The 111,426-nt window shown below is 44.9% G+C and overlaps 2 protein-coding genes across 3 annotated transcripts; one reads left to right on the top strand and one right to left on the bottom strand.

Annotated features, from left to right (window-relative positions):
- The first annotated feature begins 25,702 nt into the window (after positions 1-25,702).
- Positions 25,703-36,499, top strand: SMNDC1 (survival motor neuron domain containing 1). The gene is made up of 6 exons (XM_065843683.2): positions 25,703-25,864; positions 26,524-26,643; positions 30,535-30,677; positions 32,580-32,741; positions 33,869-34,022; positions 34,731-36,499. The coding sequence occupies exons 2-6, from the start codon at positions 26,524-26,526 to the stop codon at positions 34,866-34,868; spliced, it is 717 nt and encodes a 238-aa protein (XP_065699755.1). The 5' UTR covers positions 25,703-25,864; the 3' UTR covers positions 34,869-36,499.
- A 6,368-nt stretch (positions 36,500-42,867) lies between these two features.
- MXI1 (MAX interactor 1, dimerization protein) lies at positions 42,868-99,070 on the bottom strand. Of its 2 annotated transcripts, none has more exons than XM_065843708.2 (6): positions 98,772-99,070; positions 88,231-88,363; positions 71,803-71,832; positions 47,423-47,537; positions 46,057-46,228; positions 42,868-44,763 (listed from the first exon to the last, which is right to left on the bottom strand). In XM_065843708.2, exons 1-6 carry the CDS (start codon positions 98,953-98,955, stop codon positions 44,600-44,602), a joined length of 798 nt encoding a protein of 265 aa, XP_065699780.1. In that variant the 5' UTR covers positions 98,956-99,070; the 3' UTR covers positions 42,868-44,599. The 2 variants fall into 2 exon arrangements, with proteins under 2 accessions (XP_065699780.1, XP_065699781.1); XM_065843709.2 differs by lacking the exon at positions 98,772-99,070 and adding an exon at positions 89,048-89,447.
- Positions 99,071-111,426: the final 12,356 nt, after the last annotated feature.

The raw sequence follows: 111,426 nt of genomic DNA, 5'->3' as shown, positions 1-111,426 counted from the left end.
AGGGACATTGTGTTCATCAGGGGTTGCAGATGGTAGTTAAAACCAATCAGCAAAACGCTGCGTACATTCCTTAAGCAGCTCAGTTCAAATAGCAAGCACAGAACATTTCAGGAATTGCATGTTCCTTGAGTAATTTCCAAAGCACTGGTCTCAGCTACAACCAGGGGACCAAAAGCTGCTAATGAATGACCAGAATGATGCTTCACACTCAGTGGAGGTGGAGTAGGTGGTGTAGGTCAGAAATGATGTCCAGAAGACTGAACAACAAAGGAGGGTGTTTTAATTATTATTAACAGCAGCCACTTTTTGTAAGAGCTCCTAACTTTCTTGAAATTATACCCAAAACCTTTAGACTGTTCAGAGAAGTCTGTCTTTGAAACACTTCATTGTGAAGCTCCCAGCCATACATCTGCCATCACCGTCCTGCATCCAATTGGACAACTTGGATGTCATTACAATCAACTCCTATTAGATAGGAGCTTAAAGTGGCAAATTTAGATCTTCATTCTGCTGTGAACTGGCAAATACTCAGATGCAAGATCTGGCCCTCTCCCCTATTTCCAAATCTACCTTGAGAGAGTTAAGCAGCAGCAGTCTTCAGTTCAAGCATGTGCTACTGTAACATACCATGAAATTATCATCCAGTAGTGACGTAATCTGTGACCTGAAAACTATCCCCTTTCCCCAGGAGGGGGAAGCAATACTGTCCAATCAAAGGCTGTCACTCACAAAACCAAGTGCAATTAGCTAGAGGCATGTTGCTACTGATAATAACTATAATGAATCCCAAGCAGAGACACCTTCCCTGGCAGGCTGCTGTTTGGGCTTGAAAAACAGTTTCATAATAAATAAAACAAAACCAGAAGCCATCACATTAGCTGCTGATTTTTCACCTCCTACTCAAGCACTCCATAGAGATCCACTCTGGGCTCTGTCAAAAGCAAGCAATTACTCTCAATCAGAGATATCTGGCATGGAGGGAGTGACTTAGTGCATTCCTTGGGGTGGGTGGGTATTTTTATACTAATTCAGATAATGGAGTTAGCTTGCTGAGTGGGAGAGGACTACTCATTCCCAAGACTATCTCCCAGCCCCCCTTCAACTCCATTCCTTGATTTTTAACATACTCCCACTGCTTTATGACTGGTGCATTACACATAACCAGCTCCTGAGGTGACTGCTCCTGGGTAATAGAGAATTGCTCACATTCCAGCATTGAGCGAGTTGATTTTCTTTTTTTCTTCTACTGCATATAACAACATGTGTATTACACTGCACTGCAGCAAACCCACATTGTTTCCCCAGCCTCCCCCTAAATCACAGAATTTAGAAAGGTAACAGAGAACACCAGGAACAAAGAAATTAGATGGTGTCCTGGTGCAGAAACATCTGGTCACAGCTCGTGCTCAGCTTTTCACAGCTGGTCTCAAAAGGTACCAGACTGGTAACCAGTTACCTCAGCCAAAACCAGGACAGGAAAAGAACTGGTGTCTGACTTCAAGCTGACGTCTCTGACACCTCTGGCCAAGGCCTCCAAGACGATATCCTGGCCTGATAGATGGTCTGGGCATGTACTAACTTGTCTCCCTTTTGCTAAGCCAGCATTTGTATTTCTGGTCCCTTTCACTTGTCAGAAGATAAAGTGAGTAAAGAGAAAGACTATGATGGCGAGCTGAGATCATTCCAGGTGCATTCCAGACACACTGTTGGTACAGGCAACTTGTTCCAAAATACAGCCAAGACCTAGAGCCCCCCTTCCCACTTCCAGCTATCTCAAACCCGTCAGCCTCTGCTTGGGTGCATGTGTAAAGTGGTGTTGTATCTACAGGCTTGCAAGAATTTGATGGTGTTTGTAAAAATCTTTGTTGTTCTGAAGTATCAAAGAGTAGTGTTGTAAAAAGTAACTTATTTGCTGTTTTCTTTTTTTATAATCTCATTAGTGCAATCTGGGAAAAGAAATACAAGGGAAATATTTTAACGTTATTCCCTGATACTCCCCTATTCAGCATGGTAGGTCAATTATGCCATGTTATCAGCTATGCCATGTTATCACTAGCCTCATTGCATAGAGGTGCTTTGCTGGAAGATAATTCACTAGACCTTTTTTAGTTGAACTCAAAGGTTTCTCTTCCTTCCACTTTTGCCTACACATTCTCCAGAACAGAATAAAAGTAGTATTTAGATTGTTGAACGACAGTGCTAGTGAAATCTCTTTCCAGCCTTATCTGTGCTAGACAGCTGGCAACTGTGGATGTCTGTGGCATCCGGGTAGAGACATTCTCAGGGGCTGCTCCTGGCACTGCTCTACAGCACCACAGCCTGCAATGTAACAGGGATTTCTTCTCAGTACTACTTTTTTTTTTTTTTTTTTAATCTCTCACAAAAAAGCATGTTCTTTGCCACCATAACATTGTCTGCAGTACAGCAACTGCAGAAGAGCAAATAAATTACAGTGGCACAACAAAATCTCAGAGTTCACTACGGGGAAAGCTTGTCAGCGAATTTCCCCTGTTGGATACATAATCACTGGTAGCAGACAGCTGGAAGTCAAACAGCAGCTGTAAAACCCGTTGAGATATGCTAGGGGCACCTTACAAATGGGTATTGTTCAACACCCGTTACAATTTCTACCACTTTATTTCCTCCCCATTATGAATTACACTGGTTTCCCTGATATAGCACACACACTGAGTAGATAAGGTCAAAGAAAGCAAATCTTAGCTCAGTATAATTTCACTATGAAGGTAACTAGTCACATCCTTGCTCTTATCATTTAAAATAATGCAGAAGAAAGGACCTACCCACCACTGAAAGATTATTTAGGTTAAGATAGATGAGACTTAAAGACAGTACTAATCTTTGAACAATTTGGTGTTCAAACTTAATCCAGAATAAAGGCAGAACTGCTGTGATTTACCTTCCTCAAAGATTCACCTTCCAAGCAAAAGAAATGAAACTGAAAGAGGTATCATTTCTCTAAAATATTAAATTATTAAATATTTTTTAAAAAGTCATGGAATATTGTGCAGATAAATCCTCAGATTTTAAGTAAAAACAATTCTTTACTATGAAAAAAAAGAATGTTTATTTGAGGTAGCATGTCAGAACAAATATGCAAGAGGAGAGGAAGAGGAGGGAAATATAATGGAGAAAAAGAAAAGCTTTTAAGTTTGGCTATACATAAGAAAACAAAGAATTACTCACTTCTCTCAACCTAAACGTTGCTGAGTTTTCCTCTTATATAAATTTAGGCTTCCAATCCAGTTTCAGACCTACATTAGCATCACAACACTGAGTCACCCAGCTGACTGACGCAGACATACTGAATTCTCCAGCTGAAGAAGTTAAGCCTTTCCCCATTAAAAACAGAAGCTTTTTTTTTTTTTTTTTAATCTTAACACATTCCTCCTCTGAGGAATATCAACACTTTTAAAATGGTATAGTCTAAGAGTTGTAACGCAGAAATTAAGTTCTCTTCTTAGACACTAACCAATGTGTAACCTGGAAACAAATGTTACTTTCTGTGACTGTTTGCTTCATTTAAACTTTAAAACCCTTTTCACTCTTTAGTGCAACTTCCCACAGATCAAGTAGAAACCCACTCCATCATCTGTGGCCACAGGAAAAGCTGCTGCCAAGGTACTATGATGCCCGACCACTGTACATCAGTTTTAGTGTGAAAGATTAAGAAATAATCCCAATTGCACAAGTATTCCTGGAATTCTTGAAGGCTGAAAGCTTGTTAGCTGTGAACTGCTAATGAATATTGAAGGTTCCAACAAAAACAGCGTTTTGTAACTCACTTCAAAAAGTTCTGACCGCAGTGGCTGCCATAATATCTCCTGTTATCTTGTCTTTCAAATGAAGAGAATTTAAATGAAAAAATGCAACCCAACTGTGTATCTCACCACTGATTAACCAGCAGTTTGTCTCTTAAGCCACTATTAATAAGCAACGAGTAGCTCTTCGTCATTCTACCAGATGAGAGCACTTTTCCATTAAAAAGTCACTTGCCCATAAATCAGAGCTTATCAAAAGCGACATTTGACGTGCTTGCAGGGAAGTAGGAGAGGAACTCGGTGAGCGAGCAGCAGGCAGAACAAGCGCACAGAAGCGCGCTATACGCTGGACCAAATGTGCGTATCACAGAGATTCACCACAGCTAATGACATCTTTTCTTGCCAGGCATTAAGATTCCATTAACTGGTGAATCATTGTACCATCTGCAAAAAGCAGGTCCTTCCTCCCTCCTCCCCTCACTCAGGACAAGTAAAGGGAAAGCTAGAAAACAACTTTCAGCTCTTTTAATTTGTTCTTATGAGCAGTTTCATTGTCTCCCTTGGTGATACCATTGCTGGTATCTCCAGTTCCCTCTCAATGGGATTTTACTACAGTGTAACGGAACATGCAGAGACCAAGGGGTTTCTAAGCTGCATGTACACTAACATTCAAAATGACAAGCAAAACTGACACCTTTGAAGACAGTTGCACAGACAAATAGGTGGGTTTGTGTTCATTGCCATTAAGCAAATCGGCATCCATTTTAGAGCCAGGACTGAAGAAATAAAATATATTACAACAGAGCATTAATTTGGGAGACTAACAAATAAAACTCAACCTAGCTACCTGCTAAGCCCCCAGTCATCTTGCAATTTCCAGAGGCCCACAGGAATCTTCTGGCAGGTCAGACACAAAGGAGGGCAGCTTGCTTTGCAGGTGAGTGTCTGCCACACAAATTTTGTAATACCCGGTGGCTTGGTGCTCTGATGCCATGCAAAAACCTAGACAAAGAAGCAACTCATGTCACTTGTCTATCTTGAGCTACCAGAGGAACTGCTTCTCTTTGTCCTTTCAAAGAGGCCAATTAGTCACTCATGAGGGTGGGCAGACCCGGGACCGTTACACTAGTGAGTTATGGGTTCAAAAGTTATTGTGAATGTGGTTCTCCAAGAATTTCCTTAGTACCAGTCCACATCCCACACCGTTCCAACCAGAGCTGGCATGGCTGTTTGGACACCCACACTGGCAACCAGACTGGGTAACCAATCCAGATGAGAAAAAAAAGGTGGTTTTTTCCTGTGCTAGCATCATGGGCAGCAAGCATGAAAGCTGGTTAACATGACTTCAGCAACATTGCTGTAGAAAGTAAAACCACAGCCACATCATCTATTTTAACAAGGAAGTTGTTTGGTTTTAATTTTTTTAAGCTATTTTCAAAACAGTTAAAGCTGCAATTCAAACTCTGCATTGTCAGTATCTCCTCCCTCACCAACAGTTTGTTGGGTTTTTTTTAACACTCATGTGGCTTCCAGATTGAAATGCGAGTGTCATTAATGGTCCTGAAATCAGATTAGAGAAAAAACCCAACTGACCAACAAACCAATTCAGACAGTCTCACTGATCTCACAGACATTTAGAGAGACTTTTTCACGGCTGAGTTCAGACTTCAAAACAGGCCACAACATGCCCTTGCCCCTCTCAATCTCTAGCACCTAGGGCTGCTCCCTCCCACCCCTGGTCAAGAACAAGGGGGGGAAGGAGCCAGTCCAAACACCCTCCCACCCTTGTCTGTTATTCACATGTTAGCTCCTATTTCTATCAAGAAAAAGGAAATATGGGGGTTGGACTAGATGACCTTCAAAGGCTCCTTCTAACTCAAACTATTCTATGATTCTAAGAAAAGAGCGTCACAGTGCTTAACACCTAGTTTTTCTAGTCATTTCCCTTACGTCTCACACTTAAATAAACAAGAATTGAAACATGAGAAGGAGGATGCACCAGCTGCAGTTGCACCAGTTTCAGGGGCTTCATGCTGAACTGAACACCATGTTCCTAAAATTTGTGTTGCCTGGTGCACCTGAAGCATCATTTGTATCTCAAGAATGACTTTTGCAGACCTTGTATTTTTGGAACTTTGTTTTTTTAGACAACAACTAACTTAGCAAATTGTAGATATTGTTTAGCTAACATGCAAGCTCCCTCTTGCTTTGTTATGGCATGAAGCATCTAACCTCTTCTTCACTTTACAAAGAATGCACTGTTTTGGTTTTAAAGAGAGCATCAAATGCTGTGCCAAGAAACCTGATTAAGACATTATTTTAACTTGTAAGTTACAAACATTCAATTCACAGCTTTAAAAAGATGACAAAAGACCTCCTTTAAAATAACATTTTAAAATCAAAGAGGTAAATCAATTCTGTCCTGCCAGAAGAGGAAAAAATTACTAATTCATTAAAACTAGTTTGATATACATTCACTTGACATAGAAATGCAGATTGTCACAGCTGTCTTAGGCAGCTATTACAAATGAGTTATTCAGAAGTAGTAGCCATTCCTTGCTAAGAGTTATTCAAGTTATTCTGATGGCAATGCACTGACAGTCTCCTGACAGTTCGCCAAGGTCTCCAGCAGCTGGAAGTGGCAACTTTGCACCTTCTGACACAAGCTCCTGAGAAGGGGCTGTACCGCACCACTGGGAAAAACAACACACTAAAACTTCACCAAATTCCCCAGGAACCTGGGTTTTCTTTTTATATATTTCCGCCCCCCGCCCCCCCCCCCCCCCCCATTTCTTTATTCTAAGAAGCCACAAATAATCCATGAACAACTTATTCAGTGTTTTTGGCTCCCTTTTTGATCACCACTTGTGTGTTTCATGGTGAAAAGTTTTGTTCCCTTTTATTTCTAGCTGTCCATACCCACATTCCAAGTGTACCCCTCTAGTAACAGCTGGTCGGGCAACTCAGATGGTGTTGTTTGTGCTCTCCAAGGAGATGAGCACCTCAGCGCTGCACTCCATGGTTGTCATTGTTGAAGAAGCCTCTATGTCATCAGTGTTCCATGGACATCACCTCTTCATGGGATTTCTCCTTTGCCTCCCTCCTCTGTCCTCAGTTACCTTCAGCTCGTATGCTCGCTCCTTTAGTTTCCAAACACTGTCCTCACTGTGGCCATAATAACAGATGTAGGAATTTGGGAGGGAGCAGACATATCAGTGCTTTCCCCAAGTCACTATTTCATTAACTGCATGGCAGCTAAGCTAATGCCTCAGGATTAGACTCATAGGATATTAGAATTATATAGGGGGGAAAAGGATATGAGTAGCAAGAGGAAGTGTTTAAACAGCATGTTTAAGGCAAGTCTTTCTGTCGTCTTGCATCAGATAGGTAATACTGTAAAAACCACTGCAGGGAGCAACCAAACAACTTTCTGCACAAGTGTATGTGGCAGCTTTCCCTATGGGAAAAGTTTTTATTTTTCTCTTAGTGATTTATCCACAACTCAAACCTTCATGTCCTCCCCACCCTTCAGAGGCTGCCAGTGCACATGGAGTTTTGTGACGTGATTGTCACTGATGCATCTCACGAGGCCTTATTTTTCCACCCTGACCAACTCTCTCTCCCTGAACCTTCCCACAGGGCGAGAATTTGAAAGAAACAAAAGAGGAATCAGTCACTTAACTTCACGTTTGCAGTGAGTGGCTGCAGCCTGAGTTGAATCAGAGCCTTTTGAAATTGAGTCATTTTGTCTAGTTTGCTCAAATGTGATAAGCTAGATGGGATAGAAATTCTATATATTATTACATAGAATTATTTCAAAACATGAAGTTAAGATAAAAGCAGAGTCCAGGGAGGGCTAATCTGTGCCTGGCAGCCCACACTTTAATCACATGCCGATTGCTTTGTTAGTCATCTCTTCATCAGTGCTCTCAGCCCACTCCTGCTCCTCCTGCAGTAAACTTTAATTAACCAAAGAAACACTGAAGTTACTCACTGAGAACAGAGAAGCAGAAAAATGGAGGAGCTGAATGCCTCTCACAATAGGTGAGAATGAATCAGTTTGGAGGTAAAGTCAACTCCTTAAACCAAAGCAGCAGGAATATGTGTCTGTATGTGAACATTTTGAAACAATCTAAAAGGAAGATTTTTTGTGCCGTTGCTCTTTCATGTTTCTTTCCCTGGCATACGTTTTGGGATAGCAGCTAGTCTTTTACAGTAAATTGAACCAAGAAAGAAGGAAATAGAACAACACATGAGTCACCTGCGTGGAGAGTTCACCAAAATCACTACTCTTCATCTGCTGTGCATGATCCTTACTCTGACAGGACAATTGTCAGCTAAAATCCAAAACCAAGCAAGTCATATAATAGCAATGTTGGTACTTTAGGCTGAGCCTTCAGTTCTTTCTAATTTTAGTGAGCTAGCACCACCCCTACATGTCATGCTGATTACCACAACAAGTAACAGCATCTGTCATGCTACCAGCAAGTAACATCTGAGGTGTTATGGTTTTGTTATGCTCTTAGGGATAATAATTAACTATTGGTGGAAAGGAAACCACTACAGTAAAGGGTGATCCCACTGTACAACTAGTTGAACAAGTTGTCATAACTTCCCAAAGAGAATCTGTGGCAGAGCTCAGGTTTTATCCTCTTGGATCACCACCCTTGCACCCGCACTTGCACTCTTCCCCACCACATCAAGCAGGGCTGCATGAGATCTGGGAGATGACTGAAGGAATATAAGGCCGTGGCTCTTCAGCTGGGCACATTTCCACACCAGTTCTCAGATGCAGCAAACCTACTAGTTTACTTTAGCTATTAGGTGAGTATCAGAGAAACAAAACAATCTGGCAGGTCCCAGATTCTCACAGGTTTTACAGTAGTAGCCGGTGCTCTGAGTCACACAGAAGAGCTGTGCCTCGGATGAAAGCTGCCTATTAGCCTTGCATGCTCTTAAGAGATTCTGCATAGCATCCCACACCCAGCATGCAGCTGGTGCATTTGCAAAATTCCCAGTATTGGAGTAGAAAGAGGACGATGAAAACAATGACTGAGGCAAAATTCAGCTCCAAATGGATGTGCTGCTACCACCCAGCCATAACAGGCTGCTGACAGAACTTGTTTTAGATAGATTTGTCACTTCCTTGGTCTCATTGTCCCTTCATTCTTCTCCTAACCTCTGTATTACTCCATTAATTCCTCCCACAGCTTCTCTTTCTTCCCACTTCTCACCACAATCTACATTTTGGCCATCCATAGCACTCTACCACCACGCCACTCCCTTTCTCCCACTCATGATGTGATGCCTCAGTTTGTGCCAGCATCTCTGCTCCAGCCACAATGGGCCAAGATCATCTACACTGCTTTTGACAGTGACTACTGGCAGATACCTGAGAGAGACAATAAGAATCAGCCTCTTTTTCCTCCACTTGTAGAGCACCCCCACTGCTTCTGCTCCTCACCTTGCTGCCAGTCAGCACCTGCTCTTGTGCCTGAGCATGTGAGGATACAAAAGATCATAATAACCAGGTCTGAGAGGAACAAGAGCAAAGCTTTACAAGAGCTCACCATCTGGACAGTGCTCAGTATAGAGCTGTCACTCAGTGCCACATTCACATGCCAAATCGGATCTGTCATTAGAGAGATTCCTGTATGCATGAGCTATATTCATAGCTGAAGCAGAGCAAATCTCAGAGAATGAATCTCCATTTTTACACCCTTTCTTTCATCTCAGGCCATGCTGTAGAAGCAGTGTCTCTGATCAGGCACTTTGAGATGCTATTGCTGCATCCTAAATGTCAGAACAAGCACCAAAGCTGACAAGACCTCGCTCCTCCTAAACACCGTGTGGAAAGCAGGAGATTCTTTCTTACCATTAAGGCTCCCATTCCCCTTAAAGAATTTCTATTTTGCTTCAGGAAACTGTTATCTACTTCCCCTAATAAAAAAAAACCCACAGTGGTAAGTGCACTTAACCAACCTCTGTATTTCAGAGTCCAGCAGAAGAGAGAACAACTGTTGTGTTGGCACAGGATGGACATGCAGGCAGCCACGCACAAACCTGCTGACCTGGCACAGCATTCAGCTGTTGTGCAGAACTATTTCCCATGCAACTCATTGTTAGCGTTTAATTGCGAACACTGTAGAAAAGGCTAAGGGATTTGGGGGGAGGTTATGGGAAGCAGAGCATGATCTGGAATGCTGCTCCACAGTCTACAGAGCGGTCGGGGAAAGACAGCAGAGGCTGCCTGGATAAATGAGGAAGATTGAGAGATACTAGCACCACGCAACAGCCTGTCTCCAAGCACAAATAAGACTGGATTGACACAGAAATCAAGTTTCATAGCTGCCCTCATGCCCACTATAAAAGGTATATGAATCACATATAAAAAGAGTAATAAATGTAATAAATCACACAAGTATTGCATGATTCTGGGGGAGCAAAGGGAAAATTCAGCATGGTGTTTGCAGGAGAAGATTGAAGTCCCTGCCTACAAAGGGGTGGCTTTGGAGCTAAAGGAGCTCACGTTTTCAGGAGCACTCACTTTAATTTCTAACATATAGATGTGCAAGTCATGTGATTCAATACAAGCATATAAATCAAACATGAATCAAATTGAAAACTGAAATTCAGGAAATTCACATACCAATGTAAAACAAGCAGAGTGTAAAGAACTAGTAATTTGTTGTCAACAATGTCAAGCTTGGACCCTCTTTTTGAGGTAAGGTTTTCCACTCATATATAGTTATGTCTTACAGTTTGATTTATACCACCAGGTCTCATCTCCTCTAGATTGCACACAGGAGTTTTGATAGCTGAATAATCACTTGCACACTGAAGGAACGGATTTCATCACACCTTCTGTCACAGTGCGTTACAGCTCTTCCACCCAAAATCAATGCTAAATGCTGTATCTAGTATGCCTGTAACTGCAGAAATGTGGGAGCAACTGTACTCCTTATCTTTTTCCTTTCATACACTTGTATGTTTTGATAAGAGTTGTAACAATAATACAACCACCAGAGATGTAGATCAGAGACAGAAGTTTCAAACACCCCAGCTCCTCCCTGTGCAAGAAGTTCTTCCAAGCACTAAGTTCTTCTGCTGGTTCCCCTTTGTACTTGGTTGAAGCCCTGCTCATTTCTGAAACTTCAATCTTCTGTTTCGCTAGCATGAGACTTCTTAATAAGGACTGATGTTTTTTTTCTAAATTTAAGATAGCTTAAATTGCTATATGATCCATTGATGGCAGAAATCTGCATCTTGGTATCTGTACCTGCCAGCTATATGTTACAACTAACACTATGTCCAGTTAAAAAAAAAAAAAAGTCTTAACTAAGCGTCACAGTCGCTTTACTGCAATAAACATCATGCTTCACTGGGCCATCTTGCCAGTCACAGTCCCCTTCCTTTCAGCTCAGTGGGACCCTTGAGTCCCTTGTGATATTGAATTCCTAACAGGAGCTGTAACTGGTCATGTCACCCATCTGGAACCCTGCTTAGGGTATTAAAACCTCAAAATATATGCTTCTCAATAGCACTCTCTTGATTACCTAATTGATTTTTAGAAATTAACAATAATAATGCTAAAACACCCAGCAGCCTAATTATCAGCTGCTTTTCATTTATACTCCCATTAAATTCACAGCTGCTTTGCAAAGTGACAGGCTGTTGTATGAAGACTGCCTTGTATGCTCTCACTCAAGCCCCTCCCATTTATTCCATAGAGAATGACGACACAAATAACTCAGATGCCTGCTTGGTATTTGGCAGATGCCACTCGCATATGACACGCCATTCAAAAAGCAAACAGCAAGAATGACATGACGTTCTAAAGGAAAAAGCAGGGCATTTGTTTTTCCTCTCATGCTAACAAAACAGTTAATTTTCAAGCATCTGCTAATCTCTCTGCTATCCAAAAGAATTTTACTTTGAGTCAAATCTGCCAGTTTACCTGTCTGGTAACAAACCAGAGCTGAAAAGTGGATAGTTGTGAATACAGGAACAACTGTGGAAGGATGGGGGGAGAAGACAAGACAAGCAAGGCATCTGCATGACTGGCACACTCTGGACAGTACCCTGAGGTGTACAAGTACCCTTTCCAAAAACCCCCCCAGCTGAGCTCCTTGGCAGGAACACCTCAAATCCAAGAAAGACTCTGCAATTACATTTGGTTGGCTTTGAAACATGCTAAATTGACTGAATACATGTCAACTTTGTGCAGTGAGATGTTTCAGCAGCTTTAAAAGGTATTTGCAGGTGCATTTCTAATTTGCCAGGGCATTCTCAATCCCAGCACTTGACTGACAACACAAATCTATACCAAGAACAAATCTGCAACATCTCAGTTAAGAACTAGAGTACTTCTGCTAGACAGAACTAGGCTGATTTCAGGCTGGACATCCCAAGGAAGCACAGGAAGCTGCATTATACCCATACATTATGTAGGAACAGCCTTGGAGTAACTCAGTCTGCCAGTGCTTTGGCCCCTGAACTTTCGTTGCCCATAAGGTGGCCCATTAAAACCGATGCAGTTTTTATACATACGTTCCTGTCCACTGAGGAGCAGGCTGAGATTTGCCTACCTGTATCAGGTTTAGCAAAAGGCTTCCACTGTAAAATCTTACCTACTAACACGTTCCAACTGGAATAATCCAGACGACCCAAGGATAAAAACTCTAAATAACAAACAGACATCCCGAGGTGTTTAGTTTTCTAGGATCAACTAACCACACATAATTTAATTCAGTGTCTCCAACAAAAGTGAAAAGTACAGCTGAGACATCTTCAAGTAATTACATTTTCACAGCAACCAATTTCATCACCATGTAAAAGTTATTTCTAGCCATTCACGCTACTCATAACTAAAGTATCAGGAAAAATACACAACAGATTAAATACTGGTTTTAAAGCAGCCATCAAAGGCCAAACACAACCTTCAGACTCAGCTGATGCTTGCCTAGTCCTGATTTAAAACAGAAAAAAAATGGGATATTCAGGCCATATTTGGTTTACAAGTTCTCTTAAACAGACTCCTCAAAGCCAGTGACGCAGGCTAAAACACTGGACATGTTCAATTTCTGAAGACATTGATTCTATTTAAAGAGGAAAAGTTTGTCCTGAAAAAAACTGGAAGCGAAGAAAAGTGCTGGGCTCACACAGGATACGAAGTAATATACAAAAGCAGTTTGGCAGTATTAGTTGATGTGATAGATGACAATCCCGCATTTTAGTGGTTAAGAATTGTAAAAAACCCTTCCTCATTTACCTCAGAGCCCCCGCACTGACAGCAATCCTCCCTGTGCATTCCTATAGAGCAGAGGTTGCTACATTTCACAGACAAAAAGCTTGGGACAGGTGCAGCTTATAAACCACCAAACAACCCCAAAGTACAAGTTGCAGCCTTAAATACTAATCTGTAGTAAATGCCAAAATCTGAGCTGAAAGGAGGGAGAAAAAGAATTTGCGCTTGTTATTTTAGGGGCTGACTCAGCCAAAAAGCCAAGGAAAACACCTTGAAACCATGATATTTATCAAAATCTTCTGACCCATTTTTGTCTTCTTATTTTCAAAGAGTAATTGAAAACCTAAAATAATAAAATATGGAAAAGCATAACAAACCTAATAGCAACAGAAATTTGCAATAGGCTCTGCATACCTTGGTTCATGTTTTAGAATAAATCAGATGCCAAGCTTGGATTCAACCTAGAGTTTTGTGGGGTTTTTTATTGTGGGGCAACCAAACCATGAATAATGTACTTATTTAAAGTTCTGTTACCAAGTCAATCAGAAAAACATGTCTTACAGTCTCTTCTAACAATCCTCAGCAAGCATACACAGCTTACAATGATACAAACCTGATGAATTACATCTAGTTTCATCATCATGCAGCTCATAAACCACAAAGCAGACCAGAAGCATGTTTTCGCAAAATAATTTGGAGTTAATCAGGTTTCAGAGTTTCAGTTTAAGATTTTAAACTTGGAAACAGAGTAAGAAACAGGAGGCAAATATGAATTTAAGGCAAAAGGCATGTTTACTATAAACAACGTTCCCTCTCACATGGCCATAAACATTTGGGTGGCTTATTTTTGAAGGGGTAAGGAACAGATAACAAAATTAGATTCAGTCATTCTGTTTCTTATAGAAAACAAGATGTTTTTGTTTATTGGTTTATAACTGAGTGCTCTGGGACCTCTCCTGATAAATGCTTCACCAGCTGAGTCACAGCGTGCGCAGGATTAGTCACGGCTGTAGAAGTGTCCTAAGGTTTCATTTACATCTGCACATTTACCTGATGTATATTCATTTCTTCTGTACGATGAAACTCTCTGAAGCTGCGTGCTTCAGAAGCTCCTGGCTCCGTCATCTCCTCCACGTCACCACACGCGCCACCTGCCCCGTTCCAACACGAGGGTCAGACTGCGACAGCACGCAAGAAGGAAGGCGATGTCTGCTGGCCGTGGTAGGGAAGAGGAGCGGAGGGCTCACAGCTTGTACATCAACATATGTTATGTGGGCCACAACAGAGCAGAGCATGCGTCATGCTGACTTGATGCTATTTTAAGCAGTAACGGGGAAAATAAATTACTTAGATGAGCGACCAAGCACCCTCCTTTCATTATATGTTCCAGAAGAGGAGTCTGAGTGTCCGGCAGTAACTCTGTGCATGTTAGCTTCTACCTGGTGGTATTCCCACTCTGCGAATGGGGAGCAAGGATAAGAAGTAAGTAACTTCGCACAGGGCTAAACCGCAAATCCTTGGCAGAATAAACCCCCTAACAATACCTCAGGCCTCTAGATTTTTAGCCACCTTCTCCATGTAATCCCTAAAAATCCTCTGGCTGGAATGACCTAGCAAAGCCCAGCTCTTCCGTGAAGGGTGTCAATAGATGCCTACATTGGATCACCAAACAAACACCGGGTACCTTATCTCAGTGACCCTTCCTCACAAACTGGTGCAAAGTCTGAACACGGGTGCATGCAGGAGTTTGCTGCATGTTCTCTGTTTTGGGAGGCTTGCATGAAGCAAAAGGAAGATCAGACCTGACCATGTGAGCAACAGTATGCAACCAGAAATGCCGGATTCCTAAATGGCTTAAATGTGTAGCCAGCCTTTGAAACCTTAAAGCACTTGGCTTTACTGCACTTTACATCCAGCTTTTAGGTATCCCTTAAACACGGCACTATTTAGACACAGAGAGCCCTCCACTAGCGCCCACATCCTTACGCTACCTGTGTGAATGATGCTCCTTTCTCAATAGGCAGGTCACTTGCTGCCCAAGGGACATCTCAGAGACTTGTCCCCGACCAATGGAACTACCGACACACCTGAAGTTACCTCCAATGGAAGTCTATTTTAATGAGAAAACATTTGAAAAGAGAAAATTGTAAAGTAAAAAGTATTTAAATTGCATCTGAAGAACATGTCATTACAGGAACAGCCCCTAAATAAATTTATAATCTCTGTCACATAAATCTTTACACAAAAGGAAATCGTGATGAAGCAGACAGTGAACTCCAAATGATGGCATTTATCTGCTCTATGCTGGCTTACATTGTTTACAGCCTCCAAGACAAATACAGAGGTCAATTTGCCTAATTAAAATAAACATCCCCACAAGACTATTCTGTTTCTTGTGAGGTGAATATACACTTTATTCAGCTTTGCATGTCCATGAGGTATGTGCTATACATTAAGTCAGTTCTGCATTTCTTCCTGCAGCAGAACCCAAATTGTTAACTCTCATCTGTGGCTTAAACCACCCTAATTTCCTTCCTTCTATTATTCTATATTCTCCTTCCTCTCTTCCTGTTTCTGTGCTAAGGATACTGACATCTACTTATGACAAAATTTTTCTCCTTGCTTTCAACAATTTCTCCAATCAACGAATTGCTGTAGAAGGTTCTTAGCTGGTCTTAAGAGACACATGGAGATCTTTAATACTGTGTAAATGCAAATATACTATCTGAAAGCTTGACTAGCTCCAAAAGAGAAGTGAATCAATATCTACTGAACACTCTGTACTAAAATCACTTATAATGTTAATACAACTGATGACAGGACCAGTCCACAGAGAATTATCTAGTGATTTAAAGTTTCACAACCAATAGCATTTCCCTGCTCAGATCTATACAGATGCTCCAAAGAAATCTAGAAAGATTATTTCCCAAGAGGTTTCACTAAACAAAAAAAAAAAAAAAAGAGGATTAACACAGCTGATCTAATATTTCAATCACTCTGCAACACAGTTCCTGACAACAGCTCCCTCAAGGTTAGCCTTAAAATTATATCACAGCCCAATTTGTCCTTGTTTTACATTAGTCTGAAACCATATCTATATTTTATTGAACTCTGATTCTGTTACTGGTTTTACATATTACCCAGATTAAATTTTTAAGATGGTTTCATGGTTTGAAAAGCATCATCATGTACCGGGTAGGGAGTTTTTAGTGCAGCTGGAAATGGAATTAGGAAAGATCTGCTGACTTAATTGAAGATGCCGCTAAAAGCTTTTGTCAACTGCAAATATCCTGACTTTCTGATTTCAGCAGTGATGCTGGAAGGAGAGTGTGGAGCAAACCACCCTCCGCGCACACAGCAACCCTGCTGTAGAGAAGTCTGTGATACAGAATGGACTTGCCCAGGTACATCAGAGAAATGTTATCTCTGGAAGAAAAACATAATTCAGCATCACAAAAACCACTGCTGCAATGTATATTTGAATCCCCAATGTAACTAAAATAAGGGTAAATGTATTATGAAAACTCATCTAGAGATATGCAAATGGTTATTTCCTATGCTCACTATTCTGATTTACCAGGCAGTTACTGTCTTCATTCTATTACAGTAAAAAGGAGGTGGAGAGCCCAAATAAATACCCTAAATCTAGACATAGTGAGCTTCATGAGTGTTAGTGAAATAAGCCTGCTTGGAAATATCTCAAATGAAAACACAAAAAGAAGGCAGAAGATAAACTTCGAGCTTCCCTACCGTGTTCTGTCCCTGTGGCTTAAGATATCAGTGCCCTGACTCACTCTGGGGATTGAGTTGCTCTCTGGGCGACACGACCTCCTCATACCAGCTTTGTTCTTCATTCTAGTACAAACTGGTCATCCATGAACACTGAATGAAGAAACTTCCTTATTAGTCATATCTATAAAACTAATACCAGAAAATGATGTTTAAACAAGGCCACTGCCACTCCAGGTACATGCCCTTCCCACATCTCATACCTAAATCATTTCATCAGGTGTGGGAGTGAGGATAGAAAAATGAAAAAAAAAAAAAAGTTAGACACCTGCTTTGTGGCTCTAGATAAAAATCTATGGATCAGCACTTCTTGGACATTTTGGATCCATATTTAGCTTTTCATGTTTATTTGCTTGACTGGCAAATCCCAAGGAGATTCTGAGATTGATGCTTAAAAAACAAACAAACAAACCAAATCAAACCCCATCAAGCCTTCAAACTCAGAAGGCTCAGCTCTCAGCTACACTTCAGCTAATCAGCTGCCCATCCTCACTTATGCTATAAAACACTGTGCCTTCCCATATTCAACCACAAACAGCACATCAAATCCTCCTGCTGAACAGAGGAGGAACAGGTGCTTGCCCACACATGCTCTTGCCTGCACCTCTCCTGGAAAAGTTCAGTACATTACTGACCTGGCATGAAGCTAAAAAGTCAGAGAAAAGCATACTGCATCTCAGTAATTAGTGTGGTTATAGGCTTGGTTGTCTAATTCAAAAGATACTGCAATTGTATCAAATAATACCTCTTACAATGGTCACTGACTAAACATATTCTTGTTCCCACTGACATTGGTTGCTCTTTGTTTTAAGCTCCCTCCACTGGTAACAGTAAGGAGTCAGCTGCCATTGAGCAGCATATTTTACCCTCTTACCAAATGATGTGAACAGGCTTGACCAAGATGAGGACAAGCATCCCCATAATTTTAGGAGACATAACCAGAATCTGTCAGCTACCCCTGAGTCAACAAAGTATCAAGCCGAGTTGTGAATCCTTGTGCAGGTCTAAAGCTTTGGAAAGACTTTGGATCTATAACTACACTGAAGAACTAAAGCCTTCTCACAAAGGGAGAAGAATGGAGAATGAAAAGTCTCACGGCACATTATATCAACTATACCTTTTTCTTTTGTAACTAAATGAAGTAGATAGCACTGCACCTGAGACCAGTAAGGTGAAATTGCTAAAAACCTTGAAAGAAAAACAAAACCAAACAAAAATCCCAACCAAACAAAAACCTCCCATAGATTATTTTAGCCAATACATGACAAGTAAAAATTATCCCACAGCCCAAAAATGGTGTTGATACAACTGTGTGAACAAGAATCACAAATCTCCTATATGTTTGTATACTCTTGGTAACCTGTCATCGTGGTTTCCCTGTCACATTAAGATGGATACTGTAATGTTTTTAAATGGAATTTGGCATTTAAATACATATCAACCAGTAGCTCTGCATTTTTTCCTTCGAGTGGCATATAAATAGAAACATTTGTCAATAGAGTTCTAAGTGCCCATCTGATATACTCTTATTTGTAGCCTCTGCAAAGCACTGTTTGCTTGCCAGGGATCAAAACTGACTCCATTTGGGGACAGCTGCAATGACATGCAAGACAATTACTGTAAGAGACATTTCAGTTTCATTTTCAGAGGAAACATCTGTAGAAGGACTTTCAGTTTCTCTAAGCATTGGATCAGCTGTAGGACGCGAGACAACACTCTGATTACCAGGAACAGGATGCTAAACCACATGAAATCTGTCTCACTGCTCAAGTAGTGACTAACATGATGTAGAAGGGAACATTTAACAAGTTCATTCACGCAACAGGATGGGTGGCTGCCATACCTCACCACTATGTGCATACTCCAGAAATTCTCTCACTTCAGGAAAATTTGTCTGAAAGTCTGTCAGTAAAATGAAGGATGGAAAAGTTTGGAACAGCGACGCGCATATTTTGGATTTTATGCAAATTGTACATATTGTATATATCGATAAAGAAAGCACACTGATGTATGATGATTCTGCAGCTACTACAGCATAGTTAATGTTTTTAAAGGTTCATGTACAGTGTAGCTAGCAAAAATAATGTTATCATAGTTCAGCATTAAAAACGTTGACTTCTAGAATCACAGGGTGGAAGTAAAACATGGCAGGACAATGTCCTTGATACTGCTCTGATGCCAGACATTCACAATCTGGCTCTGTGTCAGCAGAACTCTGTTTTAAAGAGAGAATCCTTGATTTTCTTACTGGTTTTTCATGTGATATTCATCAGTAGTGTGCTGCAGCATTTCTTAAGTATTCATTTCTACAACATAAGGCAGCTTTACTATGCCTTGTTCTGCAGGAGGGCAGAGAAACAGAAATACTAAGGTCCAAAGGCGTCCAAGTGACTAATCAAGGTATGATCTTGTTAACTTCAGGAGAAGCAGCAAATAATCAGAAGCCTCTTTATAAATAAGTTTCACTGTCTCAAATTGCTTCTTTCTACTCTTGACCACTCTTAAAGAACTACTCAGATGGCCTGAGTAACATCAGGAGTGGCAGCAGTTCCAAGCCAAGATGCTATGATTTTTCAAAACCTAGGAACGTATGACAGCTCCTAAAAGCAACCTAACCTTGCCTCAGTGGCAGCAAAATCACCTCCAGCTGAATCAGAGCTTCTTTGGTCAGTTTTCAATGGCAAGTCCCAAGGGCCAATTAGCTCTGAGTTTACACTCTGAGCTTTCTTTTTTCCCTATTCGCAGGTCTACCTCACTCATACTATGTAGATACCCCTACACAGATCTTTATAGGGATATTCAGTAGCCCTCTTGTAAAGCTCTCTTCCTCTTCTTTCAGCTCACTTTCCTTTAAAATTCAGCAAGCAGAGACACAGGACCTACAAACAACAGCCTACCTTTAACTAAACATCCTTGAGTGCTGTAAATCCTGTGCTCTGAACAGAGTGTTTAGGTCAGGAGTATGCAGCTCCCATGCGGGTGGACCAGGACCACCACAGAGCAACTGCCAGCACTGCACTGCAGCTCTGGGACACGGCTGAGGGGATCACCAGTGCAGAGCAGCCCCCCATCTCTTTGGGGGTGACCACAAACCCCAACTCGTGCATGGCTCCCATACTGGGGAAACTGTGCCACTGTATTTGACACTGGTGAGGCCCCATCTTGAATCCTGTGTTCAGTTTTGAGCGCCTCATCATAAGAAGGACATTGAAATACTAGAGAGAGTGCTGAGGAGGCAACGAAGCTGGTGAGGGGCTGGAACACAAGTGTGATGAGGAGCGGCTGAGGGAACTGGGACTGTTTGGCCTGGAGAAAAGGAGGCTGAGGGGAGACCTTATCGCTCTCTGCAACTACCTGAAAGGAGGTTGTAGTATGAAGAGTGTTGGTCTCTTCTCCCAAGTAGCAAGTGATAGGACAAGAGGAAACAGCCTCAAGTTGCACCAGGGGAGGTTTAGATTGGAATTAGGAAAAAATTCTTAATGGAAAGGGTTGTCAGGCATTGGAACAGGCTGCCCAGGGAAGTGGTGGAGTCACTGTCCCTGGAGGTGTTTAAAAGGTGTTTAGATGAGGTTCTTAGGACACGGTTTAGTGCTAAAGTTATGTTATGGTTGGACTCGATGATCCTGAGGGTCTCTTCCAGCTGAAATGATTCTATGAAAATGCACACAGTCATCACTGCTGTCAGCTGCAGCGAGTACCCCTTTCCCTCTCTTCTCCTGTACTCACTACACGTTTCCCTCTCCTTACATAGACAACACGCTTCCTTCTGTCTGCCTCACTACACCAGGATTTGGACCTCCTCTCCCTCATAGCAACCTCAAAACCCATCATAGCACTCTGCCTTGTCCCTTCCCAGCTCCCTCCCTATACACAAAGTACCCCCACACTGTTCCCAAATTAACCTCAAGTTCCTGCTTCCCAAAGCTCTCACACTGCTGGCTTGCTGCTCCAGGCCCCCCTCCTGATGCTCCCAGGCTCCTCTGTCCCCTGCAGCCACCCTTGCTCCCTTCTTTCCAAACTCCCCTCATCTTCCCAACTTCCTTGCCATTCAAACCCCTTTAGGACCTAAAGATTCTCAGCAACAGAGTTCCCGGCACCCTCAGAAGAAGAACCAGCATCTCCAGCTGCTGAATTTCTCAGGCCTCTAGCACTGACATGCTCCCTGGTACAGATGGCAGAATGCTTCAGAGAAAGAGCTGCACCTTGACTTGGCATATTGCTCCCAACTGAAGACTCGTGTTGAGCTGAAAATACCATCTGACAAACTGCATGTTGTGTAAGTCTGAGTAAGACCCATCAAATGGACCTGCTGCTTGTGCCAGAAAAGTGATCACAGTGGCAGGTTGTCATTTCCCACGTAAGCTGGTGTTTGTCAGCTCTCACAGCCATCAGTTGCAGGGGAATGGAAATCAAAGAGCCTCAGACTCTTCTGAACCAGATGACATCCTAATGGATGCAAGCTTTTGGTCCATTTCTTCCTACTTCTGACATTTTCTCCTTCTCTCCATGCTGCCCGACCCTGGCTCTTATTCCTCATCCCGTTCTGATTCACTTTTCCTCCTCAGTTTTAGTCACCATGCCTTTTTCACTGATGGGGCATAATTACTGCAATCATTCAGAGCACACAACATGTTTGAGTTCTGCTTCTTTGCTCAGCACCACAATCCGTGTTGGCTCCCAGGGTTGTAGAGAGTTAAATTATGTTTGGAAATGCGTACTTGCTTACCTAACTGACTTCACTTCCACACAAACTTCTATGTAAACAGGTATTTCAAAACCTTGCAATTAGGCCAAATTTCAGGACAATAGAACAGCAAAAAGTGAAGCCTTAAAACAGGCAGAAATTCCCTAAGCTTCAATCCTGTGCTTTAGAACTAAGAGGCACTTGAATCTCTCAACAGAATAGCTGTATATTTTAATCGTGTGCCTGGCCAATCAGCATTTCTTTCTATAACTTGATTTTCTAAGTGTCAAACTGCTTAAGCTTTCCAAAGTTCAGCCAGAGCAGGAAAAAAAATCCAGCTTATAGAAACAACTTCTGCAGGAGCAACAACAAAAAATGCCTTATAATGGGAAATATCACATAACTGCATCTATGGACAAAGTTGACAGCTCTGCCCATGATGATGATGGTTAAAAAAGCACCAATTTTGCTCAGATGCACAGATCAGCTGAAAGAAAAAAAAAAAAAAGCTTCAGGAAAATAACTATCAACATTTAGTTATTAATATGATATTTATCTGATGATTTGATCCAAATTAATACACTAATGACTTTCATCCTGACATACTGCCCCACTAACAGGACAATGCCTGCCAGAAAAACCTAAAAAAATCCAGCGTCTCCATTTTGACCTAGATTTATGTTGGAATTTCTGTCATGAGGACTGTTTTGTTTGCAGAAGATAATGTTTTTTCTAGTGACTAGAACCCTGTGCTGAGCACAGCAACCTATCTGCACTAAGTTGAAAACCAGGGATATTAAACCATTTGGACATAATTGTCTTTACAGCATTAGTTGCTGCTGAGGACTTCGATCTCGGACCCTTGGCTGCATCAGGATTTAACATTGAGGAATGCAGGATATTGCTGCTTTAAGTGTACTTATTCACCATAACTCATACACATTATAGTGTCTGTATAGTCCCAGCTGTCTTCAAAAATAACTTCAGATCTATGCTCCCATTATCCCTAGCTATAAAAATAACGCAGCGGACTACAAAAAAAGAGACATAAACGTGTACCTACGACGGAGTAAGTTTCCTGCGTGGCTACTTAAACAGGGCTGGCGACAGGGACGTGTTGTGCAGCACCACTACCACCTCATGGACAAGACGAGCAGGGCTGCAGGATGCGCCAGCGTCTCTTCAGGCTGTAAAATAGTTTGTCTTGGAAACAGGCAGGCCCTCCAGGAGCCCCAAGGAATACAGAGGTTACTGGAAACCTCCCCTCCCAACAAGCTGTGCCCTTCACCATCGTGTCACTGCTGCTGCTGTACTGGGCGCTGCCCAGGGCACCAGCACCATGAGAAGGTCTCCAGTTACACCCGGTTTCCCCAGTTGTTCCCCAAGTGCAGCCGTGTCCATCACATACCTTCCCACTAGGAGTCGGAGTGGAAAGCCTCAGTGGCAACAGAGCTTGGCTTAAATAAGAGCCGATAAACTTGCCTTTTCTTTCTGTTACTAAATCAGGGAAACAACTTCTAAGGTATTTGTGATGGAGCATTGTCTTAAATTTACATGTGTTCATTCAGCAATGAACTACACTAAAATTCTATGTATTGTAGATGAGAAAATGTGATAAATTCCAGTAACATGGCATCAGTTACTTCGTAATAATCGCTGTGGTGTAACTTTATAGCCTGTAAGAAATACGGCTTAATTCTATGAATACACCGTAATACTGCACTACAAGGCATAAACATCTCATAAAAACTAAGGGTTATGAGGAGATACAGTTCTGGCAGATATTCTGCTGCCCACAAATACAAAGAAAGTACTGGGTGCAGCTAGAAACATTCAAATATGGCCCAAACATAACTGAACTTGCCTCGATCTCCTAACAAATACAGAAAGAACAAAATCTTGACAACAAATGGTTATATATTCTTTTAAATAGTGCTAATGTGCTATTATGCAGATATCCCTCCAAGCATCAATCATCTCATGAACTGGAAAACATTGTTTGAAAATTTTAACCTGTAAGATAGGAGGAAGTCCTGCTTATACTGTGTTATTTCTCAATATAGTATAAACCAGCTTCCTTAGTCAAACAAAAAATCTCTATTTTTGGGTGATGGCAGTTTTAATGATCCAATTCATGAGAACTTCCAACTTGAGTTAAAGATCAGTGGTTTGAAGATCCATCTTGTCTTCCTACATGTAGCAGCATGTGCTTGAATGACAACATGCGTAGAAATAGCGGCTAATGGGCTGAAGAAACCAAGAGAAAACAAAACTAACCAACCAAAAAACAAAACAAAACAAAACAAAAAGAGAACAAACCAAACTCTTAAAGTTAATTGCACCTTTAGCTTCCAGTCAACTGGGCATAGTAGACATTGCAATGTTTTTATGTTTCGAGTACTTCATACTACCTTTCTTTCAAGTAAGTTACATGTTGCAATCAAGTCACCTCCTCTTCTTCCTTTATAAGCTTAATAGATTGGGCACTTCACTGTTTCACTGCTAGAAGGGCATTTTCTCCAGCCACCGAATCATGTTGGTGGCTCTGGTTAGAAGTCTGCAGATGCCACAAAACTCCAGACTCCAGAACCAGATACACTCTTGCAGTATTAACTCTCATCAAAACTTTTACAGAAATACTTCCTGTGCTCATTCCTGCTGATGAAACCACAGAAATGTTCTCCTTTTTGCTGTTGTTGCCTCTGGGGACATTTCAGGTGTCCTCAGTTCGTCTCTGTCACTTCAGTCCTGCAGATATGGCCTATATCTCTTGTTCTGAGAGGTGAAGTTTAAAGCGATTGTACTAACGTGCATTTTAACTCCTAGATATACTCAGAGTCATTAGGGTTGCCCTGTATCAATAAATTTCTATGTCTTTTCAACAGTCATTGATCTGTCCATGAAGTCTTACCGGAAGATGTTTTCTATATCTATTTCTAGGTCATTAATAAAAAAACTAGAAAGATGCTACTGTTGTTTTCTTAGTTGTTACACCTGGTCTCATCAGTCAGTCTGCGAATGGCGTCCAATAATTTCTGCATTTTAATTACCAAATCATACACCAAGATACAGAAAATGAGTTTTATCTTCAGTCAGGATATCCTCTGAGGGTATAAACCAAGTGTCACAGAACACAGTAGATATGCTTCTCCCTTAATATATAAACAAACCCAAGGAGTCCAAGCGAGGTCACTTTCCTGTGAAGCCACACAAGCTGTGACTGCAAGGGACAGGATGTTCGCAGGAGACACTGATCCTCCTGGTAATACCAAGAAACTTCTTGGGCGCCTGCTTAATTCACCCGGCCCACAGGCTCAAGGCCAAATTAATGACTGGATTTCCAGCAGGAAATAATTTTTCCTTCCTGTGACAGGCTTGAAGAAGCCACTAAGCTTTTCCTGCCCCTTTCCTCTCCTATTGTAGGCTCAAATACCAAAAGTTACTCTAAGTTGTTTGGTAGGAAGCTTTGCATGGTTTTAATTATCACTGAAGCAGCCAGAAAGTCCCGTGTTTGGGAGTGCAAAAATAAATACATCATGGGTGAATGTCACAAGGATGGAACCAAGCTCTTCTCAGTGACAACCAATGATAGGAAAAGGGGCAATGAGTGCAAACTGGAACACAGGAGGTTCCACTTAAATAAGAGAAGAAACTTCTCAGTGAGGGTGACAGAATACAGAATGTCAGGGATTGGAAGGGACCTCAAAAGCTCATCCAGTGTGATCCCCCCACCAGAGCAGGAACACCCAGATGAGGTTACACAGGAAGGTGTCCAGGTGGGTTTGAATGTCTGCAGAGCAGGAGACTTCACAACCCCCCTGGGCAGCCTGGGCCAGGCTCTGGCACCCTCACTGAGAAGAAGTTTATTCTCATATTTAAGTGGAACCTCCAGTTGTTACCCATTCCCCTTTGTCCTACCGTTGGTTATCACCAAAAAGAGCTTGGCTCCATCCTCGTGACACTCACCCTTTACACATTGATAAACATTAACGAGCTCACCCCTCAGCCTCCTCCAAACCAAACACACCCACCACGCGCCACTGCCCCCCCTTCCCCATGTGCGCCTGCGCGCTCCCGCGGCCTCGCGAGCCTTTACGGGAAACTCCGCCCGCCCCGCCGAGCCCCGCACGTGACCCGAAGGCCGCGTGATCTGGCTGAGGCGCTCGGCCAACCAACGCCGCGCACCGGAAGCACGTGACCGGACGGGGTGGGGGGGCTCTCGCGAGCGCCGGCGCGCGCTAGGCCTTTGCCCCGCCCCCGCTCCCGGTCTGCGGCGAAGGAGACGGAAACGCCGCGACCCGACGGGATCCAGAGCGGCGCCGTTCGCCTGCCCCCGGCCGGCACGGGCCCCGCACGCCCGCCGAGGTGAGAGCCGGCGGCTGCTCGCCGCCCTCCTGATTCGCGGTCCGCCGCCCGGCGGCCTCGTCCGGCTACGCTTTGGCGTAGCCTGGATCTAGGCCTCGGCTTAGGCCTGAGCCTGGGCCTGTCCGCCGGGCTCGGGCCGCCTGCCGAGCCGTTCCGCCGCACCCCGAGCCGCCCGGCTCGGGCCGACAAGGGACGGATGGCCCAGGGATGGGCTCGCCGGCCCTGATGCCGGGCGGTTGGGTCCCAGGAGGATTTCACTGCTGCGAACGTGAAGGAGACCGTGGCTGGGGGCAACCGGAGGGGAAAAGCTGCAGTGCGCAGTAGTTCTGTAAAGACGTGGGTGATTCTGAGGGTGCCTAAAGGCTGCGCTGCCTGTTTACCGTAAGCGATACTTTTTCCTAGTGCACACAGGCGCATGTCTTAAGTTTTCTGTTTTATAAATTGCTTGGGAGTAGTTGTACAGTATAAAACCAAGGTAAGTGGCTATTTGTAGTCAAATAGTGAGTTACTGAAAGTTAGCGAGTTGTGTTTTTAATACTTTAGTAATAGCATTTTGTGTTATTTATGGATCAGTTCCACTTTACTTGCTCCACAGGAGTTAATTAAAAAGCAGCGAGGCTGTTGGTTTGATCTTTTGTGTGTGTGAATGTTTCTTGCAGATGTCAGAAGACCTTGCGAAGCAGTTAGCTAGCTACAAAGCTCAACTTCAGCAAGTTGAGGCTGCCTTATCTGGGAATGCAGAAAATGAAGATTTACTAAAATTGAAGAAAGACTTACAGGTGAGAACTTGAGGGTATGAGCAGCTGAAACTTTAGGGTGTTTTGCAAGTGTTTCAGCTTTCCTGAATGTTTGCATTGCAGCAAAAATATACGCTTTGTGGTTTATTACTTTCTTTTTGTGTATTTTAATACAGTTATGGTAGGGATGGTTTGCAAAAACACAAAATGTGGCCTATTTTAAACTTATCATGCAGATTAGTGAAAAAGATATACCAATTTATATAGCAAACTCATCTGCTAAAAACTTAGCCACAGTCATGAAAGATATGCCAGTGCTGTCTTGACTATCTCTTTTCTTATTTTTTTAAAGCATTTCTCAGAAAACAATTAATTTTTTTGTTGGTTTTACTATGCTGAAGCCTGATGATTTGGCATAACGTTATACATTTCTGCTTATTTTTGAGTTGTCAAATCATTTGATCCAGAATCTGTTTGTTCGTTACTTGGATTTGCAATGATTTGCTTTAGAGCGTAGTTCAATATTCCTTGTACATCTAAGCCTTGACAGCGTTAAGGTTTTTCTATAAAAAAGAATCGTATTCTTCATTTACCGTCTATGTTTTCTTTAAACATTTGAGAGCATACCGCATTCTTAAGAGCTGAAAGTCATTTCTGGTCCATAAGGTATTGTTTGGTGACAGGAAGACCACCAGCCTAATTTTAAGCTGATAAGTGGTCTCAGATTTTTGAGCATCTAAAGACACATTGGCATATAAATATGAAACCAGCAGTACTGTTAAAATTTATCATGAGAGTGCAAGATGCTGCTTCATTTCTGTTGTGGATTGCTTTAGCTTCTGGATCTAAAAATATATCAAACTATCCAGAGTCAGTAACCACTGTTTGTATGGAAATAACAGGAATAAAAATGATGCTTCAACCAAAGTGCGAGTAGTGCCTCAAATCAGTGATCTTTAGAATTCCTTTTAAATTACAAAGGCTTTGTGCCCACAAGGCACTTTATAGATCATCTTAATGTCCTTTGTTGTACACTGTTAAAAGCATGTGTATATTTTTATATTTTTAAAATGCACAGCAAAACCCATATGGGATGATATTTCCGATACCAACACGACCTCGGCTTTGATATGCAGAGATCATTGATGTGAAAGGACAACTTGCAAACTTTTTAATAAAAGCTTTCTGCACAGAATGGGGAAGATCTTTACACTTTCGTCCCCAAAAGGTTTGCTATCCATATGTTCCACCTTGAAAATGACATAATGTTTTGCAGACTTAATATATGCCAACCTAATGATTGTAAAAATGGGTTTGATGCTTCAGTGTCCCAACTGAATAGCTTTTTGTCTGTTCAAAAAGATTGTTACTATGTAATTGAAACATTTTTTCTATCAGAAACAGTGATGCACTAGTGCATTTGGTATACTTAGTTTAGTCCTGAGTAACAAGGTTAAAATAAATATTAGAAGTCTTTCTAAATATGTAGCTTTTCCCTTTTTGTTTCACTGAAGTGCTTTTAGGACAGTGTCCATGTACCCAAGGACCCAGCTTACCTTTGTATCAAGTAGAACTGATGGCAGCTGTCATCTTCTGTAATTGGAGATGGTATCTGTGGGTGTTGTGTTCTGGAGTGTAGAGCTTTGTCTGGCTTTGTAAAGACCAGTTGGTCAGGAAAAGCCTTGGCAAGCTCTAACTAGTATTCTCTGCGGGTCACACCTTTGGGTCACGGGATGTGGCAGCAGGCCATGCTGTTCAGCCCATGTGGCTGTACTGAGCTCCTGTAGCAGTCTAACACATGCTCACAAATTTTATTTGAATGAGTTATTCCGTTAAAGACTTTAGAACTATCCCATGGGTTGCAATAAAATTACTGTTTCTATTCTGCATGATTGGCACTATGATATGTAGATATCAAATACAGATTTTTACCAAAAGTTTGCTATTTGTAGCCTGGTATGTATGTGGCTTTTATCAAATTCAAAGAATCCTTCTTAGAAACTATTCACATTTGAGTTCTACAATAAGCCATCTATGGACATGGCAAGAACAAGTCAACAGTTTCATATTACTGGCAGTCGACATAGCTGAAACACATTTTCAGGTTGCTTGCGCCTGATGCATTGTGTTTGAAATGCTGAGATAAGATACCTTTTCCAAACTTTGATGCCTCTGGGATTTGCAGAATACAGCTGTCTATGTGTTGAGGAATAGTTTGGGGTTTTCCATCTGGGAGGGGAAAATTAGGCTAATGCTAGATGTTCTGCAGAACTCTTTCAAATTAGGTAACTTGATCAAAATCTGTTCTGGTTCAGCTGTACTATTACAGAAAATGGAGATTAAAGTAGTAGAAGTGATTGTAAGGATGTTTCAGTGCTTACAGTTGCTACTGATTGTGCTTACTGTTGCACTTATTAACTAGTAGCTCCTCTAAAACAAAGAACAGAACTTTTGTTAGGAAGGTGATAGAAATTCAGACATTAGCAGCTGCAACAGAGGGCATAATGTTCGGCCATACATGCCAGTTGTATAGCTTATCAGATAGAAATGCAGATCAGCTTGTTTTATTAACATCTTATTTGGTAGTTGCTGAGGATCCTTTAGGTTATTGAGGAATGAAGAAGAGCTGCTTTACTGCTTTGTCCCAAGCTAGTCTTTGTGTGCCCATAGCTGAACTAGGATGTGAAACCGTGAGGAAGGTTCAGGCTTTGCTGAGCATCAACTGAAGATTGTTTATCTGTAGCTTTACCTTAATTTTAATAGTTGCTGTTAGTTAGGAGAGTGACAATAGTTCATGGTGAGATACTCAAATAACTGGAGAGTTTTTCAAGGACTGCAGAGTTGCTTTCCCTTATACAGAAAGTTTAAACGGTGTTTTAGGTGCTGACTCCTCTTTAACAGTAGTGAAAAACAGTGGTCTTGATTGCACAAAATAAAAATGTAGCACTGGCAGGAAGTTGGGGAGGAGCTTTTGCATGTTCCTGTCTGTGAGTGAATAGTATTTAAAGGAACTGGAAAAAAATTGTGATTTTGTTATTTGTCTTGTTGTATTAGCAAGGGGGTGCCTGACCTGAAATCTTAAGATCAGTGAATTCAGAGGAAAAGAAACACTCATACCAAAATGACTTAAAGAAATAAATTTCTTTACTATGCACCTCAGTGCCTTCTGTAAATGAGAGGGCTTGACAGAGTGGCAGTCTTGGAAGGAACTCTTCCACACTGGCTCTGGATGCTTCATGTATTTTTGAGTAAACTGAAAAATGTTTAATCACTTAGAAATGCTGCAATTTCACTGGTAGTTGTTGTGTGGTTTAGACATTACTATATATAATGTAGCCAGTCCCAAATGGGAAGGGATGGGAATAAACTGCCCAGCTAGAGGGAGAATAGAAGCGTTACGTCCTTTCATGTTTTGTCTTCAGAGCGCTGTCCTGCTGAATACTTGCTCTGACACGTGTTGTGTGATGATATTTTTTTAATTATTTTTTTTTATTTTTGGTTAATAAGCAGCATCCCATGCAGCCACGTGTACAGTCACTGTTGGGTTTTTTTGTTTGTTTGTTTGTTTTTGTTTGTTTGTTTGGTTGGTTGGTTGTTTTTTTTTTATTGGAGGCTGGCTTTGTCTTTGTGGCTATGGATAAATTAATCTAGAAAGAAATTCTGTGAAAATAATAGGCTACTTCTTGAAATTTTGAGGAGGGCATGGGTAACTTTACTGCAATACAGTGAAGACCATACATATTTCTATCTGCTTTGGCAATGAATGAGTTTAGTTAAATGATCAAAAAACCAAAACAAAGTTAGTCCACTTTACATCAGCTATGAATTTAATACTGTAACTTCAAAAAAACCAAACCAGTAAGCTTGGGGTAAAAATATGTATGGTAATAGAGTCTGAAAAATTATTCTTTGTGGGTTTTTCCTCTTTTATAGGAAGTCATAGAATTAACCAAAGATCTCCTTTCAACACAACCTTCGGAAACTCTTGCAAGTTCTGACAGTTCTGCTTCTGCTCTGCCCAGTCACTCCTGGAAGGTTGGGGACAGGTGTATGGCAATATGGAGTGAAGATGGACAGTAAGTGTAGAAAACTTCTCTAACAGTTACATGAAATAGTTCAATGGTAAGAGACTTTCATTCAGTTTGAACTGCCTCTAGGGTGACTAAAAGCAACAAGAAATTAGGAAATAAATATGATATTAGGTATTCTGGTAGAGGCTTTATTAAAGGTCAGTATTTTAGATAAAAAGCAGAGAGATATGGAGTCACTTTCTAGAAATGCCCTGTTTGTCACTAGCCTTATAAAAGTAGGGTAGCTTTGGTAAATTACCTTTTGCTAATGTAATACACAGCAGACTTTCATGAATTGACCTGTCAGAGCAGTCTTTCCTAAAGGTTTCAGGATGTATAATTCATAATTTGTCATTGCATTCATATATATGTAATTGATTGCTATCAAGAAAAAATCCTTGCTGTATTTCAGTTTGTGCCTCTAACTGGCAACTAATTTTTAATTGTAAATGCTGTTTTTTGGCTATGAAGTTACTAGCTGTATAAGGTAAATACAGAATTAATCAACCTTTTGGTTTTAGTCTCCATTACATTAGCCTGTGAAGTTCTGGGAACCCAAGTAGATCATTCTGACTTCATAATCTTTGAAATAAACATTCTAAAATTACTGTCCATACTGCAAAAATGTCTAACTGTTGCAACTTTTAAAAAATTACTATTTATGCAGGACTAATATCCCAATCATTACCACTTAGAGAGAAGCTCTATTCAACAAATGTGGTTTTATTAACAATGTAATAACCACACAGAGATTTTGGTGTAGCTATTGATGTCTTAGGTAGAAAATAAACCTAAATGTGAACAGTTTCTCTGTCACAGCTTATTAATAAGTAAAATACTTTTGTGTAAGAACTTAAAAATTGAATCTTACTGTCTTAGGTCACCACTGGTTCATTCTTCTTGCTCTGATCACTGAGTTAGAGAACCAGAGCTTGGGGAAGAGTGTGCCAGAGTGTCCACTGAAGTGGATCTTATTGGACTTAAATGTATTGCCTCTTTTTTTTTTAATCCTTTACTTCCTTTGCAACGTTTCTAAAGTGACCAGTGTTTCCCAGAGATGAATACTTTTTACCTTATACAGTTTGGGTTTCCATGTATTTTCATCGAGCTGAACTCAAGATTTTGTCGGCCCACTAAAATAGCAAATGAAATTAATTTAGTGAATGTGAACTGGATTATTGTCTATGAAACAACTCATTTTATTCCTCTGTTTGCTTTAGATGTATCCTTCTGCTCTGAATTTAGACTAATTTATTTTAAATATTTTTGGAAATGTCACTTGTCTTTTTTTCCCCTTTCCCATTATGAGGTCAGTTTGACCAAACTGTTTCTTACACATAAAGATGAAATGGACAGATTTCTGCTAAAATTTCAAAATTGCTATTTTAAATCAATAAGAAAACTTAATTTTGAAGAGGGAATATTTTGAAAGCTTCAGTTTTTTTGTTTGTTTTCCATATGGAGAAAAAAAGAACTAAAGCTTTGCTCTTGTGAGCCAACATCTTTCAAAACTACTCAGTGAACTCCCTGAAAGCTGTGTGCTGTGAATGCAGTGTTGTTTTATGGGGTTTTTTTGGTTTGTTGTTTTGTTTGTTTTTTCCAATCCCATGACCTGCCAGAACTAGAACCAAATCAGGATATCTAATTAGATTGGCCCCAGCATTCATCATTAGTCCTGTGAGGCCTTTGCTTCTTGATGCTAAAGGTCAAATACAGCAGCTTCCAGTCTTTGTACTTGTTCCCCTTTGACATTAAGAAAATAATCTCTTGGTTTGATTTGTGTATTGACCCTGAAAATGAAGGCTGATATTTGCAAATTTGATGCTATTAGCTGGCTGACAGTGTAGGTGTTGAAGGGCTGAGTATTAAAGCTTTACTCACATGCTTACAGCCATGATATCTTTACAGGTGTTATGAAGCTGAGATTGAAGAAATAGATGAGGAGAATGGAACAGCTGCGATCACATTTGCTGGGTATGGCAATGCTGAAGTTACACCTCTGTTCAACCTCAAGCCTGTGGAGGAGGGAAGAAAAGCAAAAGAGGACAGTGGCAACAAACCCATGTCCAAGTAAGCAACACACAGGCATAAGTCTGAAAGATGCTTTGTGGTTTTTCTGGGTTTTTTTGTGGTTTTTTTTTGTTTGTTTTCTTCCTCCCACAGCTATAAAAATTTGTTAATGAAATAGAATGTATCTTTTTTTTAATTTTATAACTCTTTGATATCTTCATGTTTGCTTGAAAAAGGATCTTAAATCAATCTAGCATATAATGTTTGGTAGATTATTGTGGCCGATATCATGTGTGTTATGTATCCTGGCAAGATAACATGATAGACTTTGTTTTACTCAGATTATGCTATCTCAAGGTATAAAGTATGTAAGCAGTAGATGAAAAAAAATGCGTACTCTTTCCTTGAGAGCAGAGAACCTGCAAGTTTCAGCCCAGATGGAGTGCAGGCTGTTCTCAGAGCTGTGGTTTGGCTAACAACAGGTATACTCACCAGCCCGAAGGGCCTCTGCCCCTTCCCTGTGTTGGGACAGCTGTGTTGACCCCATTGCAGGGCAGGTGTGCTGTACACAGTATCCCGCTGTGTCTAACACAGGAAGATACTTTTAAGGACTGAAACCATTTTTTTTGGAGGGGGAAAAAGGCGATATGATTTTAGTTCATTGTAGGCAATGCTCCCGAAGGGATTTTTCTGAGGGGCACTGCATAGATTGACTCCTTGAACTTCCTTATCTTTACTAAAGTCACTCATCTTTGTTTTTTTCCTCGCATTCCTGTCCAATACTTGGTAGCATGAGAGTCCTGCAGACCTCCAGAAAAGTTTGGGCTTTTCACTTAAATGGGCTATTAAAATTTTTCAAACCCTAGATGTTTCTAAACTGTAAAAGTGCTGATAGGTACCTTTTCAGTTTCAGAAGCGAATTGCTTGCAGTCCCATGGGTTGCCGTGTTTGGCATGGTCCCAATCAGGTGGTGGTTGCTGTTATTACGCCCACATATTTAAAAGCAACATAATGCTTATGCATGGAAAGACTTTTATTTTTTTATTCTTAGAAGTGGAGGATATTTACAAGCTTTGTTTTGTCATTTACTTATGGAAAACTATTGTGCTTGTCTGTCTTAGAGGGGTTTTAGTTTCTTAGAAGAAAAGGCACAAACATAAAATGTCTTTTTTTTTTCTTCTCTCCAGAAAAGAGATGATAGCCCAGCAACGAGAGTATAAAAAGAAGAAAGCTTTGAAAAAAGCTCAGAGAATTAAAGAACTTGAACAGGAAAGAGAGGACCAGAAAGTCAAGTGGCAACAGTTTAACAACAGAGCCTATTCTAAAAACAAAAAAGGCCAGGTTGGTTTGCCTTTTGTCAGCATGGGAGTAACAAGGAGGTGTAGAATTCTGCGCAGTAGTTTGGGCACGAGGAGAAAGAAAGTGGTTTTAAGGGGAGTTCATTGGGATTCTGAAGTGTGCGATGTGGTATTTTATAGAGGTGAAAGGCCTGGTTTTGTGCTCATCTTTAGAGGCTGAGCGTGTGCTCAGCTCACTGTTAGTTGCCAGGTGGTGTTCGTTGGACCTTAGAACCTGAGGGCCTGTCTAATCCTCCAAGCCTGACTTCTTGCTGTGTTTATGACTTGTCAGACGCAGCGCTAAGCAATTGCCCTGGAATAGCAATAATAGTGCAAAAAAAGGTAGCAAGGACACTTTAAAGCCTTATTTCATTTTTATCATGGCTTGACCAAGAGCTGTTGGACAGTGTGGTAAACTTCAGGCTTCCTTATGAACAATTATTAGATATCATCTTATGAAGAAGGTGAATCTTATTATTGGCCTGACCCAAAGTTCTGAGTACCACAGTCACATCCAGTACTTGGGTGCCTGGAAGTTCCCAACTCTGTTGTCTCACTTGCTGGTAACATGAGCTGGCCCTTAGAAAATGCACCTGTCAGTAGAATAAGAAGGTGAGAGTATTGAAACACTTCAAATGGTAACAATTGCTTGGTTTTTTTTAAGAGCCAGTTAGTAATTATTCAGAAATGGTGTTTTCCGTTTCATTTGCAGGTCAAGAGGAGTATTTTTGCTTCCCCCGAGAGCGTAACTGGCAAAGTTGGAGTTGGAACATGCGGAATTGCAGACAAACCTATGACACAGTATCAAGATACCTCTAAATATAATGTCAGGCATTTGATGCCTCAGTAACAGAGGAAAAAGGTAGAGCTTCATCTCTGCAGGGCTTTACACTTATCTTTTTATCATTATATTTTTCTAAAAGTAAATTATTTGTTGGCACATAGCGAGTAGTCCATTTTGTCACCATCACTTTGGCTTCAGCTGATATGAGCCTTAAATCTCCAGCTATTGATTTGACCCCCCCTCAATCATTAAACTTTTTGTAGTTGCATTCAAATACATTCTGCAGGTAAAGGCTTTCATGAACTGCTGTTACCTGTCCCTCTGAAAGCAGTGGTTATCTGCACCTTTGATGTCTGGAATTTTCCATTCATACTAGTAGTGGAAGTTGGGTTTTTTTTCCTTAAGAAAAGTGGTGGTAGTATAAAAATGGCACCGTAACAGCCCCTCTCGTTTCTATAGTCCCAGTGCGAAGCTCAGCATTCCAGAGCTGCTGCAGCTTGGAGAGTGCACTAGACTCCATCACAGCTTATCTGTCACGTGGAGTTGCTGAGAAGTTCTAAATTTCTCCCTTACAAATCCACTAAAGATCGATCTGTACAGCAGTTAATGGCGGCAGAGCATGGCCAGCAGGATCTTTACTACTAATGAGGATTCATTTGCTAGAAACAATAAATCTGGCTTTAATTGAAGTCTGAATTCCCTGTGTTAGAAGTTAAGCAGAGGAGATGCTGTTTTGTGTTGGTTTGCCTTTTTTTTTTTTTTTAATACTCATTGAAATTTAATAGGAGGTTATTCAAATGTAACCAGAAAACCATAGGACACGCTATTTTGACTTGTTTCAAAGTAGAGAACTGTATTTAAAAATACCCACCCCTCCCTGAGGATCAGAGAGTTGGAGAACAGAAATGGTTTGGACAGAAGCCATCATCTCCCCTCTTGCAGATGTTGCAGGTTTGATGGTACAGAGCGGGAGTGCACAGGAACAGCTTGTGTCTAGGCCACCCCCACCCCCTCACGCACAACTGCAGCACAGCAGGTACAAAGGCTGAGATCTTGCTTAGTTGTGTGTCAGTCCAGGTTTGCCTGAAGTTTCTGTCCTTAAAAAAGTGACTGGCCCTAGTGTTATTGTCACTTCAGCCGTATTACAGTGCTGCTGAGCCCCTTCAAGTTTATTCAGGAAAGAATGTGTAAAAGCTCTTGCTTTCTTGTATTTTATATGTGATCTGTTTTCCTCTGTTACTTGTCTCTCACGGTAGTGGTGCCATCTCTGACCCTGTAACGTGTTTAAAGAAGTTAATGGGTAGCCCTGTATACAATGTAGATATTATTTTTGTAAAATCTAGGGCTGAGTTAATGGACAAGAGTACATCAGCTATTTCCCCTATTAAAGGGTGTTTCTTGTCCGTTAACCCTGACCATTATTTCCCTGTATATTATGTTAATGTAGCTCATTCTGTAATTTGTTAACTAGATCAGGTCACGTCAGCAATTGTTGATGCACTGATTGGTGGAAATGTCCATCAGTTATCTGAGTCACAACTCAAGCTAAACTCTACAACTGGTAGTTTAGAATCCATACATAGAAAAAGGTTCTCCCTATAATGGGAGAAGATGATTTTTATGAATACAAAGTGTGTTAATTTCAGTTTTGTATGTTTTAACTTTTATTAAATAAAGTGTTTAAAATCTGCTGGATACATTTGACCAAGTTATGAAAAAGTATTCATGGTGGGGGGACAGTAAATGATCAGGAAGGTGGTAAATATAGAATCTGCTGGATGGAATGTAGTACATGAAAGTGAATCGAGTCACTGCAAGATGAAGTGGATTTTGCATAATTCCTCATCTTCACTGGTAGCAGGGACATTAAATTTCCTTTTGCATAGAAAAGCTCTTAAGACTCCATGGCTCTTTGAGAGGGAATTTGTACTACAGCTTGCACCCTACAGCAGTAGCTCTGAGCAGTGACATTAATGACAGTCCTGCAGCACTGCCAGAGTGGGGAAGGTCACCTGGTGTCTTTCATGGATGGCTGTGACATAGAGATCCTGTCTCCCTTTCACTATACGAAAGGAACATCTTCCAAGTTTTCAGGAAGCCATGTGAGCTTTTCTTAACTCCACCTGTCTTTTCAAAAAGAAAATGCAGACTTCTCCCACAGCTGGCATGCACTGCATGTGCTCAGCTTTTGATGTAATAAATACAGTAAATGGTCCATCACAGAGCTATTTGTTCACTAGTCCTGAAGAGGACTAAAGGTGCAGTGAGTCAGTGGAACACAATGGGCACATCAGCCTCCCTTCTGATAGCAGACAGTCCAGCCTGAGATAAAACTCGTGGGTCTCATGGACTTTGTCACTTTTGCTGAGCCCTTCCAAAAAAACTTAAAAAAACTGGTACATTTCTGTTTACTTACTGTTACCTCTTATAACCGGGGTTGCCTAATGAAGTTAGCTGAGCTAACTCTGCTGTTGGGCACTGCAAAGAAAGAAATACTGAAAGTTTTGATACATATGTTTCTTAAATGCCTCACCTGGCATAGATAGTAACCCAGTAACTACAGAACATTTTGAAGACAACTTGAACTTACGTTCTGTTGACTTCTGGGCCTCTCGGCAAGCAGAATAAGTACAGCTAGTGACCTGCTAACGAATGACCTGATGAATCAGCTTCACTGACATGTCCGAACTCCGGCCTTGAGCTGAAGGCTCTGCTATACAGACCACTCACATATTACTTTTTGCAAAGCTATTACCTTTCTGCGCTGAACTCACCTCACAACGGTTCTCTGCTCTGTACAGAACTGCAAAGCTTTCCCATGGTGGATGCTGACAAAAAAATGTCTTGCTGTCACCCAGACTGGAAAGTGTAACTTCCCAAAGAGAAGTAAGTTCTCTGTGAGTAATAACAGTGATGCTCAGTTTTAAACCCGACATTTTTAGCAGCCCTACGGAAAAGGTATTCCCTAAGGTGGTGAATACTGTTTTGTACAGTTGTCACAGAATCACAGAATCACAGAATTGGCTAGGTTGGAAAAGACCTCAGAGATCATCAAGTCCAACCCTTGGTCCAACTTCAGCCCATTTACTAGATCATGGCACTAAGAGCCATGTCCAATCTCAGTTTAAAAACCTCCAGGGACGGTGAGTCCACCACCTCCCTAGGCAGGCCATTCCAATGCCTGATCACTCTTTCCGTAAAGAACTTCTTCCTAATATCCAGCCTAAACTTCCCCTGGCAGAGTTTAAGCCCATGTCCCCTTGTCCTATTGCTAACTGCCTGGGAGAAGAGACCAGTTCCCACCTGACTATAACTTCCCTTCAGGTAGTTATAGAGAGCAATGAGGTCACCTCTAAGCCTCCTCCTCTCCAGGCTGAACAACCCCAGCTCCCTCAGCCTCTCACCATAGGTCATGTGCTCAAGTCCCTTCACCAGTCTTGTTGCTCTTCTCTGGACCCGCTCCAGCACCTCAATATCCCTCCTGAACTGAGGGGCCCAGAACTGAACACAATACTCCAGGTGTGGCCTCACCAATGCAGAGTACAGGGGAAGGATCACTTCCCTTGTCCTGCTGACCACACTATTTTTGATACAGGCCAGGATACCATTGGCCTTCTTGGCCACCTGGGCACACTGTTGGCTCATGTTGAGCTTGCTGTCAATCAGTACCCCCAGGTCCCTTTCTGTCTGGCTGCTCTCCAGCCACTCTGTGCCCAGCCTGTAGCGCTGAAGGGGGTTGTTGTGGCCAAAGTGCAGGACCCGGCACTTGGCCTTGTTGAACTTCATCCCATTGGAATCAGCCCATTTTTCCAGTCTATCCAGATCTCTTTGCAGAGCCCTCCTGCCTTCCAGCAGGTCGACACTGCCCCCCAACTTGGTGTCATCAGCAAATTTGCTGATGGTGGTCTCAATCCCCTCATCTAAATCATCAATAAAGATGTTAAACAGGACTGGACCCAACACTGACCCCTGGGGGACACCACTAGTGACTGGCCGCCAGCTAGATGCAGCCCCATTTACCAGCACTCTCTGGGCCCGGCCCTCCAGCCAGTTCTTAACCCAGCAGAGAGTGCACTTGTCCAAGCCATGGGCTATCAGCTTTTGAAGGAGTATATTATGGGAGACAGTGTCAAAGGCTTTGCTGAAGTCTAGATAGATCACATCTACAGCTTTCCCCTCATCCACTAGGTGGGTCACCTGATCATAAAAGGAAATCAGGTTGGTCAGACAGGACCTGCCCCTCCTAAACCCATGCTGGCTGGGTCTGATCCCTGGTCCATCCTGGAGGTGCTGTGTGATTGCATTCAGGATGATCTGCTCCATCACCCTGCCAGGCACCGAGGTCAGGCTGACAGGCCTGTAGTTGCCAGGGTCAGCTTTGCAGCCCTGACCCTGGCAACTACAGGCCTGTCAGCCTGACCTGTCCACCAGTCCAGGACAGGAAAGAGCCTTTGTATTTCCCCATCAAGCCTTCCAGGAGGCGATCAAAACCAATTCATTGTTCTGAGACAAGTATTTTTGAAAAGGGGTCAAATGGCAGGAATTTCCTAGCCTGGGCTAAACCGAGCCCTAGCTACAGCACTGGTAGCCCAGGTGAAGTTATGAACTAAGTCTGTGCGCATTCTGACCAGCAACACAATGTTACAACTACCATAAAAATCCTTTAAATTCATTGACACTGCAACATCCCTCAAGATCAAAATGAATCCTTGCTGGAACACAGCTCTGCTGCAACGGTCAGGACCACAATGAGGCTTAACAGACAACTCTCTTAGTCACAGCAACACCCCAAACAGAAACCCTAAATCCTACATATTTCGTACCACAGCTGCAGTACCAATACCCATAGAATTGTCATCTCTGCTTCTGCCTAATAATTAAAGATCATTCCTCTTGTCAGAAGGAAATGAGCAGGGAAGCAGGAGGTCAGTGCTGTGCATTATCCCCAACTAAACACCCTGCCTTTCTATAACAGATCGCTCCAAAGGAAAACTGTGTGTATGCAGACAACCGCTCTCATCTCTCATGTATCCTCCCAAACATCACTCAGATCTATTGGCCAATTTCAAGTAAATTTGACAGCAAATGAGTATTTTCTAAATATTTTGTGCAGACTGGTGAACAGAGAGGAAGAGGGATGTGCTCCTTCTCCCTGAGGGTCCCCAGGACAATTCTGACTGAATTGCAGAGGCAGAGGAGTTTCAGTCACTATCAGGTCACAGAATTTATCACTCACTAGAGAACCTATCTAAAGGACAAAGCCCCAGGAACAAATACATTAGACTTTATTCTGTTATTTATAGACTTTTCATTATTATCACCTCCCTAACCTCAGAACAAAGTCCTGGGTTTTACCACTATTTTCTAGGAAGCGACCCCAGTTTCTCTTTCCAAGGACGCATGCCTTGTGTCAGAAAATACAAACACACAAAAAAAGACTCCATTCAGCACACATGACTGAAGCCAAATGTGTCACCCATCTCAACAGGGCAACACAGATTACTAACAGTGAGCAGCAAGTAAAAGAGAACAAAGAGCAGAAAAGCAGGAGGTTGGAGCTCACAGGCCGGAAACAGATGGTAGCAAACAAACAAACAGAAAACACAAGGCAAAACCTGGCAAACGACAGTTCTGTGTGCTTAACCCCATCCCTATTGACCTACAGATTTCTTGAGACAGACGGATTCAAGACCACCTTCGTCACTGACATGTCTCTAATGGAACGGACATTAAAATGACCTTCAAGTGACAACTCGCCACAGGATAACCATGACAAATGCTGCCAGATAGTCATCTCCAGATCGTCTGCAGACGTGAGGTGACACTGTGTAATACGCTTGTGTCAAAAGAAGGAAAATGCTGGATGGTGGTTTTAATGGGTTTGTCTGTAGCAAAAGGCCCTGCTGGGGACCTAATTTCAGGGGGAGGACTTGATAGAATGAGCTTATGAGGGAGCCGCTTGCACGTGTGGGCAAGTCGCCTAGGGAAAGCACATCCAATCCTGTTTTTACAGGAAAAGTAATATTATTCTTGTAAAATTAAGCGGATAATAGATCTAGGGCTTCTCTTACCCTACAAACACAAAAATAAAGCAGAAAAACAACAGCACCCATAAAGCAAACCATGAAAGCCCTCATGATATTTTGCAAGGATGAAAGCAAAACGTGATTCTGTACCAAATTACCATGTGGTTAGAGAAGTGTTGTTCTGGATGAAACTACAGTTAATGTGGTGGGCAGACACCTCAGGACACAGAGAAGACTGGGAGGGAAGTGTTTCATTTTACTCTCTGCTTGCAAAGGAGTAAAATGAGGCCTTGGAAACAGCACAAATCCCACACCCTTGTGGATTAAAATATATCAGAGTTGGGAACCCACACAGGGTGTCTTTATCTTTTGGGGTGAATGAATTTCAGCAGTGTGAGGGACCATCTCAGCTTCCAAAGGGTAAGAGACAGCTGATCCTCAAGGGTTTGCATTTGCGTCTTCACACAGAATCGCAGAATGTTAGGGATTGGAACTCACTCTGTTTTACAAAATTTCAGGGTGGCCAGTAGAAACTTCGATGATACTTCGAAAATTGACATGATCTTAAGCAGATCTGGCACACGGGACTATTCTGGCTTGCCACAAGAGCGAGAATTCAGGAGATTCATACATTTTTAAGCAGAAGGAACTATTATGATCATCTATCTAACTGATGACCTGTATAACCATATGAATTGGCCTGTACAATCATCTAAAAGTAATTTATAGCAACTTCTCTGAGCCAATTAGTCATCTTGACTGTGTCAGCACAACACATCAGACCAACAAACAGCGAAGTGAGGAGTGTGACAGACTGCATGAGCTGCAACAACACAGAAAAAGCCGGAGTCTCCAGTGCAGTAATAAAGCAGTGCAGAGCAACCTCAAAAAGCCAGAAATACGTGTTTCCACCACATAAGAAACTCCCCAAGCCCCAGCTGAAGTCTGCTAAGCCCTGCCAAAAGAATCCTCCAGCAGAGCAAACAACGTCTTGTCTTTAGCTGTTATCATAAACGCTCTTAATTTTGTTTTCTCCCTGTCCACACCAGCGCTGCCAGCTGAGCAGTGAGGCAGGGGCAGCTGATGGAACCTCACCTCCCGTACATCGTCCCCATTGTATCTGCACTTGATACCCAGACCCCTTCAAGGTCACAACACTAGAAAAGGTAGGAGATGCCAAACTGGCTCTGGCGCATCCAAGCAAATATTTCAGATACATTTATTCCAACCATAGAGCCGTCACTGTTTTATCCCAACCAGGAGAGCAAAGCCATTCCCCACCCCTTGAACTTCAGGATTTCTCAACTGTGGTATTTCTTTCACAAGTGGCCATTTAAACCAAACAGGAATAACAGGAAGGAGGACGTGCTGGGACAGCTACAGAAAAAGGGTTGTAAATAAGTGAATCCCACTGGCATTCAGCTGCTCAGCACAGGGGCTGCCAGTGGTCGACACTTTCAAGGAGAAAAATAATGAATAAATAAATGAGGCCTTGCTAGAGCTGAAGTTTCCCACTTTTCACCACTCAGATGACTGTCTCAAACCTTGTGTCATTCAGAGATTATATGGACCCCAAACATAAATCCAAGCAGCATTTCTTCTTTGAAAACCCTTGGGCTCCATTCGCTAACCTAGAGCTCGGCTCAGCCCGTGGCAGAGCCCCGCTCGGCCAGGTCACCCCCGTAGGAAGCAGAACAGATGTACAGAGCCACCGGATTACACACACACAAGGGAAAACAGATTTCACAACAGCAACCTGATCCAGATTTAGTAAGCAAATTTTAAAAACCCAAACCACACAGAAATCATTCATTACAGCCATGGAAAGATTATAGTGTGTTATGCCTCTCACAGGGGATGACACATTTTGGAGGAAAGTGGGTGAAACATCAGAATATTTAAACACAGGCAACTTATCATAATGCAAAACTCTACAGCAGACTCACTCAGGATCTTCCCACTGCAGGATCGAAGGGCACAAGAAGAACAGAAGGTTGGCTAAAGTGATACGAATGAGCAAGATGGAAGAACACAACTCATTTCAGATACAGAAATGTTTAATGGCGTTAAAGTGCTACTTTAATGGGGACCATATGCTAACATTTAAACACAATTCCACTGCACTGCTAAATATAGTTGTCTTTATTTTTTTTTTATTTTACCTCTTTTTGCCCAACCCTACGTAAAACAATAAAATAAAATCTAAAGAACTGAAATTAACAACCCATTCAAATCAGCAATAAGTTATGAATTTTATAAAGCATTTTTTTCCTCTTTTTTTCTTAGTAATGAGGGGTAGTTAAATTACTTAATGATATACAACGTTTCAAACAATGCCATAGGTGAGGACTCTATTAAGGTTCTTAAAACTTGGAAAACAAAATAATCCTGGCCATTAAAAAGACAAAAATAAAAAAAGCAAAGCCCTCAAAGTGCAGGTTAGAATGCTCATCTCCGAGAAAATTAGAAAACATTTGCTATAATAGCTCTTAACAGCACCTGCACAGGTAAGATGGCAAGGCCCTTGGGAACAGGACGTGCAGTCAAAACGTTACATTAACATGAGAGACGTGCTGAGCTTAACTAGGTTAACTACTGGACTGGAACTTTGAAAGTCAGCAAAGGGAATGATTCTAAAAAGAAAACCAAAGAAACCCCCACCAAACCTGGCCTCTTCCAGCTAGCACAGCCTTCATCCATTGTGTGCACGGCAAAAAAAGCATCTTTGCATTTCATTGGGTCAAGTGCTTCATCAAAACAGAGATCTTCTCATGGCGTAAATTCATATAAAAGACATCTAAGGTTTCATATGGATAAGCTCTAAAAAGACGCATCAGACTCGGGGTGTTTCCCCTCCCAACACATTTACAAATGTTTATCAAAAAATCTCTTCAAATAAAAAGGTCATAGTGGCTCAGTATCTGGGCATGACTTTCGGGCATATCACCTCTCGGATGTGCTGGTTTCTTTCTGTCCTCAGCTGGTCGTGTGCCCGTGTACGAGCACCATCTACCGGGAGATTTGCCGTGGGTGTCACAGCCTGAGGCGTGTGACACAGCCCACGATGTGCTGGTAGATTACAAGCGTGCACCCCTGGCTTTAGCCACGCATCAGAGGTACTCGCTTTTTAAATGATGTCCAACAGAAAGCTGAGCTGAATGGTGTTCTCTCCTGAACATCTCTCTTTGCTGCCCCTCTCTCTCTGGGCACCGAATGAGACCTTAATCATTATTGTCGTTGTTATTTCTAGGCTACGTCAGCCTTCTTAGATTTCCTAGTACATTGCGACAGCATTGGATTGTGATAAATTGTAGGACATGGTCCTTTCAGGACCACAAAAGCTCTTCAGAAGGGCCTAAACTTGGTTGTTCAACCTGAATGCAATAGAAGAAATTGTGACATTTCTCAGATCTCACGACAGAAAGAGAGGGATGAGTTTCTAGTATCCTCTTTCAAACAAATAAATTCAAAACAAAGTGTTTCATCGCTAAGGTCTAGATCCAGGTCCCACAGAAACAAATGGATTTCATGGACTTCAAAGGGACTACGGTTTGGTCTAACTTTTTGCCAGCAGGAATTGGGATTGGTAACACAACCAAATAAACACATGTGGGTTTCTGTGGAGGCTTCCTTTGCCCAAAAAGCTTTATATACATGTGTCTCCAGGACTAGCTGTCAATATGTCATTTCTGAAAGAGGATACTTGCATCTAAGACCCAGTTTGATCACCCCAGTGAAATCATTCGCCCTGCACTGTTGTCTCACTTGGTTCTAGGAAGCAAACGAGAGCTTGACACTGGCGCTGGAGTAACCCTCGTCACTCCCAATACTCTGCAAGCTGCTGTGATCATCAATGTCACTGATGCTGGTTGTGCTGATATTGTCCACTTCTCCATGGGAGAACTCTGTGCTTTCAACATCCACTTCAATCTCTTCTAAAAAGGAAAATGAAAGAAATGCACACAGGTTAGCACCAGACCCAAACGTCCCTTCAAGCCAGCGACCTGCCGGGTCTACCCCAGTCAGGGATGAAGCCGCATTCTGGCAGGACGGGCTGGGGACACGATTTACACAAAGACCAGACATCAGCTTGGAGTTCTATTGAGGGACTTGGCAAAGGGATTTGACTGCTCCCGTGTGCAGGTCACACTATCAACACAGGCAGGACACCCCACACACTGAGCTTGTTCCACTGTTTCTTCAGAGCTCTACTACCCCAGTGATGGAAACAAACAGAAACAGAGAAAAAAGAGGGCAGGAGAGAAAATGGAGCATGAAGTTACCCTGAAACATGCTCCTTGCTTGATATCACCTTGCCAAAGCTGGTACCGCTCAGAGCATCACGATGCATTAGCATGGGGATCTGGATTACTCTCAGGGACACTCAGTGATATTTAAAACATAAATTGTATTTTTCAGAAAGAAAGTAGAAATCTAGTTAACCAGCCATCTTTGTTCCCATATTATTCTGGATGTTTTCTTTTTAAACTACAGACTCCCACACAAACTACATCGCATCTTTGGGTCTGTCAATAAATATCAAACCATCTACTGTGCCTAAGTATTTCTCCACAGCAGAGATATTCAAAATAATAAAATTATCTGAACTCAGATAATTTCAGTTAGCCACTCATATAATTTCTATCCAGTTTTAACTGAGAAGGTGAACAATCTGGGAAGCTTGGAAAAAAAATACAGGGAGTGTAGAATGACTCCAGGAATTTTAAAAGGCAATTTGCTTTGTTATACCATGGTACCTTGGTTATACCATGGCCCAAATACAGAATGAGAAGCTGGATGCTGCTTTGCAACACTCATTCCAGTCCCACTAATATCTTCTTAGATTTTCCTCCTTGTGTCACTAAAAGATTCAGTAGACCAAAGAGCACAACAGATATCTCAACTTTGCCATCATATATTTGGCTATTGTCTTGTGATCACATTATTTTTCCTAACAAATGCTTCTGCATTTTAGAGAACTTTTCAGAGAAACAGGTCACTTTAAATGCCACAGAAAGCAGCTCAAGTTGACATAGCATTACTTCTTCCAGACTAAATTAGATACTAAATTCTTCATACATATATGGATTTCTGTGTGTATGTGCACGTGTGTGCCTAAATACCGAAGGCCATATGAAGGGGTCAGCTGAGAGACACGAAATGGATGAATCTCAAAGCCCTTGCTTTGTAGAGTCCTGGGGATTCAGTGCTAGTTCAGTGACACCCACCTCGCTCTGAGTCCGAGCGATCCGAGGAAATGGTAGATCCGATGCTGTCCATTCGTATTCGCTCTATCTCCTGAGGACCCTGTAGTTGTTCCAGTCTTCTCTTCAAGAATCTTTGTTCTCGTTCCAGGTTCTCAAGCTGGTGTTGGCTTCTCCTCTCAGCCTCTTCAAGTTTCTGCCATGATCAAATAAGAATCAATAATTAGTTTCACCCTTTTCTCCTTCCATCCCACCTCCACTGTCCAGACACGTGCTTTTTTTATGTGTTCCCAGGCCCCAGAAGGATTTCAGCTGCAAAATAGTGTTGAATTGAGCTGAGTTACACTCTCCAAGAATAATGCCACCTCTTCATATATTTTCCACCTCCCAATTCCTGATAAATCATACACATTAGTATAAAAATCTCTGAGGACAGCCTCTCCAGGGGAAACAGTTTGAACTGTAGCAGCTTGTGGGTCACTTCACATGAGTTCAGCCACTTGCATTACCAAATCTGTCCATGAAGGGGCCTCAACTCCCTTAACCTCACCAATTCACAGTTTGTTATGATCCACTGTAACACAAAAACATGCTCTGGGAGTTCTGTGTTCCTTGCTGCATGGTTTAGAAGCATTTCTCAGAAACGGTTTTCTATTCATTAAGTGATTTACATAACCTACTACAGATTTCTTTGATCGCAGCTGGCAAATCTACCAGTATGCTGCTTGTTGGTTCCTACGACAAGCGCATTGCATAAGGAGGAGTCATTTCAGGCAAACTCTGCCCCTTTGACAGTGCTTTTTCTCCTTCGCCATTCCTCCTCCCTCCCGCTACTCTGACCTGCAACAAAGTATTTCAGCCTCTTCCAGATACTGACAATGCTGCATTTTCTTTTCATGCTTCACTTTGCCGAAAGTGAATCTAGAAGAGCGCTTGGCTAGCTGGCAGGTTCACACATGAAAGCTCAGTGAGCCAACAACGTCTCACACTCTTGTGGTTTGTACTAATGCTTCGGCAGTGGAAACTCGCTACCACATCAGAAAAAAAGCTCTATTTCCCATCAAAATGTGGCCACTCAACAGTAGGTATGTTTTTCTCTAATGAGATGCAGCTGTCAATGAATGATCACAATATAGAACAAGACCCCTGCTCTCCAAATCAATCATTTCTGCAGTTAATGGAGTTCATTATGAACTCTTCTAATAATGTGGCTTGTAGTGAGATGACAAATGATTAACCAACGGGGCAAGGCTTACTTGCTTTTGCCCTTTTATTTTTTTTAAAGGTGTTAGTCTCCTTCAGCAGTGTTACCTCTAGGCAGCAAGAGTGAGCCACTGAATGCCCTTCCCAACAATCCAGACCGAAAGCAGCTGGGAAAAGCAGCTCTTACCTTGATATGTGCTTTGGCTTTGTTGAGCAGCCCAAGCGTGGTGTGCCTGGTGCAGTCTGGTCCTAGCGGTATCAGAACTTTTAAGCGTTCTAGACACAGGCGGAGGTGAGCTCGGCTGCAAGGGGAGAAGAGGAGGATCAGAGCTATGCTTTCAGAAAGGAAATATAATTTTCTTCTCTACTCCCCTCCTATGAAGCAGTTCTCATATTTCCCACTTTCCACACATCACGAGATTCCCCACAGGTACCAGGACAGGCTGCAACTCAACTATTTACACTGCAAACATCAGCTCACCAATACCTGGATTATTGCTAACCTCTGACAGACACTGTTTATTTTCTTGCTGTCTGAACTGATAAACTGACTCATCTGGATGAACTTTGTGCAGGGGCAAGGCACACAGGCAAATGGTACAAGTGTCTCCTGGGTTTCCTCTCTCTCAGCTATTCGCTGTCTCTTTTGCTGAGAAGAGCTCTTGTGAAAGCAGGTTCAAATCCCTATTACTTCCTGCACACTCGTGCGCTGCTGGTTCAGGGACATTTGCTATGAACTGATCTAAGCACAGTCTTTTTGCACAAAATTAAGAAGCTCAATGAGAAACATGGTCAGTCCAAACCATCCAAACACAACCCATTTCAGATACAGAAGGCACCAGTGGGATGCTAATTCACTAGAACCACGCTCTTACTCCTTTTTGTCCCCAGGTCTGAAATGCTGCTGGGGTGCAAGGTCTGTGGGAACAAGAGAACTCGAGACCTTCCCCTGGGCAGTGTTCTGACCTTGGCTCACGTCTACAGAGACAGGCTCAAGCACGACAGTGCTGCTGAGGATTCAAGCCACTTTCTGCAGAATATGGAAACATGTTCTGGGGTAAATAGTTCAGGCAGCAATGGCAAAGCACATCATCCTCGGGCTGCAAAGGAGACTGTTCCCACTGTCTCTTCTTCTGTATCACGTATGCAGGAATGAACAGCAGATTTATGGAAAACTATCAAGTGTGGGTTGCCTTTCTCCCCTCCCTCTCTCTTTCTCAGACATTAATGATTTATGTTCAAACTTGTCATCCCAATCAATAACACAATGACATCAGCTCCACCATTCACAGACAAGAAACACTGGGGCAAAAAGAGTCCTGAAAGCCTATCCCAGCCCCTTCTCAGGCACAAAGAAACCAAATCTTAGCCTGATCCATCTCAATGCAGGGAAAGGAGAGGAAAAAAAGAGCATGGACAGTTCATTTCCATTCGTTTTTCAAATTCACTATTGCACCGAGTCTGAAAGGGGTGGGGGATAGGAGTCTGTAATCAGGCAATTATGTCAGTGACAAGCAAGGATGATTAAGGGTGGAAGGGTCAGGGGTTTTACTGATGAACTGTCAGTGCAGGGGAGTGTTCACTAGCGGTGCTGTAGCCGTGAGCTCCTCACTGTTTCTCTTATAAATCTCCTTACAAAGGGTCCATCACTCTGCCTCAAGAACAGCCACAGGGCTGCGTATGACCAGAAATGTTTTTCATTGAATATTAACAACCCAAAGGGTCGGGAAAGGGAAATCATAATCCAAAAATCAAACTGAAAAAACAGTAATCGCATCAATCTCATCTTCTACTTGTCAGCTTCCTCTAGGGCAAACCCCACTGTCATTGAACCCATATGGCTGACACAAGGGGATTCTTTCCACCTGGAAGCCTATTTTCAATGTAGAGCTTGATCAACAGGAGCTGTGTCCACTCACTACAGCTGTTTGCCCAACCTCTCATGATGACCTGCTGGGCCAGCAATGAAAAAATTGTTGCTGGTTCACACCTGCATTATAGTTCATGTCATCCCATGGGAGAATGGACACTGACTTCTTGCAGCTAGAGAAAGAAGGAGGAGGAAGATCTTGTGGTTAAAGATATTCTCAGTTTTGAACCTATTTTTGGCTAAGCCACAGATTTCCTGAATGGCCACAGAGACAAGTCACCAGGTCAGAGTTGTCAGAGCACAGCCAACAAGCTGCAGCATGGAGCAGCACGTGTCTGTTCACAGCATAAGCCACACATTTCACTGACAGGATCAGCCCAAGTTAAAAATGCAGCTTGAGCAGAGCTAAAGATGTGTGCACCGAGCTGAGGGTGAGGAGCAGGATCAGTTCCACCTAACAGGGGATTTGCTACACAGCACCTGCTACAGGTAGGGACCACAGACCCCACCTCATCCCTGCTGGGCAAGGGCAGCTCCCAGCCCATGGTGAAAACTGAATTATTTGTGCAAGAGAAGACAAGAAATTTGTTAAATTGTGATCTAAGCGGTGTCAATCACAGCCCATTTCTGAACACAGAGAGACACAGACAATGTATCTATAGCCTGAGCTTTGGGCTGAGTCTTGGTGTTGGAGGTTTTACCAGGAACCAGGGAAAATGCTGCACCAGGAACCGCAATTCCTGGAACCAGCCACCAACTTTGGGCAGGAGCGACCAGTGGCCAGACTGCCTAGATGCTGGTTAAAATGATGGCACTGATCTGCCATGTCAAAAGCCAGGTGATTTGCAGACCTGACAGGATCAACTGTGTTAAGCATCTGAACACTATATGCAAAATCCAGCCATGTAATAAAACCCTGAACACTAAGACAGTTCCCATTATGTCCCAGGACCATGGTGGATCGAAGAAGGTTGCTGTGCTCTGCAGGCCCTGACAAGGGCAGGGAGAGGACAAAGCAGCCAGAGTGCCTGTCCCCACAATGACACTGGAAAAGCTGTCACAAAGTTACATCTCCAGGACTTTGTGACCCCAGAGGGGACACTCCCCCAGTCCTGAATCGCCACATTGGCTTTCAAAGTCCAGAAGGTTTCCCCAGCCTCACCCAGATGGTTTACAGAGAAGCCACTCCTGTCAGTGGCTCCGCTGGCCAGTGGCCAAAGGCGGTGGCCCACAGCAGGGCGATGGCCTCTGCTGGCACACCAGGCATTGGGGGGAGGGACATGACACCTGCCTGTGATGGGGGTGGTGAGCATGAGCTGATAAGCTCCCCACAGCGCAGGGCTCAACTCAGGCAACCAGCACACTGCAGGGACAGGTTGCACTGGCTGCACCAAGGCAGGTTTGGAAGAGGTTTGACCAAAGCAATCACTTTTGCACTGCTGTTGGATTTTCCCCTTGTTTCACACTCAGAGCTGAGCCGCATTGAATCTTGACGCCACTACAAATGTAAGTGCATTTGTATCTCCAACCACAGCTTAAGCAGGGTGACACATGGGGCTTTCCATGAGCACCGAGCCAGGCTCGGAGCACAGGGACAGCCGGGCCCTTCAGCCCCAGCAACCACCTCCTGCTGTTGGGACGACACTGGTGGAGCTGCCCAAGAGCTCCCTGGCCCAATGCAGCTGCGATAGCAAAGAGAACCAAGCCCACAAACTGTCCTGGCGCATCGGCATGTTGCTTTCTGTTGGAGAGATCAAATCAAACAGCTTCCCCAGCCCTCTGCCCTCCACAGTGTTCAATGTCTTGCCTTTTTACTTCTAAAAACTAACCTGGTCATAGTCCCTGATCTCTCTCAATTTCCAACAGCCCTCAAGTAGACCACGATGGGTTCCTAAGCCATGGAGCACAAAGCCAGGTCTGGCACACTGATGGGTGCCTTCAGTAAACCTCAGAAATAAAACTCCAGAGCTCAAAAGCATCAGAGCAAACTCAGCTGAAAGACTATTGCAGAAAGAAAAGCAATCACAAACCTTTTCATCTTTCTTATCAAGTCCTGGAGCTGAACATGGGCAGCTGTAATCCCATGGGTCAGGCCATTATATGAACGTCTTTTCCCCTTTTTTACCTGGATCCTGTTGCAAGTGGCTTTGACAGTGCTGCAGGCTCTTGTATTCAATGAAAATAGCAGCACTGTGCAGGCTCCAGACAGAGACAGACGGCTTTCCATGTAAACCACTGGATTATGCCAATATTTGACGCATCTGCCAATATCTGGAAAAACAAGTCTAAATGCCCATATTGTTATATAACAGAGAGACAACTCGGGCTTGGCGCAAAGGGCTGCTGCCTCTTGCTGCCTTCATCCCGGGGAAGACAGAGGAGGACAGAAGGAGAATTCCAGTTTCAGCCGAGGCCAAAGCCTTAGCACACTAGCTGCAGGGGAGATGGGAGAAGCCAGAGCCCTTTCTCCTGCCTAAGGGGTCTTGGAAAAAATCAGGCTTTCACAGCAGCATCAGGAGCACACGGTAGATGCTGGATGTGTTGAAAAACGAATTCATGGAGGACTTGAAAGGAGAGGGTACTCCTTTATCCCAAGAGACCAGTCTAGTGCTCCCCTCCTGCTCAGCTTGATGAGGGGAAAGACTCTTGGCTGAGATTTACATGTGGGGCATCAGGGTGGCCACAAAAGGAGCAAAGCACACAATCGGCTTTGGAAAATCAGAGCCTAACATGAACTTCTCTGTTCCAAAGAGCTGAGGACAACCTTTCATCCTGTTCCACCTGGCAACTCCAGCTCGGACAGAGCCCCTCCGCCGTTCCTGCTTCCTCCTCTGTGCAGAAGTCTAAAAGCAAGGGATGTGGAGGACAAGCAGAGTGAGGATGCCCTCTCTTCTCTGCCAGGAGCTGCTGTGGGAAAAGGTACATCAGCCCCTAAACAGACAGACCACATCCCCTCCAAGCCTGAGCCCCCAGACCCTCTATCCTGAGCCTCTCTTGCAGAGGAGCCTGGCCCTTGCTCTGTGCAGCCCCTCCTTGCACTGGGCTCTGCCTGGCTGCAGAGGGCTGTAATTTCGCAGTCTGCTCTCCTCTCCAGCTCCCAATGACATCATCCTGTCTGATTATATAAAGCCTGGGGAGGAAGCCTTTATTTATGCGTGCTTTTTGCTCATAGCTCCAGCTGTCTCACTGTACAACACGCACCCAAATCCCACTGCAGGAACTGGGCTACCTTTTGCCTGGATCACAACTGCAGTGCAGAAAAGGGTGTGGGTGCAAACTAAAAAGAAAAAAATCTCCCATTTTCTTCCCCCACTGCTCTGAGGACATTATTGAAGGGTTTGGGTAGGAATCAACCTTCCGCACCACTCTGCACCACAGCAAGCTGGGCACAAAGCCAGCAGCCCCTCCCCTGCCCACGGAGTCCCCAGGGAGCTGAAGGACCTGTGGTGGTATCTCCAAGCTTTGTGTCTACTGGTCACAAAGGGGCTACACAGGAGCTAGAAACCCACCTACCTTCAGCACCTGAGAAGCCCCCCGTGAGGATCAGCCCAGGGCTGGAAGGCCACTGGCAATTTCCCCCCCCTAGTCCCTGGTGGGCTCAGCCAAATCTCTGTGCACCCCCTAAAAAAGGGTGACCCGCCCCGCTCGGGTCCATCCTCCTCTTGCAGATGTCACTGCTGTGGCTGTGGGCACAACCATCAGGGAACCACCCCTGAATGTAAATATCCCTGGTGAGACTGCAGCATTTTTGCCAGGACAAGTTTTGGGTTTGTGGGGTTTTTTTTGAGCTTCCACCGTGGGCAGAAGTAATGGAAACTGAGACAAGAAACTTTCTCTGCTGAGGAGTCAGTCACACATACGTACACATTCGGCTCTGAAGCAGCAGGTTTACCAGATTAAGCACTATCCCCTAGTCTGATACTCCAGATCAACTTTGCTGAATAAAGGCCTGAACATCTGCAAAACACAGACACGGACACACAGACACTCTGCCCATCTTTAAAAGATCAAACCTCTCTCCCAGCAGGAAATGACCATCTCGCCTCCAGCAGCATTTCAAAATGCTGAATTCTGATTTTTGTGTGTGGAAAGAAGGGAGCATCTGAGGGAAAAGAAAAGCATTTCCAAGATATTTTTGTACTGTGCCTGTAGGTCTATAGGGCTTGAATTCACCAGTGTATTTAAGCATGTACTCCACATTAGGAATATGCTCAAGCCCCAGTAAGGCTAAATCAGACAGCTGATTACCAAAAGATGTTAAAAAAGACAGGACCAAATTAAACCAAAGAACCACCGTAAGAACCAGCAGAAGGAAGATTCCAACACGGAAAGGGACGTTATAATCCTTCCCCTCTGCCTTTCTCCTCTTCTCTCTACACCTTTTCAAACTTGTGTCTAACTTAACCCTGAAATTAGAAACCACCAACTTTGTTTGGCTTTCAGAGCTAATAGATTGCTTAAAAAATTCAAGAGGGATCACTGGTCAAATAAAGCAATTCCTGGAGAAATTCAAGTGACCCCACATCAATAATTCATTGGACAAGAATGATTTTGAGATAGAAATAATGAGAAGCACATGCAAAAACCACAGGGCAAGGAAAATGGTGGAAAACATGGTTTCCTTCTAAAAGCAACTCCCAGGTCAGAGACATGCTTATCTCTAACAGCCATCACAAGACTTAATGTTTTCTCCTTACTCTTGTCTCTAACCCCCAGCACAGCCCTCTCTGCATCGCTACCCACCCCCTGCTTTACTGGATGCTTGTTGTCAGTGGACTGGAGGTTCTGGGAATGCCTCGGGTCAGGATGGGGAGGACCTGGGTGCCAGGGGCCGAGCTGGTGTCTCCTTTGCTGTAGAGCATCAGTGATTGCTGCGATCCCTCTGGCCAGGAGCAATAACGCTGCAACGCCTCCAGCCAGCAATAAACACACTCACACTTGCTCACCCCGGTTCCACCGGACGCCAGAGAGGAGACGTGTTTGAGAAAGAAATCTGGCTCAGAAATATGCAGTTAAAAGGTAATATTCTCCACCTGAGCTGTGAAATCATCCAGAACAAGCCTTGTTTTCTGATTTTCAATCAGATCTCTTCTCACAATTATTTATTTTACTGTGTTTGCTCCCAGTTGAAGGAGATGCTTGCTCATTTGCCTCTTTGTTTCCAGTCAATCTCTACAAGTGGCTCCCCGGCATGTAGGGGTATTTGTATTCCAAATGCTAATAAAATGTGCTATGAAAAAGTAATTGAAAAAAAAGCCTTTAGATATTTACATTTTTAAGCCTGTCTGTCGTTCAAAAGAAATGAAAATTTAGAACCCACAATAAAAAGAATTGATAGCATATTATAAATAGGAATTTAAAGGAACAAAAAAAGTTATACAGGCAACATTTTCAGCCTGATCTTAAACATACCAGAGCTGTCTGCAAAAATTAAAGATGAACATAAACTCAACTGTATTCTCAAATCAAGGGCAGATGAAAAACAAACCACAAATGAATAGACCTACAATTAAACAATGGTAAGAACAATACAAACAAAAAAACAAGGCAGTGTAGCTTTTCAAAGTCACACACATCAATGCACCTCTGCATGGTACCGAGCTACATAACAGGGAGATACATGGTGGTACAGTGGTCAAGAAAGCAGCATCCCGAATCAAGCCCGTAAGTGGAAACAAAATACAAACAGCAATGTATTGATGCACTCTGCAACAGCAGCGTCCAAAGGCCACCTCAGTCACAAGACCAAGACAAGGCACGCTGGGAAAGGAAGCACATTTCCAAACAACTGAGCTACTTCGAAAAAATGGCCAGTTTTGTAGCACACAAACCCTTCTCAACATCTGCAACAGAAGCTGCAAGCTTTATGGTAAGCATAAAGTGAGGATTTTAACTTAATATACACTGCCTGCAGTGTACAGCTTGGAAGAGGCTGTTCTGCCAACCCTGCCCTGACTGTCCCCCAGCCCTGCACACCTTGCACCTCAGAGCCAGCGTGTGGCGAAAACCCCCCAGGGACACAGAAATCACCTCTCCCCACTACTCTTCCAGATGGGAAGACTCATCACGGACTTCAGCTTTGGCAGAGCTTCAGGTTCTGAGCAAACAGAGGCTACAAGACCAACAAACCTTGTGCTGAGTGGTCTGCTGCCACCACTGGTCAGTTGCAACACGGGTCTTCCTCAGCTGCTACTGCAGTCTGGGGGGAGACATGCTCTCCCCACCACCCTCTGTCACACAGCTGTCAAGGTCCCTCCCTGTCCTGAGACCCCTCCAAGTATAAAACTCAATGTTATTGAGAGGACTCTCCTAATTTTGTTATGATTTTGAAAGCAAATGAATTCCTTCAAGGCTTTCCAAAACCAAAAATGAGGAAGAGAGAGACAGAGAGAGGGGAAATCAGGCAGCCTCCAACCCCTTGGTGAAATATGGAAATACGCTCTCATCTCACACTGAGTCTCTATGATCTTCCCTTCCACTCCAACCAGCACTGAAAAGGCTGGGCTGAATCCTCTGCTCTGCTGCCACCAGTCATCAGCCTCCAGCCTGCTCAGGTTTTTGCTTCTGTCCTCCTCTCCGACACTGTGCTGCAAACTCTTTGGAACAACAACACAGCTGCCAAAGGCACTGAGGTCTGAACAGGATCCTGTGATTGCACTCAGGAGTCAAGCAGGTCCCAAACAATTAGGCCCAAGCAACATTATGATTCTGAAGCTGATGTGATATATCTGGGGCTATATTTTATTCGAACAATAACTTCTGGGCCTTTGGGTCCTATTTGTTGCATATCTTGAAGTTTTTCTCTTTGAACTACAGGGCTAGAATACAGAAACTTCATTTAAACGAAGAAAATAATTAAAAAAAGAGAGACCATCTGTAATCCCATGACTTCCAAAACTAGGATGCTTAATGGAATGGCAAAAAAAAAGTGGAATACTGATGCTTACAGTAATAAAAATTATACCATTCTGGAAAGTGCCTCCTCCAGAAAGAACTCACAGCTGTTCGGTAACATGACTGCTCATCCTTTCCTAACCCCTTTGATCTTCAGAAGCACCAATGAGACAGGCAGCTTCAACTCGGTAGAGAAAGATCAAATACAACAGCCTGTGCTTCACAATGAAGAGGTGATGAGGGCAGGGTAGGTGGCCACCTGCCCAGCAGAGGAATGGAGTCAATCAGTGTCTGGCATTTTCTTTTGCCCCTTCATTTTCATCCAGATCCAGCACCAAGCTCTCGGTGTCTGTTCATCAGTTTTTCTTCTGTGGCTCTCGGCCTTTCTTTGAAAGCAACTTGGACAGTTGTTAAGAGACATCAAATAGCAACAGGTGCTCTGCAGAAGAGTCTACATTCTTATTTATCAAAGTCCCCCTAAAGTTATATATTGAGGATCTGCTATTATTGATCTTGGCCATTAGCCATAAAATATTTTAATCCCTGGTGAGTATAATTAACTGAACTTCACTGTAGCACAATACCTGATGTTACCAGCTAAATCCCTTTCAGGGTAAGCTGTGCTTTCAACACCGTGCTAAACCCTGCAGCCATCACAGGCCATAAATGCTCTACATCACATTCTCCTCCTGACCTAAAAACACAGGCTAGCTGCCACCGGTACAGTTACATCCAGGTACCTCTCACACAAGATCATTTGGCACCAACTTTTCAATCAAGCTCACTACCTGATGCATGGGTATCGCCGATTTGCTACCCTGGTTTTAACATATGGTTACAATCCTGCATTTAGCTATAAGGGAACACACAAAGCAAGCTGTAAACATCACCATGCAACCCAGACTGGTTAATTATAAAGCCCTGACAAGCCCAGTCTAATAAAAACTCTGTTAAAAGGTGGTTAAAAATAGACTGGGTCTTTAAATAGTCAACGGTGTCCTGTGCCCTTGTTCTCTCTAATACCATTATAATCATCCTTCTAGGGATGTACAGGGTGCTCAGAGCCACCAAGTCTGGCAGCAATCTCCACAGCACTGCGCCTTCATCAGAACCTGCCTTGGTGAGGAGGAGGCCATAACCTGCTTTGTTGTGACCTATGGATTTCCAGCTTTACTGCTAGAATTAGGCCACTGGCAAAGATAGCCAAGATTTTTCCAAACTCACCAGCTATTCTTGGTTATTCTGCTCAGAGGTTCCCTGGCTGAGCACCATGCCTTTGAAAAGAAACGAGGAGGTATTTCAGGCTCCTGCAAGGTTTCTGCAGTCAGACACCGAGAAGGGGGGATGCTCCCACCCTGTAATCCTTAACTGCCTTTAAAATTGCCAGGCAACAGGGAAGAGCTCTCCAGTTTGGACCTACTGCCATTATGGCGAGTCCTTATAACCTCTGAAGGAGAAATCAAAGATGGTGCACATCAGAAAAGAGATGAATTTGCAGGGATCTGCAGAGAGCCTTGAAGGCCACCTGCCTGCATTGAGACTGGAAGAACCTGAGATACTGGCAGTTGGACAGTGTCCCTTGATCTCTTGGCTACAGCAAACTGCTCCCCAGAGCCCACAGGGTGTCACAGCAGTAAAGGAACAGACGGGACCTCAAATCAGAGCTTCTGCTTCTTTGTAATACAACTGAAAGAAACCCTGGACTTTGGTGCCTACTAAACATAGTCAGTTTTTAAACTAGTAATGCCACTAACCAGTCACAAGAAGCAAGCACTTGCTTTGTAAGATGGACATTTGTCCATAGGTTAAAGACTAAAGGATGCTGCCAAACTCTGATTTGCCAAAACATAATTCCTGTTTTTAAAATAGTTGCTGATATCAGTAATATATTCTGATCAGATACTGTATGTTATTTTTGTCATTAACATAATTTTTAAATTCCACAGATAAGCTATTGCTACTGAAGATATTTTCATTGTTCATTAAGATAGGACAGAGTTTTTCTACCCCATACATTTATTTTCTGAAGCTATATTCCAGTTTCCTCACCTCATGGGAGAAAATGATAATTCCTAATGAAAAAATATTCTTAGAATGTGACCATTTGGAATACTTGTTTACACAAAATCTTTTATGCCAGAAGGAAAGCACATGCTCTTCATCTAATACCTCTTCACACTGTCAGAAATATTTAAGGAGTCATCAAATACCTACTGCACCTTTCAGGTGTAGAGGGCATACACCTGGAACAGAGGAAGCAGTGCATGTAATTTCACCTTGTAAAATTATTTTAAATTTAATCTCAGACTTCCCAGGAAAAAGGAATTACCAGCCAAGGTCATTATCAGACGTATGTTTGGAAAAAAACACAAGGAAAATTTAAGAGATCCTAGCGCTATTTTTCATATTGAATATGGATTTTTTGCACACAAAGAGCAGTAATACTGTATTTCAAAAGTCTAGGAGTTTGTTAATATTATGCGACAAACAGTTTTAACGCAACTGAACTACATATGTTACTCAGCAGGGGAACCCCAACAGAGAAGCACAGCTACCAGCACCACGACAACAGATGAGTCCTGTCCTCATGATCTCACACACAGAGGTACCAGAGAGTGCGAAAACACATTGCTTCTGCTTAATTACTGTGATGTGCTAATACAAACTCATTGTTGATAGAGTTTTTCCAAAGAGGCGCAGGGTTTATCACCTAGCAAATTACAACAACGTAAACTTACAGAGAAGAAAATAAAATAAAAATAAATCCCTTGTCTTGCCCTTTCCCTTTAACTACCCTTGACATCCTCCTTGTATTTTCTTTCTCTCCTCCAGGCTTGTGTGAAGGCCAAGAGACGTAGAACTGCTCAAACCTCACACAGGGAAGAAGCATGAAGCTGGCCACTGGGAAACCATCTCCTTGGGCAGAACACAAGACAAAATGTATCCGTAAGACATGAAAATTGTTTGACTTTTTTCAGCTCAACTACAAAACTCCTAGTCCTTCCAACAGGGCTCAAAAAGTCATTATATTAAGCACAGGACACGCTTAGTGAACCCTTGATCAGCTGGAGAAGATCATTACAACCCCTGCCTGGGTCAGCAATGCCACAAACTGATAGGATTTTAATTCCCCCAAATCAAGAACAGCTGTAGTTGAGTAAACTAACATTTGTGGGAGGATTAGCTGCCTTATGCTCACTCACTCTGTATTCTCCAAGCAGGAAAAGGGTTAGGATCTCACCTGGGAACAGACCAGACACTGAAAGGTTCATGGTTTGTTTTGGAAAGAAAAATAATAATAATAATAATAATAATAATAATAATAATAATAAAAGGAGCTGGGAACACCTAGTCCTCTGGTTTGATGCAAACGAACAAGACAATATTAAGAAAACAACCACACGAGCTTACAGAAAAACCTGCAGTGGCATTGCATTATAATCACAGCCACAACCTTCCTTCCCTGTTATTTTGTAGGGCATTTGTCCCTCAAGAATTTAGGCAAAAAAAATTACTGCTTCACGGGCAGGTATTCTCCATACAGTATCCCGTCCTAGGATCGCTCCTTATAGGTTTCAAAAAATCACTAGTGTTAAAACCAGCAATAATTAAAACAAACAAACATGAAAAACAACCAAAAAAGATAATTTTCACTGCAAATCATTCATCTGGGGAGAGACTGCAGTGGGTCTCCTCATCATGAGAGCCAAACAGCAAACCAGAAGCACAGATTTCCTGACTTTCCTAGTGCTGTGCTAGCCTGCAGAGTTTGCACGCACTTTCAGGAAGGGCGAAGCAGCAACTGAATGGAGCCAACACGTGGGCTCTCTGCAGAACCAGGAGAGGGTTATACAGCAAGCAAGGCCCTTCAGTGAGAGTCCTGTCCACAGACAGCTTGCGTGACCGCAGGTAAATCCCCTGAGGAACTGAAGCACGCACCACTCGTCCACAACAGGGTGCTAATCCTAATTCCTTCATGGAGCACTGCGCAGCTAAATCTGCTCTTGGCTTTCAGGTGCTCGCGTAGCTCCTCAATGACACTGGTATGTGACGTGCCCAGAGAGCAGGACACTTGGGGAAGCTAATTCATTCAGCTCTCTCTGCTGGCTAATAATGCCAAGAGTACAAGATGGCCACATTTCTTAAAATGGATCAATCCCTTCATATATGCAGCAAAAACTATCTGAGGTCTCCTCTTGCCTCTGTCCTGAGAAATTCCCAAGATGGAATTTCAGCAAAGTTCAAAGGAGTTTAGTCAGAATCAGGACCAGATGAAGGCTGTATTGTTGACTCTGTAATCAAGCAGTCATAAAACCTTTTATTTCTTTAAAACATTTTGTTTCTGATGTCTGACTGTAAATTCCATGCATTCAAAAGATTATGATCTAGGCCCCATTAAAAAAAACACACCAGAGTAGCTCAGACATCACATGATTTAAAGAAACAAACATAAACACCTACATAGGATGCTCCTTCTCATTCCTGTTTTTTAAATACATAGGTTACACTGGCTCATAAACTGGTTTTATGTGAGGGATAGAAAACACTTAACTCCAGTTGCTGGGATTCGAGAATCACAGAATATCACCAGAATTGCAGTAGAGATTACAAGAGCTGGGAAGATCAATCATATTTTTCACTTTAAATAACAGAACAGTTTTAAAAAGTGCTCCTTTAAAAACAAACACACACACACACAAAAGCCTTTAAAAAACTCATGCACTTTGTTTTCCCTGGATGGCTGATGGGACATGCAAGGCAGCACCGTCTGCACAGACGAGCCAGCCCAGAGGGCTTATGGAGTCCCCTACTTACGTACAACAGCTTTGCACTGTGACTACTGCCAACCATTCACAATGTGCCCAGTGCACAGTACAACCCCCTTCCCACTCCACTCTTTCCCCACCACACAATTTTTTCTCAGCGATCACTAAGAAAAAACAAACACAACTCGAAGAACCTCCAAGAGATGCTTATGACTGCAGAGGGCATTCACGTGTTTTCCTGAAGGATATGACACCAGATTTAAGATTTCCCTTCTCCTCCCCCTTTGCAATCCCTTCACTGAAATGCATGCCCATATGTGCTTTTTCCAGTGAACACCAAGCCTGTAAGCTGCTTTTCCAAGCCAAGAAAAGTTTAAAAGAGGTCACGCCACAGAGAACAGGCTCTGCGCATTTCCTAAGAGGGTCATATTACGTAGAATATCCACAGGAGACAAAGTGTTCCCATCCGGTTTCCCACTTCTTCTGGCAAAGTTGCTTTTCTGGGTAGGTGAAGTAGCAAACATGCACTGGGAAAAAGAAAGATGAGTATTTTTTTCTCTATCTATTTCCTTATCTCAGCCAGAATTCCTTGACGTACTTCTAGAGTCTAACAGTGATTCTTGCTATGACAGCTGATGACTATATTCAGCGTTTGGGACTCTCCCCTTGACACACACAGAGACCCTCAACTTTGAATGGCTTTTTTTCTCCCCTAGAACAATCCTGAAATCATTTCTAGGAAAAACTTCCTAGCAATAACAAGTTGATCAGGGCAATAGACTGCACTGCCTCCCTGGGCAACCCTGTTGTGAAGGGTTTTCAAGGCCAAGCTGGATCTGCAACTGTCAGGAAAGGTTTAGACAGAGCTCACCCTGCCTTGGGGCAAGGGGACAGATCAAAGGAGCGCTGCAGGCCCCTCTCAGCCCCATCTGTGACAGCTTCACAAAACACCACTTCAGTCTGAAGAGCGCGGATTCTTGCCCTCCTTTCGGCACAGGGCCCAAGCCAGCTGCAGGGGCAGCGTGCCGAGTCGCTGGAAAGCGAAGGGGAATTTTGCCTCTCTGAGGTACGACCCTGGTGACAGAGGGAAAGATCTTCTACAGAGTGATAGCTGTAGCTGCTGCTTGCAGCTGGAAAAGGGCAGCAGTGCCACATGTGTGGGAGCAGGTAGGCAAAGCAAAGGGAGGATACTGAGGCATTTGCAGGGCACAGTTTCCAGTACAGAATGACACAATCCACTGCCCTGCGGGTTGGTGAGGAGAGGAGCAAAGCAAACAGGAGGGGCTGCAGGGAAAAGGAACCCACGCCCCAAGCTGCTGAAGTCAGTTACAGCCCGCTCACCCCAGCAAGCTTCTCTGTGTGCAGTTATGCAGCTGCAAACATGGAAAACAGCAGCCAGCTCTGACGAGCGCCAGGATCCAGCCCATGAGAAACACTGGAAACAGAGATCAAAGGGAAACACAAAGCTGTATACACAGCTGGGGCTGTCTTCCCCTGTTAAAGAGAGACAGACACATTGATTTTAACTGCGAGCTCTTTGTGTGTGCTTGCACGTAACTGTGTGCATCTGTGTAAATGTGAGATCCTGCCCCACATTCAGCTTTTTGACATTACCAAAGTGTAGCTAATGAATGGTATTTTCCGAGTTATGTGGAAGATTCCAATACAGATGAGCAAAATCTGACTGGGCAACCCACAACTCAACCCACTCCAGGGAACAAGGTCAAACCTTTGATTTCTGCAATAAACCAGTAACACTGTTATCCCTTTCAGAATAACCCATCTGAACAATTTCACTGAGTTTTCAGCATGAGCAGAACACTTTCCACCTATGGACTGGACTTCGGGCATTACAGTGAATTACTCCAAGTGTTGTGTCTTTAAGCAGCATTGGAAAGTTCCTCCTGGGAGAAAAAGGTGGAGGACAGATCACCTAGAACTTCCTCAAGTCTAGGAGAGTCAGAGCAACCCCTCCTGCACAACCCAGCTCTGAGCAGAAATAGCAGGGGAACACACTACGATAGCAGCCGGATATGCTGGCAGCTGACCATTCTCACATCCTGAGACACTCTTGGCTGACCAGTCTCTACTTCAAGGCTGGGGACAGGCACAGTGAGCTCCTCTGGGCTGACCTCACCTCTGAACCCCACTGTTTTGTTCCTTTTCTCTCCTGGGCTGCTCACAGGGAAATCTACCCATGCAAAAATCAGCATCAAAATCAAGTCTGGCATCAACTTCCTTCTCCTTTCCACACATCCCTTCTGATGGGTGCACGGCTTTGCCAGCTTTCACATGGAAGGGTCTTGATTTCTTCTCTACAAATGAATATACCCGCTTATTCACATGAAGAGTGGCGTCTATCAAATGCTGTCCTTGTGTTGTTGCATTTCTCACCATCCTGGAGAGGAAGCTGTTTGGTGCAGGAACCCTTGGCACTGCTCTCCGAATGACTGGGCACAATTACAGCACTGTAGAGACAAGCAGGGGGAGCAACAAGAACCCAAGTGAAAGAGAAAGTATTCAAGAGTCATTAAGGGCTGTGCTCCTAAATGATTCAGATGCTTTTAGATATTCCATCCTAGAGTTCAGCAACCAGCCAGCTCAGAGATAGTATTTTGCACTTGACTTTATAAGCATGACTAAGTTTTGTGCAGCTGTTTACTACCAACCACGATAAAAACCACACCCTCATCGTATGAACTGTTATCAGCCTGGACCATGCGTGAACCCACTGATACCATTCACAGAGTCTGTTTCTATGAAAGGAACACTGAATTTGAAGCTCATGTCCTGTTTCCACTGGAGCTTTCAGCCTCCCCTTCTGAGAGTTGAACATTCTCATTTGTGAAATCTCCCATTCACAGCAATCCCTTTTTCATCTTCAGTCTTAAGGTATTCTACTTAAACTGCCAGGGAGACTAAAAAAGTGCAAAAAGCATCCATCCTTTGTGAAAGCTTTTCATTTTTCCCTAAATAAGTCATGTTGCTTTATGAATGCACTCTCAAAGGTAAATAATTAACAGGCAAGAGGGACAGAAAATCTTATCACACAGTTAATGGGAAGTGATGCTCAGGCAGCAGTGTGCACATGAAGGACACCCTCAAAAGACAGCCCTTAATTTTTTTAATGGACCATTGGGTAGAAAACCTGAGTCATCCTATTGCTCTGGGATCCAGGGATTCCTCAGTGCTCCTTTAGACTCAGGCAAATCCAAAATCTTAACATGAGATTCAGCCTGCATCTGACAAATTCAAGCGCCACTTTTGAAAAAGGGGATACTCTAATTTTGCAAAGGCACAGTACACACTTACCAAAGAGCAAACACAGAGTGCTAGACAGAGATGATCTCTATTTCTACACAAATTCAAGCTCTTAAGACACACAGAAATGGAGGCAGGTAGATGACACCATTACAGCTACATCCTGCCATGAGCCTGATTTAGCCCTGTACATGTTACCCAATGGTTTCATGGGAGAATTCCTAACCCTCGGTTGCACATTGCCTATTTAATTGTTTTATGGTTGTCACACGCACTGTTTGGGAGGAAACCTGTCTGGTCTGTTTGCCCACAGCTATGCAAACTGCTCGGGGTGACCAGCACCATTTGCAGCCAGGCAACAACCACAGCAAGAGTGAGATGAAGCCCTTTGCTTTCATTTCCCAGCCGAGGCTGTGAACGCCTGTGACACACCTGCGCTGCCCACCGCAGCTCCCAAAACAAGGGGCTGGACCACTCTGTGCTGAGCCCTGCCAGCCGCCCCCAGCAGCAGGGGTACCTTCACTTTGTGTTCCTCTTCTCTTTTCAGACGGGAGAAGGTGCAGGGCAGGCAGACAGTGCCAGGCAGCACCGCCTGGCCCTGGGCAACACTGACACAGGGGGAGGGAGAAGTTTTGAAGGCTACAGAGGTGGGATGGGGGAAACTTTTGTGAAAGCAACTGCCTGGAGGTGCGGAACAACGAAGCAAAGGAGTGGGTTGATGTAAAATTGTGCCTGTTACTTCAGGCACTGGATCCCTGTGAGTTTCTGCTCTTCACTTGTTAAACAGGGGTGTCTGATTCTTCCCACCCCTCCTTGCCAAATTGTAAGGTTATAGGTTCTCAAAGTTGTGATACTTTGGTAAAAATGGGCCACACAGAACGGAGAATGAGAAAGTTCCTCACCTACATTTCCTATCCCATGCTGAATTTACTTTGGTTATCACAAGTCTGCATGGGCTATGTTGCTACAGTACCCTCAACACACGTACCAGATATAGATATAGATATAGATCAGCACATCGAACTCTAGCTTCTGCCCCAAGAGTAAAAAGTCCTGAAATTTGTAGTTAACACGTAATCTGTCTCCAAAATTATGTTCCTATTACCTCATCTTTTCTAAGGCAGCAACTCCCCAAGTGGCTTTTAGCTAAGTAACGCTTTCAAGGCCCATGAGCAATGTTAGTCATTTGAACAAGGAAAGTTGTTGCATCAGAATTTCTTGCTCTCGGTACTTCAACAAACAACACCTCAGGAAAGAAAAAAGCCGGGAAAAAACAAAAAAAAAGCCTGTAAAGTCTCCAGAGATGCATTTGGGAAAGATATGGCAAGTACAGAGCCCTGACATGGTTGAAAACTGAGCCAGGAAAGCTGGATGCTTGACTTCCTACCTGGGGCCAGATTCTTCCTTGGTCCAAGCTCACTGATTACAGAGGAGATTTGCTCAGTCTTTAATTTTCTTAGGACCGCCATAATCACACCTAACTGTAGAGGGGTCAGCCTGAAAGAAAACTGTGGCAACATACCCAAGTAGAAATTAGAGGATGCAAGTTTGGGAAGCAGTTCAAGAACCAAAGCTGGTGATGATGCACTTCAAATCAGATACCACCTAAATACAGAGAACCGTTTTCTTTACACACCCAAAGCAGCTACCAGACCCCTCCTGGCTCCCCAAACACAGTAAATAACCAGTAACACACCATTTGATACCTCTTTATTCACTGCTCTGGAAATCTAAGTACAGGATGCTGAAGCAAGAACTCAGCCAATAAGGGGGGAGACTTGACTGTAAAGCACGTTTCTTTCTAAGATGGGGGTTCCCTCTAAACTCTCCCTTCTGGGAGGCAAGACAATGAAAGAATTCTCAGCATCAGGCCCTTAAGCCAAGCAGATTGTGCTGACATTTCTTTCTGCACTATGGGAAGAAAACACATCATAAAGTGTCCCGAAAACACATCTTAGTTGAGAGGGTTTGGTGATAAATATCTGCTTCTGAAAACTGGCTTGTAACAGGGATTTTATTGTGCAACATTATGGAAACAAAAACATTTTGCTTTGCAACAGTTTATCCAAAATAGTAGTATTGTTCTTTTTCCTTTTCCTTCTCCAACTGCCATTGGATTCATAGGGGAGGTGCAGAGATCTGGGAGCAGAAAGGAAGGCAAGCATGCATTCATTCTTCACTGCATCATATTGAATAAAATATAAAACTAGAAATTCCAGTATGAGCAGTACTGAAGGACTTTCAACAAAATTAGGATCCTTTTCTTTCCTTCAAATTTTGGCACGGAGACTGTCTCTTTGCAGGAGGTTTACTCAGGGTTCAAAATCTTTGCTGCCCAGCCAACATGAAGTAAAGCCTTCACAGACTTTTGATTGCAAGCAAATCGAAATGCTGCTTCTGTTACAAGGAGGCACTGTGCATGAGCAAGTGTGGTGGTCAGCCAAAGGGAGCAGATCACACTTTCACAGGATCTGACTGGTGAGTTCCTGAAGCAATGCAAAGAAATGACCAGAATATAGCAAAAAGCAGACCTGATACTAAACCGACAACTAAGCCCAAATGTATCCAGAGAGAACATCTCACTGACAGCCTTACTCTATAGGTTGCAGACTTCACTCTCTCCAGATCAAGCAAAAACCAGCACAGCAGTGTAATAGTTATACAGATCTTCTAAACCAGAGGAACAGGCTTCAGCTCTGCTGACGACTGTTAGACCCTGCTGAAAACAGAGGCATCTGTCATCCAAGCAACAGAGCTGAAGACAGGCAGCTACCTCCAGCTCTTGCTCCATCTTGGCCACAGGACAGGAGCGTTTAGCTACAGTTCCCACAACGAGCAGGTTGGATTAGGGCACGCTCTGACCTTTGGATGTGTCCAAGGAAGCAGCGTGCTCAGCTGTATTGGCCATGGCTTGGCTGCTGCAGGGAACATCACAGGTTCCAAGTTTTATTAATGAAGAAAACAATATGTACTGTCAACTTTCGCTACATGAAGTTAACATGAAAACAAAGCTCACTCCAGAGAACAAATGAAATTTACTGGATTAGTTTCTTGTTCCAGTGCTCCTGATAAATAGCACTGAAGTCAACACCACATTGATTAGTTTGTTCAAGACAAACACTGATCAGATTGCCTTGGCAAGTATATATAGCACTACAGAAGCACAATCACCCATGCCTATTCAGAGGAGCAAGGGTTCACTACATTTTCTCTTCCCTTCCCTCATCTTTCCCAGCCTAGACAGCATGCCTGCACCAGAATCATTTAAATGCTCTACGGTAAACATTTCCCCCTCCTTCTTCTCTTGCATTTTGCTAATAGACACACTCAAGTCCCTATTCTAGAGAAACAAACTATGCAATTGCTGCAGAGCCTCCAGAAGGCCCCATGTTTCAGTGCAAACTGACCCAGGTCATGGTTTTATCCTGAACGTTCAGAAGGGTTTTTCCATCATCTCATCTGCCACCTCAAGTGTGCAGCCTAGCAGAACAGTCAGCTCTGCATGAGAAACCATTTTGGAGAAACACTGCAATAAAGATCCTGTTATGTTGAAGAGAGAGTGGGTGGGGAATCACAGAAGATAGAAGGGGGATCCTGACAAGAGAAAAGCGAAAATCCACAGCACTCAATCATTGCTATATGTCTGTCTTCTTCACTGTGTTTCTGATCATCTCTAAAGGTATCAGAGAGAAAGGATCTTGCATCACTTCAGTCTGTGCTTTTTCACTAAACACAACTCTTCAGCAACTTGGTTTACAAGGAGTTTTGTCTCCTTTAGATTATGCCCTTTTTAAACAATGTATTTTTGCAGAGCCACAAATCCTGTGAGATCTTCAGAAAATTCTGATTTCAGCAATTCTCCCAAGGTGTCTTTCTTTCCCTAGATCTATCTTTTGTTTAAGCTAAATTACTGTTACCAGAAGAAAAATCTGCCTTAATAACTCACTCCTTACCCAGTCCCTCAGCTTTGTTCTCCTTCCTTCTGCTGTATTACAATGTCATCATCACCAAAACCAAACAGATCAATCTAGGATATACAGAAAGACATTGTATATATATATATTTTTAAATCTGATCAATAGCTTTATAAACATCTTCCTTGTTCTATCAGGAGACGTAACCCTTCTGACAGACCCCACCACCACGCTGGCCTACCAGAACTGCCACTTCACAGAGCAGCAGGAGTCGCTTCGGTGCCAGGTGCCTCCTCTTCATACCACACTGACCACATCCTTCCAAAACTGCCACCTGTCTAAAATCTTCACAGACAACAGTCAATTCTGCTATCTGTACAACACACACCATTTAACTTCAGCCTGAATTTTATTTATTACCCTCTTTTGAGAAAATATTACACTACCAATGTTAATCTTTGTCCTTTGCTTTATCATGTTTTCTTTTAGAAGATGATGGGTTGCTGCTTATGAATCAGGTTTTTGGTAGGCATGTTAAAGGACTAAAAAGTATTGGTTTAGTTATGCCTTGCAGCTTATGAGAAGCAGAATACTGGTTTCTTGTTTAAATGCAAGCTATGACTCATCCCAGGCAGAGATAAGCTGAAACGCATACCCATTAAATAAAAAAACACAAACAATTTTCCAAAATAAGGATTAATGACAGATAATAACTATAAATTAACTTTAATCTTTATAAATCAAACAAAGCCCCTTACATAAATGTCCCTTCAATCTTTTCAGATTAAAAAAAAAAAAAAGAACTCAAATCAAAGCAGAAAGAGAAGTCACTTAGAGTAATATTTGGTATCAAATCAAACAGCTCCTTAGCAGAAACAGGAGTGGAGCTTAAAACATCACTTTAATTTTTTTTAATATATTTTCAGTTACTTTTTAACATCAAAGGAGTAGCAGATTCTTAATCCTGATACATTGAAACATCACCAGCTCTGCAAAGTGAGTCCAAGTTAAATCGCATATTCCAAAAGGAGGAGGAGAGCATTTTGTTTTTCTACTATTGTCTTGCTACTGCTTGAAAGAAACTCTGTGTAACTGTTGAATGGGTTAAAACAACAGTTTAACTGAACATGAGAAGGCTGCTGTTCGCAGACAAGAAGGGAAAAATCAGAGTCAGAGACCTAATAGTGCACAATTTTGAAAATTACAGTGTGTGTCAATAATGGAGATAACAGTGAAATTCAAAAGGAATAATCTCAAATAATACAGAAAATGAGCACCTGCCAGCCACAAAGCCATTAGTATCAGGGCTTTTATCTTTGCAACAGTTAAGTCTGGAGACACTGGCAAACTTAACGACACAGAAAATAAAACATGATGAAAATCTAACCAGGAAGCAATCCCCTTCACTCAGAAAACACTGCTGTGGAGTTTGAAAATAAATGCTTCTAGTGTGAAACTCACTGTCCAGATTGTTGGTAACAAACCTTGCAAGCCCAGCATAGCCACTACAGGGTCCAGCTGGGTTTGCAGGTGTGCGTAGCTGCTCAGGCCACAGCATCTTCATCAAGGGACAGACAATCCCAAACCTGAAGCAGCAGGCTCCTGACCAAAGATCCCAGATACAGGAGTTCCCCTGTACTGACCACCAAATGTGATCAAACGTGTTCTTCCCAGAAAGATGAAAACCAAGGCTTGTAAAACCGTGTCTGAGACACAGACCTGGAATCCAGTGCCTCGCAATGGGAAGCCCTGGAGGAAAGACCTTGCTGGGAAGGGTGATGGTTAAAAGTCGTCAACCTGGAGCAGGTGGGGACTAGGGAGCATAACCAAGACAGAAGGAGAGGAAGAGAGAGAGAAAGAGATGGTATCACACCAACCAGTAATAGGAAGACACATTCTGTAGAAGGCAAACAGCTTGTCAACGTCCAGAAAAAGGTGGCTAAAGGTGAAGCACAGGTAGTAATAATCCTCTCACTAGCAACATAAACAACAAAGCACTGGACAGTAGTCAATCCTCCTGATAACCCCACCACAGGAAGTATGGTTAAAGAAGTCGTCGGTTAAAGACAAGGAATCACACAGAGAGGTGGTATCCAGCATATCCTAAACCCATCACCACTCGCCAGCCCTTGTCTGGACAATAAACATGTAATGGTAGCTGTTGAGATCTCACCCACAGGGAGTTTGAAGCTTCAGTGCCTGTCCCACAAGCCTAAAAGTAGAAAACTATGGTCACAGATCCACGCAAACCTGGCTTAATGTGAGAGGACCAGGCTAGTGCAGGGAAAGATGGAGACAGCTTTGCTCTAAAGCTGTACTGAGGGCGAGCGGCATTTGCACTAACAATTAGATATGCAAATAAGCACATTGAAAATTAGTGACGGTTTACTGTTGTCATGGAGAAAAAAAGCACCCTCCATTCTGGGTCAGACCCAAGCACTGCTTGCTTTTTTTTTTTTCTTCCCCTCCCTGGTAAATAAAGCTGCAGAGAGCACTGGAAAACCCATGAGCCAGCATTTCTCAACAAGGCTCAACCTGGGACCAGAAAGGCTGAGACCTGGGGGAGACAGGAGCTTAACATAACCCAAACACAAAACCTCCCTGCATCACCCCAGCAAGGCAGGACCAGGACAACTCGACCCTCAAAAAGACCAGAAGGTAGAAGCACAGCTTGGAAGAAAACACCCACACAATGCAAAGGCCAAGCTGCTTCCCAGCACCGCTGCCACTGGGGGAGGCAGATATGGGGAAACTGTGCAACACAATGCACAAGGTACTCAGCTCTGATTCCCTTGAAGGTACATGGGAAGATCTTGTCTGCATGGAAATACACACTTGGCTTGAAGCCTCTGAGTGTCTTTGGCCATCCTTACAGTGGTCCAGTTCCTTGTTAAATGATGGCTGCTAAGAGGGAAGAGGAGGCAATCAACCTATTTAGACTCAGCTTTCCCACCCTGGGGGTTTTCTTCATAGCAGCAGCTGGCCAGAGCACTGCCTTTGTTCAAGGAGCCATAAAAAAAACCACAGACACCACCCCACCCCCCTAAAATCCCACAGAAGAGCCAAGATAAGTTTATAATAAAAATCCTGACAGAACCTTAACTATAGCATCCTGAATGGAAGGCGATAATCTGATCTGTGTGTGAACTAGCTCTCCTTGTCTCAATGGTATTTATCTTACTTTAACTCCAGTTACAAAAGGATTGAGTCATGTAGCAGAGCCAGCCAAGTAACAAAACTGCAAGGCTTGCTAAAACTTCAGATTCCAGGATAAACAGGCGCAATTCTAAAACAGGTTAGAAGAGAGAGTCTCCACAGGAGCACTGGTAGCCAGACCTCTGAGCCTGCGGACAACGGTATTTTCTTCTGCACTGCAGAGATTATCACAGCCCAGCGGAGGGGTGAAGGGAGAGGGTGCAGAGCACAGGGCTCTGCCCTTCAGTTCATGGTAACAAGTATCACCCAGGGCCCAAGAAACCTGATCCCGTAGCAACCTCATGTATGGAAAGTGCCCCAATCAGATTTCACTGTGTCAGGAGAAGAACAGTATTTACTCTGCATACAGATTAGTCACAAAACTGGGTCACTTCTTGCCTTTTCAGAGAGAGAGAGAGAGAGAGAGAGAGAAAGAGAAAAAAACAAAACAAAACAAAACCAAAACCCCAAACCAAAACAACAACCAAAGACAAGGCTTCTTTTTCAGATCTCATTGTATCTCCCACCCAACTTTTAAAACTACGTGATGCAGTGTGGTCATTCACAGCTGTCTAAGCTGATCAAACAGCACCTGCACGTGCAAGGTTAAAGCACATTACACTCACTAGGCTTGCATTTCTTAGAATTCAGCTCATTAGCTACTTACCGGTTCTTTTCTAGTTCGTTGTGCGTAGACCTGGAAGACAAACAAAAATTTGGATTAGCCACTTTTGACCTCTCAGCACCAAAGATCAGTCGCTGCAAGCTGTACAGATCCCCAGCGGCATATTACAGTGTAAAGATAAGCAAATACATACATCACAATTTATAGCTATAACCTCAGCCTCTCTGTCAACCAGAGATTCCTCCCCTCCTACGTCTGTATTTACCTGCTACCTGCAAAGCTGGTACTCTTACTGGTGCTATGGAAAACGTTCCCTGGAGACTTAAACGCAAACAAAATCCCAGAGAGAGACAATGCTTGTAACAGGGGACCAGAGTCAGCCATTTTCAGACCACTCCTAGCTCTGCCACCAACTCAGTAGAGGGCTGCAGTTATGTTTCTTTCTGTTTTAGTTTCTCCATCCACCCTGTAAAAATATTAGTATCATCTGCTAACACAGGAGTTTATGGAGCATTAATTTCTGCACATCAAACAGATGGGAACCTTCTAGCAGAACTGGCTCTGTAAGGACAACCCCCGGAGCCCTTTAGTAGTCACATGCCAGATTTAGCAAACCTAGTACAACTCCAGATACAGCCAGCATTTGAGCACAAAACGGGATGACCAGTATTGCCATGTTTGCAAACATCAGCGGCGCTGAGCAGCACTTTTAGGATGCCTGGAAACCCCTCAGAAATTGAACCAGCACTGCCACAGCACTGGCTTGCAGCAAAGCAAGTGACCCATAAAGTGGCACTGTGACCACTTCACAAAGGAGGGGGCTTTGTCTTTATACCTGGCTGCCCCGTCAAGCATGCTGCCCAATTTACAGGTGGCAGCTTGAAAATGAGACCAGCTAAAAACAAAAGGGAAATAGGCAAGTTCATTCTCCTTGTCTCTGTGGTGGCAGCACCAGTGGCAAAAAAAGAGCTGAAATTCTTTCAGGATTTCTGCTCTAACAGTGTTATTAGTAAACCAGGTACAGTTCTTAAGGATTATTTAAAAAGGATAGCCATTTATCCAACATTCCTCTTTAACAGAAGGTCATCTTAAAATAAGAGTAAAAGGAGCCCAAGAGCTTAATAAAAAGGATCTATTTTCTGTAATTTGGCATCACATTTCTTCCGGAGCTCTGAGAAGATTATCCTCTATCCCCCATCTGGAGAATCCCACAGAGAATTCTACAATTAGGGAACTGAATGGAGGATGCGCTCCAAGGGAAACCCTGTCATAATTAAATGCTTCTCCAAAAAAAAGGGAGGAGGAGTGCTTAACAGGTGTTAGAACCTCATTGAAGATGACAAACCGTGGATATCTGTGAAAAACAAGGTAAATGAGTCTTTGCTAGCCATGGCTGAGAGCTGCGGGTGGCCAGAGGAAAAACAAAACCCTACTGTATGTCTGTGCAAGGCACCCTGCGTAGCAGGACTTGGGGTACCCTAAAGGCAAGGCACACTATGGCCCAACTCCTAAAGCAAATCTTTCCCTCTTGATAAGAGAGGATCCCTTAGGTCTGATTCCTAGGAATCAGAGAAATGAACATAATATTTAGTCCAGAAAATTTCTCAAATCAAACCCACACCTCCCACAGAGCCTAAACCAGCAAAATCCATTTGTCCAGGAAACCTGGATGCAAATTAACCCACCAGGGCTGAGCTGTGGCCCTTTAAAACCACTGCCTGTATGTTCTTTGGAACATGCTTATTGTTCTTATTTACAGTATGTTCCTGCAGGAGACTTTGCGCTCTTCTTGGCTATGACATTAGCAGTTATAAAGCCAGAGAAATGCAATGGCTTGAATTCCTATATTATATCGAGCCAATTATCGAGGCCAGCACTGAAAGAACAAAGTTTGGCCCACTGCTGTGAACAAAATTAAAACAGCAGGTTCTCCCTACTCCTCTCACACAGGAGACTCTTTATTACCTATCTGCCTTCTGATGAACAAGACAACTGAGAGGGGTCACAGGCTTTTCACCACGTCAGGACATTTATGCTGTGACTTTTAACCATACTGGTGGCAAGGGAAAAATACCAACCCCAACCACCCCCAACACTTTCCCAATGAAGCTGAATGCAAAGGAAAGAATTTCAGCAATCCTGAATGAATCCTATGGGGATGTTACTGCCCTTACCTGACTGTACTTTGCTTAGTCTTATTGAGGACAATACGAAAAGTTTTCATTTTTCTTTTCATCTAAATTTAGGAAAAAACCCCAACAAAACAACAGCACTGCTTCCCACTACCACCATTCACTAACTTTTATTTTCTGTTCCCCTTTCCCTTTGCTTGGACAATGGATACAGAAAAAAAAAAATCCCTCTTCTGTTCATAATTCATTTCATTTTCTGTAGCTCTTGATCTAGAGATTAATTTTCTCCCCTCATCTTTGCGCTGCACATGTTACTAAGATTTATTTGGAGTTAAACAAGGACAGTGCTCTCAGTGAAGTGGAAAAAAGTACTGGAATCTCTATTGATACTACATTCAGAAAAAAGATTGTTCCAATAGGTATAGAAACAAGTGTAACTGAACCTCTTTTAACTGAGCTAGTCTTATCATCAGCTGAGAACCTAGAGACTATCACCAGACTGAAATCAAAGCCCCATCCTTGTACACCATCACCAGCATTTTGATGGGTACAGGACGAACACCACAGCTGTAAACTACTGCAGCACTCAGGGAACGTCTCAGGGTTACTTGTAGCACACTGTGTTTATGACAGCAAGGAACTGGTGCGTTCAGTGTGATGCTGCTTTTCATAGTTAGTCAGAGCCCGTGTCACCCAGTGAAATGAGGACACCGTGTCAAGCACGGACCACAAACCAGAGGAATTCACATCTCCGCTGTCAGGCAGACGGGACAAGCAGGACCTCGCACCCACCTGCAAAGCTGAAACCGCAGCCACGCGGGTATGGACACGCTCAGAGTTGAAAACAAAAGCCCAAGTGCATTGCTCAAAACCTCAGCTGCAATGTGTAAGTAGCTCAAGCACGAACTGTCCACAGGGTTCTCATTTAAAAGTCAGGTTTCTATAGCAGTCAGTTCTTTAACATTAAATTTAAAACACCCAAACTAGTAACTACTCCTAAAAACTGAGGGAATATTATATAAGCAGAAGGATCCTGCTGACTACATTTTGAAAACAGCTTGGGAAATGATCAAGAAAGAGTTTTAGAAGCTTAACATAAAGAAGCCAAACAAACAACAAAAACAGCAGAGCAGTTCCCATCACAATTTTAAAGAACAAAAAGCTGAAAGAGAAGAAACAGAAGTTTATCCCTCTTTAATCCAGATACCTGAAACTGTGTACAAAATAAGAAACAGGGAAGCAGCAACTGTCAGTCACTCTAATTTAAGGTTAGATTCAACAACCTTTTTGAGCCCTGAGTCTGCCTGAAACCTTGCTACCCAACACTGTAACAAGCTGTTGCTGAAACAAGCTACACTAAATTCCTCCAGTGAATGAGACACTGTAAATGATTTATCACTTTATCCCATTTTCTGTATTTAAATAAAATCTCTCCTACCATGGTAGAGGCAGCCAAACTTTCCCTGAGCACAGGTACGCAACAAAACAGTGTCAGGGACAAAGAAGCTCTAAAGAGCACAGAATTCATTTGTCATTGGGTTTTTTACTGTAATTAAAATCACAAAGCTGCCACATGACATTAAACACAGCTGACCTTTCTAGTTTACACATTTAATATTGATAAATAGCCCAATGAATGCATTTGCAGCATATCTGCATTTCGGTTTGACTTCTTAGTGAGGTAACTATGTTTTATCAGGAAAACACAGCCCAAGAGTCCTTGTCCCATGCAATACACAGATGGTATTTAGACCCAATGACCCTGTCATCTCCTTGTACCTGGTCACCCCCCTGTCTGTATCTGGCTCCAGAGGAGCCCAGGACTCCAAGAGCTCCATCTTGATCACAACAGACACTGGTGGCTTAGGAGATGCTGCTGGTCGTAAGTACTGTCAGGAAAAGCGGTCGGGAAATAAAAATGACCTCTCGCAATACATGTTCTTAATGCCAAGACAGAGGGAGTGCTTCTCCTCCAAATTCACTCACCCCACTCTGCTTTAGCAAGAGATTAATCAGCACAGAAATATTCTATCAGCTTGTGCAAACTGAGGCACAGTTACCTAAATCATGTTTAGCAAAACAGCAAGAACATCCATCTGCAGACCAGGACAACCACTTTCTGTTTTACTTCCCTCAGATTCAGCCACCTCTGGTGCTTATGCATCATCACACCACTTACAATCTCATTCTTCATTTTATAGACCTTCCCCACCTTTAGGCTCTGTTGACACCTATTCACCTGGCCACCAAATTCCCCTGCAGGAAATGCAACCTTCATTCCCCAAGCCAAAATCAACCACCCTTCTGGAACCAGTGAACTACATTACTGCTCTCTCTTTTATGCAAGTTCTTCCTCAGAAATTACTCCTATTGGAAATAGCCAAATGACAAAACAAATAAAATGAAAAGGAAGGGGGATCAACAGCTTTTTTCAATTTTAAATCCACCTGTGTCCACAAAACAAAACTTACTGGCTGAAGAAGCACAGTGTTTTGCCAGGGTTTCAGGCAGCAGTGGATCAACACTAAGCAGTCTACGAAACCAACTGCACAAGCCATAGTCTGGGAAGCCTATGGAGAAGCTGCACCAGTAGTAACGTGTGAGGCTTTCAGACAAACAACAGTTGTGCCAGAGTCAAACCTTCCTGCCCAGACGGAGATGCTTGAGGACTAAGTTTCTAAGAGAGGTGTGAACCCACCTCAGCCCCAGGAGGCCCAGGAGCCTGGCTCTTGTGGGGCTGCACAGGAGCCTCCAGAACCCAGCACCTTACAGTAGTCAGAGCTGCCAAGAGCTCCTGCAGTGAGGACTGGGACACAGCTGAGCAGGAGATGGCAGAGCTGGAGCAGAAGCCCTTCTGCTGCCATCCTCATGCCCTTTGCAAGTACCAGCCTCAAGTACAACAAGAGCTTCACCTCAGCAAATCTAACAAAACATTTTCCTTCCAAGCGATGCTAGAGACAAAAGTCATCTTAGTCATTACTGTCCCATAATCCCCCTACAGTGTCTGGCCTTGAGGTCCAGAATAAATGCTTCTCCATGAGGAGCTGAAGTGAGGTGCCAGAACAGACTGTTTCACCTTCTCACTGACGCCAGTGGAGATGCACCAGATTAACCTGGCCCCAAACTCTGGCTAGTTTTTCTGTCACTCTTAGATGGACATGGTATCAGATTCCTCCCAAGGCTCTGATCAAAGCTGTTTTCCCAGAATCAAGCCAGACTCCTTCCAAAGTTCACATTCTCCGTCTCCAACAGAGAAGGCAATGCAGCCATACTGGCATCTGTTCATGTTTATTCATCTTTAGAAAAGGTGAAATGGCCCCACAGTCTGTTTTGAGCTCAACACGGGGAAAAAAGCTCCATACAGTTCACAACTGCAGAAGGTCACCTGCCCCTGGCTTTCTACACAGTATCTTGAAAGCCTCCTGCAACACTCAGTCAAAAACAATTTGAAAAGGTACACCAACCACACACATCCCTTGAAAAAGTAAATGTCTTCCAAGCCACCTGCAGTATTTACACAGCGCCTCTCAGTTTGGTAAGTCTTCCTCGTAACGATGATTTGTTCGCAACACTTCCGAAACTAACTCTTCCCTAATACTTCTATGCAGGGAGGACAACAGCAACACACAGAAAAGCTAAATGATTTTCCCAAGGTCATACAAGAAGCTTGTGTACTTAACTTGGGCTCCCTGAACCCTGGGGTAAGGTGTGGATTTGTGGGGTGCTGGTCTCTGAAATCCCAGAGAGACATCTAATAAGGACATTTGTGCCATCTGATTCTTGGGTCAAAGACAAAAAAAACGACAGAATCATTGTAAGCTGCAAGTGAGAGAGTAGAGAGAAAAACAAAACAAAACACACACACACAAAAAAACCAAACCAACTCAAACCTAAACCAGCACTCCTATCTTGCCCACTTTCTACCAAGTGAGCCAACCCTGCTCTCAGACACCACTGTACAAGGTGCCAAAGAAGAATCTAAAACTGGGATCCAAGCACAAAGTAATATTAGGTTAGTGATAAAACTAATTTGATAGACACAACAGGTGTAACTCTCAGGTAGGGAAGGAACTGCAGCTGCAGTCCCAAAGCACACTGTACATGTTCTGCTTTTTCAGCACAAGGGAGGAAAAAGCGGAAAGACAGCTTGTTCCTGCTGAGCACCGTGAGCCTCTTCCATTCCCAGAGCTGAGCTCCCCCAAACCACAGCAATGCCCCAATAGGCAGCACAAGGTGGCTCTCTGCAGGGGAGGGGTTTTCCAAGCCAGGTCACAGAACAGCAAGAATGTTGTTTCACATTCACTGCTGGAATCTGGGTCCAGCAAAGCAGCCCCCAGCTGGCTTGCCTCCCCACTGCACAGGCTGGGAGCCAGTGCTGATGAGGGTCTTCTCCTGTGGCACCTGAGACCCTACATGCAGAGGCTGGTCCCAGTTCCAAGTGCTGGGGGAAAACTGCCCCATCTCATACACTCCCTCACACAGGCCCCTGCACAGCCAAGAGGAACCACGTTTGCTGAAGAAGCAGCTATTCAATATTTTGTTTTCTCCTCATTGTTCAACGTGTGGCCTCAAGCCAAGCCCTGCTCTGAATACAGAACCGGTGGTTTCCTTACAGGCTTTTCGACAGGCTCACCGAGAGCAGTGGCTGGGCAGTTCACAAGCATGTTTATTGTTGAGCATCCTCACCTTCCAAATCGGAAGCTGAGAAAGAGGGAAATCAGAATCAGTGTTGCAGCTTCTTGCCCCTCAGAGTGCCTCTATGAAGGCCCCGAAGGGCCTGGTTTTCTAGGCTGCTTTACAAACTCAAAGCACAACTCCCACTGGTGGCCCTTACAGCTCTGCATCATCAGCACTTCCACAGCTCAGACCCCAGGCTCATACCTGGAAAAAATCACAACACAAGGAACAGACTTATTTGGGGTCTCCTGCGACAAGCCAGGCTGAAGGGGACTTGCTGACTGTAGGCAGAGCTGCTGACAGGGGCCAGGAGCGAAGTGAGTTCTTCAATGTACTATTTGCTGTTCCGTTCATCTGCTTTCTAACTTTTGAGACTAGTGAGCAAAGGTCCTACAGAAACCACCTCCTTTGCTTCCCAGCCCACAGCTTATCACATCAGAAGGGGCTTGTGCACACAGATCAGATACAAAGGCTGACTGATGTATGTTCATTTTGGGAGGTACGTTAGCAATTTCAGTAGGGAAACCCTGGCCCACCTCCCTCAGACATACAGCAGCCAACATTATCTACAGTGATTTAGAACCAGGCCAAATTCAGGTAGATTCTCACAGGTCCAAAAAAAGTATATCCTTTGCCTTCACCATGTCAAGATTCCTGTCTATGATCCTTGAGGCAAGAGAGTTTGAGCTTTTTGTAGACAGACTCTTGACCTTTTTTTTTTTTTTTTTTTTAATACATTGACAAAACCATGTTTTTCAGGACCTGGTGAGGAGAAATGTCAGGTGGCTTCACCATGGCACGCCCACATACAGAGAAAACCATGGCCCAACATGAGGACAGGAAAATACAGACACTTCCTCACACTAATGTCAGGTGTGCACCATCCCCCAGGTCTCTCCCAAGTGCTACTTGGGAAGGACAAACTCCCCACATGATCATCATAAACAGATAATTCAAAGCAAAATGAATTATTTAAGTAGAAGGAGGCACAGACTTCATCCATCCCCTGCTAACACCTTAATATCTCTGTTAATGAAATTCCTCTGTTGAATATTGAAGTCTATTACACAGCAGGGTAAGGCCTGGCAGCGTAGAAAGCTCTACGCAGTCCCTGCTCCACTGACACCCAGCAGGCTCCATGAGTTCCACTGTATGGTCAGGGACTCGGTCTTTCAAGGCCCCACCAAAACCAGTATCAGAGTTGCTGGTATCTTCATGGCAGAGAGATCACAGTGATTCAAAGAAAGACATTAAAGGTACAGGAGGCAATTTTAAAATCTAAGTCTCACCTTCTATTGAACAGCCACAAGCTCCAAAACATCAATTCTGCTTCCTGAAAACAGGCTTAGAAAAGTGCGTGCACTACCCCAAGGTACAGATGGTACAACCCACGTAGGTCATCTGATGTGCCCAGATCTTGCAGCCTTTCAGCAGCAAACACAGGAAACGATCCAAGGGCCCAGCCCTCTGCCCTGCACCATGCTTCTTCCCACACATAACACTACCCTTTCGAGGAAGATGGACATATCCAGAGATAGCCTTAGCAATGTCATCTACAGAGTAACAGTCTGTTCGGGGAACATGTATTTCTCTGCAACACACATCTTCTGACCTAAAGAAACTGCCTTTGGATGCACTAGGGAAAATCAGGCTTTTTGAGTGACTGAAATGCACTTTGTCTGATGGCATTTGTATGGCTTCAGGCCAGGCCAGACCTTCTTCCCTTCTATTTAGACTTGTTAGTTATCTCTAACGTTACAACTATATTGCTGCAATACTGTGCCTGGAGATGAAGGCCAAGGAAATATACTTGAAAATACATTAGCATCACTGTTAGCTACACACTGTATTAGGGAAACTGAGGCATGAAGACTTACACAGGTTGTAACAATATGAGGAAGAGAACCCAGATGTCCTGATGTCCGGGGTCATATTCTGTCAACAGGGACATACTCATCTGGGAGGTCCATGTAAAAGGAAGGTTGAAAAAAACAGAATAGCTCTGATTTCTTCTGTTCTTATGGTTCTGGCTCACATGCAGCAGCAACTAACAAGAAGTTAGCAAGGTGGCTACCTCCCACTGCTCCCAGATGCTCAAGCTACTTGAGAAACAGTTCATGAACTGCTGCAGTTTGTAGCCTAACTGTTAAAGTCAAACCAGAACTGGTGCCATGTTACCTTTCCGTATCTACACATTGCTTTATGGTTGCCCAAGCACCTGGGCATGATGACTGAAGCAATAGTCTCAACAGAAATCCCAGTGTCATCCATCCCTTTCCATAACTTCTTTCTTGATCATGTAACAGATGGAAGGAGATAAACAAGAACTGTTCGGAAAATAATTGACTTATTTATGCAGAGGAACTTTAATCAAAACTGAGGCAAAAGAATTGCTCTCAGTCCACATGCCTGCTTGTCACAAAGCAAGCAGCAAAGTATAAACAAGTAATTCAGATAAAGTTGGAAATCATCTATGCTACTTCAAACTGGATTCATAAAGCAACTGAACTGAAGTGAAATCGCTTTCATATCAGACAATGGAAGTACAGTAGGGAGCACAAAAATGAGAGATGGGAATATATCCAGCAGAATGGAAAAAGTAGGCCTGTTCCCTCTGAGCTGATCAAGAAGGCAACATCTTATAGAGAAGAGATCCAGGCAAAGGCCAGCCAAGAGCACAGCCCCAGAGACCCACAGGCTCTGATCAAGAGAGCCCAAAATAGTCAACAAAAACAAATCTTTATTGGTAAAAAAGGGGTAGGGAGTAGGAGCCAATGCTCTCAAGAAACAGAAGCCAGTCTTTGAATTTGGGTAGAAGTTTGTCAGGAGGGATCGGGAGATGAATAACAGGAGGAACTTCAACAAGCAAGACAATTAATTCAGCAGCATCAGATGGACTGGGCTGTTTAGGTCAGAAGGGAACTAGATTTGAAAGCTTGAGCAGGACCATGAAAGGAAAAAGTCAGTCTTACCCACAAACAGGGGAGCAGATGGAAACAATGCTACAGTTGACAACCAACTCACTGTCAGGCAAAGGATCAGGTCAGGCTAAACAAAAGCAGGAAGGATAAATCCCTGCATGTGTTGTGGACGAGGCATTACACAGAGAAGATACAAAAAGCGTGCAAACATAGCAAGAGGGGAAAAAACTCCAAAACACCTCACAAACAAGGAATACTACTTAAACCAGGAAACTGACTGTACTCTGAATAAAATGGGAAGAGAAAATTAAGGCATTCCAGGAACAGATGACCAGATTTGGCCCAAATACCCTCCCTACCATCCCAGGGCATCAAACCTCCATAGGAGCTGGGGCTAGTAACCTTCACATTTCAAAAGAACCTAAGCACCAAAATCTGAAGTTTCTTGTCACTGTGTCAGCGCTGCTGTCAGTGATGCAAATCAGCCCATGGCCATTGCAGCACCGCTTTACCTGGGTAGAGTGCTGCAGCATGAGCCCCGACTAACAACCCTGCTGCTGCAAACCAGCATGTTCCTGCAGAGGCTTTCCCCCAAATCTGGGAAGACAAAGGGATCACGAGTCTTCAGCCACAGAGAGCAACGATTCACGGCAGACAGATGCTGCAGCAGTGAATTATAGCCGAACTGGAGATAACATCAAGAACTGGGTCTGCTTCTAGTTTACACAAAGGCCTCTCTGCACAACCTGGACGGTCTAAACAGACTACAAATTGGCATTTTACACCTACTGAAGGTATCAAAGTATAAATCCAGCCCAGAATCATGGGTTTCTGCATAGACTCCCTGTTACACAGATCTCCCACTGCATGGCTATATTATTAATACACAAAGGAAAGCAGGAACTGCAGCTCTGCAGGATCATCCCACTTGGAGGGCTATAAAATAAACTTGGGTGACAAAGGTGAACACAGCAGCCCTAGTGCTTTTGGAGGCCTCATTCCTCACTAAGGAGTGGGGTTTACGCTTATCATGCCATTTGCTGGGCTCACCCTCACTTTCTGTATTTTGCCCAGTGAGCTGTCAGTTGTATTGCAAGCCAACCATCACTGAGAAGACACTGCATACAAAACCTGACCTACATGGGCTTTTTTTTTTCCCCAAACTCATTGGCAAGATCTCAGCTTCTGCTGTAGTTCAGTAGAGACAAGGGAAGGCACAACTTAGTGCCAGCAGGTTCAGGAAGTCCAGCATCACTACAACTTGTTTGTCTACACCTGCAGACTGAATTGGGGCAAATTACATCAAGCAGGCAGATGGGATGTGCTGGGTCCAAACAGAGTTATTTGAGTAGAGCCCTATCTGCCAACCTGCTCTGATCAACTGTATTCCAGTACAAACCTAAAGAAGAAAGTGGGATTTTAACATGGGGTGATTCGCCTCTTGTGCACGGGCCAGCAACCCATTCTCCCAGTCTAACACTCAAAACTTCATTATGCTTTCTCAAAAAGAAGTCTAACTATGGTCAATATTGCCAGCCAGTCCCCTTCAATATCTCTAACAGAGAAGCATTCCTTAACAGCTCAGTCTTGTCACGTTTCTCTTTCTTGGAAAATTAACTGGGATATTCACATATATTCTCTACTGGAAGGCAAGATCCCACCTCTAATTCTTTCTTGACAAAATTTCAATAACTGCACAAAGATTCCAGATAGTAATCTCACTGTTTGTAGGTTAACAAAACGTGGCATAAATCAAAACATGACACAGCAAATTCTCCGTATTACACATGTGCCTTTGTACTGTACAAAACAGAGTGAAATCCTGAGCCATCAACAGAGCTCCCTGGCACTACAAGGCTTGAGACAGAAAGCACAGGCTCTGTCCCCAGCTTATTACACAAGGACCAGATTCTAACCCACCTACACACAGCGAGTCAAAACTCAGCTCCCACTGGCTGTGTAGTAAGTGTGTGATCTGCTGCGAGTGCAAGTGGCTAAAAAAAAAAATTCCCCAAATAAATAAACAAAGTACAATCCAGAAACAAATAACAACTGATAGAGGCTGGGAAGCAACAAAGCCGTCAACAAAAAGCCTCAGAGACCAGCTCCCTGGGATGTGAGGAAAGGGGTAGGGGCTTTGTGCAGAAAAGCAGAACATCACGGGCTGACACAGAAATCCACTCTTTCAGGAATTTCTTACCCAAGAGAGGCACACCACTCAGCCCCCTGCACCTCCTCTCCCCCAATAAAACCAGAATTACTGCACTGTCCTAACTTGAGAGGCCATAGGAAGGACTGAAAATTGCCAAGTACTCAGTGATCAGTGCAATGGGGGTGCAGTGAGCCTCCTCTGACAGAAAAGATATAATAAATTTAAAACTGTCCTTAAGCAAGTGTTCACCAAGCCACCTACTCCGCCCCTGCATAGCGAGGGGCCACTGCACAGCACCACTGTTCGGGTAAATCATGCTTACTTGTGCACCAGACAGCCAAGGTTGACTTGCAGCTACACATGCCACATCCTTTAAGCTTCTGCGCCCGCGTTTGTGAACCTGTGGCACATGAAGCCATCACCTGAGGCACATGAAGTACCTAATGCACACCTACCTGCCCCCATCCTTTCTTAGGGGCACGGTGAGCAAATTAAGCTTAAAGCCAAGAGTACTTGAGGGTTTCAATAGTACAGCCCCCATCCCTCCCCTCAAAAAAACAGCTTTAAAGGTTATGAGAGTAGAGGGCTACAGAGAAGATTCAGCAGAAAACCGAGTGATGGGATTCAGAAGCGTAGGAAAGAAGTTTCAAACGGGGCAGAGAAGAGCGCAACAACAGAGGAAATAAGGAGCTGCCACCAGAACAGCCAGAAGAGCAAAGAAACCCAGACACCCAGATTTTCAAGACACCATGTCCAAAATCCCCTACCATACCCATTAACAGCTGCTGATTCCAAGCTGTGCAGTCAACCTAGACTGGACTGTAGATGTCTGAAAGGCACTTGGGAAGCAGCCTCAGACACAAGGCAGGATAACAGGAAGAGAGGAAAATGAAAGGAAAAAGAAACTGGACAGAGATCAAACCCTCCCCCCATGGAACTGAGCAGCAGATCCTTTGAGTGCCCTTAACATGGGCCTCCCAGGAGAGCTCAGAACTCCTAGAGCTGCTGGGAGGGTGCCCGGCATTTCCCCAGGATCAGACCAAAAAATAACAGGCTTTTCTACACACCTGAGAGTCTAATAAAAAGAAAAAAAAAACACCCAACACACAAATGACAATATTGTAATGTAATTTCAGATACCATTATAAATCTTAACTTCATTAAACTGATTGTATTATTGGGGGGGGGGGGGAGGTGGATCATTTAGCATCCCTGCTGTTTATTTTATTTCCTGCTGACACAACAATTTAAATTGATTAAAAAGTCTTCTCAATTATTTTCCAAAATGTATAAATATCAAACCAATCTAATCTTAACTAACTATAATGAACCTTTCAAATATCTGGGTCTATTCAGAACTGCAAATGTACGGTCTGTAAGAGCAGTTTCCAGTGACACTGATTGTAAGTTACTATACTCACAGAACTGTACTCCCAGTACGGACTACTTCCACTTCTCTAGCAAGTTTTTAGAACTCAGCTTCTGTACCAGAAATGTCTTCAGAAGGAGCGAACATTAAATAAGTGATACTGCATGTTACAATAAATCTCTGCTAATGTTTCATCCCAGTCTGAAAACCAGGAGACACTTTTGCCAAGAGTAAATTTAAAAAAAAGAGGCAAAATTAAATTCTAATTTAATATGGGTTGGCTAATTGATTTGCTTGTTTTTTTACTTTTAGCTATGTGTTAAATGGGATTTTTTTTTAAAGTTTCCCTTGTTTATTATGAGCTCCAGGTCACAATGATTGTGATCCTCCATATACTTTTGCAGGTGGGTAATTTTCATTACCTAAATATCCCTGACTAAAGCAAGACCGCATATTCTGAAATATTTTCAGGTTTTAAATTACAGCATGCAATACTATATCTTTAAAATACCCATGCACATCACTACACACACATATAGATAATATCCCGAGGATTGCAGAACCCCTCTGCAGCACTCTGCATGCAGCACTCTGTTGCACAAGTGAGACAAACCAAGGAAGAGAGAGTGTGAGCCAAAACATCCTCCTTTAAAAATGCATCATGTAAATTACAAATAAAGTAGCAATGTTTTCCCTCTTATCTGCACACCTGTTTAAAGTAGAAAAAAATATTTTGGGAGACCATCATAGTTCTTTAAGAATAAGATTTGCTTCACCATTGCCATCCAGAGCTGGGCTGCCTGTTCCTCAGAACTTTCTGGGTGTTTGTGCCATGACAGCACAGAGCCTGCTGGGAAGAAATAGCTGTCACATCTGGGCTGCAAATGCTGAAGGGAAATACTTGGATGTAAACTATCAAATAAAGAGCATCTAGGCTCTGTAAATACCCTGTGACACATAACCATGGATTATTTGGTTCAGTAAAGATCAGCAACAATGCACATGTGTCAATTTCTGAAAGTGTATAAATAAAGAAAAGAAAAAAAGAAAACAACTGTGCTTTGCCAAGGCTGCTTGGGAAACATTTTTACAGGAGGCTTTTAAATGACAAGATCTGCACAAGATCTAAATGTGCAATCTCTCTATACTAATTAAACCTTTTGAAATCAAAAGAATGTTAGAAAATCTCATGTCCACGCATGAAATGTAAGTTTTGTCCCTTATTGAGGGCTTGATATTTAATTCAAAGTCCATTCAAACTCCACTACACAGAACTTACTGAATTGTCCCTTTGATTTTAACAGGAAGGGATGATACAGAGCCTTCCTTAAACAAGGCTGATGCTATACTTGGTGTCACACAAAACACACTGCAGTGAATTTGGAGGCACCCTGAACTTCACAGTTGTCATTTCCCAGCACTGCAGCCATCTGGACGGCCTGCCATCTCCCGCAGCAAGCGCAAGCTGCTGGACTTGTGCTGAAAGAAACTTCCATTTCCAATTGTGGGTATAATGTCTGAGCTCCCCAAAAGAACCACTCTGGTTTCTTCCAGGAGCGGACCTGACACTGGTCACTCCCTAAGGCTGAAAGAAACACGGGAGGCAACACACTGGGTAACGCTCTCACTCTACACATTCAATCTGGTCTCAGTATTCCCTGTAGAATGAAGGTTTTGAATAAAACTAGAAAGTACCTTTTCTGCTCCTCTGGTGCTTTTCACCCCACACCAATCTATTCAGCCTGTCATGCTAAATGGCCCAGTGGGCTGGTCTCGGCACAGCAAGGTGCTCCCCGAGAGCTGTGCTGGGGGGCTCTGTGTTGGTGGGGACAGGGACTGCTCGGCGTCCCTCTCAAGCCTGCAGCCTGCTGGATGTGGTGCTCCTGAGAGGGATGTGTTTCCAGCCCTCCTCTGGAGAAGGGCACGTTGCCATGACAAAGGCCTTTGAGAGAAAGAGGTGTGGGATGGAAAAATAAAATGTGAGAAACCCAGAGGGGAAAAACACAGAACTCGGTTCAGCATTGGCCATCATTCCCCAACACAAAGTCACAGGGATTTGGGACTTTGGCTCATGGGAAACAGTAAAGGGCTACAACTGCCTTGAAATCAGGAGAAGCTGGATGAAGGAGAGAAGCAGCTATAAACATGCAGCATACAAAGAGCTCAGGATATGCTGATCCTGATGAAGAAAATTTCCCCACAGCAAGGTGTCCTCACATCACTTCAAACAACCTTTATTATCAAATGCTGCCGAAGCAGAATTGCTGCAAGCAAAGGCACCTTTTCCCTAGGCCTTTACAGGTCCTTCCCAATGGCCCTAAGAAAGCTTTAATCACCTGAGCCACCTGCCACCATTTTATGGATTACTGCAGTAAAAGCAAGCTTGCAATTGCCTTTTCAAAACTATACTTCATGTTTCTAAAGTTTCTGTATCCCAGAAGGTCTCAAGAATGTCTTGAACAATTCTACACAAGGCAGCAGAAGAAAAGAACAGGAACAAGAGGTGAGAGGCAGACCCTACCACAGCACCTATTAAAATAGGCTTAATCCTGTTGTCTCTTCTACATTTAAGAAACAAAGAAATATGGTATTTTATAATAAGAGAAGTGTCAAAAACATGGAGTTCTACAACTACAAAGCAATCAGAAAGCACGGAAATCCCACTGCCCTGAAATGCAGAGTGAAAGACAGCTTCATTTTCCTGAGCTGAATTTTTAACATGTACATAGCAGCCAGTCATCTCCCTCTCTCCCATTTGTTGTAGGGGATCCATTTCAAAACATAATTTCCTTGCTTCAAATCATGCCTGTCATTACAATCCCAAAGCACTCAGGCTGCACGCACGCTATCCCTTAAAAGCAGTGACTTCTAGGTTGGAAAGACATCAGCTGTATATAATGGTAATAGCTCTTGCCTGCCTCCTCCCTGAACCCTACGAACAGATCTCCCTATTCCCCTTCCCTCTGCAGCATCTGAGCCTTGGCACAGCATCAGCTGGCAGTGCCACTTCAGATACAGCTCCCCCGTGTCCCCTCTGCTCTCAGCGCTACAGATCCAGAAGGGACACTGTACTTGTATGTCCCAGCTCTGAATCCCTCTGTGCTCACATTCTTCCTGTCTTCCCCACAGAGTAAGTTTCTCTCCCTGGTCTCCAGCCTTCCTCTCCAGCCTCACCATCCCAGCCAGCCCTGCACCCCTGTTTTCCTGCCCACGCCGTACCTGTTGGTAATACTTGCATTGCTGCCACTGCCGCTGTGTCTCCTTGCCCGGCTCAGCCTCCGCATGGGTTTTGGGTCTTGTAGTCCAGGGCTTGGAACCGAGGGGAAGGTCGAGGCATAGCCATGTTCACACTCTGCATGAGAATCAACAGGCAGGGAATAAAGGGGAAAAAAAAGGTCATTTAAGAAAAACAAACAAAAAAAAGAAAACAAGAAGTCAGCAGGCAGGCCTCACCACTAACCCACAGCCTGGCTGGGGAGGCCCTTAACCACAACAGCTCAGGGAAATGACTGATGATGTATTCAGAGGGAAGTGGACTGGGAGGTGGAGAAAAGAGAGGAAGGGGAGTGTAAAGGCTCTGCCAACCTTGGAGGAAGGACAACATCACCACTCAAACACCTGAAAACATCAAAGAAAACATGACAGACCAGAGAGCGCTTTTCTCCTCCTGTCCAAGCTCCCTGAACCGGGCAAACCAGCCAGGCGTATTTCACTGTGCCACTGATGCCTTTGCAAAGCCAGAGCCACCCACCACCATCCTTCCTGCCCCGTGGCAAAACTTTCACATCAAACCCCACTTTTCCTTCCAGAAATCACACTCGCCTCTATATCCCCCTCTCTGCAAAAACCTCCCAGCTCAGCCACACCTCGGGGAGGACCTGTCAGCCCTGTCCCTCAGCAAACCCCTCACTGTTCCAGCATTCACCCCCAGCCCACCCTCGCTCTGATCCCCTTCCCCACAGCCGCTCTGACCCCTCCGCGGGGATTTCTGCCTCCACGCAGGGTTGTTGCCCCCGCACCCTCCTCTCCCCATTACCTCTCTCCCTTCGCTCCAGATACTCGGCCGCCTCCAGCAGCCGCTGGATGTTGATCATCTGGACCTGCTCCATGGCCCCCGGGCCGGCTGCCAGGGGACTCCGCAGCCCCGGGTCCCCCTCCGCCCCCACGCTCCCAGCTCCCCCGCTGGAAACGGGGGCGGCTGCGGGGGGGAGGAGCGAGGGATCGCCGTCTCTCCCCAGTCCCCGGGCCTCCGCACGCCGGCAGCCCTCTCGTCCCGAGCGGGGGGGCGGCTCCCCTGGGAGGGCGAGGGGCGGACGCACGGAGGCGGCGAGGGAACACACGAGGAAATGCCGGAGGAAGGAGCGGGGCCGGGATCCTCCCCCCGGGGGAGGCAGCGAGGCGAGAGCTGTTCCTGACCCCGCTGCCCCTCACCCACCCACAGCCCCCGCTCCGGCCTGGATTTACGCCCCACTTCAGCCCTGACAGGACCCAATCCCCGCAGGCCCGCGGCGGAACCGAGACCGGCCCCTCAGCTCAGCCCGCCCCGCCCCCGCCGCCTCGCAGCACTTTGTTTACCTCTGCCCGGCGCTCACGGGAGGGGCGGGGCGGGGCGCGGCGCGGGGCTGCCTGGGAAATGCAGTTCCCGGCGTCGCTCACAGCCCGCAGGCCCAGCGGTAAATGGTGGGGCCGTGAGCGGGCACGACTGCCACCGGGTCACCGCGGGCTGGGGCGGACACCCGCGGGCAGCACCTCGGCCCGCAGGCCTGAGCTCCGCGCTCCACCACTGCTGAGACACATCGCCCAGGAGGGACCTACAGCAGCTTCGTCCCTCCCCTTGCAAACACCAGGGCTTTCTGCATGTGGAACTGTGACAAGAAAAAAGCAAAGGCTACCAAAAAAGCTGCAGCCACAGGGTTGGAGCTTTCCACATCTCACCGGTGGAGATAACTAAAGACAAAGTGCCAGGCTCCGGGAAGCCACACCTGGCGTGACGGGTCCCGTGTTTCTCACGGGAGCCAGAGGTGCAAGACCCATTTTTTAATGCGTGAAGTCGCTTGAGGTCACAGACAAAAGATGCCACAGATCACAATCTCAGTCTGTCCCATTTTGTATATTTGAAGAAACACGTAAACAAGTAACAACAGTGACCAACCCAACATTTTAATAAATACCGTCACACCTACACCTTGCAGTCCGATCACTGTTCTCAGCATCTTAATAATGTATTTACACCCTGATTTTCATACAGGCACAAACTCTCATGATCACTTCTGTGACTGAATTTTGCCAGCTACTTCAATATTTGCTGAGATAATGCTTAAAAAAATGGTTAGTATGATACCAGTCTCTAACATACTTGATCTACAGTCATAAAGGGGACAATCACAGAACACTCAAATCAGAATGCCCAGGGTAAAAATCTGAATCTCAAACCAATACTGACTTAGAAACCCTCCAAGCATTGTTCTTTAGCTCTAATTGGGGTTGTGTTTTGTGGGTCTGAACCTTTAGGCTGTGGCTCGTTACATTTTCAAGCATCCTTCCAGCAGAATGGCAGCTGGAACTGTACCTCTAAAAACAAACAAACAAACAAACAAAACCACACAAAACAAAAACCAACCTCCACAAAAACAACAACAAAACCAACAAAACAAGCAAAAAAACAACCAAAAGCAAAAAAAACCCCAAACAACTAAGATTCTAAATTAATGGCTTGTGTCTGGCAACAACAGCTTTAAACAAAGCACAGGTTATCAGGAGACTCATGATGAAGTTGCAAGAGTTGGCAGCACTCAACTTGGCCTGAAAAAAAAGTGGATTTAGGGTAGCTAACTCTTCTTTAAACACTTGTTGCTGAATCACTATTTCTGAGGTTTCCTCAGAAAACTGCTGCTTGCAGCTGATGGAGGTAAAAATAATACCAGTATTCAGTTCTTACACTGCCCATTTCATCTCTGAATCTCGAAGGGCTGATTTGTTTTGTTTCTCTTAAGATGGGACAGTTGAAGAATAAAGGAAGCTGGGGCACCTTCAGGGACGTGCCTCCCTCATCCTGCTCGGGGGAAAAGCGAGCCCCAGCCCTCGCTCAGGCAGGACAGCCTTGATTCACATGCACCGGTAAAAATTGGTGTTTGTCTGGGGGAGAACTCAGGGAAGGAAGGTATTCTCTCTCACCCCACCTCTTTTTTTTTTTTTTTTTCTATTCTGGAAACTGCCAATAGAGCAGATTATTGAAAGCACACAGAAAGTTTCATATTTGAGCAGTCTTAGGGAGTATTTATATGATCTTGGATTACTCACAAAAGGAAAAGGACACAGGTGCACAAACCACTCTGCAACAGCGGGGCTAATGCAAGAGCTTTTCTGGGCTCTGTGTTTCCTATAACCCGCTGCCAAAACCAGGGAGCCACGTGCCTCTTGGGATTAGCAATACTAAACATTACAACAAACAAACACCCAACAACACCACAACCCCCTCCCAAAAAAAGAAAAACATGATGAAGCCCTAAAATCAGCACAAGACAGGTTCTCACCAGCATTCACCACCACCAGCTTTTCTGATGGCACATTCAGAGGTATGTGGTGTCACCCTAGCGATTAAATAGGGAAAGCCACGGCTGGAAAATGAGGGGGCACTTTAGGAGCATATAAAAGTGTCAGCCTCCTGAAGCTAAAGTTTAAGATGCAAAGTAAGAAGGTATGAAGGAGGAGGATACTGATAAACACAGTGCATTAAATCAGCATTGGAATGAAGTAACAGCAAGATCAGCTCTTCCGTTTACAAAGCCGTTCAGCTTCCAAGTCTTTGTTTCTGAAGCAAACAATATACAATTAGAAAAAAAAAAAAAAAAACAAAAAACAACTGTGTGAAACAAAGACAAATTTGAGAGCAATCTGTGGGACATCTTCCCAAAGAAGAAGCCCCAAAGAGGCAGGCAAGACAACCATGGAGACACAGCAGATCTGCAAAATCTCTCAAGTGCTCGTGTGGGCAGGTCAGCCTGCAAACTGCCGGAGTTGTATGTGACAGAAACAAAAGTGGGTGGAAAGTGGCACAAAGAAGCCCGATGCTGTTCAACTGCTGACCAAAAACCCCCAAAGTCACACTTAAAATGTAGCTGAGGAACCCACAGGCAATGCTAGTGAGGGGCTAAGGGAATAGTATTTTAGGGGAGAATGAGATCATTTAATTTGGTAGCTCTGAATGATCAGTAAGTACAGTTTTCTGATTATAAGTGCTTGCTGCTTGGCATCCCTTCTGGCAGCTGTGATTCACTTTCATTGTGTGTTCTGCTGCTTCGCCCTTTAGAAAGGGGCTTTTTACATTTTATTAAATGGCACTTCGGCAGCCCTCCATTTCCAGCCTTAATAATGGATTTGTTAATCTCCCTGATAGCCTTTCCCTCCTCCTTAGTAACAATTTAAATATCCAAGAAGAAATCTGCAGTGCAGAAATCAATTAATATTTACATCTGAAATGCTGCTCTACTATTTTAATCAAGTAGAACAGATGTGGTCTGGTTTTTACCAACACCAACATCACTTGCATTAAACTAGCATCTTCCATCAGGGAAATCTTCTAAGAGCTTTCCAGAAAGTAATGTTTTGAGATTCTCAAACCTGCAAAGACTTTAGCTCTTTTCCTTCCACTCTGCAGGAAGGGAAACTGAGGTGTAAGCAGCATAATCGTCCTCATGAAGACACACCCTGAGCTAGAGGTGGAACAGGAACACAGCTCACAAATCAAGATGCCCAACCCTCTGCTTTTAACACAAGCCTTAGAAATAACACAATGCTTTGCAACGTGGAAGTTATTCTCAATACGGGCAAACCCTTTGGCTAAGCTGCCTAGTTTTCCATCCTGTCTTTGGCTTTTTCTAAAATCCTCCTATCCCCAACTCTTTGCAACCTCTGGGAGAAACAAGATAGCAACAGTTGTAACAGATTCCTTTGCCCACCTTCATACAAACCCTGCAAATTTTTAATACTGTTTTCAAAGCCTTGACACCTAACATTTCTGCAACCAAGGAATGAACAGAGATCCCCAGCGGGAACCATTCTCTGCTGCTCTCAAAGCAATGAGAAGATTCACTGATTCCCCAAACTTCTGGGGACAGCAGATCCATTAAAAAAATTCCGCTTTTCTAGCTGGAGGAATAGCATCTCTGCCATACCTGAATATCCCACCTGTCAGCACATGCTGTAATAACCAGGTCTCTATTCTTGTACTCATAACTGTAGCAGCTCAGCATCCGAGGACTCACAGCAGCGGCCTGGAGAACATCCTGTCCCACCTACTCAACACCCTTCCAATGCTTGCAGTACCTGCAGTAAGGGACCTACACCACGTGTAGGACGTGGCCTCATTTCTCATCCGGGAGCCTCAATCTTTCACAAGGCATCAGATAATCCCTTTCAGCACTCCCACTGGTGCCTGGAACCCATCCATGAGTGAGGACAGACATTTCTCAGAGCCAAACCACCTGGACATCCAAGAGTTTGAACAGGAATAAAGCACATGCTGTATACCTCACTCTGATTCAAAGACGATGTTGTGTCAATCAATAAGGTAAAAGCCACAGGTCTCCCAGCTCTCTGGGCTACTTGCTCCTTTCCTCTGGGAGACGTGTTGCTGTGTTTTGAGACCCATGCTGTGCCCCAGTTTATTCTGAGCCAGTGACTTACTCTGCAATTTTGGTTAAGTCATTTGACTGATGCAGCTGTAAAATGAAGTAAGAGGAACTCCTGTAAGAAAAAAAAATACATCATATACAGGGTCCTTCAGCTAAATAAGAAGGTAGGAGCCTTCAGCCAAAGGCAGATGGCACTTCCCTGCCAGCCCTCGGGATGCTCTGCTGACAAGGGATGTGATCGGTTCTCAGTGGCTCTTCTGGCACAGTCCCACCGTTTTACCTCTGCCCTATCATTTCTGCTGCTGTGGCTTCCTTCTGAACTTCATGCTGAGGTCCAAACAGCGTGAGTCAAAATAACCCAACCTGGAAGTGGCTAACACATGAATCACTGTGGCCAGGTCATGAACCAGGAGGAATGAAAGGGTTTATTGTGAGTTGGACGAAAAATATATAAATAAATGAGTCTGGTGCTGCTCCATACATCACTGTAAGATCCAAGACCATCTATACTGACCTTGAGCCATGTGTTCAGCTCTCATTGATTCAATGGGAGCTCTGCATGCAGATGGAAGGCAGTCTTGTCTCCTTCTGCCCTCCGCTAGCTATAGGTTTCTGATACATCTTTACTTTGGCTTGTCAAAAAAGACCCCAAACAGTGCATAAACAATCAAAGGAGCCACGTGATGAAGATACTATTTACTCGCCCTCAGGGTTCAGCTTTCCTCTCCTTCAGACAGGATTATTCAGGAGCAAAAGACAAATCTAATGTCACGTATTTGTTATTCCTGGTCAGAAGGTCAATAAACATATCCAGCACTTAAAGTGAGGCTGCAAAGATCTAGCTATCTTCTGTGAGGGGCCAAAGTCCACTGTCCCCTGCATGCCCACCTCTACTAGACTTGTGAGTAAGGACACCACTGTTACAGTGGCTTGCGTGTCTTCATGCTTTTAGAAGAGGATATGGCAACATAGCTCTGTATCTGCACTGAGATCAGTATATGTTACATACCATGTCTATTACAGATAAGTCATCATATCCCAAGAATTCAGCACGTGTTTACGCAACTCCTACTGACAAAAGCGTGAGTCCACACAGACAAAGAGGATGCTTGGCATATACTAAACCTCAGCTGAGTTCACTCCAGGTCCCTCTAACAACGTCTTCCAAACTCCAACATTTCAGTTGCTGCAGATTTCCAGCCTTGCTTATCCATGACGTGCCATTTGCAGAGGTTACAGATACACCAACAGAGCTGCCCTCAGCACAAATTCCATTTTTTAAAACAGCCACTGTAATTTGTTTCATGTGACGTTTCTATTCCTTAGATACCAAGCTTAAATTTCTAGAAACAGGTCATTTGGAAACCTGTACATGTCAGTTAGCAAGGTGTGTTGGGATTGGGTTTCGTGGTCTCACCATGAGAACTGCAGCAAGCAGGCAGGCAGCGCTATTACTCATTTCCAGAGGTTCAACTGGAAAAACAATTCAATCATATTTCAGTAGCTAAAATGCTTCCGTTTACCCGAGTAGTCTGATAACAGGACTCTAGTCTCCCTTGTCACCGTACTGTAATACAGATAATTTTTATTCCAATATTTTTTAAAGGTGAGTGAATACTACAACGGTGGCTGCACTGCTGGTGCAGACAGGTCACTCCCAAACCACAGTGTCCCCTGCCATAGCCCAGACGCTACATCCTACTCTCCTCTGTGGCTCTCAGCCCTGTCCTTCTATTTCCACACCATCCAGCCAACCCATGGCCCCTCTGTTATTATTCATGTATACAATGATGGGATGTAGGACCTAAAGATGAAAAAAAACCATCATCTGCTTATTTCTCCTTAAGCACGAAGCAGCCAGGAAACTCCTGCCTTAACTGAAAGTCCTGCCCTAGACATGGAAGGCTCCACCACTCACGTTACACCACTGACCTGAAAGCAGAGGTGGGAAACTGGTATATTTTGGGGGCTGAAAAGGGCCTCCTGGCTGCTCTTCCACCACCAGAAGGTGTGACGTGCACACTCTGGGATATCAAAGCCTTCAGATCCACAAGAGACAGGGTTGCCTCACCTCACAAGGGGTGCCCTCACTAAACAGCACCCAGTTCTGCTAGGGACAGCGTTTTAAAAAAGTGAATAACCTGGTACAGCCACCAAAGGCTTGGAAGAACTTAAGTGTTTTATCAGAAACTCTACAAAACTACTAAGAAAACCACTTGAACTCACCCATCCGTAATAGCCCTGCCTTAAACTCCTGCCTTTGGCTCCCGAAACCCCTTGGCTTCCCCCCAGCTGTGATGCTGATGCCTGCCAGCCTGCCGCGGCTTCACCCAGCCCCATCCCATCCTTCGTCCTGGCCAGGAGGAGACAAACACCTACCTGTCACCTCTGTTTTTTTTAAGACTGTTTCCTTGAGGCAGGGCACAGTCATTCCCCTACGTGTTCAGCACCCAGCACAACAGGGCTGTGACTCAGCCACCTTCCTGATGGGAGGAACACCAAAATAGCTTGTCACAGCCCCAGTAATGCTTCGGCCAAACCACCTGGGCATCCTGCAGGAAGCAGCTGAGCACCGGCTCTGCCCACAACCCAGTTTGGCTGCAGTCTCTGTCACCAAATTTATTTTTTGCTCTGGTCTCCTCTGTTATTGCTAATTGCCAGGTCAGAGATGGTAATGAGGGCTGCCCAGCCATTACCAAGGTCTCTGCCAGGCCACCAGCATGGGATGCACTGAGCAATGGCTCCTGCGCTGGCAGATGAAAGGGTATAGAATCCTCTTGGTACAATAACCTGAGCTCTGCATGCAAATCTCTTCCCGGTAAGACTATGTATATACATTAGGATGTAATCCTCCTGTTTCTGTGGCTATTCCTTAGTTTAGAGAGGGCCCGTAACGCTCAGAGATTGTTTTCCAATCCCAGCAGCATTTTTCTTTGTTTGGGAGCAACATGTAAAAGCTGCCTGGTTTACGACGGACACGTTCCAAACAGCATGTTCAATAGTTGAGCCTTTAGTTAAATGGGACCTTTCAAGCTCAAATGTCCTGATTGCAAATTAAAATATTGAAAGGTTTTGCAGAATCGGCTCATAAAAGCGAGGATTTTCAGTACTATGATCATGATGATTTTTAGTGAAAGCTTTAGTGAAAACAAGTGCTCAGGAATGGAGTTGTTTGGGTGCAAACAGCTACTTTCAAAATTTAGCAATAAAAACCCAGTATCCGCCTGTCCTGCTCTTTTTCCAGTTCCAAACAAGGAACCGCATAAAGTGATGCATTTTTAAACAGCGATGAGATCAGGTACTATCCACCTCAATGGCAAGAACAATTCTATTCCTATCCCTGCCCCGAAAAAAAAATAAAATTGACAGTTCCCCTTCAAGACATGAGCACTCTTAAAGAAAAACAAACAAAAAAAACCCAGCGGTCTCACACTTGATTTCCAAAGCAGCGGTGCTGCTGTCTTCACATGCAAACCCCATTTTTGCTGGTAACTCCTGTCATTTTCCTGCTCGCAGCCGCCAGCCGCGGTGCTGCTCAGCTCCTCAGACGCACGGCTTTGCAGATTCATTACGAAACAACAATTAGCACGTGAGAAAAAGAAAAAAAAAAAAACAAACCCACAACACAAACATCTCAATGTTGATTCAACTTTCGAAAACAGAAAAGCAGCCAGGATTTGTTCTGGACGAGCAGAGAACAACGGTTTTTGGCCCATCACCACCGAGGCTTTAGTAGCAGAGCAGCTTCTCCGCAGTGGTATCCCCTTCCCTGGGAGCCTGTGTGCATGCAGCTGTCCCTGCAGAGCAAGGGCACCCTATAGCGTCACCCGCGTGGGACCTTTAGCTGACATATGGGGGTGAGCGGCAAGGAGGGGGTGATGGTGTGATGGAGATGCGCGGTGAGAGACTCGCTGAGCCCTTTGTAAAGTTAAATGAGAAAGAAAATGCAGCGAGAGAGCTGCACACGCACCATTAAGAAGAAAAGAGGGAAAAGAGAAACCTGAGGGATGAAGAGGGAAAATAAGAGAGGAAAAAAAAGGGAAAAAATTAAAAAGAAACTGAAAATAAACCAAAATAAAGACTTAAGAAAGAGAATAACGGAGAAACCCGAGGAAAACAAAGGCAAAGTGCCGGTGGGGGAGTGATCACGGGGCTCCCGGCGACGTTCGCATGTGACACCCCCCCAGGGACACAGCGGTACCGGCGCCCCCGGGCTCGTCCCCCGGGTTCGTCCCCCGCACTCACAACGGGCCTCAGGCCCCCCCCCGCCACTCCGCGCCCCGCTCGGCAACGCGTGACGTCACACGGGAGACCCCGACGCCGCGCATTGGCGGAGAGGGGTGCGCGGCCCCGCCCCTCGGGAGGACACAGCCAATGAGCGCGGCGAGCTGCCTCCATGTGCGAACCATGTGGCCGCGGGGGCGGGGCCTCAGCGGGTGCAGCGCCGCGGGTGTCCGCTCCGCGCGTGGAGCTCCGCGGGCGCGCACCGCTGCGGGGGGCACGGCGGCCCCTTTGTTCCCAACGCGTTAGTTCCCTACGGTATCGCCGTCCGCCGCAGCCTGCGCTCCGCTCGGGAGAACACTCCACAGGAGAAAGGCGCAGGCTACGCGCACCCTCTGCGCCCGCGGAGCAGGAGGCCAGCGGTGCGACTGGCCGCCGCCCCGCACCGGGCGCTCGCCCTGCCCTACCCTGCCCTCTCCTCCCCGCCGGCTACCTGGCGAGTGCTGCCGCTTGCCTACGTGACTCTGCCCATGCCCTGGCGGGGGGAGCGGGGACGTGTCACTGCCTCCTCCCCCGCCGCTCTGGCTCCGCGCGGGGCCCCGGCCCCGCTCCGTGCCCCTCTCCCGGCTAAGCCGTCCTCCCTAAGAAGCGGAGATGAGTCCCCCCGAGCCCTCCCGTCCAGCTCCGCTCTCCATCCCAAACTTTCCCCAGGGCCTGGCCTCCTCGGTCGCCGGGGGATGGGGGATCCCCACGCGTGCCTCCGCCGCGGGGTTGCAGGCCGGCCCCGGCGCCCTTTGTCACTGTATCCCCGGCCCCTGCAGCCAGCCAAAAGTTTGGCTTATTTTCTTTTTCCCCCTTCGCCCCCCCGCCGGTCACGCGCACGCACGGCCACAAGCCCACACTTACTTTTATTCTCCTTCTCGATCCGCTCCAGGTAGCTGGCGGCCTCCAGCAGCACCTGCACGTTGTAGAGGAAGGTGTCCATGCCCGCCGCGGGGCTCGTGTTGCAGATGTCCCCGAGGGGGCACCGGGCCCCGCCGGCCTCCCCCGCACCCCGCGGCTCCCTCCGCGGTCGGCCGCGCTTCCCCATGCCCCGCCGCCTCTCTGCGCGGCGCTGCGTGCGCGCCTGTCCGTCTGTCCGTCTGTCGGCGAGCCCGGCGGCCGCCGCGGTCCTAGCGCTGCCGCCCGCCCCGCCGCTCTGTCGCCCCACGGGCCGCCGCTGCCGTCCCGCCCCCCCCGCGCCCCGGCGGGGCGGCCCGGCCCGGCCGCGCCTGCGGAGTGCGAGGGCCGGCGGCTGCGCGGCAGTCGGTGCGCTGGGAGAGGCGGGGGAAACAGCCGGCGGGGCTGGGACGGGATTGTCGTGGGGCGGGGGGAACCGGCGGGTGTCCCTCCACAGCAGCCCCGGGATGTCTTGCACCCCCTCAGCGGCAAACGACCCCTGGGAACGGGGAGCTGTGTTGGCGGCGGCGGTGGCACCGCGTCCCCGGGAATGGTGAAACGGCGCTGGCGGTGTCAGTGTGGCGTTGGGGGTCCCACTGTGACACAGAGGCACAGACGGGCTCGCAGTGCCCCTTTGTCACCCCGTGTCACCTCCCGTCACTGCCTCAGGGTCCTTCCCTGCTCGGGGTCCCAGAGTGACAGGCAGGCTGGGGTCCTCTGCTGTGCCCAGCCTTGCAGACACAGCTCCATCTCCAGCGGACCCCCTCGGCACGAAGCACCAGTGGTTTAATATCAAATTACTCTTCCTTTTTGAGCAGTGCCTCACAGAAAGCCCTCTCTGGATTCAGACTCCAGAAGTAATTAATAAATTATTTTTTTCCAAAGCAAAACAAAGCTGGAGAGCAGTATCAGCCTCTCTCCCTGTGTCCATCCCTGCAGACCTGGGGTCAAGGGCCATGTACTCCATGGCTAGGATATACCCTTATTTTCCCCTTGTTTTGCAGCCAGACAGGTAGAGAAATAGCACCTGTGCCCCAGGGAGAGAGCACAGGACCTGACCCAGGCTGAGAAGGAGGAGGAGGGTGAGTCTTCACACTTTCGCAAGCCATCTGCAATCTCAGGTCCATGAGTTTTGAGGTGGCAGCAGGAGGGGACCCTGCTGGCACTGGGCTGGCAGCAGGTGCCCTCCAACACCCTCCCGGCTCTGCTTCCACCCGTGGCGGCAACGCCTGGGCAGTGGTGCTACACAGGCAACGTGAAACCCTGCTCCTGCCCAGCCAGTCAGGTTGGTCAGGAGCGGCTGGGGTGAAGCACCACCCCAGAGATGGGCTGGGGTGTGGAACCTGCTCATGCCTGGCTGCTGTGGGGCTCTGTGGGCTTTGCTGGGTTCACCAGTCTTACAGGGGCCAGCACCAGCTGGAGGTAAGGAGAGGAGAAGAGAGTTCATGGCGACGTTTAAAAGATGCCATATTAGTAAGCGCTAATTAGCACGTGGAGACTGCTGCATCATGGGCACCTGAATCATCCAAGAGGGGATGATTCCCCAGACAGCAGCACATGCGATGAGATCCCTCTGGCTCCCCATTGCTGGGGGCTGGCAGACTATACTTGGGAAGCATGGCTGCAGGATTTTGCTGGTCACATGCCTTTCCTGGGGCTGGCTCTCCCGGCGGCTCAGCCCAGCCTCTCCCATGTCCCCGTGGCACCTTTGCACCAGCAGCACCATGTCATTCTTCCCAGGCTGCTGCTGCATCCAAGTTGCCACAACTTGTCCTGTCACTGCATTTGGCAGAGTGCCCCTAGTACCACCCTTTCTGGGCTGATGGGTGGCACAGGGTGGACTGGCAGTGCCTGGAGATGTGGAGTCCCTGGAAAATTAGGAAGCGGGGGGTCACAAAGCATCAGCTGGATTTGGACGTGGCCTAGGGAAGAGGGTAGAAGGCAGAGGTTAGAGCCCAGTGTGCTAGGAGCAGAGCGGGACCGCACGCTGCTGCTGGGCTGGGGTGTGCTCAGCCCCCACGGATGTCTGGCCATTCACAAGAGCAGGATTTTGGCTGGAAGAGCAGGGCCTGATCAGAGCAGGGGTGCAGATGTGAGCCAGGCTGAGCCTGAAACTATAATACATCCAGGCGAGTGAAGGACTCAAAATGTACTTGGCTTTTATTAACTCTACTAACTATCTAAGACATGATTCCTGATTTACAAGTGCGCACTGGCAAACACTCCCATGAAAATGTCAGGCAGAAAAGTCTGCAGCTTTCTAATTGAACAGGGACTGAGCTGGACTCGCAACTCTGCTTTAAACTGAAACTGGGCACGAGTGGGTGCCCAGCTCAGCATAGCACTGATGCCGTCTTTCTGCCTGCTCACCAACAGGAAGCAAGGTTTGTGATCTTAGCTTAAAGTATGAGCAGTCATTGCTGAAAACAGACCGAAGGCAGTGGAGGCAGCCAGCGGCAGACTGCTTAAAAATCAACGGATTTTAAAATCTCGTCCCCTCTCCCAGAAGATGAGGATGTGTATGGTCATCCGGAGTTCACACTCTAAATCCCACACCTAATGGCAGCATCCTCTGTCGCCTATTGCATCTCTTGGTCCTCCTCATACATCCCCCAAACTCTTCTCCTGGGATTTTTTGAATGCTTTGTATGCATTGGTGCTGATTCAGCCACTGTGTTTCCCAGTGTGACATCCCCAGATTCAAAGCCAGTACAACCATAATTTTGATTCCCTTCCCTTCCATCTTAGTTCCAAGATTATTTTTTTTTTCCTTTAAAGTTACCCCTACAGAGGAAAGCAATCTGAATTATAAGTCTCTCCAAACAACTTGCCCTGGAAGGATTTGAGCATCCCTGCCATGGCTGGGCAGATTACAGGATGTCCCAGACACCCTCAAGAACTGTGGTGGGTCTGGCCCAGCTTTGAGCCCCGGATACCATCCCCAGAGGTCCTGTCTGGGTGGGAGCCATGCTCTAGACCCTTTGATGCTCTGTTTCTTCTAACATTTTTCTCTGAGTGTCCATCTTTGGCTGCCGGTGACAGGAGGCTGAATTGGCCTGGCTGGCTTCATTCTTTGCTGTAGCAATCCCAAATCACAACTCCTGCCTGAATCCTGGGGGTCCATACATGGTCCATGAAATGTTGGAGGCTGCACTTGGAGACCTGCCATGAGGATGGTCCTCGTTGAGGTTTGTTCTCAGACAAGGCTCAGACTCTCACATGTCGATGATGCCAGCAGGTGCAGGAACACTTGCCTGTCCTGTCTGCTCCTGGCACAGTGAAGGGTTAGAGTGTTTGTTAGGGAATGGGGTAGGAAGATACCAGCATTTCCAAGGAAATGCTCCAAGGGCAAGGCTTCCAAGGGAACTGGCTCAGGAGTAATTGAGTTTCTAAAGGATGTGAGCTGGGGGGGGGGGGGAGGGGGCGTGTATATTGCAAAAAAAAGGGGTGGGCAGGGAAGAGCACATGGGCCAGTCATAGAATCATAGAATCACAGAATGTCCTGAGTTGGAAGGGACCCACAAGGATCACTGAGTCCAGCTCCTGTCCCTGCATATGACAACCCCAACGTTCACACCATGTGTCTGAGGGTGTTCTCCAATTGCTTCTTCAAGAAGAAGATCACAGAGGCAACAAAAAAGGAGCGATAGGGCATAAGGTTCTGCAGTATCACCAGATCTTTACATCCAGCAGCTGTGGTCCAGCACCTTCACCCACAGCAGCCTTCTAAACACAGCCAGTTAAGGGTGTGCTCTCTTTATTTGCCTTCTCTTTTATTTTGTTTAACCTTTGAGCTCACCCTGAAGTCTCATTGCCAATTTTTTCTCTACAAAGTGGTGGCAGAGCTGCTTCTTGGACAGAAGCAGAGGGATGGGGTGCAGCCCCATGGGCCCATGGCAGCAGGAACCAGGGTGAGCTGGGGTGACCCGGGGTGAGCTGCCGGCACAGCCCCATGGCTCACACCATTGGCACGGCCTCCGCTGCCTGGGCACCTCACCAAAGAATCACTCACCACATGGGACATCCCTGGACTTTTTATCAGCAGCCTATGACCACGTGCTGCCCTTGGCACAGCACAGCGAGGGGAGCATGGCCTTGGGGTGCAGAGGTTGGGTGCTCATGGTGCCACTGCCAAATTCACACTCATGGAAGTGGGAAAAATATACACCTCATCCTTTTGGGATTGGGCCAGGTGAGAAGTAAGATTGCTGGAGTGCTTTTGTTTTACAGTGCTCCACTACACAGCAGGGAGTGTGGGTTTAGGTGCAAAGCTGCCTAGCAGTGTGAGTTGCCATGAGAAATCCCCGGTTTGAGAGTGAGCATCCCACTCGGCTCTGCAGCGGGTATCTCGTGTGTGTGTCATGCCCTTGTTGGGCTGAACAGTGAAAAACGCAGCTACTGCTCTGAGCATGAATGGTGAGTCCCCTTCTATGGGTGTATTTTGACTTTGTTCTGCTGGTATCACGCACTCACAGCTGTTATTTCCCCACATTGCAGTTGTTATCTGTTCAGTTGGCTCCAGTGGCAGCACCACTGTAAATCACCCCCTGGACAGACCTGGCAGGGTTTGGAGAGGATTTGAAAGGATGGGCGACAGGACAAACCTGGGTTTCAGTCTGCAAAGGCTCCTGGAGGCACCTGCTCTTTCCTTTCTGACTAATCCCATTGTAATCCTTTCATAAAATTTCACCTGCCTCTAAAAGACTGCTGCTGCCCTTTCAGAAGGACAAACCTGTTTTCCAAACAGTAATTACGCTGCCCATCTGCCAAGGGCAGGCATTTCTCACTGCACAGGAGTGATATCAATATATTAAAAAATTGTTTGGAGGGCTATCACATCTCTCTCTTCTATTTTTTTTTTTTTTTTAATGAATACAGTTGTTGTGGGGGTGACAGGCTAGAGTGGGTCTGGAGCAGTTGTACCCTGGATGGGAGCAGATCTCTGATAAACCCTGGGTGATTCCTAAAGGCTTGACTTTGCCGTTAGACCTGGAAAGTTTATGAGCTCAGACCCAAGCCAAGAAGCTGCTGCAGCTGCCAGGTTATTCCAGCAGCGCTAGTGGGCACCATTAGCTCTCACAGCCCATTTGGGTGCCCATGTGGGGTGCCCAGTGGCGCCCCAGCAGCTGTTCTGTGCAGGTCAGCATCTTCCCACACCATCACCTTTACCAGGACACACCAGTGGTTGCAGCAGGGAAGCAGAAAGCCTCTATCCATGCTAAGAATCATGGCTATGAGGAACAGCATTTTGTTTTTCAGCATTTCTTTCCCAGCTCTGATACCAGCCTTTCCATTTTCAGATATCCAGGCATTCCTTTTATCATTTGCAACCCAGCTTGCAAAAATAATCAGCCCCTGGCCTTGGCACTCAACCGTGTGTCAAGCTATAGGGGCTTGCTTTGCAGGGGACCTCCATCTCTGGAGATGTGTTATTGGCCTTGCTATTTGTGGTCAGCCAAGTGGTCTCAGCCCAATGATGAGCACAGGTGGGGCCCAGCTCCTCACACAGGTGCCCAGCCACTGTTTTGTCAGGATACAGAGATCTGCCAACACAGAGCGATGTACAGAGTTCAGTGAAATCTTGTATTTCATCTTTCCTGTTTCACATCTTTGTTGGACACAATTCATAATTCTCCTAATGCCATTACTGAAAGTCTTCTCCATCATCAGAGGTCCAGAATGTGCTCTCTATGGGGTAGCCAAAACCAGCCTTGGGGTCTGACTACAACATGTTTGGGCTTTAAGAGGTCAGGGAAGAAGTGGTGACCAGCACTGGGCATCCCCACCAGCCTCTGTCCCCCCTGTGCCCACAGCACATCCATCAAACAGCTTCTGAGCCCCTGGGTGGGGGTGCAATGGTCCATCAAAGCACCAACGATTCTCCAGATGTTGGGGTCCCAGCCAGCTCTCAGACACTTCCCAGTGCTCCCCTGATGACACTTATTCCATCAGTGGGTTATTTATGGGGAAGAATCCTTCGTTCAAAGAAAAAAGGGAAAAGACTCATGGCAAGAAGAAAAACCAGAGAAGAGGTTTAAAGAAGATGTATTACTTCATATTCAAATCAGATTATTCTTTCACTTTTTCAAAGCACAGGTAAATCTCATGGGCCATCAAAAGCCTATCTTCGTCTTGAAGAGGAAGGGCTGAAGAGGAGGAATGTTGCTATTTTCATTTCCTCTATGATATTCATCTGATTTGTTTCAAACTTTTAGATGAAAGTTTCCAGTTCAACCCATGGATTTCGCAAGGAGTCAGCCGGGAAGTTTTGTAGTCAACATCTGAATGGCTTGTGAGTATCTCTGCTCCTGAGCATTCTTCATTAGAGAGAAGTTAATGAACTAAACTCTCCCCAGCATCAGCTGCAGGGTTTCCCTCCAGGTCCTCAGCTGCCACCCGTTATTGCTGCCCGTTGTCCCTGGTCCCAAGCTGTGACATGGGACAAGGATTTGCAGCAGGGCCACACGTCCTTCTGTGAGGCAGGTAGATGTTTGCAGCCAAGGGTTGTGTCCTCCTTAGAGATGCTGTCAGAGCTAGAAATGGTGTTGGTGTTCCCTCCTGCTGCTCCTGTCCTGCCCAGCCACACCATTTATCTCAGATCTATTTATGCTGCTACCTCTTAGAGTTTCATCCTTCTAGTAGCCCTAAAGCTTCTACTTCATTTCCTTTGAAATCTCTTCTTACAAGCTACCTGTGTGGTGCCTCCTGATCTCCTCCAGCATTCATTAAGCAAACCTGAACCATGATCTCTCCTTTTACAATAAGTGCTTTTTTATTCCCCTCCAAGCCTCCTAATTGCCCTTCCCCACTCTCGATCTTTGCAATTCATAGTTTTCTGTTTGGAGGCTGTGAGCTGGCACAAACTCTTCTTGGCTTTTACTAGATCTTTGCCGTTCACGCTTGGCCTTGCACAGTACTTGCTACACAGTACTGATATAAAAATAATATAGAATTTTTTCTTGCCCACCCTTAAGGGAAAGCACACATATGGTCTAAAACTGCATTGTGCCAGCAGAAAAAAGCACATCTCTTGGTGGGTGGATTCACTGCTGAATAAACTTGTCTGGTTTGTGTGGCTCCATGAGGGACAGATGGGATCTGCTGAGGTGAGGTGGGGGATGGATGCAGGGAACAGCCTGAGAGCATGGCCCTGGTGCCATGGGCCAAGTGGAGGATCTAGTTCTCCAGCTCTTGAACCGAAAACTTTACACCACTCCTAGGAATATACTGACTGATCCTCAGGTTTAGGCTGGTGGATGAAGAGAAGGTCGTTCAACATTGCTCCAGGCAGGAAGAACTTCTGACATTCACAGTGTGCGATTTTGCGTGCGCTGGCTTTGGGTTTTTATGTTAAACTTGAGATCTGTGACATCTAACACATTGCTGAGATTTGTGCTTTCTGGCCCGGGGCTGTTAAGATGAGCTTTGGAGGATGCACTGGGGGGAGAGCATAGAAAGAGGGACACACACCTCCCAAGGGATGGTAGTTTGAGCCTCTTCTCACTTTTGATTACCTTGTGTCCCTCCCCGCAAATGGCCTTTCAACTGATTTGATAGGAAATACGCTTTGGATCACCCTGTGTTTTGATGCTTTAGCTCAGCATGGGCTTCCCAGGGTGCTGACAGTGGGGAAACCATGCATCCCTGGGACCCTGCACAGATTTTAGCTACTCTGGTGCTTTGTTTTTCCCTTTCACCTCCCTGGGTGTCATGTCTCAGTGAGCTGCAGAAAATAAAGTCCAGAGGAAGAGAAAGGTGGCAGCTTTATGAGGAGAAATGTCCAGGGAAGTTTCAAGCCATTCTCCCAGAAGATGACAGAGCATGTGGAAATACTGCACAGGGATATATTTGGAGGGACAGGAGCTTGGTTTCACCCTCCCCAGAGCTGTCCCTTCAACAATACCTTATTTCTGCTTTGCCAGATCTTTCAGAACTTGGACTCATCACACAGTCTGTACAAAGAGGAAATCTCAGCGTAGGCGCAGACAAATTAGTTTCCTGGATTTTTGTGGCTAAACTGGGCTTCACAATAGGTAGAGCTGGTGTTAAGGTGGGTAAATCCATCAGGACACAGCCGACACTTGACTTTGGTAATGGCAGTAACAAAATAATAGTGAAAAATTACCCACTGCTCTTCAAAGGGGCTCCTCAGTTATTCTGAATAAAAGGGTGGATAAAGTTTTAATTTTTAAAATTAATCAAATTTTAGAAGAAATGTTGTTTGCTGAATGGGTCATGCCCAGACCTGGTATTATTGGTTGCCTGCAGCCAGGAGAAGGGGTCAGTGCCCAGGGAAAGACCATGAGAGCCTGAGGGGCACAGGCTTCTGGGGCAGTTTTGGGACTGGGGGGACACAAGGATGCTGCTCTTGGCCCCATGCCGGGCCATGGGAGGCAGGGGAAATCAGTCCCTGGCTACAATGCCAGCAGTGACAGACACTGGTCGAGGAAGGGAGCAGGTGACCCGGAGGTGACAGCGCTTTTGGGAGGAGCTCCAATTCGGGAGGAACCTCAGGAGCAGGTGGTGCCACCAGCCACCAGTTCTGCTGGGGTAGTGTGGGAGCAAAGCGTTGAGAGACAACTCGTGGTGTAATTACAGTTGCCTAATTATTTCCTTCATTTCTCACCAACATTTTCCTCCAACACCTCCATGGCCTGTGGCTTGGCTCACTGGACTTCTGTGGGGCACTGGCAGGCAGGGTTTGACCCCAGGAGATGATATAGGAAGGTTTCTCAGCACATCCCAAGAAAACAAGAAGCACAGTAGTGCCGGGATACCATTTTTCTCATCTTTACTTTCTTGGCATCATAATATTCAGATACAAACAGATGGGACCTACTGCTACTCAGAGCACCTGATGTTGCAAGGGGACAGTGAACCCAGAGAAGGTCTGCTGGGTCATTTAGTCCAACTCCTGCTATTCTGAGCAGCCACGTCATATAATCCCCGTCACAAATTTCCCAGCCTCCCAGCAGCCACTACCAGTTAATACCTATTTGTTCGTGTGCCAACATTATCTGCGGTTTAAAAGCTGTACTCTCTCCCCAGTATTTCCCTGGGGCTTCCCCCTCTCACTGTAATTAAGGAGCAGGATTGTGACCCTGCCTGGCATCCCTGCCTTCACCCCGGACACCGATGATCATTGCACTGGCACCACTGGCAAGTCACGGCAGCTCGGCTCCCGTTGTGCCACCCACAGCTGTGCCACGCAGATGGTTTCTGATTTCTCTCCAGGCAACTGAGATCCCCACATCTTACACCCACCAAATCACAGAAAAACCCGCTGCTGCCGGTCCTGACTCCCATTTTGGGTGGGTTGGTGAGTTCCACAACGCCTCGGCTCCCCTGGGCCAGCGTGGTACCCGTTTTGCAGCTCATTTACTAATCCTTACCTGCTCCAGTTCCACTAACAACTTCTTGCATGGCACTGCCAGATACGTGTCTGAAGAAGAGATGTGATCTGTTGCATCACTTGGACTAGAAAAATAACTGGCTGTAAAGGAAAAACATCAGTGTGACCTGTTCATTGCATTTCTAACCTTCTCCCCATCCTCTCTACGCCTCTGACTGTTGTTTACCCCAGAACCACAAATGCTGTAGGATCCCCCAAAGAGCAAGTTGCTTGCAGAGTGAAAAAAATATACAATGCCTTGCAATGCCCTGGCTGCCCCCAGCCCGATGTGCCAGAGAGTGGCGAGTGACTGCGGGTTCCTGGCAGGGCCGGACAAGCAGCACCTCCAGCAGGAACCTGTTTGTTCCGTGTCATTGACTCGCTGCCCTGCGTTGGGTATTTCCCTTCCTGGGCACTCCTACGGCCGCTGTTCATTCAGGGCTTGCAAAACACTTACAAACCTGTGCGTGTTGACTTCAGAAAGCCAGCGACAAAGAGGAATACAAATTATCTGCTCTGGTTTTCAGACTGCTGAACTTGGTGGGAGATGACTCAGTCCAGACCAGCCAGTTAAATCCGTGGCTGTCATGAGACTCCGACACCAATTTTCCCATCGCTGGCTTCAGCTGCCAGACTACCTCACCACGAGCATCACTTTGGCAGTGCTTAAAAGTGCTCTTTTCAAAGGTTCCCATCTAAATGTTCCCTTCAATGCTCTCAGCACCTGCAGGAAGCTGATCCCAGAGATCCTGGTTCAAACCTACCCTTGTTTATTTGACTAACATCAAGAAAACACTGTCCCACAGAGAGCTGGCTCCATCCCTCAGAGCACTCACAGCTTCTGGTGAATGGAGAAAAAGGGATTTATTGGGGTGCCCAGGATTAGCAACAGGATTTGCTGTCTTCAGAACACTTGGGGTGATTCAGTGTTGGAGGCTGAGAGAGGGAGACGTGACCATGCTGCAGGTCGTGGTGAATGAAGCAGGTTGGGGACAGCAAATCCCGCCCAGGGATGGTGCAAGAGTCTGGTGGTGGAACAGCACTGGCACAAGCTCAATGCCAGGAGCTGGGACACATGGTCACTGGAGAAGACACCATAGAAAACCAGGGCTGATTAGATGAGAAGCCAAGCTGAAGCAATAAATCATACTGGGGATGTACAGGACGTGGCCACCCAGTGCCACTGCCAGCAGGAACAACCCGCAGTGGCTGGAAAGCACCAGAGAAAAGCAGAGGCAGGGCTGCAGAGGGAAACCAAAGAGTCCTGTGGCCGCTGGTGAGCTGACCCAGCACTGCACAGGGTGAGCATTGCCAGCTGTTCAAGGTGAAGCCAAACTGGTGAAAACTCCCTGGATCCAGGCGCCATCCCTGCCTTGTGCTGGTGTCACCCAGCTGGGCAGCCAGACACGGCGGAGGGCAGAGCAAAGACATAATAAATAAAAAGGTTAATGTTTTCCACCCGTCTGTCCCAGCTGCCATGCAGATTGCAGCTGTTTCTCCCCAGTCATGTTGGCCGCAATACTCGTTGGGTTGGTATTTAATTGCCTCTCCCTAACGACACATTAGGCAGGGTGTAATTTGCCAGTGTTGGTCAAACAATACAGATAAACCCGGTTTGCACACAAAGGCAGCAGAGCGGGGAAACTTCGCCATCTGATTCTGCTCCCCTTTGGAGCTGGTGGCTCCAGACATGGGCGGGATGTGAAACAACAGACGTCTCGGTCTTCGGGAGGAGGAAGGAAAGCGTCAAATCACAGGAGACACCCTCTTGCACTGGGGTGAGCCGGGGTGAAGCTGTAAGTGCCCCCAACATCACCAGGGCTGGGCTGCCGGGTGCCAGCTCAGGGGCTGGCTAAGTGCTGTTACAGCTCAGCGCATCTTTTCTTTTGCACTTTCCTTTCTTCTTCCCGAATTTCAAGTGTAAAGATATTTGTAGGTTTCTCTCTTTGCTACTTTTTTAACCTTCGTGGTGTGAGTGTATATGTGTGAGATGGCAACTTTGCTCTTGCCTGGGCATCACCCAGCTGGAGATGGAAAACCCAACAGGTCTTTAATTGAGGAGGCAGAACAGCTGCCATAACACCAATGCGGGCCCTCAGTGTTTCTCGGTGTTTGCCCTCAGAAGAACCAGATAGAAAAGGAACAAAAAAAGGGAAGGCTTCATCCCGCAGCCGTAACTTCTTGTCCTGGCTCTGCAGCGCCATGATCTCAGAGCACCTCTGCCCTCCTTTGGTTTCCCTCGCACCTCAGGCCGTGGCCAGGGGAAAGAGATTTCACCCAGATGCTATAAATAAATGAGAAGAAGAGGGTTAAAAGTCAGCCTGCCCTCGCAATGCTCATGCTGAAAAAGCGAAGCACACCCTTCCTTGTGCTGGCCCAGACCTGTGTTTACGACCATGTGTAGCACAGCCATGCATTACAAAAGAACACAGAAATGAGCAATCCCCGATATTGATACAATGAGAAGGGCAGTTCCACAGATCATGGGTGGATTTTAGTGTTCCTTAAATATTTACACAGTCTACATTGTTAGTCAGAGTCACTTTTAAAGGACTGCAAATCTCCCACATGCGGTGAGCTTTCCACGTGCGGTGAGCTTTAAAAGACTCAGAAATGAAGTATCGTCATTACAATTAACTGAGGAATCAACTGTTTTTGGGCACCCTGAGTGTTTTTAGGATGATAGGTATGTAATCCTGCCTGTGCAGCAGTGATTCCTGTGGGTCACCCACTTTGTGTGTGGGTCTGTGGGAGCTCTGCCTCACCCCGCAGAGGGAACATTTATTCAGGATGTCACTAGGCTACTGCATCCCATCCCTGGACCACTCAGCATCCTCCTCCTATTTCTAGCATGCCACACACACACGATGAAACTGGCTGCTTCATCACCAAGTTGCACATTAACACCCACACCTACAGCACAGGGCAATTTATGGGAAATTGTCAGATAACCTCGTCCTGGCGCCCGGCATCCTGGCACCTGGTACCCAGGGTGCGCCCGGGCACAGGGGACGCCACTGGCGCCTGTTCGGGCACAACTTGGGGGGAAGCAAACAACTAAACAACAACAAAGGGGCTGCTTGTTTGAAGGTCTCTGTAACAGGAGGAAATCAAAGGTGCGTCAAAATGGAAAAGCACAAAGCCAGCAGGGAAACGAGGTTTATTTATAAACTTCTAGACAGATGCAAACAATGGGGTGGGAGTTTTTTATCCCACCCAGAAATGGAAAAA

The sequence above is a fragment of the Patagioenas fasciata genome, chromosome 8 (assembly GCF_037038585.1).
Source record: "Patagioenas fasciata isolate bPatFas1 chromosome 8, bPatFas1.hap1, whole genome shotgun sequence".
Taxonomy (NCBI): domain Eukaryota; kingdom Metazoa; phylum Chordata; class Aves; order Columbiformes; family Columbidae; genus Patagioenas; species Patagioenas fasciata.
The sequence above is the reverse complement of the archived record's forward strand: the minus strand, read 5'-3'. Positions and strand labels throughout refer to the sequence as shown.

Bases quoted from the DNA above. Each gene is read 5' to 3' on its own strand.
- SMNDC1 (XM_065843683.2), top strand. From the start codon at position 26,524: ATGTCAGAAGACCTTGCGAAGCAGTTAGCTAGCTACAAAGCTCAACTT. The intron at 30,678-32,579 runs GTAAGTGTAGAA...ATATCTTTACAG, and splicing joins ATATGGAGTGAAGATGGACA to GTGTTATGAAGCTGAGATTG. The intron at 32,742-33,868 runs GTAAGCAACACA...TCTTCTCTCCAG, and splicing joins GGCAACAAACCCATGTCCAA to AAAAGAGATGATAGCCCAGC.
- MXI1 (XM_065843708.2), bottom strand. From the start codon at position 98,955: ATGGGGAAGCGCGGCCGACCGCGGAGGGAGCCGCGGGGTGCGGGGGAG. The intron at 71,833-88,230 runs GTACGGCGTGGG...TTTGTCTTCCAG, and splicing joins AATGCAAGTATTACCAACAG to GTCTACGCACAACGAACTAG. The intron at 47,538-71,802 runs GTAAGTAGCTAA...CTCCCCTTGCAG, and splicing joins AACGAACTAGAAAAGAACCG to CCGAGCTCACCTCCGCCTGT.